Below are 116,553 nucleotides of genomic sequence, written 5' to 3'. Positions count from 1 at the left end.
TGTGAAGCCATACGAATACTTAGCATTTGATGTTGAGAAGAGTTTTTCAAATGTTCTGATTATGGCACATGCTTGGGAGAGGCCAGCCTAAGAGTTTGGCAGGGGTCATATCCTGACACACAGATAGGCATTCTTGGCTCTCTGTAGCAGGATGGGCAGGCAGGAAGGACCAGCTTTGAGAACTAGAACTGCCCTCGAGTGTCACCGGTTACAGAAGGAAAGGGCGGGGCTGACTGCCAGAACCCAGCATTTGAAGTTTGTGTTGATAGCTGCTTAGAGTCCAATATGAGTTATATATATTTCCATGTAAAACACACCCACGCACACACACTCCACCCAAATTATGTATACTACTCTAATTCCAAGGCACTCCCTGAATAAACAATCATTTGAAAAGTGTTAGCTAATGAGCTTGAAGTGGGATTCAATAACTGGTGATTCACTAAGCTGAAAAACTGTTACGCGTAGTATTAAAAATTACATAAAAATAGTGAAACAGGATAAATTATACAGTATTACCAAAGAGCAACACAAAATATTTAAATAGTAGCTTAGCTTAATGGTACTTGCCATTTCAGTTCATGTTCGTGAACTTCCTTCCCATAATATCTATCTATCCCAGATTCATTTCCTGCATTATTTAATTGCTATGCTAGGGACTTCCCTGGTGGCTCAATGGTAAAGAATGTGCCTGCAATGCAGGAGACACAGGAGACATGGGATTGATCCCTGGGTCAGGAAGATCCCCCTGGAGAAGGGCATGGCTACCCACTCCAATATTCTTGCCTGGAAAATCTCATGGATAGAGGAGCCTGGCGGGCCACAGTCCATATGGTCACAAACAGCTGGATATGACTGCAACCACTGAGCATAGGAACTTCTCTAGTGGTCATTAGGACTCCATGCTTCCACTGCTTGGGGCTGGAGTTCAACACCTGGTTAGGGAACTAAGATCCCTCAAGCTGTGCAGCGCGGTCAAAAAACAAGTTTTAAACAAAAATTATTATGCTAATTTTATGACACACCTTAGATCTGAGTAAATGATAGATCTGGGAAAGATCTAAATGAGTAATACACCTCTTTGAAGGTATAGTTCCTGAACCTTTCAGTTCAGGAAAAGTTAGAGATATTATGTTAACCTAACGTTTGCTGCAGACCTGTTCCTGTTAGTGCACAATAGGACAGATAGAAAAGCCACCTCTCCCCAGTCGCAGGAGGGTGGGACACAAATGTCACAGCACAGCTGTTTTACAGGTACTGTGGCTACTTGCTGACACATTCAGTGAAAAGTTTGCTGCTTGTTTTACTTTACTTTACATCGGACTTGCTCTGTCTGCATATACTTCATAGGAAACCAAATATAATCTAGATTATAAATTGCTTTTCAGGCACTAGCATCACCTGTATATGTGACTTCATTTGCCAATAAATATGTTGCCTTGTTGTCTATTATATACTAGTTTTCATTGATACCAATATATTTATTTTAGCTATACAATTTTCTATTTTATTTTCATGGTCAGTGGACATTATTTTTTTCCATTATGGTTTATCATAAGATATTGAATCTAGTTTCTTGGACAAATTACGACTTTGTTAGGAATTCCCTGACAGTCCAGTGGTTAGGACTGGGCTCTCTCAATGCTGGGGCCCTGGATTTGATCCCTGGTCAGGGAACTAAGATCCTGTAAGCCATGTGTTATGGTCAAAAATAAATAATTAAATAAAGTAGGATTTTGTTGTTTATTTTATGTATCAGTCGACTTTGTTGAATACCCAGGATTGATGATTTTGTATTTCCATTTCATAGAATCAGTGTACTTAATTTGATGTGCAAAATAATCCTTTTTCCTAAAATCACCTCTAAATCAACTTTCAATGTTTCTTTGCAAAAGAGTACAGAAAAGTAAAACTTTTCCCACAAAATCGGGAGGTGCCATATATATCTCCAGTGTAGTAATTACGATAACAACAACATTAACTGCCATATTAAGCACTGAACAATTTATATCTGTTATCTCACTTAGTTTTATTTTTTTAATGTATTTTATTGAACTGCAGTTGATTTATAATGTTGTGTTAATTTCTGCTGTAAATTGATTCGGTTATACATATACATATATATATATATATGTTCTTTTTCGTACTCTTTCCCATTATGGTTTATCACAGGATATTGAATATAGTGCTGTACAGTAGGATCTTGTAGTTTATCCATCCTATATATTATAGTTTGCACCCACTAATCCCAAACTCCCAATGCATCCCTCCACCACCCCCTCCTCCCCCTTGCAGATCACGTCTGCTCTCCATGTCTCCCAATTTTCTGAATGACGTCAGGATGACCCAATGCAGGATAATTATGTGTCACAGTAAACCATGACACCATGGAACATGGAACAAGGACAGTCAATATTTGGAAATCCAACTAAGCCAAGTCTCCAGAGGCACAGCTGCACTGGAGTTTGCTCTTTGTGAAATAAGCCTGAAGAATAAACTCGCTTATCTAGGGGTTTTAGCTAACTGCTTCAGTTTACTTGTGAGCCCCCTAGCAAAAGTGTTAAATCAGTATGGGCATCTTTCAAAGGCAATGTACAAGCTAAAGGCACAGAAGGAAGAGGAGAGTGAGACAGGACTGCTCAACCGAGGCAAAGCTCGTCCTGAGGTTTCTTTCTCGGTCTGGGTGGGGCATGGCTGTGTGCATGGCAGAGATGTAATATTTGTCTTCTTCTTTCAGAGGCAGAGGAAGAGCAGTTTGGTCTCCACACCTTCCACAGTGGGAAATTTTTATCTTTCTCCCTGTATGTACATATATTTCCCACTAATCTGCTGTGCTGTGTGGTTAGTCGCTCAGTCGAGTCCAACTCCTTGCGACCCCACGGACTGGAGCCCACTGGTCCCCTCTGTCCAGGGGGATTCTCCCAGCAAGAATACTGGAGTGGGTTGCCATGCCCTCCTCCAGGGGATCTTCCCAACCCAGGGATCGAACCCATGTCTCCCGCATTGCGGGTGGATTCTTTACCAACTGAGCCACCAGGGAAGCCCAATCAAATTTACAGACCAGGGCAAACTAGAGTATCAAACACAGCCTAAAACAGATATATATGTGAATTTATATAAAATAAATACAGATGTATGGGATCAATATAAACATGGAACATTTATTATGTAAAAACAAGGTTTTAGTCCCCTTGGAATACAAAAATGCGTAAGAATTCATTCCTGCTTCAAGAGGCTAACGATCTGGGCGGGCCCCCAAGTAGGTTAGAAGGTAATAGGACAAGACACACAGGGCAATGGAGCAAAGTGACGCACGCACAAGCTCCTGTGGGCACCCAGGTGGAGGAGCCCCCCAGAGGACGTGAGTCTGTTCACAAGGTCTTCAGCACCCAAAACCAAGGACGGGGGCGGGGGGAGGGGACTGTGAGACCTGCAGGCGCCATGTACACAAGATGAGATGGAAGAGGAAGTGGTTTTGTGCCCTTCAAATTAGAGCGTCTAGATGCTTGCCTTTTCCCTCTCTGTGTAAAACGACTCATTCTCAGCACGTGTGCGTGTGTTAGTTGCTCAGTGGTGTCTGACTCTTTGCGACCCCTTGGACTATATAGCCCAGCAGGCTCTTCTGTCCATGGGATTTTCCAGGCAAGAAAACTGGAGTGGGTTGCCATTCCCTTTTCCTATTCTCAGCATATTTATCTGTAAAATTTCTTCGGACTTTCAGTTTATCAAAGAACAGCATCGTGTCATTCTAACGTGTGTTTGCCCAGCAGAAGACGGAGAATTATGTTGACGGCGCTTAGCAAGTGATTTCTGGAGGTGACAGAGATGTTTCCAGGCAGAACTGTTCCTGGGCCATGTTCTGCAGGGTCTGAAAGTTCCCTGGCTCCCTACCCCACACATTCTCACACTCATTCTCTCCAGGCGCCAGTCTTTCTGCTGCCCTCAGGCTTCCTGGAGCCCCGCCTTGGGCCTCCCTGGGCCTCCCCGGCCTCCCCGGGCCTGGGCCTGGCCCACTGGTCAGGCTCCTCTGCAGGGAAGCCGTCCCCTCCCTCCTCCACTGGTCAGACTCCCTCTCTCCCGTTTGTCCAGCAGGAGGACGGCTGTATCATTTCACTAACCTACAGTTATGTCTCAAAGCCCAAATTGCTAGCTTATTATATGAGCTTTTGCAAGAAAGTTTAATTTTTAATAGAAGAGGATTTAAGTTCCGGTAAGCAAGGGCGGCAGCTTCAGTTAAGATTGTGTTCTCTGCTTTCCTGGCCCCTCAAATTACAGACTAGGGGAAATGGCTTCTCTGTCTGAGTTAATTTGCTCTGACCCTTGGAGGCATTTGTAACCTTCAAGTGCCCTCTGGAGGCAAGAATAATCTCACATTATATAAAATATGGATACAGTACCTGCGCGCATGCGTGTGTGTGTGTGTGTGTGTGGCAGTGTGTAGTGTGATGTGTGTGTGTGGTCTCTGGTGTGTGGGGTGTGTGTGTATATGTATGAGGGGGGTGTGATGTGTGGGGGGTGTAGTGGGTGTGTGCAGTCTCTGATGTGGGGGATATGTGTGTGGTGTGTGTTTGTGTGTCTGTGAAGAGGGTGTGGGATGTGTGTGTGTCTGTGTGTGTGGTGTGTGTGTGTGTGTATATGAGGAGGGTGTGAGATGTAGTGGGTGTGTGTGGTCTCTGATGTGGGGATGAGTGTGGGGTGTGTGTGTGTGTGTGTGTGTGTGTGAGGAGGGTGTGAGATGTAGTGGGTGTGTGTGGTCTCTGATGTGTGGATGTGTGTGGGGTGTGTGTGTGTGTGTGTGTGTGAGGAGGATGTGAGGTGTGGGCGTAGTGGGTGTGTGCAGTCTCTGGTATGGGGGGTGTGTGTCTGCATAAGGAGGGTATGACATGTAGTGGGAGTATGTGCAGTCTCTGGTGTCGGGGGTGGGTTGTGTGTGTGGTGTGTGGTGTGTGTGTATGGTATGTGTGTATATGAAGAGGGTGTGTGGTGTTTGTGGATGTGGTATGTGTGATATTATGTGTGGGATGTGAGGGTGTGTGTGTGTGTGTGTGGTATGGTGTGGTGTGTGTGTGTGTGTATGTGTGGTGTGTATAGGGGGTGTGTGTGTGGTGTGGTGTGTGTGTGTGTGGTGTGGTTGGTGTGTATGGTGTGGGGTGTGTGTGTGTGTGGTGTGGTTGGTGTGTGTGGTGTGGTGTGTGTGTGTGTGGTGTGGTTGGTGTGTATGGTGTGGGGTGTGTATGGTGTGGTGTGGTTGGTGTGTATGGTGTGGTGTGTGTGTGTGTGGTGTGGTTGGTGTGTGTGGTTTGGTGTGTGTGTGTGTGTGTGGTGTGGTTGGTGTGTGTGGTGTGGTGTGTGTGGTGTATGTGTGTGGTGTGTGTTTGTGGTGTGTGTATGTGTGGTGTGTGTTTGTGGTGTGTGTATGGTGTGGTTGGTGTGTGTAGTGTGGTGTGGTTTGTGTGGACTGGTGTGTGTGTGTGTGGTGTGTGTGGTGTGGTTGGTGTGTGTGCTGTGTGTGTGTGGTGTGTGTGTGTGGTGTGGTGTGTGTGGTGTGGTGTGGTTTGTGTGGACTGGTGTGTGTGTGTGTGTGTGTGTGTGGTGTGTGTGTGGTGTGGTTGGTGTGTGTGTGTGTGGTGTGGTGTGTGTGTGTGTGGTGTGGTTGGTGTGGTTGGTGTGTGTGTGTGTGGTGTGGTGTGTGTGTGTGTGGTGTGGTGTGTGTGTGTGTGGTGTGGTTGGTGTGTGTGGTGTGGTTGGTATGTATGGTGTGGTGTGTGTGTGTGGTGTGGTTGGTGTGTGTGGTTTGGTGTGTGTGGTGTGTGGTTTGTGTGGACTGGTGTGTGTGTGTGTGTGTGTGGTGTGTGTGTGTGGTGTGGTGTGTGTGTGTGGTGTGGTGTGTGTGGTGTGTGTGGTGTGGTGTGTGTGGTGTGTGTGGTGTGGTGTGTGTGGTGTGTGTGGTGTGGTGTGTGTGTGGTGTGGTGTGTGTGTGGTATGTGTGTGTGGTGGTGTGTGTGTGGTGTGTGTGTGGTGGTGTGTGTGTGTGTGTGGTGTGGTTGGTGTGTGTGCTGTGTGTGTGGTGTGTGCTGTGTTTGTGTGGTGTGGTTTGTGTGTGTGGTGTGGTTGGTGTGTGTGGTGTGGTGTGTGTGTGTGGTGTGTGTGTGGTGTGGTATGTGTGGTGTGGTGTGGTTTGTGTGGACTGGTGTGTGTGTGGTGTGTGTGTGTGTGTGTGGTGTGGTGTGTGTGTGGTGTGTGTGGTGTGGTGTGTGTGGTGTGTGTGTGTGGTGTGTCTGGTGTGTGTGGTGTGGTGTGTGTGTGGTATGTGTGTGGGGTGGTGTGTGTGTGTGTGTGGTGTGGTTGGTGTGTGTGGTGTGGTGTGTGTGTGCTGTGTGTATGTGGTATGTGTGTGGTGTGGTGTGTGTGTGGTGTGTGTGTGTGTGGTGTGTGTGGTATGTGTGTGTGGTGTGGTGTGTGTGTGTGGTGTGTGTGTGTGATGTGTATGGTATGGTGTGGTGTGTGTGGTGTGTGCTGTGTGTGTGTGGTAAGGTGTGTGTGGTGTGGTGTGTGTGGTGTGTGGGTGTGGTATGGTGTGTGTGTGTGGTGTGTGTGTGTGTGTGGTGTGTGTGTGTGATGTGTATGATATGGTATGGTGTGTGTGGTGTGTGCTGTGTGTGTGTGTGATGTGTGTGTGTGTGTGTGGTGTGTGTGTGTCGTGTGGTGTGTGTGTGTGGTGTGGTGTGGTGTGTGTGTGTGGTGTGGTGTGGTGTGTGGTGTGGTTGGTGTGGTGTGGTTGGTGTGGTGTGGTTGGTGTGGTGTGTGTGTGGTGTGTGTGTGTGGTGTGTATGTGTGTGGTGTGTGTGTGTGGTGTGTGTGTGATGTGTATGGTATGGTGTGCTGTGTGTGTGTGGTGTGGTTGGTGTGTGTGTGTGCTGTGTGTGTGCTGTGCGTGTGTGTGTGTGTGTGCTGTGTGTAGTATGGTGTGTGTGTGGTGTGTATGGAGTGTGTGTGAGAGAGAGTGCTCATGCACATGCACGTACTTCTACCAAAGACTGCCGGGGGTTCTGCCATCTCTTGTCTGGCTGTCCAGACGCCGTGTCCAGGCTCTCACTGTCTTGGGCCTTGACTGCTTCAGCAGTTACCTACCCCATCTCTGTCCCCTCATTCTCACTCTCCCACAATGTTTTTTCTACTCAACCACCAACGTGATCCTTAGTAACTTAATTTAGGTCATTTTTTTCACCAATTTAAAATCTTGAAGTGTCCCCTTTGCACTTAGAAATTTTGCCCCCAGAGGGCAATATTTCACTTTATCACTGTATCAAACCTCACAAAATTAACCCAACACAGCCCAGAAACACTACCCAGATAAAGTACCAACAGAAAGATATTTCTATCACACAAAAGCCAATATAAGGAGTCTATTCCACAGACACTGATATAAGGAAGAGAGAATCTTACCGGGTGGGGTCTGTGCAGGTCTGGGAAACAGGCATCAGTGTGGGAAATGACCAGCCCTTGCCTACTGCTCTGACGGCCTTCCCTACCTCTCCGCACCCCTTGCTCACTGCACCCCAGTAACCTAGACTTTCTTCCTGTTCTCTGTACAGCCTTGTTGGATTGTTATCTTTGACAATCCCCTGGAGGAGGGCATGGCCACCCACTCCAGTATTCTTGCCTGGAGAGTCCCCATGGACAGAGGAGTCTGGCAGGTTACAAAGTCCATGGGGTTGCAAAGAGCCAGACACTACTGAGCAACTAAGCACAGCACATTCTTGTCCCTGGAATATCCTTCACAAAGATTGTTGTATGATTGGCTCTTTCATATCGTCCTAACTTAGCTCAACAGTCACTTCTTCAGTCACTTTCACATCTCGTGAAGCCCACCTGCCCACCCCATCACTGCCTGAAATGATTTATCATTTACTCATCACATTCACTTAGAGAAATGGCAACCCACTCCAGTATTCTTGCCTAGAGAATCCTGTGGACAGAGGAGCCTGGTGGGCTGCCGTCTATGGGATTGTACAGAGACACAGTTGAAGCGACTTAGCAGCAGCAGCAACACATTCACTGAGCACCTTCAGGAGGCGCTATCTTATGCATGAGAGCTACCTCAGGGTAGGAACAGACCTGCTCCTGGCCCCTTGGAGCTTACAGATCTCTCGCCAAATCTGTCTAATATTTATGTCAGCCTCCCTGGCTAGGCTATGACAGCAGAGACCTTGGTCAGCCTTCTTCACTGCTTTACCTAGTACACCATTGATGGCCAATCAGTATTTGTTGAATGAATAAGAAAATGTTCCTATTTTTTATTAGGGTATGCAGAATTAACATTTTAAATTCCTATCATTGAGATCAGTTCAGTTCAGTCGCTCAGTAGTGTCCGACTCTTTGAGACCCCGTGAATCAAAGCATGCCAGGCCTCCTTGTCCATCACCAACTCCCAGAGTTCACTCAAACTCATGTGCATCGAGTCGGTGATGCCATCCAGCCATCTCATCCTCTGTCGTCCCCTTCTCCTGCCCCCAATCCCTCCCAGCATCAGAGTCTTTTCCAATGAGTCAACTCTTCACATGAGGTGGCCAAAGTACTGGAGTTTCAGCTTTAGCATCATTCCTTCCAAAGAACACCCAGGACTGATCTCCTTCAGAATGGACTGGTTGGATCTCCTTGCAGTCCAAGGGACTCTCAAGAGTCTTCTCCAACACTACCGTTCAAAAGCATCATTGAGATCAAGTTAATTCATTTACTATAAAAATGAGGCAAACAAGAAACCTAACATGGTAGCCACAGTTAACGCTTGAGCACCTCCATGTGGCTAGTACAACTGAAGCACTGAGTCTTAGTTTTTTTTGTAATTAAGTTAAAGTTAAGTAGTCACAAGTAAGGAGGGGCTACAAAGTGGATAGTGTAATTCTAGATGCTAGGGAAACAGCACTAGAAACAAAGATCCTTGCTCTTGTGGAGTTTACATTTGGAGATGAAGGTAGAGGTGAGAGAGGAAGACAGTAAATAAAACATAATAAATAAGTAAAATATATAGTACCTGGCATGTGACAGGGAACGAAGGTGATGTGCTGCTGCTGCTGCTAAGTCGCTTCAGTCGTGTCCGACTCTGTGCGACCCCATAGACAGCAGCCCACCGGGCTCCCCCATCCCTGGGATTCTCCAGGCAAGAACACTGGAGTGGGGTGCCATTTCCTTCTCCAGTGCATGAAAGTGAACAGTGAAAGTGAAGTCGCTCAGTTGTGTCTGACTCTTAGTGACCCCCATGGACTGAAGCCTACTAGGCTCCTCCATCCATGGGATTTTCCAGGCAAGAGTACTGGAGTGGGGTGCCATTGCCTTCTCCGAATATATGAAGCGAATTACCTAATACTTTATTCCTTTAGTGTTATAACACCTTAACACAGTTAATGTTATAACCTCTGTGTTTACCACACAGTAAATCCCTACCTACAAATGAGTTCCATCCTGAGAATGCACTCATAAGTCCAATTTGTTAATAAGTCTAACAATGTTAGCCTATTTACCCAACTAACAAAATGAGCTATATATGAAGTGTAATAGGGTTATAATACGTTTCACACAAACAATATTCTAAAAAACAAGCAGAAAATAAAGGAAGTATTTTCCATCTTATAGTACAACACCTTGAAAAGTACAGTAGTACTGTACATCAGCTGGCATACAGGGACACATTTGCGTCTTTGAAAGCTCACAATATGAAGGTTCACATATAAGTAAGTAGGGGACTTACTATGTTTTATGTACAAATGTAATACATTATTGGAGTAGGAAATGGCAACCCACTCCAGTGTTTTTGCTTGGGAAAGCCTATGGACAGAGGAGCCCCGAGGGCTGCAGTCCATGGGGTCGCAGAGAGTCAGACACGACTGAGCATACACATGCACACATATAATACATTATATACTCAAGAACATCAAAATGACTTTATGAAAGTCACAGTGCAAACTTCTGGCTTCCAACCTTCCTGACTACTCAGCTTGCTTCTCTCTCTCTATGCACCAACCCCCAACATTTAGTTTCAAAGTGTTAGGTTTGCCTTTTGAACTGGTCTTGCTCTAAGTTCGTCTGATGCTGGTGGTCTTCGCTGGAGTGAGAGCTCCTCGGGGGTGGTGGTGTGGGGGTTCCTCGGGGATGGTGTGCAGGTCACCCCAGCCCCCTCCTTGGTGGAGTACCTCCTCAGAGAAGGGCAGCTGTGCTTCTTTCCTCTGCATCTTTCTTTCCTCTGCCCCCAAGCACCCTCTTCTGGTGGGGTGTCACCTCCTTTGGCTCCCCAGGCAATCTCAGGGCTCCTCTCCTTTCTGTAACACATTCTCCTTCATGTGGAGTCATGAGAACCACTGCGAAACCTGTTCCCCTTCACCAGGCCACTGTCCCTTCAAACCAGCAGGCCAAGCCTCCCCACGTTCAGAATCTCTGAGAAATAGGCACCAGTCCTCATGTTTATGAGACCCTTGAACTCCAACTGTCCCAAGACACACCCCAAGCTCTTCTAGAGATCATCGCTGAGCAGGTTGTGCTTAGCTCGGCTGGGACAGTAAGTGCACCGCAGAGGGTGCAAGCTTGGCAGCTCAACCAGTAGCCAACTGAGGGGAGAGCCAAGTGGATTCCCTTCAATGTCTTGGTGACCAAAATGATTTTGTGAAGAGGAGGAATAGGCTTCTTGATACAAGCCCTGCCCTCTCCCTGCCTCCTCTCCCCCAGTTGGCCTCTGAAATACTTCATGGCCATGAAATACTTCTCCCTTCACCTGCTTAGGGGCTTCCCTGATGGCTCAGCGGGTAAAGAATCCACCTGCAATGCAGGAGACACAGGCAACGCGGGTTCAATCCCTGGGGTTGGGAAGATCCCCAGGATTAGGAAATGGCAACCCACTCCAGTATTCTTGCTTGGAAAATCCCACGGACAGAGAAACCTGGCAGGCTACAGTCCGTGGGGTTGCAAAGAATCGGACCTGACCTAGCGACGAAGCACGCAGCACTCAATCAATTCCTCTCTCGGTGGAAAAGGAGGCTGGGATGGCAAAGCCTAGTGATGGATGAGGAAGCAGCAGGTTCTGCAGCCTCTTGGTTAACCCTACAGGGAGGTGTTATTAACCACTTTGGTAACTCTAAAATGCCCTTCCCCTAAGTACTGACTCTTAGCATCACATTGGACAAGATAAATCCTACTCAGCGCCCTGTTATACTTTTTGGTGTTAAATCACACATGTAATTTTAACCCCATATTAAATGATTTATATACACAAGCTTTCAGGTATACCATATAAAGTATATAAAGTATATAAAGTCTTCTTTCTTTGGTTGTCTTGTTTGGTTCCTAGAAGGGGATTCTCAACAGGAGAATAGAGACAAACTTCAAATCTCCCATTGACCACAGTGACCAAAATATATGATAGAAAAATAAAGATTTAAGAACTGTGGGCTGGAGACAAGCTAGCGTGACAGTTGCTATGGCAACCATCTGTCATATTGCTGTCACTTAGCCTGTTCTGGTTCATGGTGACCAAACTAGGAACTGCTCTTCCAGATCTGATAATGAAAATATATATTAAGTCCCTGAGCTGATGCAGCACTTCTTTGGCAGTTCAAGTTGTATTTAATGTTTGTTGACTGAAAAACTGAAGGTATATAACCTGATGGCTGTAGATGTGAAGATGAGAAATGACAGGAGCAAGCTGCAGGAGAGAATATGTTCATCTGATACTGCTGACAGTCTGTATTTCAAAGGTAATAGAACCAATGATACGTATATTTTACAGCTTTTAATGATTGAAATAGAAAATCTAAACGTAAAAAGAAATCACCTTTACAGTTATTTTATTTAAAAAACATATAAAACGTCTGCAATGCTTACTTTGGATCATTAATTTGGTAAGTGTAAAAGATTTGCAAGTTTGGTAATGTTTTCCACTTACTATGAGACATATTATTGTTCATTCTATCTCTCAAGCCATATTTTATGATCATTTAAAAAAATGGTTTTAATCTTAATCTAACTGAAAGCATCATCAAAGAGTATGCATGTGACCCTATGAGTTAATAATTGAATACTTCTCATATTTAAAGCAAATTAGCCAGGACTACCCTGGTGGTCCGGTGGTTAAGACTTCACCTTCCAAAGCAGGGGGTTCAGGTTTGATCCCTAGTCAGGGGAATGCCTCATGGCCAAAAAACCAAAACATAAAACAGAAGCAATATTGTAACAAATTCAATGAGGACTTTAAAAAATGGCCCGCATCAAAATATCTTAAAAAAAAAAAAAAAAGGCAAGATAGTCTTTATAAAAGTATCCATTGGAGATAGGCCCAGTTGTGGGAAAAGACACATGTGTACACAAGTGCACAGATGCACACACACACACACACAAACACACACACGAGAGAAAGAGAGAGAGAGAACTGTGTACACCAGCAAATCTCTTACTGGCAAATTCTACAACAATGATGCAATCCAACAGATTGATTACAAAGATTCAACAGGTAGTGACTAAAACCCACCCTGGGCCTGGCCCTGGGCCAGGCAAGGCGCAAGTCACAACTTCCGGGCTTCAGTTGCAGATCACTGAGTAGATTAGAATCCCAGGGACGGGGGAGCCTCGTGGGCTGCCATCTATGGGGTCGCACAGAGTCGGATACGACTGAAGCGACTTAGCAGCAGTAGCAGCAGCAGAGTAGATCAGAGACCGGAGAATTTAGCAGGTGGCTCCTCCCACCTCCCGGCCCCGCCTCCCAGCATTCCCCGCTTTATACACTGGCAGAGCCAAACTGCTCCGGTTCCCCAGATCTGTTGTTCTGCTTTGTAGCTCTGCACCTTCAGAAGTGGCCTTCTTCCATACCGCTCCCCCTCACCCCTGGAATGCTCAGCCCGTCTAGAGCCGGCATGTGTCATGTTTTCTGGCTGCTTGAAACCGTTTGAAAACCCTGCCTACATTCAAAGCATTTTCTAATAAGTGGGTCTTTCCTCTCTAAGACAGAAGCCAGAAAACCCCCACGTTCCCAGCCCCCTTTTACAGATCAGGGTTCAGGCACGTGACCCAGGCTCCAACCATCAGCTGCACCCAAAGGAGAAACTCACTTGGAAATGAGAAACAGGAGGCCACAGGGACAGGGCCTGGCAGGACGGGGAGTGGCAGTGGCTTATCAGGCAAAGCTGGGAAAGAAGATGCTCGCTTTGGAAAAGCAGTAGCAAGAAGGCTGAAGCCCTGACATAGATGGATCACAGGGACAACTATACCATCAGATGGGAAAATGAGACCAACTATAACGTCTAGAGCTCTTAAGGGACTGCAGCATGGTTTCCACGGCTGACCCGCTCTGCAGTGGGTTTGAGGACTTGTTTCAAGTCTTCAGGGAGTATCATCTCCCCATTCTGCTGTCAGGAGAGTCACCCAGAATCTTTTTAACTGGCTGCTATTTTGCTCTGTCAGCTAGAATTAGCTTCTGCTGATTGGAAGAGCCCTGAGTGCTACATCAGCACACGTTTGTTCATCTTAAAAAAGACGACTTTGCCTTTCAAAACATACCCCGATAGGGGGGGTCTCCTAGAGGCCTGCCCTGAGATTCTCTTTTCCATCTTTTATTCATGCCCTTCTCTGAGATGCCACACCACTCACACCCCTTTGCTGCATACCTTCCCTGAATTATAATTATTTGTTTTTTCCTCTTCTGCTTGGACTGAGGGCTCTTTGAGGCTTGCCATTGTCTCTTTCTTTTTTAAATATTTGGAAAACCCAAACGAACTCTTTTGACTGACCCAATATTTATCAGCTGGTCCTTTTCAGAAGTTTACTGAAACCTGTTTTAGACCAGTCATAGTAACTTCATTCTCTTCCCAATGTTTATGTTTGGGGTAGCATGACACCCAGTTTCAGGCCAATGAAATATAAGGAGAAGTTTGACAGAGGGCTTCTAGGAAAAAAAATTTTTTTTTCTCTGATAAAAAGTTGGTATGAGAGAATGCTTTCTGACTTTGGATGTTGTGTGTGAAAATGTGATAGACAGAGCTGTGGCAGCCATTTTGTGATCATGAGGAAAAGAAAAGACAAATATAGAAGTGGACCCAGATGCCTTTGAGCTGTTAAATTAACCAATCCTAGAACTTCCTATCTCTAGAAATATTTTTATATTCCAAGTAAATATACTGGCAGCTGGACATTCTATTACTTGTAGCCAAATATGTACTAAAACATATATGAGAATATGATTTTTTATATTATGGCATAGTATTGCCTCTTATTGATAACCCATTAAAGTTTAACCATTTAGAGGCATTTCTCCTAATTCTTTGCTATAATAAGTTATCTTTCATTTTTAACATATATTTTACCAATTCAAACCTAAGGATCCTAAAACATGTACCTTAGCTGATTTTCTTATTTTTGCTTGTACCATTAAAAAACTGCCAAGGAAAAGATAAATAAAAAAACTGTCCCCCTTTAAAACATTGCCCTAACAATGCTTTCACAGGACACAAATTACCCTCCTTTATCACACTGATAGAAATCCAAACATATTTATTTCAAATACAGATTCTATCTGATTCAAAACAAATTTGAGGGTTTTCAATAAAAGTTACATCAGCAGCCAAACATATTCAATGGGAGTTAAAATTGTGTGATCAAAGCAGTTTCTTCTTTCTCATTAACAAAAGGTATCCTTGAATGAGAGATAATTTATGTTTCTGAATTATTTGCAGCTCCAGTTAACACTTTGTTAAAACACACTCACATGGTATCAGGGCCCAAAGGCTTCAAGTGGTGAAATTATTTCTTCTTTTAGTATCATTAACTAGCACATTGTGAAATTCTGTTGAAACAGCAGAAGCTCCCTTTTCATGCAGCCACTCTGTCTGTCCCCTCACTCTGACCTGCGTCATACCTTCCCTCTCACCCCAGAGCCAGCTGCACTGATGTTCCTGGATTATGCAATCCCAAGTGCTGCACACAGATGCCTGGAGCAAAGAGGTCAGTGCATTGACTTCTTTGCTGTTTTGAACCTGGATTTGAAATATCATTGGGTTGACTAACCTCTACGGAGAGCAGTGATGCATGACTCTAAAATTTTCTTCTCAAGAGGCCAACAGATCCCTGGGGAATAACCCTTAGAACGAAAACTTTCATGATTTAATGGCAGTCAGGTGATTTTTCAATCCTCCTCTGAGCTCCTGTGAGATGTTAAACCTTTTCACATCTACATATGTCTCTATTCCTAAAGCAAAGATAGCATACCGGGCCACCATTGTAAGAGGTGATTTTTAACAAAATATTATAAAGGGAGATATTATGGAGCTCTTTCCAGGAGAAAGGGTTCCTGCAACCCTCTTGCTTTTCAGAGGAGGCCTTCTGGGAGGTATCTAGCAGTTAACAATATGAACTCTGAGTCCCACCTCTCCTCTTAGTAACTGTACAACATCAGTTAAGTCCCTTGATCCCTCTAGGCCTCAGTTTCTTCACCTGCATCATTTTCCCGGCCATGGGGGTAGGAAGCCAGACAGCAAATGGAGAAGAAAACAGGTGAGAGTTTGTGCAAAAAGACAACTTCGTAGATGAGGGGTTAAAAACTTGCAGGGAAGTTTCCTGATTGCTTCTTAGTTTACAGAATTGAGGCTGAGGGTTGTGAAGGAGAGGTGAGGGAGAGAAGAAATGTAAAAGCCTTGGGGAGAGTGATAAGAGTTAAGGCGCTAAAGCAAGACAGGACAAAATGTCAGGAGACCCTGATCTGGAGTAGCAGCACGCCACCCACCCCTCACCACCCCCCATGCCGTATTGCTACTCCAGGCTCCCACAGCAGCGGGATTCAGAGGCCACGACGCTGTCACGTGATAGCTGAGGTTTAGAAAGGCTAAATGACTCACTAAAGGTCATGGAGATTTTAACACAGGTGGCCTTGCTCCAATTCCAGGGCTTTTTCTAATCTGTAACAGGAGGTCTAAGCTTGCCTCTAGTTAGCTCCTTTGGGCCTCATGTTTCTGGTTTGCAAAAGCCACCAGGCCAGGTGCCACGGAAAGTGCCAATCCTCTAGGACATTATACTGAAGGTTCTTCTTCTCACTGGTTATGCTACATGTCACTGGGCAAGTCGCTCAAATGCCCTGGCTTGTTTCTGTAATTAAATTATGCTCCAGAAGCTTGAGTTCTAAAGTGCTGATTCTGTGAGAAGACAATGGTTTTCTGCCACATTGAGAAGGGCTCCCATGCATGTATCAGGAGGTCTGACACCCTCACAGCACTTCCTCACCATCCCCCGCTCAGGTCTATTCAGCTGGGCATTCATGTTTAAGCATTAACACGTACTCAGTCTCTCAGTTGTATCCAACTCGTTGTGAACCCATGGACTGTAGCTCACCAGTCTCCTCTGTCCATGGGATTCTCCAGGCAAGAACACTGGAGTGGGTTGCCATTTCCTCCTGCAGGGGATCTTCCGGATGCAGGGATCAAACCTGTCTCCTGAGCTGCAAGCAGATTCTTTACCCACTGAGTCACCTGGGAAGCCCTAACACAAGCCACCTCAAATATTTGTCACTGGCCTTCACACACACACACAAAAAAAACCCCAGGCTTCCCAGGGGGGCGCTAGTGGTAAAGAACCTGCCTGCCAATGCAGGCATAAGAGACATAAGAGAACCCGTAAGAGACATGGGTTCAATCCCTGGGTTGGGAAGATCCCCTGGAGAAGGAAATGACAACCCACTCCAGTATTCTTGCCTGGAGAATCCCATGGACAGAGAAGCCTGGCTGGCTACAGTCCATAGGGTCACAAAGAGTCAGACACGACTGAAGCAACTTAACACTTAGGACGCAGTCAGCAAAAATCACTTAAGTTACACTGGCAGCAGGCCAACACCACATTCAAACAGGGCAGAAAGTTGTAAAAGAAAAATGATAACACAGTTTAAAGAAGAAAACATGGTGTAGGAAAGGAAAATGAATTCATGATGTCTGAACCAAAGCACCAAGACCATGACTGTTAATGGAACAGCTGTGAGTCACACATCAACACCCTCCCAAATGAGTGAGTCTTTGCCTGGGACACTAGAGAAAATTCCTCTACTCCCAGTGCACAACAGAAACCTTGAACTGTGCTTTTTAATAAAATGCCAGAGAGGTGCAGAACTAGTCTATAATTCATTGTGCTTGGTCATGTGCTTAGTCGCTCAGTCGTGTCCGACTCTTTGTGACCCCATGGACTGTACCTGGCCAGGCTCCTCTGTCCATGGAATTCTCCAGGCAAGAACATTGGAGTGGGTTGCCATGCCCTCCTTCAGGGGATCTTCCCAACCTAGGGATGGAACCCAGGTCCCTGCATTGCAGGCTGATTCTTTATTGTCTGAGACACCCGTTGGAAACTATTCTTTAAAAAGACAGAGTTACAGTTTCCATTGGTGGGTGTGCTTTTCCCAAATGTCATCTGTGTAGATTTCCTCGCGGAAGGTGGAATGGGAAATGTTTGGGGTTTTGTTTTTACCGGCAATAAGCGAATGTATTTTTCATTTCAGTACTTTGGTGCTCAATTATAACATAAAATGAAGGCCTTGAGCCCCGAGTCCCAGCCAAGTCAACACCCTGCAGACTTGTCACTCGTCTAACTCCGGGCACCCCCAGCGCCCGCCCTGAAGTCGAGCTAGAGACGAGCTCACCGCGGGCCTCCGGGAACCGAGCGGGCAGCAAAGCGACGTGGAGGCCCCGACTCCCGGCCGGCCCTCCGGCCCCGCCAGCCCGGCCAGCCCCGCCCGCTGGCGGCCCCCGGCGGTCCCCGAGCCCGAGCGCGCCGCCGCACCGCGCCGACTTCCGCTTCCCCAGCCGGCGGGCGGGAGGCGCTGCAGCCTCGGGTCCGCGCCGCCCGCCCCGGCCGCAGGGGCGCTCCGGAGGCCCGGGGGCCGCCGCCGGCGGCAGTCGGGCACGGGAGGCGGGGCTGGAGGGCAGGGCCGCGGCAGACGTGGGTGTTAAGCGGCCACCCCCGCCGCCGAGCCAGAGCCGAGAGCAGGCGGCGGAGCGCGAGGAGGACGCGGTGGTGAGCGCAGCCCGGTCAGGCGCTCGCGGACTGCGGGGAACCTGCCGGGAGGGAGCGGGGAGCGGGCGGGCCTCGTCGCCCGGGCTGTGTGACCTTCCCGGGCGGCGGGGATCCGGAGTCCCCGGGCCCACACGAGCCGCCCACGTGCCCGGGGATCCCGCGGGCGCCCCTTTCCTGCGCTCGGCCCTGGACTTCCCCGTAGACCCTCGGGCCCCGCGGCCTCCTGCGCGCTGCGGTCACCGCCCGGGAAAGGTTGTCCTCCTTTGCTCCGCTAGTCGTGTCACCCAGCCTCCTGGCTCCGCGCGGCGCCGGGCAGGGCGGAGGCGCGTATGAATGGGAGACTCGGGCAGGTTGCTGGGTAGAGTCAGCGGACGTTTAGAGCCGGGAAGAAGTTGGAAGTCGTCTCCGTAAGCTAACCCTTTGGGCGGACCGGGATCCCGAGCCCCCGAAGCGGGAGCTCCGGTCTCGGCTGCTAAGCGGCGAGACTGGTTTGCATCCTTGCGCCATGGGGCGCCCCTCTCTGGGCGCTCTGATGGCGGGCGGCCTCCCCTCACCCCAGCTTCGGCCTGAAGCTGGAATCTTCCCTAAGCTGTGATCTGGTGGGGGAAGGCGGGGGTCCTCGGATTCTCCCGCACAAGAAATGAATTTCCCCGAGGAATGGGAAATGTACATGGTCTTCTGGAGTGGGACTCCGGTGTAGTTTCAAAGAAGGATAAAGGGACTCCGCAAGGTTCAGTTTTTCTGTTTCAGTTGGTACCGAAGGCTCATAAATCAGTCTAACTCAGGTTGGTCAGTCTTGCCGCCCTCAAACCATATGTCTTCCTCAAGCCAAAGCCATGCATAGTTTGAAACAGTTGCTCACATCTTCTGAGTTAATCTGTCAGTTCCCATCACTGTTAACAGTCCTAATGATTCTACAAGTAGTTATGTGCAGGAGTTGATGTGTTTAAGTCTGACTTGCCTAAAAGGGTTAACTTCGCGTTGATGACATAGTAACATCTGCTATGCCTCTTTCTTTCTGAGAGAGAAATGTACCCCCGCCCCCCCACCGCCCGCCACGCAAAAGAACCCCTTTGGATTGCCACCATCTGTGGCTCCTTTTCCCTCTAAAATGCAGGGTTGAGTGCTTTTTCTCCTTTTGATCAGGTGGGGATACTATGGAATTAAGTATTGGTTGATAAGCACAGACCCAAAAGGTAAGACTTGCATTGAATGCTGTCTGACGCAGACTTGACCTTGGATGAGCCATTGGCTTCCTTTGGCCTCAGTTTTTCCATTTGGAAAAGGAGGAGATTGGATTAGGACCCTGATATCCTTCTCTCACTACTGGATGGTCCCCGTCTTATCAACATTAGTCATTGGCACTGCCTCTCCAGGCCTATCGGTAACATAAAGTCGGTGGTTTTTATGTCTGAGTTAGTTGCTTTATAAAATGCTGTACTTTTGTTGTTGCTAGTTTTAACACTTTTTTAAAAGGGAGATTCTTGGTGTCTGGTCATTGACAACATATTTTAAGCAGTTGAAAAACTTCTTGGTGGCTAAAATTATTTTCTGCTGGTGATTAGGGTGAGGTTGGTATTCATGGATCATTCAGCCCACCCACCCCCTCTGAGAGGTGGCCTGACTGGGTGTGGTATCTTCGGTGTGAAGGTTAAAAAGCGTTCCTTGTTACTCACACATAAGAATATTCTGTTAAAGAACTACCTCTTCTTTTCTAGTCAATATTTATTTAAGTCAATTCCATGGCAACGGTTGATTTTTTGTTTTATTTGTCTAAAGGTAGAAAAGTAGACTCTGATTTTCCCAAACTTCTAGACTCCAGCTCAAACCTACTGAATCAAGATCTCCAGGAGAGTGGCCTGGTTATTTGAATATTTAACAAGTGTCCCAGCCGATTCTTATCAAGCAAATCTGGGGGGCAATGGACCAGGTGTTGCTACTCAAAATATAGTTAATACCAGGCATTATCAACTTCACCTAGGAGCACGTCAGGCAGGCAGCGTTTCTGGTCCCACTTGAAGCTAATCACATCAGAATCCGCCTTTTAATAAGGTCCCCAGGTGATCTGTGTGCACGTTTATGTTGAGACGCTCTGGAGGGAAGTCTGATGTCGGGAATGTTTGCTGCTAATGTTTTGTAGTTCTAAGAACTCCTGGTGCATATTCACAGTTTATCATTGTATTTGTCCAATGTGGCTATTTCTGATTGCTCTCAGATTATGATAGTACAGACAGAGACCTTGTATAGACAGGGACCTCCAGCTTTACGGGCCCAGGGGGGCCCCCCTACTGGTGGCAGAGTAGGCATTCAGACCCAAGCAGGTGTCACTTGGCAGAGCTCCTAACTCATTCCTTTTCAGACCTCCTGTTTTGTGGCATTCTCTTAGGGTCTCAGGCTGCTGTCTGAATTTGGAACAGAGCCTAGTGGATTGAGAGTTCAACCTAGGCCTCTGAAAAACTGGTTTGATGGGGCTTGTGGTGTCTGCTTGGCTTGGTTGTTTGGCCTTTGTTTCTGAGAGTTTCAGAAAAGTTGGTTGAAGTCCCCCCACCTGTTGATGGAGCAGTGATACTCAGAAAAGGTTTTCAATCTCTGTGTTTTTTATGGGGAGGTGATGGGTGGGGAGAAGGGGAGGCTGATGACTGAGCTGCTCTGACCCCCTTAGCCCCCTCCTCTGGAGCCACTCAGAGCCAGTTTCCCAGTTCCGTGAGGTTCAAGTCCAGTAGCTGGGCAGCAGGCCTAGAGAAAGGGGGGCTGCAGAGGCCCGACTGATGGTGAGCTCTGGCTTCCTCCCAGGGATATGAGGTGCCCATCATAAGCTCCAGAGAGTCACCCTCCACAGAGCCCAGCAGAGGAGCAGGAGAATATGAAATCCAACCCTGCCATCCAAGCTGCCATTGACCTCACGGCTGGGGCCGCAGGTAAGGCCAGAGAAAACCCCGTTCTCTGATCCTCAAGTACCTTCTGCGAGTGAGATCCAGTGAGCACATTGCCTCTGTCACTCCAGGACCTTGTAATGAATCCGCTTAACGGGAATGTAATACTGTGTTGCAAGTACAGCAGAAGTTAGGCATTACGTATATACAGTGGAATGTTTAGTTCAGTCACTCAGTCGTGTCCGACTCTTTGCAATCCCATGAATCACAGCATGCCAGGCCTCCCTGTCCATCCCCAACTCCCGGAGTTTACTCAAACTCATGTCCATCGAGTCGGTGATGCAACCCAGCCATCTCATCCTCTGTCGTCCCCTTCTCCTCCTGCCCCCAATCCCTCCCAGCATCAGGGTCTTTTCCAATGAGTCAACTCTTCGCATGAGATGGCCAAAGTATTGGAGGTTTCAGCCTCAGCATCAGTCCTTCCAATGAACACCCAGGACTGATCTCCTTCAGAATAGACTGGTTGGATCTCCTTGCAGTCCAGGGGGACTCTCAAGAGTCTTCTCCAACACCACAGTTCAAAAGAATCAATTCTTTGGTGCTCAGCTTTCTTCACAGTCCAACTCTCACATCCATACATGACCACGGGAAAAACCATAGCCTTGACTAGACGGACCTTTGTTGGCAAAGTAATGTCTCTGCTTTTGAATACGCTATCTAGGTTGGTCATAACTTTCCTTCCAAGGAGTAAGCGTCTTTTAATTTCATGGCTGCAGTCACCATCTGCAGTGATTTTGGAGCCCAAAAAGATAAAGTCTGACACTGTTTCCACTGTTTCCCCATCTATTTCCCATGAAGTGATGGGACCAGATGCCATGATCTTCGTTTTCTGAATGTTAAGCTTTAAGCCAACTTTTTCACTCTCCTCTTTCATTCTCATCAAGAGGCTCTTTAGTTCTTCTTCACTTTCTGCCATAAGGGTGGTGTCATCTGTATATCTGAGGTTATTGATATTTCTCCTGGCAATCTTGATTCCAGCTTGTGCTTCTTCCAGCCCAGTGTTTCTCATGATGTACTCTGCATAGAAGTTAAATAAGCAGGGTGACAATATACAGCCTTGACTCCTTTTCCTATTTGGAACCAGTGTCTTGTTCCATGTCCAGTTCTAACTGTTGCTTCCTGACCTGCATATAGGTTTCTCAAGAGGCAGGTCAGGTGGTCTGGTATTCCCATCTCTTTCGAAATTTTCCACAGTTTATTGTGATCCACACAAAGGCTTTGGCGTAGTCAATAGAGCAGAAATATATGTTTTTCTGGAACTCTCTTGCTTTTTTGATGATCCAGTGGATGTTGGCAATTTGATCTCTGGTTCCTCTGCCTTTCCTAAAACCAGCTTGCTGTTGCTGCTGCTGCTAAGTCACTTCAGTCGTGTCCAACTCTGTGCGACCCCATAGATGGCAGCCCACCAGGCTCCCCCGTCCCTGGGATTCTCCAGGCAAGAACACTGGAGCAGGTTGCCATTTCCTTCTCCAGTGCATGAAAGTGGAAAGTGAAAGGGAAGTCGCTTACTCAGCCGTAAAAAAGAACACACTTGAGTGAGTCCTAAGTAGGTAGATAAACTAGAGCCTATTATACAGAGTGAAGTAAGTCAGAAAGAGAAAAGTATTATATATTAATGCATATATATATATATATATATATGGAATCTAGAAGGATGGAACTGATGAACGTCCTATTTGCAGGGCAGCAGTGGAGAAGTAGACAGAGACTAGACTTCTGGACACAGTGGGGGAAGGAGAAGGGGGGACACATTGAGAGAACAGCCTGGAAACGTATGCATCATCGTATGTAAAATAGCCAGCGGGAATTGGCTGTATGATGCAGGGAGCTCAGCCCCGTGCTCTGTGACAACCTAGAGGGGTGGAAGAGAGTTTCAAGAGGACATATGTATGCCTATGGCTGTTTCATATTGATGTATAGCAGAAACCAACACAATATTGTAAAGCATTTATCCTCCAATTAAAAAAGTTTTTTAATTGACAAAAATAAAAAGACAAAAAATAAGCCCACTAGGAGTCAGGGTAAAGGGTGGGAATGTCCCTGGTTCACAGCTAGAAGACTGTGAGATCACAGCTCAGAGCTGAAGCTACATGTCCATTGCCACGTGGCTGGGATACACAGGATTCTACTCCTAGCCTGGCATTCTCGAGAGCCCTTTGTGCAGAAGTAACGTTGTACCATTTCTCCAGGGAAATCCCAGAGACTGTCCTTACTACCACTGAGGAGAGAACGGAAACCCTTAGAAATGTCTTCGGTAAATAAGACTGACTTTTGACTGTGTCTTAAAGCCCTGAAAGGAAAGGAGAGGCCCCAGGCCTGGCCAGGGAGTGGTGGATGGGGTGAGTGCCAAGGCAGACTCTGTTCTCCGCCCCCGGCGCCCCAACAACTCCCCTCCCAGGCACTGGCAAGTTCTCGGCCACGCCTGCCACGCAGGCCACTCTTCAGAAAGGCCGCCTTTACTCAGTGAGAGGCAGATGACAGAATTCCAAGTGCCTGAGTGATGACTTGGTTCTTCGGATTCCTGGATGATTTTACGGCCGGAGTAGCACTGGAATGCCCACCACTTTCCCAGTGGAAACCCTGACTGCTCCTTGCCTCCCTCACCGATTCTTGTCACCGCTCCCTGGAGCGGAGAGGCCAGGGGAGTGGGTCGCCCCCCGTCCTCTTATCTGGGGGGGCCCTCCCGGGTCAGCAGTTGAAGGGCAATCAGAGGGCTGCCTGCTCTCATCCTGTCATCTTAATTGTGAAAAAGAAATCAGGGATTCAGGGAAGCTCAAAGTATTTTTCCATGAACCAGACCTTGGCCACGGTAGGCTCGTGAGGAAGTCTGGAGACGGTACGCTGCAAGACACTGATAAGAAGTGCAGGCAGGGGCACTCCCAGGTCAGAGGCCACGGGAGCAAGCGGGGTGGGGTAGTGGAGGGGGAGGGGCGCACTAAGGGCTGCCTGGGTTCCCTCCTGCGGCCTTTCGCATGCTGAGTGCCCTGGGATTGAGCCCCAGGCCCTCGCACTGTCCCCTCTCCGTCCTTTTAACCCCTGCCCCTTGTCATTTGCTGGCAGAGGACGCAACCATGGGCCCAGCTGCCTGCCTCATACCCTCCCATGAACGCCTGTGCTCAGTTCGTGTCTCTGCAGTAGGAGTGGGTTTCACCCCATGCGGGAAGCTCAGCTTTTGGAATTCTGTGTCTTTTCAGTCTGTCAAAGGTGTAGGATCTGTTGTGATAGAATTAAAGCATTTTTGCTTTTCCTGGAAAGGACAGGCGTTTGAGTACTGCATTCATAACTATCTCCATTCATAAGAGTAATCTGTAAAGATGTAAATTGCAACAGTATTGTCCGGAGTCTGGCTGTGTAAGGCATTCGCTAGTACATGTGCCCTTTTTTTTTTTTTTTTTTTTAAACGTGTATAAGGCCTGTATAGGAATATTTAAAGATGTAAATTGCAACAATATTGTCAGGAACCTGGCTGTGTAAGGCATTTGCCAGTACACCTGCTCTTTTACAGTGGTATTAACATGTATCAGGCCCTTATACACATTAGCATTTATTTTTTCTGCTAACTGTGGGTAGGTGTTCCTTCTTGCACTGCAAACCCAGGGTCGCCCCTCACTGATGTCATACCACCCTGGTTGTCTTGACATCTGAGGTCAGCAGGCTTGCTGGGTGCTAAGCCTGTGAGACACCAGGCAGAGGAGGTCCCTCGTGGTGACCTGAGAATGGGAAGCAGCCGTCCCATTTTGGAGAGGTTTCAGCCTGTGAGTGATGGAGCTAGAAGGGCCTTTAGAGACCCTTGACTCTAATGCTCTTGTATGTGTAGAAAAGGGGCCCAGAGAGGGATAGTGGATTTGTTCAAGGCTGCACAGCTGTTAATAGATGGTGTAAATAAAGACAGGGCGAGGACCTTGGCTGCCTGGTTCCTTGCCCCGTTCTGTGATCTTTTTTCTGATGCTACATGATGGCCAACAGTGTCTCCCAGAGGTGGGGATTCCTTTGGGGGCTTCACTGCCCCAGCCTTCTGGATGGGGAAACTGGGGGGCTTTGGGATTTTTCTGTGGCCGTTGCCAGGAGCAGAGGACCCTTAGTGCTTTGTAGACATGGACCACCCGTGGAAGCGATGTGTGTGAGAGCAGAGGCAGCCGTGGTTGGAGGTGATGTGAGTGTAGCATCCGTGTGTTCTTCGGTGTGTGTGTCTTCTAGACAAACCTCCTCCATCAAGCAGTGTTTCAGTCCAGCTCGTCTACCCTAAGGCACAGCTTCTGTGTCTGAAGCTGCTGTAGGAGCGATGCCAGGAAAAGATCGAGAGGCCCAGGCAGCTGGTTGGGGAAGATTTGAAGGCAGTTGGTTAGGTAATTGGATAATTATTGAAACGATGCAGCTTGGATCGCAAAAGTTAAATCCCCTTAAAGGGAAACCTTAGTGGCATGTGAAGGTTTAGTAGTTTAACAACTATCAATACAAAAGGATGCATTCTTTCCCCCGACTGCTCTGTTGCAATGTGCCTTGCTTAAGTAGTCGGGAAAGTGGCATTTTATTTTATTTTTTGGCATGTGGGATCCTAGTTCCCCAACCAGGGATGGAAGCCACACCACCTGTTGTAAATGGTATTAGTCATTCAGTCTTGAGTGCCTGATTCTTTGTGACCCCATGGGCTGTAGCCCCAGGCTCCTCTGTCCATGGGATTCTCCAGGCAAGAATACTGGAGTGGGTTGCCATGCCCTCCTCCAGGGGATCTTCCTGACGTAGGGATCAAACCCCAGTCTCCTGCATTGCAGGCAGATTCTCTACTGTCTGAGTTAGGAAGTCCTAACAACTGGACCGCCAGGGAAGTCCCCAAAATGTGGCATTTTTAGATCATTGAGGTTTATCCTTTCAAATGCCAAAATTAACAACAAACCATAAGCACTTTTTGGTTGGAATATTTTGAAAATGGCACGCCTTTCTGCAGCACTAAGTGGAGCATTGACTGACTGCCTCTGGTGGGTCGGAGGCTCTCCTTTCTGCGTGGGTGGCCAGGTGGCCAGGTCCTTCCGGGTGAAGGTCTGCCTCTCCATTTCCACCAGGGCCCTCCCGAGCGCCGTGCATCACCACCATCACTGTCTCAGCCCTGGTGGGTTTCCTCACCAGTTTTTCACCTGCTGGCTGTACTGTGTGGAGGACCGAAATCCACAACCGCAACCTTGAGAAGATGTAGGTTGGAGGACCGAAATCCACAACCGCAACCTTGAGAAGGTGTAGGCTGCAGCACCTCTCCTGCAGAGGAAAGTGCCACAGTGACACGTACACAAAAGTGCAGAGAATGGGTCTCTTTGTTTTCTTTTTTGGGGGCTATGCTGGGTCTTCGTTGAAGCACACAGGCTTCTCGAGTTGTAACCTATGGGCTTACTTGCCCAACTAGGGATCAAATTGTGCCTTGGAATCTCAACCACTCGACCGCCAGGGAAGTCCCCCTTTTGTTTCCTTTTTTTAATGAACTTTTAAAAATTATTATTTTTTTTGATTGGAGGAACCCCCTCTTGTTTCTTATGGAGAGCAAGATGATCAGAGGTCTGAGCTCTAGGCAAATAGGGAAAGAGATAATTCCTGTAAATTATTCATAGCTTTGTAGACTCAACAGGTATGAGGACCGTCTTGGTCTTGGGTTAGTGCTGGTGTTCAGAATAGTTATCACCTCCTTGAGCAGGGCGTGATGAGTGCCATGATGGTGTCATTTGCCTGAGCTTCCCTGGTGGCTCAGTGGTACAGAATCTGCCTTCAATGCAGAAGAGGCAGAGATGAGAGTTTGATCCCTGCGTCAGGAAGATCCCCTGGAGAAGGAAATGGCAACCCACTCCAGTATTCTTGCCAGGAAAATCCCATGGATAGAGGAGCCTGGCATACTACAATCCATGGGGCCGCAAAAGAGGTGGACGTGACTGAGTGACTGAGCCACAAGTTACGTAGGAAGTTAGCTTGCATCCATGGATGAAGGGAGAGAATTGTAGGTAGCATTGGAAGTACGTTAGCCTTCTACTTTCTCCCTGTTGGAGATGGAAACTGTTACAGATAAGCAGCAAATGGGTACTGTAGCTACCCAGATGTCTGCGCAGTTCAGGATGGTTGGGTGAAAATATGGAAAACTCCTGGTTAGGATAGGATTTTAATGCTCTGAATTAAATGCTTTTTTCCATGTAGCCCCATCTAGGCTGTCAAGATTATGAACCCACTTTAAAAATTCTGACAGTCACCTCTTCTTTTGAAATGATTATTTTTGACATGAGTAGGATCTTATTTCATTCTAGCTCATCAGTACCTGGGAGAGAATGACTCTAATTATGGTAACATCTTATTAAATTATATTCCACTGATTCAGGACTGGCGATGGTGTGGCAGGACAAACGCAGAAACGTGTCATTGCTCTCCTAGAAGGGAGGAACAACAGCGATAGGATCATGGAGACCATACCTGTGCGTGCTTAACAGTTCAGTTTTCAGACTCTTGGGTAAATGTTCATCTACCAATAATCGGGAGTTATTCCTAACAGCCCTCCCTCCATCTCTACTTTCCACAGCGTAGTTGGAGTAACTTATTATGTCAAAGTGGTGAAATTACATTTCTGAAGTACTTTGTCAGCCTTCTCCGGCTTTTTTTGTTTTGTTTTGTTTTTAAATGGGAGGATAATTGCTTTATAGTGTTGTTAGTTTCTGCTGTACAACATCATGAATCAGCCGTATATCCCTTCCCTCTTGAGTCTCCGTCCCACCCCTCTAGGTCATCACAGAGCTCCGAGCTGAGCTCCCAGCTATCAGCAGCTTCCCACTAGCTATCTCTTTTACATATGCTAATGTGTATACGTCAGTGCTGCACTCTCAATTTGTCTCACCCTCCTGTGTCCACAAGTCTACATCTGTGTCTCTATTTCTGCCCTGCAAATAGGTTCATCGGTCCCATTTTTCTAGAGTCCGTATATATACATTAATACACATTATTTGTTTTTCTGGCTTCATTCTCTAGGTTCATCCATGTCGCTGCAAACAACTCCGTTTCATTCCTTTTTATGGCTGAGTAATATTCCATTGTATATATGTACCACATCTTCTTTATCCATTCATCTGTCTATGGACATCTAGGTTGCTTGCCTTCTCTTCAACTTGGCTGAGGCTTTAATAACCTCATCCAACGGCTGTGTGTCCTGGCACAAGTAGGGGACATCCTGGCCCAAGGGGAGGTGGAAGTGTTCACCAGGGACAGTTCCCCAAATGCTGACCCAGCCCAGGGTCTGGGGATGTCACAGGGTTTATGTTGTTCGGTCGCTAAGTTGTGTGCGGTCGTTTATGACCCCATGAACTGCAGCACAGCAGGCTTCCCTCTCCTTCACTATCTCCTGGCGTTTCCTCCAACTCATGACTATTGAGTCAGTGCTGCCGTCCAAGCATTTCAACCATTTCATCCTGTGTTGCACCCTTCTCCTCTTGCCCTCACACTTTTCCCAGCATAAGTTAAGGGTCTTTTCCAATGAGCTGCAGGGTTTATAAATCATTCACTTCCTCACATCAGAGTTGTAATTGAATGCAATTTAGATTTTGCTGTATTTAATACTCTTAACAGTATAAAAGCATATAAATATGTGTGCTAAGCTATAAAGAAAGATAAGTGCCGAAGAATTGATGCTTTTGAACTGTGGTGTTGGAGAAGACTCTTGAGAGTCCCTTGGACTGCAAGGAGATCCAACCAGTCCATCCTAAAGGAGATCAGTCCTGGGTGTTCATTGGAAGGATTGATGTTGAAGCTGAAACTCCCGTACTCTGGCCACCTGATACGAAGAGCTGACTCATCTGAAAAGACCCTGATGCTGGGAAAGATTGAGGGCAGGAGAAGGGGGGGACGACAGAGGATGAGATGGTTGGATGGCATCACCAACTCAATGGACATGAGTTTGGGTCAACACCAGGAGCTGGTGGTGGACAGGGAGGCCTGGCGTGCTGCGGTTCATGGGGTTGCAAAGAGTCAGACACGACTGAGCGACTGAACTGAATTGAAGCAAGGCAAGTTTTAATCCAGTTCCTGTCTGAATACAAGTCATTAGAGTCCAGATAAGAGGTTTTCGCATAGGGTCAAACATTTAGCTCTTTGGGGACTAATTAGGCTCTTTGTTTTCTTTCTCTGTGGCCTAGTCTCCTGTTATTTTTCTGATAGTCATCAGGACCACTGGGCAACAGACAGAGGAGTGATGAACTCTTTCCAGACCATTCCTCTCCCCTTCCTTTTATGTGGACGCACACACAGTTAACCCCTATAAATTAACCCCTTGTGTAGCAACCGTAATGTTAGACCCTTATCCTTATCCTCATGCTATCCCAGTAGGGAACTGAGGCTCAGAAGTCACATCGCTTGTCCTGGATCTCATAGCAGAGTCAGGCTTCAACCCCAGGTGCCTCTGACCAATGCTCCTGAACACACATCCCACCTTCACATCAGTGGCTCTGATTGTTGAACACGTCCTTCTCCCCTACTGAGTGTGAGCTCCTTCAGGGCTGGGCAGGGGACCCAGCACACAGGGAACCCCCTAGAAGTTTTACTGAACTGGGCTAGAGGTCTTAGGGGGAGGAGAAGTCAAAACGAGATGATGCAGAGGTTAGCCCAGGGGTGGGCTGCCTGTCCCTCATCTCCAAGGGTCCCTGGGGCTGTAGCCTGCCACGCAGCCATGGACTCGGGCTGGACAAGGACTCTGTCCTGGTTACAGGGGGCACAGCATGCGTCCTGACCGGGCAGCCCTTCGACACCATGAAAGTGAAGATGCAGACATTCCCTGACCTGTACCGGGACCTCACCGATTGCTGCCTCAAGACCTACTCCCAGGTGGGCTTCCGGGGCTTCTACAAGGGCACCAGCCCCGCGCTCATTGCCAACATCGCCGAGAACTCCGTCCTCTTCATGTGCTACGGCTTCTGCCAGCAGGTGGTGCGGAAAGCGGTTGGATTGGACCGGCAGGCGAAGCTGAGGTGAGCTGAGGGCGCTGACCCTCTTTGTTTGAAAGCCAGCACTTATTTGGTCAAGAGCTTTAAGAGACCTTATTGGGAAGAACACTTCCTTTTTTTTGTTTTAACAGTAACCACTTTCTTGATTCTGAAGTGATCCATCACTCATAGGAAACTGGGCAAGCACATATATATGTGTTATGTAAAAGAGTTGCCCACAATCCACCACGGAGAACCAGCCACCCTCACCTTCCTCCCATTGTTCAGGAAGATGCTTTTCTTTCTTTTTTAAGGATTATTTTTCTTTTCTTTTATTATTATTATTTTGGTTCAGCTGGGTCTTCCTTGCTATGCATGGGCTTTCTCTTGTTGCAGAGAGTGAGGGGGCTACTCTTCATTGCGGTACGCAGGCTTCTCATTGCAGTGGCTTCTCTTATTATGGAACACAGGCTCTAGGCACATGGGTGTCAGTGATTGCGTGGACTCAGTGGTTGCAGCACATGGGCTCAGTTGCTCCATGGCATGTGAAATCTTCCCGGACCAGGGATTGAACCCGTGTCCCCTGCCTTGGCAGGCATATTCCTATCTACTGTATCATTAGGGAAGTTCAGTTTTTTCCTTTTGATTGGAATATAGTTCATTTACAATGTTGTTAGTTTCAGCTGTACAGCAAAGTGAATCCGTTATACATATATCCATTCTTTTTCAGACTATTTTCCCACATAGGTTATGACAAAATATTGAGTAGAGTTCCCTGTGCTATATAGTAGGACCTTGTTGGTTATCTATTTCATATATAGCAGTGTGTATGTTCATCCCAGTCTCCTAATTTATCCCTCCCGCCACCATTTCCCGTTAGTAATTAAAAGTTTGATTCTACGATCTGTGAGTCTGTTTCTGTTTTGTAAATAAGTTCATTGGTGCCATTTTTAAAAATTAGATTCCACCTGTAAGTGATATCATGTGATATTTGGGGAACACACTTTTCAAATGCTGCTTATGGGTGCCACTTCTTGAGACAGAAGAACTTAAACCAGAGATCCGACTTGTGATCCGAGTTTTGGGTTCCACGTCATCAGCAAAATGCAGTCAAAGAGGTTTGAGGAGGAAGTTGGAATCTTAAGAAGGGTCAAAGCATCTGAGAAGATGCAGGTGACGGTCTGTTTCCTTGGCCACGTGTGCCCCAAACATCAGACTTTGGCGTGCGCTTGGTCGTCTTTTGGGTATTTATTATACAGAGATTAAAGGAATTTGGAAAACACTGGGACGTTAACCCTTTGCTCTTTTGAACATTGATTTATTTTATTTTATTATTGTTTTTTAAATATTTCTCTTTGGCTGTGTTGGGTCCTTGTTGCTGCTCACGGGCTTTCTCTAGTGTGGGGACTACTCTTTGTTGAAATGCACGGGCTTCTCATTGAGGAGGCTGCTCTTCTTGCAGAACACAGGCTCTCTGGCAGGGGGACTTCAGTAATCGCAGCTCCCAGGCTAAAGAGCGCAGGCTTGGTCATTGTGGAGCACGGACTTGCCCTGTGGCACGTGGGATCTTCCCAGACCAGGGATCTAACCATTGTCCCTTGCATTGCAAGGCAGACTCAACCACTGGACCACCAGGGAAGCCCTGATTTACTTTGTATCGTTTAAAAGTATTCTTAGCTTCACAGTTGCAGAGGGCAGTCTTGGCTGGGTTTTTTGGTGGGAATTTGAGATCCTGTTGCAACCATCGGTCCCATGTGGCTACAGTAGATTCCCTTGTACAAAAGTCTTCTCTGCAGTTCCCTGGAGAGGTGCCTGTTTATAGGCAGCCGTTTTATCTTGATGGAAGGAACTTGTTTTTTTTTTTTTTTTAAAGGCTCGGAACTGGATGAAATCACCCAGGGAGACATGTTTGTAGGACTGAGCATGGATTGTAGGATCATCCAGCAAGGAGGGATCAGGAAAAAAAGAGGAAGTAAAAAAATAAGCAGAAGCCAAAACAGGAGAATGTGGTATCCCATGTAGAGACAGACAGGAAGGACACAGCTGTGACTGGAGCTCTTTCCACTCAAGGGAGAGACTTTTTAGCTGAATAAAACCCGTAACTATAGCCAGTCCTTTAGCATCCTTGGTACCACTAGTGGTAAAGAACCTGCCTGCCAATTCAGGAGACATAATGAGACGTGGGTTCAATCCCTGGGTCGGGAAGATCCCCTGGAGGAGGGCATAGCAACCCACTCCAGTATTCTTGCCTGGAGAATCCCATAGACATAGGAGCTGGTGGGCTACAGTTCACAGGGTTGCAAAGAGTCAGACATGACTGAAGCGACATAGCATAGCATTCTTGGAGAAGGACTGAGTAACCACAGGAGATTCAGAGCAGATCCTGCAGTGAAGAATCTTCCTGTTTCACTTGGCTTAACCAGCACCTTGGCCTTTTTGTAAAACAAGAAAAAGAAATTATGCATTTATTTATCTGTGTCTATGCCGAGTTGTCTCTGCTGTGCGGGCTTTTCTCTAGTTGTGGTGGGCAGGGGCCGCTGTGTGTGCGGCTTCTCATTGCGGTGGCTTCTCTCGTTGCGGAGCACAGGCTCCAGGGTACGTGAACTTCAGTAGTTGCAACATTTGGGCTCATTAGCTGCAGCTCCAGGGCTCTAGAGTACAGGCTCAGTAGTTGTGCTTGGTTGCTCCGGCAAGTGGGATCCTCCCAGACCAGGGATCACATCTCCTACCTTGGCAGACAAATCCTCCTTCCCTTTTTTTTTTGGAACTTGGGGGACAGGGACCTGCTGCCTTTTTCATCCTGCAGAGCAGTGTTGCTCATTACCATTGAGCATATACTGCCTGAGAGCTTGTGAAGCTCTGACATTCATGCCATGCTTCCCTAGCCCTCACCCCCGTGGTCCTGTGAGAGTGTGCAGGCAGGCAGTGGTCTCTGTTTCATAGGCAGGGAAACTCGGGCACAGACATCGACACGGGCTAATACGTGATGCAGCCGGGACCCCAGCCATGTCATCTGCACCCTGCAACCAGCACTCTTCCCATCAGACCACTGGCAGGCTCTGGAGTACTTTGTAGGAGGTCAGGTCCAGAGATAAGATTAATAATTACGCAGATGCAGCAAAAGCAAAGAGCTGCTTGTGGGCACCTGGTGAATTTCTGCAGGACTGCTGTAAATATTTGTCTGTTCTCAGCTTGAACACGCCCCTGAGTAGTGTTCTCTTTCCATCCTTGGCTGGAAGGAGTCTGACACAGCAGGAATATATAGGTACATGTTTGTCGAGTGGGTGACAAAAACAGTTGATTCTTACCAGTCCCATCCACACTGACTGCCGCTTGAGCTCCAGGTCTAAACGTTTATACTACGGGCACAGCCTGAGGCCCGTGTCCCTTACCTGTGCAAAAAGTATTTATTAGAAAGCCAAAGTCCACCGCAGATCAGGCTTGGCCTTGCGCTGCCCTGTATCAGCATGGTTGGGGTTCGTTCAGGCGTTACTGCCTCTGAGATTGAATAGCCGTCTGCATTAATCAGTGCCACCTTTGTTCCAGCAAGCTTGGCCAACCCTGGTCAATGACCCTAATTGACTACGGCCTGTCAGCAGGTTGACAGAGAGCCCCAGAGGGAGACCAAGTACAGATCTTCAGGCTAGCCAAGAGACAAACCAGTTAAGCTTTGGTTTTGACAAACAAGCCAAGCAGGAGTGAAGTGGGAAGGCTGGAAGGGACAGTGTCTGGCAGTCCCCACCCCTAGAAAGCTGTGTGCCGGTGCAATTGTGGAGCTGGCTCTTCTGGTAATGCTCTGACATGTCATTCTCTAAAACGAAGGCCAGTGTCTTCCTTCTGAAAGAAAGCCTGCTCCAACCCAGCTCTTCTGAGGCCTGGGCGTGCAACAGGCTGGCTTGGCCCTGGGCACTCACTTCACATTCACCTAAGGCACCAATGCCAGGCCACCAGAGGTAGAAAATCAAATTGGAGAGGGCAGACGGCCCTTGGCTTTATTCAGGCACATGTCAAATATTCTGGGTTTGGTTCCAGATTGGTTTCCCAGTGCATATAAAGTTAAGTTTACACCATACTGTGGGCTTCCCTTGTGGCTCAGCTGGTAAAGAATCCACCTGCAATGTGGGAGAGCTGGGTTTGATTTCTGGATTGGGAAGATCCCCTGGAGGAGGGAAAGGCAATCTGTTAAGTGTGCAATAGTATTATACATCAAAATCCAATGTACCTACCTCAATTTTAAAATGCTGGCTTAGTCATAAGTCGTGCCTGAGTCTTGTGACCCCATAGACTGTAGCCCGCCAGGCTCCTCTGTCCATGGGATTTCCCAAAAAAGAATACTGGAGTGGATTGCCATTTCCTTCTCCAGGGATTCTTCCCAACTCAGGGCTTGAACCTAGGTCTCCTGAATGTAGGTAAAACCTAGGAAGCCCAATTTAAAAATACTTCATTGCTAAAAAATACTAGCCGTCATGTGACAACTTAGGGTTGCCACAAACCTTCAATTTTAAAAAATGCAGTATCTTCAAAGTGCAGTAAAGTGAAGCACAGTAAAGTAAGCTTTGCCTGTAATAATGTTTGACTCCAGTTTCTGTAACCATTAGTTTATTGTAACTTTTTTATATGGTTTCCAAAACACTATTTTTTAAATTTAATTTTTATTTTATATTGGTGTATATTTGATTTACAATGTTATTAGTTTCAGGTGTACAGCTAAGTGATAATTAGAGATATATATATATAACTATCTCCATTCTTTTTAAGATTGTTTTCCCTTGTAGATTAATATAGAATATTGAGTAGCATTCCCTGTGCTATATAGTAGGCCCTTGTTGATTGACTGCAAGGAGATCAAACCAGTCAATCCTAAAGGAAATCAGTCCTGAGTATTCATTGGAAGGACTGATGCTGAAGTTGAAACTCCAGTACTTTGGCCACTTGATGCGAAGAACTGACTCACTGGAAAAGACCCTGATGCTGGGAAAGATTAAAGACAGGAAGAGACGGGGATGACAGAGGATGAGATGGCTGGATGGCATCACCGACTTGATGGACATGAGTTTGAGCAAGCTCCAGAAGTTGGTGATGGACAGGGAAGCCTGGCGTGCTGCAGTCCATGGGGTCGCAAAGAGTCGGACACGACTGAGCGACTGAACTGACTTGATTATATATAGTAGTGTGTATATGTTAATCCCAAACTCCTAATTTATTCCCATGTTTCCCCTTTGGTAACCTTAAGTTTGTTTTTTAATTCTGTGAGTTTGTTTTTGTAAATAAGTTCATTTGTTAAATTTTTTAAGATTCCACATATAAATGATATTGTATGATATTTGTCTTTGATTTACTTCACTTAGTATGATAGTCTCTTGGTCCATTGATGATGCTGCAAAAGGCATTATTTCATTGCTTTTTTATGGCTGAATAATATTCCATGTATATGTACCACATCTTCATTATCCATTCCTCTGTCAACAGACAATGAGGTTGCTTCCATGTCTTGACTATTGTAAACAGGGCCTCAGTGAACACTGGGGTACATGTATCTTTTCAAAGTATGGTTTTCTCTGGATATATGCCCAGAAGTGGGATTGCTGGATCATTTTCTATTTTTATTTCTAATTTTAGTTTTTAGGAACCTTCACACTGTTCTCCACAGTGGTTGTACAAATTTACATTCCCACCAACAGTGTAAGCGGCTTTCCTTTTCTCCATACCCTCTCCAGCATTTGTCTGTAGGCTTTTTGATGATGGCTGTTCTGACCAGTGTGAGGTGATAACCTCATTGTAGTTTTGATTTGTATTTCTCTGATAATTAGTGATGTGAAACATCTTTCATGTGCTTTTTGGCCATTTGTGTATCTTCCTTGGAGAAATGTCTAGATCTTCTGCCCATTTTTTGATTGGGTGGTTTTTTTTATTAGAGTCGCATAAGCTGTTTGTATATTTTTGGAGATAAATCCCTTGTTGGTTCCTTTGTTTGCAAATATTTTCTCCCATTTCTGTGAGTTGTCTTTTTGTTTTCTTATGGTCTCCTGTGCTGTGCAAATGCTTTTAAGTTTAATTAGGTCCCATTTGTTTATTTTATTTTCATCACTCTGGAAGGCAGATTCAAAAAGATATTGCTGCCATTTGTTAGTGTTCTACCTGTTTTCCTCTGAGTTTTATAGTATCTGGTCTTGCATTTAGATTTTTAATCCATTTTGAGTTTATTTTTGTGTATGGTGTTAGAGAATGTTCTAATTTCATTCTTTTACCTGTAGCTGTCCATTTTCCCCAGCACCACTTATTGAAGAGACTCTCTTTTCTGTATTGTATGTTTTTGTCTCCTTTGTCATAGACTAATGACCACGGGTGTATAGGTTTATCTCTGGACTTTCTGTCCTGTTATGTTAATTCATATTGTTTTTGTTTTTTTTTTTTTGTCAGTTTTTTTGTTTGATTAGTGTAGCTTTGTAGCCGGAGAAGGCAATGGCAACCCCTCCAGTATTCTTAACTGGAGAATCCCATGAACGGAGGAGCCTGGTAGGCTGCAGTCCATGGGGTCCCTAAGAGTCAGACACAGCTGATCGACTTCACTTTCACTTTTCACTTTCACTTAGTTGCAGCATGCGGGATCTTCATTGCCACTCACAGACTCTAGTTGTGACATGCAGGCTCCAGAGCACAGGACTCTGTGGTTGCAGCTCCAGGGCTCAGTTGCCCTGCAGCATATGGGATCTTAGTTCCTTGACCAGGGATCAAACTCATGTCCCCTGCACTGCAAGGAGGGTTCTTAACCACTGGACCACCAGGGAAGTCCCATGTTAAAAGCCGTTTAATCAATTTCAGTACTTGTGACTGGTCTGTTCATATTTTCTACTTCTTCCTGGTTCAGTCTTGGAAGGTTGTACCTTTCTAAGAATTTGTCCATTTCTTCCAGGTTGTCCATTTTGTTGGCATATGGTTGCTTGTAGTAGTCTCTGTCTCTCTCTCTCATGGGCTTCCCTGGTGGCTCAGATGGTAAAAAGAATCCACCTGCAATGTGGGAGACCTGGGTTCGATCCCTGGGTGGGGAAGATCCCCTGGAGGAGGACATGGCAACCCACTCCAGTATTCTTGCCTGGAGAATCCCCATGGACAGAGGAGCCTGGCAGGTACAGTCCCTGGGGTCACAAAGAGTCGGACATGACTGAGTGACTAAGCACAGTAGTCTCTTATGATCCTTTGTATTTCTGTGGTGTTGATTGTAACCTCTCCTTTTTTTATTTCTAACGTTATTGATTTGAGCCCTCTCCCATTTTTTTCTTGATGAGTCTGGCTAAGCTTTTAGTTTCATTGATCTTTTCTATTATTTTCTTCATCTCTTACTGATTTCTGCTCTGGTCTTTGGTTTTTTCCCTTTTACTAATGTTGAGTTTTATCTGTTCTTTTTCTAGTTCCTTTAGATGTAGGATTAAGGTTTTTTTTTAGATTTTTCTTATTTCCTGATGTAAGATTGTATTGCTGTAAAATTCCCTCATAGAGCTGCTTTTGCTGAATCCCATAGGTTTTGGATTGTTTTGTTTTCATTGTCATTTGTCTCTAGGAAATTTTTTTTTAACTTTTAAGATTGAAGTATAGTTGCTTTTCATGTAGGTAATTTTTTATTGCCTCCTTGATTTCTTCAGTGGTCCATTGGTTGTTTAGTAACATTGTTTAGTCTCCACATATTTGGTGTTTTTTTGTTTTGTTTTTTTTTTTTATGGTTTTCTTGCGATTGATTTCTAATCACATAGCATTGTGCTTGGAAAAGATGTTTGATATGACTTCAATTTTATTAAATTTACCAAGGTTTGATTTGTGGCCCAGCATGTGACCTATTCTGGAGCATGTTCCATGTGCTCTTGAGAAGAATGTACACTGCTCTCTGAGGGAATGGTCTATAAATACGAGTTAAGTTTGTTTGGTCTTATGTGTCATTTAAGACCTGTGTTTCCTTACTGACTTCCTGTCCTGATGACTGTCTACTGATGTAAGTGGGTTGGTTTATTGTAACTTTAGGACAACTGAATGTGGTAGGTCTGTTAGGCATTTACTTCCAAATGGGACATAAATCATGAGGGGACCTTTCTTCCTGGCAGGCTGCCCTGGAAGTTACCTTTGGGGTCTTCTGGAGGTCTGTGAGTTGTTCCAGTTGTCAGTGACAGCCTTTTGCTGGGATTTAACAGGTCAGTGTCAGGGCCAGGTGCTGTGAGCAGCTCAGTTCTTCAGCCCAACTAAAGACTGTCCCCACACGCACCAGTGGAACACGGCCTCGCGGCTTGGAGACTGTCTCCTTTGCTGACGCCCATGAACTCCCAGGAGTCTTCCTGGCAATTTCTTGAACTCTTAGTGGGTTCCAACTTCACAGCCCTGCTGGTGCCTCAGGCTGGTGGTACTAAACCCATGTGAGATGAAGGATGAAGTGAATTCTTCTCTTCCTGTATTTGCATGCATTCATTCCTCCTTCTAGATTTCCAGCTTTGCCATCTGCCCTACAAGAATCGAGCTTGCTGATTCACACTGGCTGCCCTCCTCCTATGGCAACACTATACCACACCCATGCCCCTCTGTGGCTGAGCTCCAGGAGGTCATCAGCTGAGCTGGAAAATCTTTTTGTGATGAGCAACTTTTTGGTTCAAAATTTATCCTGGGTTTTCATCTGTTCAGTTCAGTTTAGTTGCTCAGTCGTGTCTGACTCGGTGACCCCATGGACTGCAGCACGCCAGCACACTGTCCATCACCAACTCCCGGAGTTCACTCAAACCCACGTCCATTGAGTCAGTGATGCCATCCAGCCATCTCATCCTCTGCCATCCCCTTCTCCTGCTGCCTTCAATCTTTCCCAGCGTCAGGGTCTTTTCAAATGAGTCAGCTCTTCGCAACAGGTGGCCAGAGTATTGGAGTTTCATCTTCAACACCAGTCCTTCCAATGAACACCCAGGACTTATCTCCTTCAGAATGGACTGGTTGGATCTCCTTGCAGTCCAAGGGACTCGCAAGAGTCTTCTCCAACACCACAGTTCAAAAGCATCAATTCTTCAGCACTCAGCTTTCTTTATAGTCCAACTCTCACATCCATACATGACTACTGGAAAAACCACAGCCTTGACTAGATGGACCTTTGTTGGCAAAGTAATGTCTCTGCTTTTTAATATGCTATCTAGGTTGGTCATAACTTTCCTTCCAAGGAGTAAGTGTCTTTTAATTTCATGGCTGCAGTCACCATCTGCAGTGATTTTGGAGCCCAGAAAAATAAAGTCTGACATTGTTTCCCCATCTATTTCCCATGAAGTGATGGGACCAGATGCCATGATCTTAGTTTTCTGAGTGTTGAGCTTTAAGTCAACTTTTTCACTCTCCTCTTTGACTTTCATCAAGAGGCTCTTTAGTTCCTCTTCACTTTCTGCCATAAGGGTGGTGTCATCTGCATATCTGAGGTTATTGATATTTCTCCCAGCAATCTTGATTCCAGCTTGTGCTTCTTCCAGCCCAGCGTTTCTCATGATGTACTCTGCATAGAAGCTAAATAAGCAGGGTGACAATATACAGCCTTGACATGCTCCTTTTCCTATTTGGAACCAATCTGTTGTTCCATGTCCAGTTCGAACTGTTGCTTCCTGACCTGCATACAGGTTTCTCAAGAGGCAGGTCAGGTGGTCTGGTATTCCCATCTCTTTCGGAATTTTCCACAGTTTATTGTGATCCACACAGTCAGAGGCTTTGGCATAGTCAATAAAGCAGAAATAGATGTTTCTCTGGAACTCTCTTGCTTTTTTGATGATTCAGCAGATGTTGGCAATTTGATCTCTGGTTCCTCTGCCTTTTCTAAAACCAGCTTGAACATCTGGAAGTTCATGGTTCACATATTGCTGAAGCCTGGCTTGGAGAATTTTGAGCATTACTTTACTAGCGTGTGAGATGAGTGCAATTGTGCAGTAGTTTGAGCATTCTTTGGCATTGCCTTTCTTTGGGATTGGAATGAAAACTGACCTTTTCCAGTCCTGTGGCCACTGCTGAGTTCTCCAAATTTGCTGACATATTGAGTGCAGCACTTTCACAGCATCATCTTTTAGGATTTGAAATAGCTCAACTGGAATTCCATCACCTCTACTAGCTTTGTTCGTAGTGATGCTTCCTAAGGCCCACTTGACTTCACATTCCAGGATATCTGGCTCTAGGTGAGTGATCACACCATCATGATTCTCTTGGTCGTGAAGATCTTTTTTGTACAGTTCTTCTGTGTATTCTTGCCACCTCTTCTTAAAATCTTCTGCTTCTGTTAGGTCCATACCATTTCTGTCCTTTATTGAGCCCATCTTTGCATGAAATGTTCCCTTGGTATCTCTAATTATCTTGAAGAGATCTCTAGTCTTTCTCATTCTGTTGTTTTCCTCTATTTCTTTGCATTGATTGCTGAGGAAGGCTTTCTTATTGCACCTTGCTATTCTTTGGAACTCTGCATTCAAATGGGTGTATCTTTCCTTTTCTCCTTTACTTTTCACTTCTCTTCTTTTCACAGCTATTTGTAAGGCCTCCTCAGACAGCCATTTTGCTTTTTTGCATTTCTTTTCTATGGGGATGGTCTTGATCCCTGTGTCCTGTACAATGTCATGAACCTCCATCCATAGTTCATCAGACACTCTATCAGATCTAGTCCCTTCAAGGGACTCTCAAGAGTCTTCTCCAACACCACAGTTCAAAAGCATCAATTCTTAGGTGCTCAGCTTTCATTATAGTCCAACTCTCACATCCATACATGACTACTGGAAAAACCATAGCTTGGACTAGATGGACCTTTGTTGGCAAAGTAATGTCTCTGCTTTTTAATATGCTGTCTAGGTTGGTCATAACTTTCCTTCCAAGGAGTAAGCGTCTTTTAATTTCATTGCTGCAGTCACCATCTGCAGTGATTTTGGAGCCCCAAAAAATAAAGTCAGCCACTGTTTGCACTGTTTCCCCCTCTATTTGCCATGAAGTGATAAGACCGGATGCCGTGATCTTAGTATCATCTGTAGCAGTTACATCACACTTGTGGTTGCTCTGGGCTGGATGCAGGGCATATAGGGATGGCCTTGAAAACTAGTTTTATTAAGCTCAGCAGCAAACACACTGAAGTATTAATGGAGTATGTGTTTGGTGTGGTAGGACCTTGGGGAATTTTTTCTTCCATAGTTGGTTTCTCTGTGTCACTTTTTGTCTTAGTTCTGACTGCTAGAACAAAATACCCTGGACTGGGTGGTTTAAAAACAAACATTTGTTTCTCATGGTTCTGGAGGCTAGGAAGTCTAGGAATGAGGTGGTGCTGGCTGATTTGGTGTCCAGCGAGGGCCGTCTCCTGGTTTGCAGAGGGATGCCTGCCTGTCTTCTCACATGGTAGAACACCAGCCAGCTCTCCAGTCTCTTCCACTAATTACATCAAGACCCTATCTCAAACTAATAACCGCCCCCCCCAAAGACTCCTCCAGATACTATCACATGGAGTGTGAATGCTTCAACATTGGAATCTGGGGGTGGGGTCCAGGCCATAGCTCTATGACTAATAAAAGAAGCATGGGTTTGCCATCACGGAAACGTGGGTTTGAAACCTAGCATTGCCACTTAGCAGCTGTATGACTGAGCACATTGGCATCATCTCTTAAGCATCATTGTCCCCGGGAGTCAGGGTGCTGCTGTCACCCCCACGGGGCGGTGGGCTCCTCAGAGGAAGCCTGGTGGGCGCCTGGTGGGCGCTGGAGGAGCGTTCCTCTCCACCTGTGCTCGCTCTGCTTTACTATCCGTGTTGGAGCACGCCCAGTGCCGAGTGAATGAGTAACTGGTCGCCTGTGCTTGCATCCTTCCAGTGATCTGCAGAACGCAGCTGCCGGCTCCTTCGCCTCTGCCTTTGCTGCTCTGGTCCTCTGCCCCACAGAGCTGGTTGAGTGCCGACTGCAGACCATGTACGAGATGGAGACATCGGGAAAGATAGCCAAAAGCCAGAAGTAAGTGTTGCTGCTGCTGCTGCTAAGTCGCTTCAGTCGTGTCCGACTCTGTGTGACCCCATAGACGGCAGCCCACCCAGGCTTCCCCATCCCTGGGATTCTCCAGGCAAGAACACTGGTGCTGCCCATGTACAAATGTAGGGTCTCTGTTGCCTTGGTGTAATGAATATTTTTAAATTTTACATTATGCTATAATTAAGAGGCAAAACAGTTTACTCCAAACACTCCCCTCACCCCCCATGCCCACCAATCCAAGAATAATGTTCTGAATGGACAGTCTGGGATGGTTGGACCCACCACCCACCCCAGAATGTAGGCAAAAGATTTTTTTTAACAATGATTATTATTTTTCCTAATTAAATTTTTTTTTTGTGGGGGTAAGGCTTTGCCATGAGGTGTGTGGGATCTTAGTGCCGTGATCAGGGATTGACCCAGCGGCACTCCCTGCATTGGAAGTGTGGAGTCTTAACCACTGAACCACCAGGGAAGTCCCTGTAGGCAAATATTTCATATCCTAAAAGTGGAGAAGCAGGGCTTCTACCTCATTTGGCCTGTGGAGAGTCTAAGGCATGACCTCCATATATACCTGGAAACACATAGCAGCAGCTTTAGAACTGAGGCTGAGCTTTCCTAGGTGCCGATTTGGATTCTGGGATGAATATTTGCTCACTCCGCAGTTTCACATCGGTGCTCATACTGATCACACCAGATCCTGGTGGTAACTTCCTTTACCCCTTCCCTAATCCTTCAAGTGCCCCTGGAGAAGGGAATGGCTTCCCACTCCAGTATTCTTCCCTTGAGAATCCCACAGACAGAGGAGCCTGGCAGGCTACAGTCCATGGGGTCCCACAGAGTCAGACATGACCTAGTAACTAAACAACAAGAAGTCCTTTAAGTATACCTACAAAGGGCCCAAATTCTGAAAACGTTCATCAAACCCTCGTAAGCTTAGCAAGTCTTCAGTGATTGAGTTATCCCATGAATGTATGAATCATATACATTATTATTTATTATTAGAATTAAAAAGCAATTTATTATCCTTATTCATTCCAAAATTTGCTTATTGAACTAACTAAAGGTTTGGTCATGGATATTGCTCAGGTTAACTCAAAAGCCAATAAATAAACTGCTGGGAAAAACTGGTAGATAAACTGACCATTTTCTGAGTCGTCAGTTTCCTTCCAGTGAAAACGGGGTTTGTAATAGCACCCTATTTCTTGCAGCCAAGAGATTCATTACAACCTATTTGAATCTATTATTCACAGCCTAGAAGTTCAAAAGTCTTTAATGCTTTTTTCATTGAAATACAGTGTACACACAGTAACAGAAACACACCCAGAAATCATAGGAAATCTTAAGTGTGCAGTTCCACGAATAGTCACAAATGAACCTTTTTGTCAGCTGGTGCCCAGATGAATAGTGCATTAACAGCACCCAGAAAGTTGTCTCTTGAAAGTAGTTTAAAGTATTTTTTAAAAAGTAATTGTTAGATCCAAAGGACTCTGGTAGATGGACACCCTGTACAAAAGAAAACATGTTTTAGGTACAGCAGTGCCCAAGCCGGGAATATGGTAGCTGAGGGTTGAGACCTGGATTGGAACTAGGCTAACTGTTGAGTTGAATTACTTTCTGCGTGCATGCATCAGTCACTCAATCATGTCCAACCACTTGCAACCCTGTGGACTGTAGCCTGCCAGGCTCCTCTGTCCAAGGGATTCTCCAGACAAGAACACTGGAATGGGCTGCCATGCCTTTCTCCAGGGGATCTTCCCCACCCAGGGATCGAACCTGCATCTCCTGTGTTTCCTACATTGGCAGCCGGGTTCTTTACCTGCTGAGCCATCAGGGAAACCCTGGATTACATTACTTCTTCAATATAGAAGGAGAGGGCACTGCAGGCAGGGACTGGCTAGTGGATAATGCCTGGGAAGGCAGATCATCAATAAAAGCAGGTGGTCTTTGTTACCTGGGGCCTGATCCCTCTCTGGTCCAAGCCAGGTCACCTATTGAGAACACAGTGAGGAGTGAGGGGCTTGCCAAGCTGACAGGCTTGGTTTCTGGTGCTATCGGGAACAGGCCTGCCCACCCCAACCCCTGACACCATCAGGAAGAAGAGCCTGCACAGAGTGTGCCGTGTTCTGGCTGCCTCAGGCTCTGATCTGCTTCAAGTAAAAAATTCTTACACACCTGCCTAAGAACTGAATCCTGGGTGCGTCTAGCCTGACATAGTTCGGCTCTTGGAATTTCTTTTGTTCTTGCCTTTAAGTAACATGTAAGGCTCCTTACTCACTTCCCTGGATGGAAGCAAAACAAAACCCTAAACAGCTGAACAACCAGTTCACTCAAAATAGATCATCTCAAAAGAAAGGCTGAGGAGATAGAAATCGAGGGCGGTAAGGAGACTGGGCAAGAACAATGCCATTTTATTCTCACTGAGTTTGGACAATCTCATTGTAGTTTCACTTACTCACTATTGAAAAAATGGGTGTAATTGACTCTTTTAGATCTTTGATAATGATTTCTAGAAATGTATGCATTCATCTTAATAAAATATCTTTACATGGACTAGCTCAAGTGATGAAACAAACTTGTTATAAAATAATTGTATCTGAGAGATTTCCTTCCCACAGAAGCCTTTTAGGGCTGGAATTCTGGTAGCTCTGTTTATAAAACGAGCTGCTTGGTGGTCAGAGCTCCGTCAGGTCTACGGGATGGGTGTGAACGTTGTCCTAACTGTCTGTCACCCTGTGTCTCCACCCAGCACAGTCTGGTCTGTCGTGAAGACTGTCTTTAGGAAGGACGGCCCCTTGGGCTTCTACCATGGACTCTCAAGTACTTTACTTCGAGAAGTACCAGGCTACTTCTTCTTTTTTGGTGGCTATGAACTAAGCCGGTCATTTTTTGCCTCGGGGAGATCGAAAGACGAATTAGGTAAGCCTGTTGGTGAGGACCACAGGTGGGTTTGAAGCGTTGGCTTCCTGGTGGTGGTTCAGTTCAGTTCAGTCGCTTAGTTGTGTCCAACTCTTTGCGACCCCATGAACCACAGCACGCCAGGCCTCCCTGTCCATCACCAACTCCCGGAGTCCACCCAAACCCATGTCCATCAAGTCGGTGATGCCATCCAACCATCTCATCCTCTGTCATCCCCGTCTCCTCCTGCCCTCAATCTTTCCCAGCATCAGGGTCTTTTCAAATGAGTCAGCTCTTCACATCAGGTGGCCAAAGTATCCGGGTGGTGGTGGTTGCTATGGAATCTGTGCACGGCGCCCCCTTGTGGCGGGTCCACCTGGCCCCTCTGGATGCCAGGGAGTAACCGTGGTGGCAGGTGGTAGCTAGCACCTTCCTCCCACCTAGGTAATTTCCTCAAGGCAGGGACTGGAGCAAGACTTCCCAAACTTATTTTACTGGAATACCATTTGTGCATTATCTCCAGGTCCATTTTAAGGAAGATTGCAGACATCATTTTTCCTGGGGGAAATCACCTGTAAAGAATCTCTGAATAAGCTTAAACTTAGTAATAAATCTTGATAGTGTTTTTTTTTCCCCCCAAAGATTTTTTTGGATTTGGACCATTTTTTTTTTTTAAGTCTTTATTGAATTTGTTACAACATTGCTTGTTTTGTGTTTTGGGTTTTTTTGGCTGTGCAGCGTGTGAGATCTTATCTTTCTGAACCAGGGATCAAAGCCATGCCCCTCTGCAATGGGAGGTGAAATCTTAACCACCAGACCACCAGGGAAGTCCCCTTGCTAGATAATATTTTGAGAGCAATGAGAAGGGTCCTTCCTTCTCATTTATCCTCATTAGTGGCTTGACCCAATGCTTGGCTTGTGGGTGATTACATTTTTTTCTTAAACACCTCCATTCAGTGTTTTGGACTTGTTCTGAGGATCGTCGTGCTCCCAGGCTTAACTGTCATGTTTAATAAGATAACTTTAGATTTTCACGGTAAAGGGAGAATCAGGGCTGTAGAGTATTAATATGTTAAAATACTTGAGAAAGTTGAAAAAAGATGCAGCCTGTGTTTCTGTGGCCTCTGTTCTTACTCCTCGTGGCAGGGTGTTGCCATGCTGCTGATGCCTGCTGGTTCTGGCGGGGGTTGGGGGGCAGGCCTCTGGAGGACAGGGCAGGAGGGCCACAGTGACCAGCGTAAATCTGACCCTCACTGGAGCTGCCCCTGGTCCTGGCATGAGGGATGCCCCCAGGCTGTCACAAGGACCCTGTGCTCTTAGATCGTTGCCCCAGAGAACTGTGCTCCGCAGCTTCCGTGTTGGTAACTGCACCCACCTGCAGTCACGGCTGCACTGACCTCTGGAAATGTCACATCACCTGTGCTCGAGACAAAATACCATTTGTGCCTTTTCTCCTCTAGGCCCTGTCCCTTTGATGTTAAGTGGTGGATTTGGTGGAATCTGCCTGTGGCTTGCTGTTTACCCAGTGGATTGTATCAAATCCAGGATTCAAGTTCTTTCCATGTCTGGAAAACAGGCGGGATTTATTGGAACCTTTATAAGCATCGTGAAAAATGAAGGTGAGTCTGCCATTGGCCGAACCAGAGGTGGTGTGTACAGAGAGCGGTCATTTCGCTGCTAGTCTTGTTGAGGTTGATCACATGGATAATGGCTCTATTTCCCCACCTCATAACCTTTTCTAACTGTGTATATAACCCACACTTGTGGATTTGTTTTCAAACCCCTTTCTTTAGGTTCTTTCATTATTCTCAAGAATGTTTAAAGTTCCTGACTCCTAACCTCTAGGCCAGGATTTTTTTTCTAAATAGCCTGGAGGGGATTTTTAAAGTATATACTTTTGTCTAAGAGGACGGATGTTTCTAAGTTAGCACCACTTGGTTTAAGCAATATTATCAGAAGCTGAGCTCTAATGGAATCGCTAAGACATTTCAAACAGTGTGCATCCTTAATGCTAAGACTTCTGGAATGAGAAAGGCACTAAGCCGTTTTGGAAGGTTATTTGTTATCAGGTTTTGGTTATACAGGAGGATAAAGACTTTTTAAAGTAGCGGTTGTGTAAAGTCGATTTTATGCTACTAGTGAGTAAAGACCTGTCCTTCTAGCATTCACTGTGCATCTTAAAACTTGGCACACGCACATCTCTTGAGAGTGAGTACGGTAAAGATGCAAAAACTGATTTAACCCCAGATAGAGCACAAGACATCTGTTACTAATAGTAACCCCTTTTGTTTATTTATTTGGCTGCACTGGGTCTCAGTTGCAGCATGTGAGATCCTCAGTCTTCATTGCGACATGCAGTATCTTTAGTTTCGGCATGTGGGATTTAGTTCTCTGACCAGGGATCAAACCTGGGCCCCCTGCTAATGGGAGCGAGGAGTCTTAGCCACTAGACCACCAGGGAAGTTCCCAGTAACCCCTTTTCAATTTGCATCACACTTCATAGTTTTACAAAGTACTCACACCTTCTTTATCTGATTGGATCTTCAAAACTGCCTTGGGCAGTACTGATACTAGAAACCTCCCTGGTCAGATTTCTGACCTCATCCACATTCTTGCTCCTGGCCCACTGCCTCATGGTCCTCGCCCCCACGTGAAGCTGCAGAGCCGCTGCCGTCTGTGACTCTGGTTGCCTTCTGTCGGCCCATGTGGCCCCGCTCTGCCACATCCGTCTACTAGGAGTTAACAGGCACGGGATTGGTGAATGTTTGCCAGCTTTACTGGGAGACCTGCCCTTGCCCTTGTTTCCACTAGACTGGTTCCATTAGCCCAGGGAAACCTGCTCCATAACTGTTGGGTTTTAGCTCTATTGTCTGGATTTGTAAGTGTAAAAATATCCATGCTGTGCGGGTTGGTGGGATATCTGCAAGAAGAGGGGGGAAGGATCTCAGTCTTTGATCACCCTTTTGTCTTCTAGGAGTACCGGCCTTATATTCTGGACTGAAACCTACCTTGATTCGCGCGTTCCCTGCCAATGGGGCCCTCTTCTTGGCCTATGAATACAGCAGGAAGTTGATGATGAACCAGTTCGAAGCATACTGAAGTGTTGCAGTGAACCTCGATCCAAGTGCAGGCATTTGAGGACTGCAGTTCATCTCAGGGTTTCAAAGAGTACAAGACCAATGTGGAGTTATTTTGATTTCATGCAAATTACTTTTTTTTTTTTTTGTCTTCCATTCTTCTACCTTAAACTTTATAGAAGAGCCTCTATTTTATAGCATATAATTTCTGCCCATAATTGTATTGAAATAAAAAAGTTGCTGCTCTTGTCCATGGTGGGACATGCAGGGTAGGTGGGCTGCTGGTCTGAGATATACCTAATATGGAGGGCTGAGTAGAACTATATCAAGGGCTTTTGCATAAACCTGTATGTGTCCATGCAGTTTAGATGGTTATGTGTTGTGAGTGAAGCACAGTGTAGTTCCATGTTTTATCTCAGATTGCAACAGAAAAAAACAAACCCTGAGGTAACCATGTTTCATGAGGATGGTTATAAATGCGTAATCCATTCTAGATGTAAGGTCTCTTTTTTAAAAAAAAAATCTGCGTAGCACGTACACTATACTAAGTGGGTACAGTTTTTAAAACGTTTTCCTGTGGTGCTTGAAAACTTAAGATGTCCTTTTAGATTTTTAAAAAGGAGAATGTACCCGCATACAGGTGTGGCTTTCACGTTCTCGACTGACGTTTCAGAGGAAGCATGCTGGATTCTCCTAGGATGCTCCTCTGTGGAAACAGTGCCAATCATCTTCCAAGTAGGACCACATTCTGCGCCCCGACATAGGGCTGGGTGTGGCCTGGAGCCTTTGAGAAGCAGCCCGGGGCTGGCTCCGCCTCCCTCCTCTCCCAAGGGACTCCCCTCTGCTGGGCTTGAGCTAGAGGAAGGGGATGAGAGGACGGCGCCGCCGCCGCCACTGCAGCGGTGCTCGGTGAAGCTGGTGGCTGACAGCTTCCCTGAGCTGCTTTCTGCCTCTGGGTCCTGGCCTGGGTGGGGTTCCAGGGATTCTATTGGACTTTCTATCCGTTTGGGGCCACGCCCTCCTTTGCCTCCGCCAATCAGAAGCCCTTCCAGGGAGCCGACTGCGGAAGCCCAGAGAGGCCCTGGCTCTGCTTCAGGGGGTAGGATGGTCCTGGGCCAAGCGCTCTCCTCTCAAACATTCTTAGGACTTGCCCTCTCCGTGAGGGGTGTTAGGTGAGCTGGGCTGAATTTTTGTCTCAGGATCCCTCACTCCTGGTCAGGCTTTTCCAGCATGAGAGCCTTTTGACGTGGGCCTCTGGCCGTCGTGAATTTCAGCGACGTGGTCTCTGGGGTGTGACTTGATCAATGAAACAAGTCATTTTATTAAACTATGCCGTTTGTCTGCACTACTCACAAACCCTAGTTTTTTGGGTTTCTACAGACGTGGGAGGGTCAGCTATTCTCTGTCCTCTGGTGTAAGGGAGCTGCGCCGTCCCGGTCCCAGGACCACCCAGGGCTCTGATAAAAAGGTCTTAATCGGCCTCAGCTGCTGATGTGTTGTTAGTAACAGTCCTCAGCCGTATGTCTATCCCTGGCGAAACCTCTAGTTTCTGCAAGCTTTTTGTTCTCCCTGAAGCCTCGGTGGTGACTCTAGCCACCTGCCGGAAGCCAGGAGGTCAGGAAGGCAGGATGCTCAGCGTTGTGCCCAATGGGTTCGTGTTATGCCTGGTCTTGAAAAGCATTTGCCTTTTCTTGAAAAGCATTTTTCTACCTACCTTTTCTCCATATTTAAATGGTCAGTAGCTACTGAGTAGTGCTTCATCTAGACAGGCCTGGACTGAAGCCAAAATAACAAACGGGACTGGTTCCCCCAGGAAGAGGCTTCCTCCAGAGCCCACTGGCAGTACTACTTCTCCTGTGTTGTCCTGCAAAGATGTAACTGAATTTCTTCAACAGAAACCGTCTGAGGCAAGTTAAGAGTGAATGGGAGTAAGGATTGGGAACTTAAGTCAGAATTGTTTTTGTTTGTTTCATTCTATTCGCTTAACTCATGGTTCAGTATTTAGGTACAATTTGCACCATTTTAGGTGTGTACTCCAGACAAAAATATAGTAGCTTGAAATACTGTGTTTAAAGAAATTCTTGAGTTCTGTCGTTAAATTATTTGCCTAATAGGTGACTATATGATTTAAGTACATACATGCAAAGAACCAACTGTCAGGAATGCTTGAGTCATGTATGGTGATATTTCAAGGTGGTGGTTTTATTGCAATTAGCATTGTTCTTTGTCAACAAAATTCCTGATGTAAAACAACTACTGATAACATGGATTTTTATCTGTACACTGCAGTGATGAAACTTGGTCCAAAAAAGTTACTTTCCCTCCACCAGGCTGTGGATGTGATGTGATTGATTTGCCCGGATGCCATGCTATTTTTTAAAATAAACTTCTCCATACAAGTTTGGATAGTTCTATTCCAGGTCAGTAAATTCTTTTTGGCCACACCGCGCAGCTCGTTGGCTTTTAGTTTCCTGACCAGGGATTGAACATGCATCCCTTGCATTGGAAGCGTGGAGTCCAAACACTGGACTGCCAGGGAAGTCCCTCCAGGTCAGTAAATCCTATTCAAGAAAACCAGTATCGTTCTGATATTCTATAAATTTCTCAAGTTGTTTAACAAACTACTCTCACTGGATTCTAGAAAAGCAGGCCTGCAGGTGGCTGTGAGCAAGTTCTCTTTATGAGCAAAAGCAGTGTTAGGTGACCGCTCATAGTTGCCAGAAATTTTGATGCACTTTGGAAGGTTAGGGAAGAAAAACCCCCAACTGTAATCTCTATTTCAAGACTCAAGATTCTGAAAAATAGGGGTTTCCCAACCTTTGCCAGTATTAAAGCTAGATCTTACTCTCCTCACTTTTTACCTCATCCACCTAAGCCTGCCAGCTGATCTTGCTGATCTTCCTCCACAGATGACGGCTGCAGGAATTTCAAAGGAAATAACCTGTCCTGACACATTTCTGTAACCCAAACTACAGGGAATAGTGGAGACATAATGTAGGAGGAATTTGAAAGCTTTTTCCTCCAAGATCGTTTCCTCCAAGGGGGCAGGGCATTGGGGGGAGGGAGAGGGAAGGATGATCATTTTTCTTGCTGGGCAGCTGCAGTGGCAGCTGGGACCCTTTGTGGGCTGTTTTTTGGGGAAAAGAAGCACCTGCAGGGCCTTCCATGCCACCACATGGCAGCTCGGACAGTCTCCTCCCATCTCTGCTCGGTTGGCACCCACCAGCCCTCCTCTGTAAACTGATGGTCTGCTGCTGCTAAGTCGCTTCAGTCGTGTCCAACTCTGTGCGACCCCATAGACGGCAGCCCACTAGGCTCCTCCGTCCCTGGGATTCTCCAGGCAAGAACACTGGAGTGGGTTGCCATTTCCTTCTCCAATGCGTGAAAGTGAAAAGTGAAAGTGAAGTCGCTCAGTCGTGCCCGACTCTTAGTGACCCCATGGACTGCAGCCCACCAGGCTCCTCCGTCCATGGGATTTTCCAGGCAAGAGTACTGGAGTGGGGTGCCATCACCTTCTCCAAAACTGATGGTCTCGTCTCCCTCAAATACTGACTGGGGCTGCCAGCCTGATGGTCAGTGTGCTCTTCCAACACTGCTTCATCGGAGTGGTCTGCCCCAGCCCCCCAGACCTGATTTGTGGCTCAGATGGTAAAGAATCTGCCTTCAATCCCCTGGAGGAAGGCATGGCAACCCACTCCAGTATTCCTGCCTAAGAATCCCCATGGACAGAGGAACCTGGCAGGGGTTGCAAAAAGGGGTTGACTTTTTGCATCCATGAGGCCGCAAAAAGTCGGACGTGACTGACAAACACTTTCACGCTTTTAGCAGTGTCAGATTTTTCAGGAATGGGTATTCTGTGTTTTAGCAGAGGCACAGGTGCTCACGAGTGCTCCCTTTCATCTCCTGATAAATTCAACCAGGGCTAGATTGTTGAGAGCCTTGCCAATAAAAGGAAAATTGCTCAGATAATAAAGCCAACGTAGAACTGCTTTCAAGAACAATTATGACAGTGAAGGCACTTAGAATAAAATAGCACCTGGTACATTGGCAGGACTGAGGCTGAAGCGGAAGCTCCAATTCTTTGGCCACCTGATGGGAAGAGCTGACTCACTGGAAAAGGCCCTGATGCTGGGAGGGATTGGGGGCAGGAGGAGAAGGGGACGACAGAGGATGAGATGGTTGGATGTCATCACCGGCTCAAGGGACATGAGTTTGAGTGAACTCCGGGAGTTGGTGATGAACAGGGAGGCCTGGCGTGCTGTGGTTCATGGGGTTGCAAAGAGTCGGACACGACTGAGCAACTGAACTGAACCAAAGAGAAAATAGTGATTTCCTGTGGACACAGGGTTAACCTGTGTCTCTAATGAAAACTTGACCTTACTTCGAAGTTCTCCAAGCTTGGGTGAAGCTGGTTGGGGGCGGGGGTGGTGGATTTTAAAATCTGGATTGCTCTAGGCAAACATTCCCTTTGACTTCTGTAATGATGGACAAAAGCAGAGGTTACTGAAGATTCTTTTACCCTCCCCCGATACCCTGTGTATAATTAAAGGAAGCTTGCTGAGTTCTGTGCGGTGCTTGGAGTAAAAAAAAAAAGCCCATGTTGGGGGTGGGAGGCTGCTGGTGTGAACATGTTTCTGGATTTTAAAATTGTTTTTACTGCCATTCTGATCGTTGTTAATAGTTTGTAAGTCAAATAGAGGGAAGAAATTACCTTCATTTCTTCCCTCTATTTGACTTACAATTCTTACCTTCTAACATCTGAAGTTACAGATGTAAAACAAAGCAGGGAATAAATACTTACCCAGAAATATATAAGTAAATGAAACAAACCCACAGTATTAGGGAAAACTGCAGTCTTTAAATCTTATTTTGGTAGGAAAGTTTTATTTGTAAGTTCTTAAAAGTGATAACTAATGTTCTGTGTACTGTTTCAAACTTAATATAGACAAAAACTCTGTGTGATGTATAGTCCTTCCAAAAAAAAATACTGCCATTGACATTCTCCCTTGTATATATTTAATAGATTTCTCAAGAACATATGTACATGTATATAAATATAAGCATATCAGCAAGGACATAGGTTTAAAAGATATATGTAGCAAGGATTGGGAAGAACATGATTCTAGCCTAGAAGGGGAACTATACTTAATCAGATACCAGGAACAACTTAAATGTCATCAAAATATACCTCGACTGCAAACTGTGGACTGTAAGCTTTCCATGCTTTTATTTTATGGGGATTATCCAATTCACTTCTTGAAAGATAAAGCCTAGAATAGAAAAAAAATTTTTTTTTACATTTTATTTTAGGGCTAACAGAAAAGCCATGCTGTGGGGCACCCTTGTTTTAAAGCCTCGCTGGCTACCATCAGTCTCAGTTCCTCTGCATCTAGTTAGCTTTCTAAGCTCAACTCTCTATTAAGAGAGAAAAATATCATAACCTTGAATAACAGCGTGCCACTGATTCTTTTAATATTGCCTTTGGAATTAACATCTGTATTTAATAAATTGCTGTGTGACAAATCAGACTGGATGTGTATTAAAACCCAGTATAAACAAGTGTCTTTTTCAATTATGAAGTGGGCATTTTGGATGAATTAAGTCTTGTAGTACAAACAGCTTCACCCAGTAGTATGGAAATCTAAATGTTAAATCTTGAGGAACTATATAAAAGTGAGAAAAAGTGATGGAACTTGTTGCCTCTCATACAGCTATGGTGTTTTAAAGGAAAAAACTGTCCCTCAGCAAGAACCGCTTTGCAGAAGTAGCACCAAGTGAAATTCCACCTAGATGTCAATTCTGAGGGATTTTGCTCATGTTATGAGTCAAAGTTTTCCATCTGTAAACATCCAGGGGGGCTTCCCTGGTGGCTCAGTAGTAAAGAATCTGCCGGCCAGTGCAGGAGACTTGGCCAGCCAGGAAATTTAACATTTAGATTTCCTTACTACTGGGTGAAGCTGTTTGTATTACGAGACTTAATTCATCCAAAATGCCCACTTCATAATTTAAAAGACACTTCGATCCCTGGGTTGGGAAGATTCCCTGGAGAAGGGAATGGCAACCCACTCCAGTATTCGTGCCTAGAGAATTCCATGGACAGTCCATGGGGTTGCAAAAAGTTAGACACAACTGATCACAAGCACATCCAAGGGGAAAAAAATCTGGTAAAGTTCCGTCACATCTAAAGTTCATTCTGTCTCAATCCACTAAGTGTGTGTGTGCGTTGTAGGTATATTGTTGCCTTCCTGGAACTTGAGGTGGGACGAGAGGGCATCCACGTTTGAAGAAAAGGCTAGAATTGTATGTCAGGAGAACTATCAACTCAGGCCATATATAATCACAACCACTTCTTCAAAACTCCTGTACGATTTTTTGTATATTGTTTTTCCCTGGATGGGATGGGATGGTGATACCAATCTCAAACTTTCAGCACCACAGGACAAGAGAAGTGGGGAACTTCTAGATGTAGGAATGAGGTTCAGATATGATAGAGGTTCTTTGGCATAATCTTCAAATCAATAGATTATCCAATTTATAGTTATTAGAACACTTTTTATGGGAGACTATTCATAATTTTTTTTAAGCTGTCTTCATCAGTACTTACTGTGGATTATAACTTCTGCCGTAAATATAGAAGTGTAAAATAGAAGTGTCAGCCAGCTTTTAAACCAGCCGAAGCCTCCCTGGGTGATGCCTTACTGTGGCGTAGAATGTGGTATTGATTGGTCATCAGTAAGTCAGCGTGTACTGGGGACCTGCCATATCTGAGGTGCTAAACACACTCATATTGAACTTCAGGGGAAGGACTTGTTACCAGTCAAGATCTGGTTACAGGATGTTTTATAACACAGTCCTACGGCATGGGTCTTGAGGATAATGCAACAGTGGATCTCAAGAATAGCCATATTTTTAAAACAACCAGATCACAATAAATAAGGCAGTGAAAACAGGGACTCAAAAGAACTTTTTGTTGGTATCTATAAATTGGGTTTGGGTAATTAGCAAAAGACTTGTCAGGGACTTCCCTGGTGGCCCAGTGGTTAAGAACCTGCCTTAAAATGCAGATTCGATCTCTGGTCGGGGAACTAAGATCCCACATGCCACGGAGCAGTCCCACAGGTTGGCAGCTAAGCCTGTGTGCCACAATTAAGACCCAACACAGCCAAGTAAAATAACTTTAAAATAAAGGCTTGTCATTATCCCTTACGTAGTCATTGGAGACTAAGCTGTTTCTACTGGATTATGCCATGGTCATACCTGTTATTTCGTATAAAAGACATATGGAACCAGAAGAAGAATGCACAGTTTTCGTAGTATTTAGGAAGAGCCTAAAAAGACATGGTTTTAAACAACGATTAGTTCTTGGTATCCACGTAACTGTGAAAAATAGTCATTCCAGAGGGATTAAAATTCCTTCCTTTATTCATTTGTGTTCATCAAATAGTTGTAGTTATTCAAATGCAGCACTTTTAGTCAACATTATATTCAAGACACCTAGGAGGAGACTTTAAGAGATTACCGTTCCTTTCTCTTGCCATTTCCAGCAAAATTTTCAAGGAAATGTATTTTCTCTATGATAGATATTTATAAATTTAGACACTGGTATTTTAATCAGGTTTGGATAGCGCTAAACAGAATCTACTAAGGACTATGCCAATTTCTGCCCCAGTGTATCATCCATTTTTACAAAGAACAGCTACATTAGATAATTAACCACTATCGATAATGATGATAGAAATAGCTAAAATTTCCAAAAGGACTTTCATCTCATGGGCCTGAAAATCACAAAGGCCAGATAAAACCAACATCCCCACATTAGCGCTTCTGCTTAGAGACCACTGATTAAGAGAACTCAGACTGGCTCCATTACTCGAGGGGAACTTTCCAGGTCACCTGCTTCAACACATTTACCACTTCAAACTTAGTAAGTTCTCCCCAACAGGGAGCAAGCAGGGGATGAAGGAGATAAGCTTTAAACTGAGCAACACAGTTATCCGTTGGCAGTTCTGGTTGATGATGATATAGGAAAATGAACTAGCAATTGAGGCTTAGAAGTTTACTATGTACAGAATACTGCCACATAATCAAGACATTTGCTAATTGGTCAACATAATTATACCCTCATGATAATGTACTGACAACGGCAGACATTATATTTCATAAATATTGGATTAAATATACTATTTTAAATGAATTATACCTCAATTACGAGGAAAGCAAAACCTCCCTCCCTCTAAAGTATTTTATAAGTTATGGGGAGAAATGTGTTTCAAAGATACAAAGCAAAAATATGATCACTGCTATGTAGTAAGACATACATTGTTTTGTTTTTAACATCCTGGTTTTTGTATTTTTTTCTTACTCGAAAATGAACACATGCAAATTGTATAGAATTTAGAAAGCAAGGGAAAAGGGTTTCCTTACATATTTTCTTATTTTAAAAAATTCTTTATAGTAATCTGACTTGTTTTCTTCCCCTCCCCGACTTGGGGTTGACATTGCCTGTCATCTTGCTTATTGGGAATTATAGCCAAGGAGATCCCAAATCAGAAGCATTCACAAGACTAGATGAGATGAACAGCATAGGTTGTTCTTAATTACTCACCGAAGAAGAGAAAAATTTCACTTTGACCTCATCATACAGAGGTGGGCACTTAGAGAGCAAGAGTATTACTCTGTCTGTTTCAGCATCATGAAATATCTGGATGAACACATAGAATTCAGAATTATCAACCTGATAATGAGCCAACAGTGAAGTTCATGTTCGCTTATTGCAGCTTCTAATATTTAATCAAGTACTCTTGGTCTCATAGCTCAGTGACTACATGTATAAATATTAATCTTTAAAGTTTCAATACTGTTGTTTACATTTTTAATAGGCCAATGTGATTGAAGGTTATGGGGCAGCACTGTTGAAAAGTACGGTATCCGGTTTTCCATTAGACTTCAACTAAGTTAACATTACTGCTGAATGTCTATCATCTGCTTTTCAAATACTGAGAATACATTAGAAGTTCAGTTTTAAAGCTAGTATGCACATTCAAAAAGCAATGCCTAATGGGTCACATTTTACAAAAGATGTATTTGCTGATGGGATTATTGGTCTTGTCTGTAGCAGACAGCTGGATGGAAGGACCAAGGATAGGCCAAGTTTCTGGAATGAACGACTTGGATGCTATACTATTTCTTTGTTCCTGATACACCCTTGGGTGAGGGTGGCACCCACAGGGGGAAAGGTCTGTGCTTGGTCCTGTGAAAAAAAAATACAAAAGGAGGTGCAGACTCTGATGATGCTTCCGGGAGTTAAGCACGCAAGGAACAATAGCAGAATGGCAGGTAATCATGTGTCAAGCTGGATTATAAAGACTGAGGGTGCCATTATGGGCTCAGGGAGGTTAACAGGAGGTGAAGAATGAGAGCGCCTCCCTGAGGAGGCGGACGCTGAGCTGGGCACAGAAGGATGTGTGTTGGTGAAGAGGAGCACCGAGGCAGGATCAAGATGGTGGAGGAGGAGGGTGCCCAGCTCACTGGCCCCCACAGACACACCAAAACTACAACTACCTATGGGACGACTCTATGAATGACCTGAAGACTAGCAGGACAACTCTGCTACAACTGAGGATATGAAGACAAAACCACGCTGAGACAGGATGGTAGAGATGGGTGGTCTTAGCAGACCCGTACGCCCAGCTTGACTACTACCCACAAGTGGGAGGGGGCTCACCAACGTGGAAGTTCTCCCAGTGGAAAGGAGGGGTTCGAGCCCCTCTCATCAGGCACCCCAGCTCTGGGGAAGATGAGCCCCCAGAACATCTGGTTCCAAAGACCAGCAGGGCTTATATCCAGGAGAGCAGGAGGGCAGTGGGAAATGAAACTCCTGCTCTTCTGACCAGAGACATATTAATACGTCCTCTGCTACCCAGATGTTATTGATCAGAGACGTTTCAATATTCACTTACACGATAAATCACCGGCCACAGGCATTAGTTATCTGCAGAAATCCCCCTGTTCACAACGTGTTAAAGGCCATGTGCACAAACTCCCTCACAAGGAGCCCCAGTGCAGAGGCTGTACTTCAAAAGGTGCCCTGGCCAAATGTGAAGTACGTGTATAAACTTCAGGGTGAGTGCCCCAGGGGCAGAAGCTTCCTCTGGAGAACAAAGTGCTGGCAGGCATCGTGTGAAAAATTCCCCCTCCGCCTAGCTGACCCAGCGTGGCGGGTGCCACTTCAAACGTCTGCCATCTACCTGGCTAGCACCATGCGCCCCGCCCCGGTGTTCTCTTGCAGACCCGCCCTGCCCCACGTGCTCACCCCAGCGGCCAGTCCTCCAAAGCACCTCCCACCCTAAGGGACCACGCTCATCCCATCACGACCGTATCTGCAACTGATGTGGCTGGGCGCCAAGCCAGCCGCACTGAGGCCCGCCCTGCCCACCAGTGAACCTGCAGCAGCCGTGGCCAGGCCTCACAGGCAGCCGGCCTGGGGGCCAGCGCCATCCACTCGTGTGTCTGCAGCAACAGTGGCACCACACAACACACGGGCACATGCAGCCCACTAAAAACAGCCCTGGCTCTGGTGACGAGCCGGGATTGCTCTTCTGGGTCCCATAGGAAACCTTCTACCTAAGGCCACTTCTTCAAACCCAGATGTCGGTGATCCACCTAACACATAGAAACAAACTCAGAGTCAGGGAAAATGAGGAGATGGGAATGTCCCAAATGAGAGAAAAAGACAAGACCTCAGAAAAAGAACCAAGAAAATGGACATAAGGAATCAACCTGATAAAGTATTCAAAGTCATGCCCATAAGGAAACTCAGACTTGGAATAAGAATGAACGCAGTAAGAACTTCAACAAAGGGATATTAAAAAGAGCCAATCAGAGCTAAATACAATCACTGGAAGTAGCAATACTTATATCAGACAAAATAGACTTCAAAACAAAGGCAGTAGAACAGCTATGTGTAAAAGAACATTTTCCCTGTACAAAAAGAAACTCGAAATGGATTAAAATCTAAATGTAAGACCTGATACTATAAAACTCCTAGAGGAAAACACAGGCTGAACACTCTTTGATGTAAATCGTGGCAATAATTCTTTGGATTCCTTGGATCTGTCTCTTAAATGAAAGGAAACAAGCAAAAAGAAATGAATGGGACCTAATTAAACCTACATGCTGCTGCTGCTGCTGCTAAGTCGTTTCAGTTGTGTCCGACTCTGTGTGACCCCATAGACGGCAGCCCACCAGGCTCCCCTGTCCCTGGGATTCTCCAGGCAAGAACACTGGAATGGGTTGCCATTTCCTTCTCCAATGCATGAAAGTGAAAAGTGAAAGTGAAGTCGCTCAGTCGTGTCCGACTCTTCGAGGCCCCATGGACTGCAGCCTACCAGGCTCCTCCATCCGTGGGATTTTCCAGGCAAGAGTGCTGGAGTGGGGTGCCATTGCCTTCTCCGAACATACATGCTCTTGCCCAGCAAAGCACACTATCGAGAATATGGAGACAACCAAAACGGAGAAAATATTTGCAAATGATTTGACTGATAAAGGGTTAATATCCAAAATATATAAGCAGCTCCTGCAACATTAAGCAAAAACAAAAAACCAAAACAAGCAACCTAATTAAAAAGTGGGCAGAAGACCCGAATAGACATTTTTCCAGCGGACATCCAGATGACCAACAGGCACATGAAAAGATGCTCAACATTGTTAACCACCAGATAAATACAAACTAAAACCACAATGAGCTATCATCTCAAGCCCATCAGAATGGCTGTCATCAAGATGACAAATAACAAATGTTGGTGAGGACGTGGAGAAAAGTGCAACTTCAAACACTGTTGGTGGAAAAGTAAGTTGATGCAGCCACTGTGCGAACAGCATGGAGGTTTCTCAAAAAACCAAAAATATAAAACTATGACCCAGCAATCTACTTCTTGGTATATATCTGGGGGAAAAAAACCATTAATTAAAAAAGATACATGCACCCCAATGTTCACAGCAGCATTATTTACAATTGCCAAGATATGGAAACAGGTGATTTTCATGGGCATTGAAATTTCAGAATCAGTGCCATGTAATACAATGACCAAGAAGAACAGGACATGGCTAAAAGTGACCAGAGGCATGAATTTAAAACTCTGATAGGTTTCTGGGAACATGCTTAGCATCTATGGAAAAGTGAAGGGCAAAGCACCACTCTGAACCAAAAGTGTATTCTGGAAAACACCCTGAAAACAATTTTGAACAATCAGTTTAACTCCTGACTCACATCCAAACCCAGGGACACCAAGTTGGATGGTAACCAGAAAGCAACATGGCCTTTCCCTGTGGTGATAAATGGTTTGGGGAGGTCAATGTGCTGATTTGAGATTTAAAACAAACACCAGACTTTTCAGTTCACGTGCTTTCTCTTACCCTACAGTTTTTGGAAGCAGAACAGAAAAAGACAGTCTTTCGTTGCATTATTATTTGTACTTTTAGATCATGTCCATTGCCTTTTCCAACACCTGAATGAAATTAAAAATTTAGACTGGTTAGAGCAAAGATCAGAATGTCTAAAAATCAACAATATGGATTAGAAAGAGAAAAAATGAACCCAGCTAACAATGTGTTAATATTGAATCATTTGGATCTTGCCTGGATTTTGTCTTTGAAAGACAAAGCTTCAATCCAATTCCATCCCCTAAGGCAGAGTTTATAAGGCTGGAGGGAAAAAAACCCGAAAAACAAAAAGGACACAGTTCAGCTTCTAAGACTTAGAATCTTACTGCTCACCTATCTAGCAAAAAAAAAAAAAAAAAAAAATTAGGGAACGGGACTTGAAACCTTTCTTACTGATGTGTAGCTTTCTTCAGATTTCCAATCATGATGTTTCTTAATAATAAACTAAAATTCCTCTTGCCTTAATTTAAGTCCAGTTTATACAAAACACAGGATAGCTGTATCCAAACATTCCTGCTGTGTTCACTATATATTTAGAAACAAATGGTTTTTTGCCCCACTCTTGTTTTTTTTTTTTCCCAATTGACCCACTTATTTTAGTATTTCCTCAGAGTTGGTTTCTCAAGCCTCCAATTAACTTTTCTTGCTTTTGTTTCAATCCTTCATATTTCAAAAATGCACAGAACCAAAGGTATAGAACTAAAACAAATATTCTAACAAAGTCATTTATCGATCATTCTTGATTATTTTCTCATATTGTTTCATGTTCATTTAATGTTGTTCTCACTAACACTGAAATATTCATTTGTCATTAGGAGTCATGGCTTTGCCTCAGTTCTCTCTGTCATATCCAGTTGCAGAATTTGTTTCAACTAATATTAACTAGAATTCAGGAAATGCAGAGCTAAACGTTAAGACATTTATCAAGTGACAAGGGCATTGTTTTATGAGCTTGAATTCCCACACATTAAAAAGTTTTAAAATACTGTAAGTATATCACATGATTTAAAAATAAAATATAAAGAAGATGAAGAGTCTCCATTTCACCTATCCCCCACCTGTTTGGTTTGCCAGCTCCAATAGATAACTATTAGTTTCTATTTTTATGTATAATCAAATATATTTTCTCTGAGTTTTGTATGTTTTATACGTGTATATACGTACAAACAGGGCTTCCCCAATGGCTCAGCACGTTAAAGAATCCAGTGCAGGAGACGCAGGAGATGTGGATTTGATCCCTGTGTTGGGAAGATCCCTGAGAGGAGGAAAAGGGCAACCCACTCAAGCATTCTTGCCTGAAAAATCCCTTAGAGGAGCCTGGTGGGCTACAGTCCAAAGTATCACAATGAGCTGGACATGACCGAGCAACTAAGCATCATGCATACAAACATAAATATATATATATATTGTGTTACAGAAATTGTTGCATACCATAGCACTGTCCTGTACTTGTACTTTTTTTAACACATCAAAAATCTTATTTAACTTATTAAAAAAAGAAAACAGTCAAATGTTGTAGTTGGTTCAAAGTACTGCATTCACGGGCAGATAAGGAATGATGAAATTAATTTACAAATAGATACAAAACAGGTCAATAAGCAATTTCATTCTACTAGACACAACTAATTTGCATTTCTATCCCCAAAATAATTTGCATTATCATCAGTTTTCTATGACTTAGAGTTGTAAAATAGCTTAAAGACCACGAGCGGTGAAGACAACCCTGGAGAAGATACAACCCTGGAGAAGATCTCTGTCACTTTTTCCTGACAGTCTTCCCACTCTCTCTCTGTTATGATCATAATCTCAAAGGAAGATTATTCTTTAGAGTTTTTACAGGATTTTCTCCCTTGTTCTTTCATTTGATACTCCTCTACCTCCTCACTGTGTTTAACTTGCTCTGTCTCTATGAAATGAGGTGAATCAGTTACCTATCCTGGTCTTGAAGGCGTGGCCTTGTGTGGAAGCATCCCTACCCAGTCTAGGTGTGCCCAGTGGCTTTGGTGGGACAGCTGGACCTGAAGTGAGCGTGGGTCCCATCTCCCCCTGAGATGCTCTGGGAGTCTCCACCTTGGTGGGAGGTGGGGCTGGAGATGGAGAGGCTACAGCCAAAGCCAGGCGCGACCCTGTGTGTGTGTGAATGAGGGAGATGGCAGTAATCTTTGCCTTGGTTTGGGACACATCAGGGGCTCAAGGGCTTGTGTGCATGCATGCTAAGTCTCTTCAGTCGTGTCCAACTCCTTGCGACTCCATGGACTGTAGTCCATCAGGCTCCTCTGTCCATGGGATTCTCCAGGCCAGAACACTGGAGTGGGTTGTTTCCCTTCTGCAGGGCATCTTCCCAACCCAGGGATCAAACCCATGTCTCTTATGTCTCCTGCACTGGAGGAATTCTTTACCACTAGTGCCCCACGGGCTGGGGGCCACAATTCTATGCTGGTTTCACGTTTTTTCCCTGGTGCGAGGCTGGGTCAGGCTAGAGAGGTTGGTGCCTCACTTCTGGGCTGGTTTCTGTCTCACCAGCAATGTCAGTCACTGCGCTGGAGTAGCTTTGCTCCTCCTAAATGTGGATAGCAACAGAGTACTGGCCAAGGTTGCCTTCTCCCTGGTCAGAGTTTTCAGGCTGCTGCCTCGGTTGGGATGGTGTATTAGCCACCACTTTGCTGTTTAAGAGCAGGGGTCTCAGTGTTTCACAGCCTCCCCTCAGCCCCACTGGCTTTCAGGCCTGCTAAGGGGATACAAAAGTGTGACTGACACTTAGCTAATATAGAATCAGACGCATCTAAGCGTTCCAGCATCATTTGTGTTCTGGTATGTGAGTTACCTCTCTACTAACATTTTCAATTCCACAGACCACAGTGATCTGTTATTTTCAAGCTATACCATTCCACAAACAGATGCAGGATGACTGTGTAATGATGTGGTGAGTCGGTCAATTTGAAGCTGATAGAATGTCATTAGCGTTGCTTTAATAGGATTTAGTAGTTTTTTAAAAAACTGATTCCCAGGTAATGACTAAAGATAATTAAGTTAGTATTGAATTTTGCATAGAATGGTAAATTGCAAATCAATAAAACCACTAATAAAAATAAAATATTAAAAAAAAAAAAACCCAACCAGCCAAGGGGACCCATCTTCCTGGTGTCAGACCGCGAGCTGGGGTGCAAATCAAATCCCTCACTCCTCCAGGAGAATCCCCAAGCCCATGACACCAGCCCCCTCCTCTTCTGGGTCTCCCACCAAGGGTGTAGGTCTCAATCAGATTGCTTCTCCTCCCTTCCTGCCAGACTCCAGAATTGTTTTCTTTACAGACTTGGCTGTAGAAGAGCTTATCTACCCCGGGTTGCTCCGCAAGGAGTTGTATTTTTGACGTGTTCTTGGTGGGGGGTAGGGACAGGTAAACTCAGCACCCTCCTACTCTGCCATCTTGATCTCCCTCAAAGGAAAGAATTCTTATTCCAAATGAGGGCTGGTGTCCCTGGGTTTGGCCTGCTTATTTACGTGGGCACAGCAAGAATTTTAGCATGCCAGGCATGCCTTAAGTCAGCACTGCCAACCAAGTCCCACATTATAAGAAGAGCTGTAAAGGGCACAAGCTTCTGTCTGGAAGCCTCTGTGAGGGGTCTCAAAGTAGACTTTTAAAATCCACTACTTTATGTTAGCCTGAGAAGTGAAGTGAAAGTCGCTTAGTCTTGCCCAACTCTTTGCGACCCCATGGACCATACAGTGCATGGAATTCTCCGGGCCAGAACACTGGAGTGGGTAGCCTTTCCCTTCTTCAGGGAATCTTCCCAACCCAGGGGTCAAACCCAAGTCTCCGTATGGCATGCAGATTCTTTACCACTGAGCCACCTGGGAAGCCCTGAGACGAGGAAACTAAACCCATAAATCTCTCCACCGGTTTTTGCCCTGCAGTGCTTATAAATTTGCATTAGTTCCAGATCTACACTTGACAGTTTTAACAGTATCTCCACAGGGGTTAAGTGAAACTCAAAATATTAAGAGCCGTCCACAGTCTTAGGATATATCAGACTGAGACAATCTATGAAATGCTAGAACTTATTAAAACCATTTTCAAGCTTAGCATTTTGAGAAATGATTCCTCTTCTCATGGTTCATGTTCGAGCAATGCATCAAAACTCCATCAGACTAAATGTCTATTTGCTTGTTTGGAACAGCTTCATACTCACAGAGGTGTGTATAGATACTGTTACAGGCATACCTCAGGGATACTGTGGGTTTGTTTCCAGACCACTACAACAAAGTGAATATTGCAATAAAGCAAGTCACGTGAATTTTTCTGTTTCCCACTGTATATAAAAATGTATATTTACACTGTACTGTAGTCGATTTGTCTAAAAAAACACTACATAATTCATTAAAAAAAAGATTTGATTGCCAAATAGCTAAAAAATGGTAACCATCATCTGACAATGCAGAATTGTCACAAACCTTTAATTTGTAAAAAAAAAAAAAAAAAAGCAACTTCTGTAAAGTGTGATAAAGGAAAGCACAATAAAATGAGGTCTTCCCGGATTCTCATCATGAACCAAGAGGGCCCTGAGGGAGACGAGACACGCAGGTACAAACCAGGCTCTCACGCACCAACTTGGTTTTATGGCTGAGTTTAAAATTCCGTGAGAAAGCAATTGCTCCACCAGCCCCTGGGTTGCCTCTCACACTGCAGAGGAGAGCAGTGTGGCTCTTTCTGCAGGGAACCATGGGGAGTGAGCCACCCCTGTCCCCTCCCGCCCACGAGCCTGGCTTCACCCCAGGGAAGTCTGAGGGCAGCTGGCATTCCGAGCGAGGCTCCACTCCAGCCCTGTCCCTCATTCATCACACACACATGAGACAGTCAGAATGACCTGTAAAGAACTCTAGCCCACAGAGCCTCCTCACAAACAGCTACTCCTTTATACACAGAGGCAGGCTTGTGCTGGAACAGGCTGGGTTTCCAGGGTCTGCCTGTGCAACGCTTGTTTGGACATCTAGACCAAAATTGCCCACAGAACCCCTGCTGCTGGGTTGAAGTTTGTTTCCAGAAGCCAGAAACCCACGTGATCTGCTTGTGGTTGGCCCTCAGCTCCTCACCACCACTAGGAGGTGTGGTGGGGACGCGGGGGTGTGTGGGTAGGGAGGGAGGAATATATAAATAATCTGAGAAAAAGCTTTTTCTATTTAAATAATTGTAATTTTTTTAACTATGCAATTTTTACATATATTTTGAAGGAGTCTCTTATTTCTGAAGAATTGGATGAAGCATTAAAAAAATGTCTAGAGAGTATTTTAGTGAAGTGTTAGTCGCTCGGTTGTGTCCAACTCTTTGTGAGCCCATGGACTGTAGCCCACCAGGCTCCTCTTTCCGTGGGATTTTCCAGGCAAGAATACTGGAGTGGGTTGCCATTTCCTCTTCCAGAGGATCTTCCCAACCCAGGGATCAAACCTGGGTCTCCTGCACTGCAGGCAGATACTTTACCATCTGAGCGTCCAAGGAAGCCCTGATACGGGGGGAAATTGCAGGCAAAAGGAGAAGAGTGTGGCAGAGGATGAGATGGTTGGATCATCAACTCAATGGGCATGAATTGGAGTGAACTCTGGGAGATAGTGAAGGACAGGGGATCCCAACGTGCTGCAGTCTATGGGGTCGCAAAGAATTGGACATGACATAGAGACTGAACAGCAACAACAGAGAGGATTTTGTGTGACTCCTCAGAGGACTAAAAACACTGGGCTGTCTGAGTGGAGACTAGCACCTCTGGCCCCACACCACCCAGAAGAGTCTAGCACCACTGGGTGCTCAAGCTGGTGATGCTTTCAGGGATCAGAGCCAGAAACGTCCGCTCCTGGCAGCCCCATCCCTTCCACTGAGGGGTCCCTGTCTCCTGCCTCCCTGAGACTGAGCTGTGCAGGAAAGCCAGGCAGGTGAGAGAGAGAAATAAAACACAGGGCTTGACCTCTATTCCTCTCCCCCTCCTTCAAGTCCCAGAGATGAATGATCCGACCAGTCTCCCAGGGCGATGGCAGGTCCCTGTCTTTCTCCTTACATTTTTAAAAGGATTTTTACTCCCAGTGAGAACTGGTAAGAGCTAGGGTACTGAGAGACAGGCCCCCAGAGACCAGGTGTGTCCCAACCCTTTTCTGTGTTCCTATAGGTTCAGGGAAGGAAGACCCAAGCACTGTCCCCGCAGGAAACTTTCCAACACTGCCGTCAGCTCTCCATTCATGTACATCCCTCTCCTTTGTTTACCACTCACGGGCTCCCGAGAAACACAAGCCGGGGGCCTGACCCAAAGTAGTTCTTGGGAGTTATTTGTAAAAAAAAGAATCGTGGCAACAAAATGCATCTGCTGTTCAGGTATTTAAGACATCCTGATGGAGTTTCTGGGGAGAGAGGGCTATAGGAGAGGAGGGTGGGTAAAGGGAGAAACTTTTGATGGTGAGCAGAAAATCAAAGAAAACCAGGTGATGAGGAAAAAAAAAAAAAAAAAAAAAGGAGGATCTCTGAACAGAGAAGGAGAGAACGATCCAGGGATGTCTCTGCCAAGACAAACCCTGAGCCAGAGATGAGGTGTGAGAAAGAAGTGGCCTCCAGCCTTACGGGCCCGTACTCCCTTTAATCTCAGAGGTCCTACTCTGAAAAGGACACCCCAGGCTGAGCCCAGAGCTGCAATGAGAATAGGAGAAAGGGAAGGGGGTGGATGGAGCCCCTCAAGCTGGGAAAGGAAAGGAGAGGACATCTGAGTGGTGGTAATGTGGCCACAGGGCTTCCCAGGTGGCTCAAGGGTAAAGAACCTTCCTGCCAATGCAGAAGACATGAGTTTGATCCCTGGGTTGGGAAGATCCCCCGGAGAAGGAAATGGCAACCCACTTCAGTATTCTTGCCTGGGAAATCCCATGGACAGAGGAGCCTGGCAGGCTACAGTCCATGGGGCCACAAAAGAGTCAGATATGACTCAGCAACTGAACGATAGAGACAAGGTGGCCATAGCAGTACAGGGCTAACGGGCAATTCCAGGGGGAGGAACTTGTACATGAGGCTCTACTAACAGCTATCAGTTGGGACTGTCTGTGTATATAATGGTGAGAAAACCCTCCCAAATAGTAAGAACACTGGCCCTCCTGCCCATTTCTCCAATTATACATAGAGCACTTACCATGAATTGAATAAATCACGATTTTTTTGATCGTGAGTTTTTTTATTGGAGGAAGGGTCAAATTGTAGATATTTTTCACCATTGCAAAATATCCAACGAATCTATTCTGCAAAACAACAGAGTCTCAATTTCAATGGAGGTGAAAATTCTAAAGTCCGTATCCCCGATTTTTTTAAGGAAAGTAATGGATGAAGGGAAACATGGACGGTGGGCCATTAGATCAGGCACTGTCGTCTCATGGCTGTATATCGACCTTAGGGGGAAAATACTGAACTAAAAGCAATGGGGAAGGAACAAGAAAGGGGCCTGGTGTTCTGAGAGGCAGCTGGGACCAAGAGCAACTAACCAGAACCAACAAAATAGCTACGACAGCATCACAGCAAGATGCAGTTAACCGCAAATGTAAGAGGCAGGTAGAGGGTAGGAGCTTTGTGGTGGCTGAGTTAAAGGAAGGTTTGTGCTTTGGATAAGAGAAGGGAAGATGTACAAACTCAGGGGGAGACCACCCCAGGCCAGCAGCACATACGCATTCTTCTCCAGTCCCAGTCAGCAAGCAGTTCCCCACTGTCCATTTCCCCAATCCCATTTTTGCAGCAAAGCCCTGCGGATTCTCTTAGCCTAGTCCTTCTATGGCAAGTCGCTCACAAGGGCTCCGCTTGAACTTTTCTTCTAGAAGTCGAAGAGTTCTGTATGGAATCAGCTGGATGGAAAAGTTCACAGGCTTCCCCACTCATTGGGAAATATTAGTAAAATTAACCACCATGCTCTTCTTTGGAAAGGGCCAGTCAAGCTCTTCAGTCAGGGATGGATGAAATGTGTGTAGTGCATGGAATGACCCACAAAGCAGGGCCAGGAGGGGATGGTGTCTGAGAATTACCGCCACACACACGCCTGAGAGCCACAACTACTGAAGCCCAAGGGCCTAGAGCCTGTGCTTTGCAATAAAAGAAACCATCACAATAAAAAGCCCATGCAACGCAGCTAGAGAAAGTCTACACGTAGCAACGACCTGGCACAGCCAAAAATTATTAAAAAAAACAAAACAAAACAGGAAATAGGTGCCAGTCTTAATCTAATTACCCAGAGTGACCCCTTTTAAAGAAAGAACACTTACCTGAGAAGGAGTCTCTATTCCCTGAAATTTACTGCTAGTGGATTTATCTGTTCGCCGTTCTCCAAAATAATACAGGCTGTCCTATAAAAGAGGGGACAGTCCAGTCATGGGTCATCTGCACTTTCCTTTTCTGTAGAAGGCATTAGAAAGTTTCTAAGGACATGTGATTTCCTAAGGTCAGCAGTCTCCGGGCAGAGGCTACCCAAAATAACAGAACTAAGAAAGACACATCAAGGCCTACTCTCATTCAAAGATTCATAAAGACAGGGAATTTTAGAGCTGGAAAACTTCAGAGATAATCTGGTCCTTCTTCCTTTCTTACTATTTTACAACGAAAAGACTAGGACCAAAAGAAAATCAAGTGACCTGCCGTGGAGATGTATGTAACTGGTCAAAGACAGCACAGGCCTGAACACTGGCCTCTGGCTCTATCCAGGGCTTCAGACCAATGGCTTTCAAACTTTTCTTTTTCTTTTTTTGGCCGTGCACCATGTGGGATCTTAGTTCCCTGACCAGGGATTGAACCTGTGCTGTCTATGTAGGAAGTGCAGCATCTTAACCACTAGACCATTAGGAAAGTCCTCAGACTTTTCACTTTCAAAGCTACAATCCACATCCATAAACCTGGGAGATGCACACACACTCTCTCTCATGAACACACAACTGAAACAAAAGTTTCACAAAACAATACTCACCTTTTCTAATCTATCCCATCTTATAGGTAGATTTGGTTGCAAGTCACAACCCAGTGAGTTGATTTCACAGCTCCCTGATAAACTCTGATCCACAGTGTGGAAAACACTGTCCTAGAGCATCCACTGTCCTAACCTGTGCGTCTCAAATTAGAAGCAAAGAGCAGGGTGGACTCAGAGCCCTGGACCCAGCGCATAACCCTCAGCTTCTCTTATCTGGGCAGCAGACCACAAGAGGCCCAGAGATGCTGGGAGCATGCCCTTCTCTGTAAGATCACGGCAGAAAAAAGAGACTGAGAACCCTGCTTTAAGACACAGCAGCAGCCCATCCTGTCTTCTCAGAAATTCCCAGAGGGCACAGACCCCACAGCTATTGATTGTGCAAAGATAGTAATAATGTCCAGGGGAGCTTTTGTTCTGGGTTGGAAAAGTATGACTTTTACCTACTGAGCACTTCCAAGGATGTTCAAGGTCCTTTAGAAAATTTCCCTAACCCATCTTCTTATTCTCGTGAGGAAAGCAGAAAGCCAGGAGTTGGTGGGATTCTATCAGAGCAGGGCTGGGTCTGGGGGTGGCAAGTCAAGTTTCTGGATTGCTGAGGTTTTTTGTACTTGCATAACTCAACCTTACTCACTTCACATTAACCCTTCTTCCACTGGGTCCTGTCTTTAATCAAAATATTGACATTGTGCTCATGATGAATGTGGGTGCATTAATTTTGATTTTTTGAAAAATATTGCATTAGAAGATTATTGATCCTAATTACTGAGATTTTTGGCATTCCCTTAAATTTTGTGCCCAGGGTGAGTGTCTCAGCAACTTTACCCTCATCCCAGCCCAGAGGAAGAGGCACTGAGGTCAGTTACCAACCAGTGCCAATTAAACAAGAAAGTATCCACGCCAGGTGTTCTAAAACCACCTCTCCAATAACAATTCCATGAAATACAATGAACAATGACTCAATGGACATGAGTTTGAGCAAACTCCGGGAGATAGTGAGGGACAGTGAAAACTGGCGTGATGCAGTTCATGGGGTTGCAAAGAGTCAGATACAACTTAGCAACTGAACAACACACACACACCATGACTTAAGGAATCATCTTAACATCCTACCCATGAGCTTTCAAAGCTAGCAAACTCAATTAGCCTAAGACAGTGTTTATAGGAGTATCTTTCATACCTCCGCAGTGGCAAATATCTCACTGGCAAGAAGGTAGGCACAGACCATAGTTCCAGTTCTTCCTAGAAAAGAAGTTAGTCCATGAACCATTGTTCCTGAGGGCACTTGATATAAAACTACCCTCCAAAGTATTTAAAGAGCTCATTGTGGATTGATTTTCTTTCATGCCAAAAGTACAGGTTCAAAATATTTCAATTCAGAGATAACCAAAGCTGGTACACTGCTTGTTCTGAGGGTCTGCCTAGAGTTCTGTGTTAATTGTGTGCACGCATGTGCACGTGTATGTTGTTCTTGAATCACGACCCCTGGGGACTGCAGTAACAGGCTCTGCTCTAGGACTCTAAAGCTAAAGTGATGCTCACCGATTAAGAGCTAATTATACACCCTGTTTCTCTACTAATGTAAATAAAAGAAGCTATAAAAGATAAAAGATGGACAGAACCCAAACCGCCACCTAGCATTTGCAATACCCATTCCTTCTATTTCAGTTAGAGTTATTGTGTTGTAAAGCATACCTTAAAATAGGAAGAACAGTGTAATAAGTCCGCATACACCCATACCCCAGATTCCATAACTATTAATTATTTTACTTGTTTCTTTTCTTCCCTCATCCTTCTCTCCCTCCTTCTTTCTATGCCCTTCCTGTAGCATCTTACTTTGTTATTAATTTTTATTGGCATATAGTTGCTTTACAATGTAGTGTTAGCTTCTACTGCCCAGCAAAGTGAATCAGCGAAATGTACACATATATGCACCCCTTTGGATTTCCCTCCATTTAGGTCATCATAGAGCATTAGAGAGAGTTGCTTGTGCTATGCAGTAGGTTCCCATCAGTTGTCTATTTTACACATAGTATCAATAGCATGTATATGTCAATCCCAATCTCCCAATTCCTCCCAATTCTACCCACCCTTACCCACCTTGTATCCACACATTTATTCTCTAGGTCCGTGCCTCTATTTTTGCTTTGCAAATAACTTCATCTATACCATTTCTAGATTCCACATATATGCTTTCACCCCCGTAGCATTTTAAAGAAAACTTGATTTCATGTCATTTCAAGCTCAAAGTCTCATGCTTTTTTCCTAATTTATATTTTTGTCCAGGCACACAAAGTGTGAGTTAAAAAGTACATTGCTTCTATTATTTCTACAATGACCTATGACTTTGTCTTAGCTAGCGTACGCTGAACTTATTTTATGTAATTCCAAACTTAACCTTTTACCTTGAGATAGACTTTATTTTCTATTCTGTCCTTCAAAAAAATGAATGTTTAAATTTAGTTTTCAATCCATAGTTTGAAAAACACTACTCTAAGCCAATAACTTCCAAAGAAGGCTACTGACCATTAACGACCTGGCTGTCTCTAAGTTAACATTTCACATTTGTTGGATATCTATGAGTCTCCACAGCCCTTATATATTCCCATTTGGAAAAAAAAAAAAAAAAAAAACTTGTGTAGATCCATGTCCCGGTGGCTGTGGATAAGCACACACACACTGCCATAGACAGAGTAGCCGCCCGCTTATCCAGTCAACTCAGGTATGCGAGGAATCATTCAAATGGTTTACATTTGTTTTCAGTACTTTAACTTAAAACACAGGTGTATATCCACTCACTAAACTTTTGCTATTGGACCAAAGTTTTAAGTATGATGAAAAGAATCTACCAAAATATGTACCAGGTTTATCATATTAATGATGAAATGATGATAACATTCCTTCTAAAGCCAGGAACTAAACAAAATGTCCACTATTGGCTGTTTCTCTTTAACACTGAACTACATGGCTTAGCCAGTGTTGTAAGAAAAAGAAACAAAATGTATATGGATAAAAAAAAAAAAAAAAGGGAACAAACTATTTGAAGACTAGAAAAATCCAAGTAACTCTATAGGCTAACTCCTAAAACTGATGACAAGAGTTCAGGAAGATACAAGGCCAATACTAAAAGAACAAACAAACAAAACCCCCAACAAACTCATGGCTAAATAAAGCAGCTAGGTTGAAATCTTTAGAGTAATTACTAAGGAATATAAAAAGAGTATATGACTTCCAAGCAAATGGTGGGGGTGGAAAGAAGCAAAAAATTCAATCAAAATATCAGTAAAGATATAGAATATGTGAATAAAACAATGAACAGACAACCTAATGGGTACATATAGAGCCCTGAACAATGCATAATACACTTATTTTTCAAGTGCAGAGAAAACATTTGATAAAATTGACCAAATTCTGGGCCATAAAGCAGGTTTTAGAAAAGGCAGAGGAACCCGAGATCGAATTGCCAACATCCGCTGGATCACTGAAAAAGCAAGAGAGTTCCAGAAAAACATCTATTTCTGTTTTATTGACTATGCCAAAGCCTTTGACCGTGTGGATCACAATAAACTGTAGAAAATTCTGAAAGAGATGGGAATACCAGACCACCTGACCTGCCTCTTGAGAAACCTGTATGCAAGTCAGGAAGCAACAGTTAGAACTGGATATGGAATAAGACACTGGTTCCGAATAGGAAAAGGAGTACGTCAAGGCTGTATATTGTCACCCTGCTTATTTTAGTTATATGCATAGTACATCATGAGAAATGCTGGGCTGGAGGAAGCACAAGCTGGAATCAAGACTGCCGGGAGAAATATCAAAAACCTCATATATGCAGATAACATCACCCTTATGGCAGAACGTGAAGAAGAACTAAAGAGCCTCTTGATGAAAGTGAAAGAGGAGAGTGAAAAAGTTGGCTTAAAGCTCAACGTTCAGAAAACGAAGATCATGGCATCCGGTCCCATCACTTCATGGGAAATAGATAGGGAAACAGTGGAAACAGTGTCAGACTTTATTTTTCTGGGCTCCAAAATAACTGCAGATGGTGATTGCAGCCATGAAATTAAAGATGCTTACTCCTTGGAAGGAAAGTTATGACCAACCTAGACAGCATATTAAAAAGCAGAGACATCACTTTGTCAACTAAGGTCCGTCTAGTCAAGGCTATGGTTTTTCCAGTGGTCATGTATGGATGTGAGAGTTGGACTATAAAGAAAGCTGAGCACCAAAGAATTGATGCTTTTGAACTGAGGTTGGACTTTTGAACTCCTTGGACTGCAAGGAGATCCAACCAGTCCATCCTAAAGGAGATCAGTCCTGAGTGTTCATTGGAAGGACTGATGTTGAAGCTGAAACTCCAATACTTTGGCCACCTGATGTGAAGAGTTGACTCATTGGAAAAGACCCTGATGCTGGGAAAGATTGAGGGCAGAGGAGAAGGGGACGACACAGGATGACCGACACAGCCATCACCGACTCGATGGACATGGGTTTGGGTGAAGTCCGGGAGCTAGTGATGGACAGGGAGGCCTGGCGTGCTGCGGTTCATGGGGTTGCAAAGAGTCAGACACAACTGAGCGACTGAACTGAACTGAAACAAATTTCAAAGAAAAAGAATACATATGTTCTCTGACCACAATGACAACCAGAAATCAGTAACTAGAAGACAATTACAAAATCCTCATGTTTGAAAATATAGTATATTTCTATATGACCCATGAGGCTAAGAAACAAACACAATGGAAATTAGAAAATATTCTGAACTAAATAATAATGAATACATACAAAAACTTGTGTGATGAAGCTTCACTAAAATCTTTCATTAATTCTGTTAACTTATCTGTAAATTCTTTCACATTTTATTGCACAAGATTATATTGTATGAAAATAAGGAACTATATTTTTTCCTTTTCAATCTTTTCTTTCCTTAGCACTGGCTATAACCTTTGATGTGGTGTTGAATTAGTAGTGATGATCACAGGCACCCTTGTTCTCCTACTCTCAAAGGAAAAGCTTTCAATAGCTCACCAATTACTTTAGCGGGTATGTGGTTTTTATCACATTAAGACATTCCTTTAATTTGCTAAGAGTTTTTATAACGAATGAATGTTGAATTTTATCAGAAACTTTTTCTGTATCTTTAAAATAATATGATTTTTTAGCTTTATTAATCTGGTTGATTACATGGATTGATAGTAAACTAACCTTGAATTCCTGGAATAGACATAATTTTGTTGTGCTGTAGTATTTTTTAATAAATTGCTGGTTTCTTAATGTTTTCTTAAGAATTTTTCTATCCATGTCATGGGTAAGAGCAGCTTTAGTTTTCAAACTTTGGCTTCATAAACTAAAATTAACTTGCACTTACTCTTTTTTTAAGTCTTTGGATGAATTTGTGTAAGTTGCCTTCTTTCCTCTCTCTTCCCTTCTTTCCTCTCCTTCCTCTTTCCTTCTCTTCCTGCAGTCTTTTTATTTTTTAATCTACTTTATTTTTTAATTGGAGGAAAATTGCTTTACAGTGTTGTGTTGGTTTCTGTAGTGCAACAACTCAAATCAACCATAATTATACATTCTTCCTTCAGTCTTGAAGCTAATTTTTAAAAAATGTCAACAGTGATTATTACTGGTTCATAGCAGTACATATCTTGTTGATGTCCCTTATTAAATTTTTCAAATTTCTTTAGAAAAAGAGAAATAAAAAGAAGAATGTTTTTACCTTTGCCTCCCTTACAGTGAACCACTATGATATTGTCCTTGTCTTGAGCCATCCACTCTTTTACTTCCATGGAGAACGCCAGCATCTCACTGATTTCAAATGAAATATTTTTGGTTGAATTAAAATACTTCCAAAGAAAACCAAGCCCTATGTATTTGACCCTCTTCTGTTAGTCAATTTGGCGTCAAACATACCTCAGAGAGGGGACGTTGTGATCATCAATCAAGTATCGATGGACCCTGTGATGGAAGTACTTAGGATCATAAGCTCTTTCACCTGAAATAAATGATGCACAGTCATATCACTAACTCTAACTAACATAGCAATGAGCAAGGTGTGAATAAGTTATACTTTTTAGAGACTCCTTATCTACTTTTAAAAAGAGCTTTCTGACTGGCTCCTGCTGCTCCAAAAGGGTCTCAGAAACATAAATATAGTAGTGCTTTCTCCATCTTGAGTACATAAGCCCAAATTATTTGGTTTGTTTTACTTTTGGTTTGCTTTACTTTTAATTTTCTTTTTAAAAGCACCTTTTTATTTTGTATTGTGGTATAGTCAATTAACAATGCTCTGATAGTTTCATGTGAACAGTGAAGGGACTCAGCCATACATACACATGTATCCATTCTCCCCCAAACTCCCCTCTATCCAGGCTGCTGTATAATGTTGAGCAGAGCTCCATGTTCTATACAGGTCCTTCTTACTTGTAATTTTCTAGCAGGCTACTCATTACTTTATCATAGGCTTACACAGAGCAGAAGCAAATGTGGCCACCAGAATAAACATTTGCCTCCTGAAAAATATCCATTTACTACATAGGAGGAGGCGAAACTGGGATATAATCTGTTTTCTACAAGGATTTGGATTTATTTTTTCCATGCAGGGCCCTGGTCTCCTCATACCTCATCCCTAGTGGGTTAGAGCATGCATTTGTTGAATTGTCTTCCAAACACAAGCTGGCAGGAAAAACAGAAAACCTTTCCTAAACCTACCACCACAAGAGCTGACTCTTTCTAAAATGTCTCTGCTTCCAGTCTCCTGCCTCCCTCACAGGGTACGTTGTGCTGTTGAGCTTTCTTTTCCTACCAAATAGGGCCAGCCTAAGATGGAGATTTTTTAAAATTCACTTCCTACCACCAAATACTTATGATTAAGTGAAATGTAAAGACTAAATCATCTTCTTGCACGCAGTGACCTATTTTCTATCATAGGAGCAAAGCATGGAGTCATGTACGTACTGCAGAGATTGTAGACTTGATAGTGGTTTGGGTGCTTGGTATCCAGGAACCGCACAACTTCCTAAAAAAGACGGACACACATCTTATATATGTCCATGGTGCACCAACATACACCTTTCCCTACCACTAACCTAGAATGATTATTACCTTTTATTCACTTGTCCCTCACTTAGCACCTTTCAGGGGAGATTCAATGAATAAAATGCATTCCAAGTTATATCTAAACCCTTTGTGAGTTTTCAAATAGCCCACAAAGTTGTACTTTTATACTCACATTAGCCTTTACTATAAATACACATTGTTTAAAGCTACCAGATAAGGAAATTAGATGGTTAATGAGCTTTAAGAAATTGTAATTTGTTCTAAACTTTGTAAGTAAGTGAAGTCACTCAGTAGTGTCTGACTCTTTGCAACCCCATGGACTGTAGCCCACCAGGCTCCTCCATCCATGGGATTCTCCAGGCACGAGTACTGGAGTGGGTTGCCATTTCCTTCTCCAGGGGATCTTACCAACCCAGGGATCAAACCTGCATTGCAGGCAGACGCTTTAACCTCCGAGCCACCAGGGAAGCCTGAACTTTGTACAGAACCACAAAAGATCCTAAAAAGCCAATCTTCAGGAAGAAGAACAAAGCTAGAGCTTTATTGCTTGCTGATTTTATCATGCTCCCCGATTTTAGACTATAATACAAAGTTCTAGTCATCAGAACAGTGTGGTACTGGCACAAAAACAGACAATACATCAATGGAACAGAATTGAGGGCCCAGAAATAAATCCACACATATATGGATAACTATGCAACTTAAAAACAAAGAAAAACAATTTAAAATGGGTAGAGGATCTTCTCAAGGGGATCTTCCTGAACCAGGGATCAAACCTGCATCATCTCTTAAGTCTCGTGCATTGGCAGATGGGTTCTTTACCACTAGCACCACCTGGAAAGCCCCATATGGATAATTAACTTACGATAAAGGAGCAAAGAATATACAGAAAGGATGGTCTCTTTAACATACAGTGCTGAGAAAACTAGACAGCCACAGGCAGCCATTATCTCACATTACACACAAAAATTAACTCATAAAGGATTAAAGACTCGAATGTAAGATGCGAAAACATAAAATTCCTAGAGAAAACACGGCTGGTAACTTCACTGACATTGGTCTTAGCAATGTTTTTGTGGATCTGACTCCAAAGGCAAGGCCAATGAGCCAATATAAACAAATGGGGCTACATCAAACTAAAAAACTCTGTACAGTGATAGAGACTATTATCAAAACAAAAAGGCAATCTAACTGAATGGGTGAAGACATCTGCAATTCATATATCCAGTAAAGGGTTAATATACAATATTTAAGAACTATACAATTTAAAAATAAACAAAGTCTACAAGCAATAAATGCTGGAGAGGGTGCGGAGAAAAGGGAACCCTCTTACACTGTTGGTGGGAATGCAAACTAGTACAGCCACTATGGAGAACAGTGTGGAGATTCCTTAAAAAACTGGAAATAGAACTGCCATATGACCCAGCAATCCCACTGCTGGGCATACACACCGAGGAAACCAGAATTGAAAGAGACATGTGTACCCCAATGTTCATCACAGCACTGTTTATAATAGCCAGGACATGGAAGCAACCTAGATGTCCATCAGCAGACGAATGGATAAGTTGTGGTATATACACAATGGAGTATTACTCAGCCATTAAAAAGAATACATTTGAATCAGTTCTAATGAGGTGGATGAAACTGGAGCCTATTATACAGAGTGAAGTAAGCCAGAAAGAAAAACACCAATACAGTATACTAATGCATATATATGGAATTTAGAAAGATGGTAACAATAACCCTGTATGCGAGACGGCAAAAGAGACACAGATGTATAGAACAGTCTTTTGGACTCTGTGGGAGAGGGCAAGGGTGGAAGATTTGAAGAATGGAATTAAAACATGTATATTATCATATGTGAAACGAATTGCCAGTCCAGGTTCAATGCATGATACAGGGTGCTCGGGGCTGGTGCACTGGGATGACCCAGAAGGATGGGATGGGGAGGGAGGTGGGAGCGGGGTTCAGGATGGGGAACACATGTACATCCATGGCAGATTCATGTCAATGTATGGCAAAACCAATACAATACTTTAAAAAATAAATAAATAAAGTCAGTTAAGTGGAAAAAAAAAAAAAACAACAAAGAAAACAATAAAAAATGGGTAGAGGATCTGAACAGTTTTCCAAAGAAGATATACAGATGACCATCAAGCACATGAAAAAATGTTCAACATCACTAATCCATAGGAAAATGCACATCAAGATATAACCTAACACCTGTTGGAATAGCTATTATCAAAAATAAGAAATAAAAAATGTTAAGAGAGGGTGTAGAGAAAAGGGAATCCTTCAACATTATTGGTAGGACTGCAAATTGAAGTAACTTCTATGGAAAAAAGCATAGAGCTTCCCCCCAAAATTAAGACTAGAACTACCATATGATCCCAGCTATTCCATTAATGGGTATATACCCAAAGAACAAAAAAAACACACTAATTCCAAAAAATACATGCACCATTCACTGCAGCATTATTATCAATAGCCAAGATATGGAAACAACAAAAATGTCCATCGATGGATGAATAAAGATGAGATACACATAAGCACATGTGTACACACACACACACACACACACTCCTATTCCATCATAAATGAAGTCCATCATTTGCATCAACATGGATGGACCCTGCAAGCATTATGCTAAGTGAAATTGTCAGGCAGAGAAAGACAAACAGCATATGATTTCATTCATATGTGAAATCTAAAAAAATAAAGTGAACAAACAAAAGAGAACAAAACCAAGCATAGATACAGAGAACAGATTATCTGGTTACCAGAGGGGAAGGGGTTTGGGGTGTGCCTGAAATAAGTAACGAGGGTCAGCTGTTATGGCAACAGATAGCAACTAGACTTGTGGCAGTGATCACTTTGTAGTGTATACAGATGTTGAATTATAATGTTGTACTCCTGAAACTTATTAGAGAGAGAAGAGAAAGAATAGGAGTGGAACAGAGGGAGGGAGGAAGTAGTAAGGGTTTGAGAGCACAGTCAGCAAAAGTTTTGACCAACCTATAGCATGATGAAGACAAAAATCACAGTGACTGACATCTGGATCAAAGGATTCCTCAGTAAGCCGTATAGAAAATAAACTTCCAAATGAAGATGGTCTGGAAGCTGAGGGGCATGAAGTTAAAAAAATACTCAAGTATGACAAAGAAAACGATGTCAGAGATGGCCAAGCAACTTCTAGGGACATGTTATGGCAGAAGAAACAGAAGAACCAGCTTCATCTAAGAATAAAGACAAAGAGGATGAAGAGGAAGAGAGTCTTTAACAACATCAACAGAAAAAAAAATATCAAGAAAAAGAATCTGATGATCCCTTAACTATAAATGAGTGTCAGACCCCACAGAAGCTCACCGGCTGTGATGGACCGTGCAGAAGCGTGGCCGAGAGGAGCTACCCCACGTCCGAGGTCAGGGGCGGCGGCCAAAAGGAGCTACCCCACACCTGAGGTCAGGGGCGGCACCCGAGAGGAGCAACCCCAGGTCCAAGGAGCGGCAGCTGCACGGGCGCAGGAGGGCCAAGAGGAGCTACTCCACATTCAAGGTCAGGAGGGATGGCCGTGAGGAGGTACCCCTCATCCAAGGTAAGGAGCAGCGGCTGTGCTTTGTTGGAGCAGCTGTGAAGAGATAACCCACGTCCAAGGTAAGAGAAACCCAAGAGGACTGGAAAAGGTCCATTTTCAGTCCAATCCCAAAGAAAGGCAATGCCAAAGAATGCTCAAACTACCGCACAATTGCACGCATCTCACACGCTAGTAATGCTCAAAATTCTCCAAGCCAGGCTTCAGCAATACGTGAACAGTGAACTTCCAGAGTTCAAGCTAGTTTTAGAAAAGGCAGAGGAACCAGAGATCAAATTGCCAACATCTGCTGGATCATCGAAAAAGCAAGAGAGTTCCAGAAAAACATCTACTTTATTGACTATGCCAAAGCCTTTGACTGTGTGGATCACAATAAACTGTGGGAAATTCTGAAAGAGATGGGAATACCAGACCACCTGACCTGCCTCTTGAGAAACCTGTATGCAGGTCAGGAAGCAACAGTTCGAACTGGACATGGAACAACAGATTGGTTCCAAATAGGAAAAGGAGCATGACAAGGCTGTATACTGTCACCCTGCTTATTTAACTTATATGCAGAGTACATCATGAGAAACACTGGGCTGGAAGAAGCACAAGCTGGAATCAAGACTGCCGGGAGAAATATCAATAACCTCAGATATGCAGATGACACCACCCTTATGGCAGAAAGTGAAGAGGAACTAAAAAGCCTCTTGATGAAAGTGAAAGAGGAGAGTGAAAAGTTGGCTTAAAGCTTAACATTCAGAAAACGAAGATCATGGCATCTGGTCCCATCGCTTCATGGGAAATAGATGGGGAAACAGTGGAAACTGTCAGACTTTCTTTTTTGGGGCTGCAAAATCACTGCAGATGGTGACTGCAGTCATGAAATTAAAAGACGCTTACTCCTTGGAAGGAAAGTTATGACCAACCTAGATAGCATATTCAAAAGCAGAGACATTACTTTGCCAACAAAGGTCTGTCTAGTCAAGGCTATGGTTTTTCCAGTGGTCATGTATGGATGTGAGAGTTGGACTGTGAAGAAAGCTGAGCGCTGAAGAATTGATGCTTTTGAACTGTGGTGTTGGAGAAGACTCTTGAGAGTCCCTTGGACTGCAAGGAGATCCAACCAGTCCATTCTGAAGATCAGCCCTGGGATTTCTTTGGAAGGAATGATGCTAAAGCTGAAACTCCAGTACTTTGGCCACCTCATGGGAAGGGTTGACTCATTGGAAAAGACTCTGATGCTGGGAGGGATTGGGGGCAGGAGGAGAAGCGGACAACAGAGGATGAGATGGCTGGATGGCATCACCGACTCAATAGGCGTGAGTCTGAGTGAGCTCCGGGAGTTGGTGATGGACAGGGAGGCCTGGCATGCTGCAATTCATGGGGTCACAAAGAGTCGGACACTACTGAGCAATTGAACTGACTGACACACAATAATACTGGACAAATCTCACAGAATTTATTTTAAGCATAAAAAGCTACAGTATATGATTCCATTTATGTGAAATTTAAGAAAAAGTGGAACTAATCTGTTGTGACAGAAGTGAGAACAGTAATTACCTCCAGTAGGTCAGGGTATCGACTGAAAAAGAGCAAGAAGTGTTCCACATTTTGATAGGGGTGTTGGTTATATGCATATATACCTATATATAATATTAATCAAGATACACATTTAAGGTTAGTGCAATTTACAATATTTGTTTGCCTCAAAGTATAATAACATACCCATGTGTATATAGGTATACTGATATATACACATACACACATATACATACATAATTACATTTTACTGAGATAAAACAAATGGATATACAGTAATGTATACACATCCACAGGGATTCCCAGGTGGCTCAGAGGGTAAAGAATCTGCCTGCAATACAGGAGACACATGTTCAGTCCCTGGGTCAAGAAGATCCCCTGGAGGAAGGCATGGCAACCCACTCTAGTATTCTTGTCTGGAGAATCCCAAGGACAGAGGAGCCCAATGGGCTATACTCCATGGGGCTGCAAAGAGTTGGACATGACTGAAGCAACTGAGCATGCATGCATACACATCCACACACATATGAAAACTTCTTAAACAATTACTTTTAACTAGAATTTCATAGTAAACATCATTTGATGTTTGAACTTAATTTATTTAACCTATAGAACCTGAAGCAGTATGTATCCACTGTAATTTAGGATCTCAACCTAAAAACAGACATTTTTAGTTAAGAATTCTCCATCTTTCCCCCTATGACAGACCATGAAAAATGGCCACAATTCCCTACAGATACAACAGAGATGGTATCTGTTGTCTGTCTGAATCTGAACTGGGTTTGTAGTTGGCTTGTCTGATAGAATGAGGTAGAGCCACATTACACCAGTTTGGCACCTCGGCCTTTGGAGGTTCGGCATTCTTTGGCTGCATAACAACGAGGTCCTTGCCACTGCTTTATGCGAACAAGCCTGAGCTAGCCTGTTGGAGAATGAGAATCACATGGAGCTTCCAGGCAGGCCATCTTAGACTAGCCAATCCTCAGATACCCAGGTGCTGCCCACAGATGTGTAAATTAGCTCCGCCAAGATTAGTGAAGCCAATTCCTGATTGGCAGAGCCAGCCAGTTAAGCCCAACTCAAATTTACAAACCACGTTATCACGAGCTATGTTTGCTGTTGGAAGTCACTGAAGTTTTGGGGCAATTCATAACACAGTAAAAGCTAACAGATAACAACCTATGATAATTTTTTTTTTTTTATCTGAAAGAGTACATTTTCAGGAGAGTACTGCTGTCTCTGGGCCAAGGTTATGACTCCGGAGAGTCTATGTTTGCTGAGAAATGTGAGCTTCTGTTAGATAAAAACCTTTACCTTAATGGGATTCCTGTAGAAAGACTGCTTTCCAGAAGATGGGAATGACATGGCAATAATACGCTCTGGAAGTCAAAACAGTCACTATTACAAATGTTATAGATGTGAAACAACACATGAGAACTCAATTTACATGTAATCAGACTCCTTTTCCATAGAAAAGAATTTTCAGGATTGAGAATGACCAAAGAAAAGCTAACTAACCCTCAGGATAATCAGCATAACATGAAAGCATTCACTATTTTGATCATTACACTTAATGTTCCCAAGACTCAAATGGTTCGACTTAAGCAACAGATTTGTCTGTTCAAATGGTTGAAGAATTAAGCAATAACTTTAGTCTGGAGCACCCCATGTGGTCGGAATTGGTTTCTTAAACACCAAAGGAAAATGAGAGATCTGGGCTCCAACAATGTTAGGAACTCCTGGGATGTTTTCCAGTGTTCCCTTGACTCAGAAACCTGAGACCCAAAAGCAATGACCTCATCCTAGGGTTCCAGCAAGAGAAGAGGTTTCTCTGAAAACCTCGAGACCAAGGATAACTAGTAAAACTTAATACATTCTAAACCAAACAAATGACTTCAGCTGAAAACCCATGCAACTTATATACTATAACCAAGTAGCCCTGATTTGAGATGAAAATTAAGATTTTTCCATTGTCAGGGTTACACTCCAAGTATGTCACTACCATAGTGGCCTAGGTCTTCATGGACAAAGAATGTTTTGCAAGAACATGGCTTAGGGCAAAAACTAAACATATAATTACTCACACACACGAAAAATGTGGTGTTAATATAGGCAATCAACAGATAAACTTCACAAACCAGTAACATAAGTGAGGTCTAAGTCAAATCCATCCTTCTTGTACCGCCGTTTGTTTCCTGAAACCTAAGAGTTTATAACAGTCATTCACTTGTAATACATAAACCAACATTAAAAAAAAAAAAGAACAATATATAGGTATCTACAACCCTAGACAGTAGTTCCCAAAATACAAACATTTTTTTCTGAAAAGTAAGCATATTTCGCCCACTTACCATCCTTCTGGTCAGCATTTCAAGATGTCTTTTTTGATGAGCCAGATGAAAAACTCTTATCAGAATGACAAGTCTTACAGGTCGTAAAACAATTCTCAACCTAACAATAAATTTAAAAGATCAGTTTTGCTTTAGAAACAGAGGATTTTGTTAATATAGACTAGGTCTAGAGTGGCAGCTCTTAACCAAGGGCAATTTTGCATACACCCTCCACCTCACCCCAGCTTCCCTCCTGCCCACCCAAGGCATACTGGGCAATGTTCAGAGACATTTCTAGTTGTCACACCAGCCTGTGGGCGGGAGTGCGGAGGGTGTTGCTACTTGCATCTAGTGGGTAGAGGCTAAGGATGCTGGTCAGCACCAATGCCCATGACAGCTCCCAATACTGGGACTTCCCTGGCAGTTCAGTGGTTAAGACTATACTTTCACTGCAGGGGAGCTTGCGTTCAACTCCTGGTTAGAGAACTAACCTACACGGTCAAAAAAAATTTTTTTTAATTTTTAATTCAAAAATCAAAATATCAATAGTGCTGGGTTAAGGAAACTCTGGTTTAAAGAAAAAGTCACAAGACAGACTCTCAGAATGTGTAGATTTAACTTCAGTGGATTTAAGACAGGCGTTTTTCCATCTTTTTCCCATCGAAAGAGAATTCCTGTTCATCTCTGTCACTCCCATGAGTAACAGGGGCTCACTAGAGCTGTGAACATATATCACACAGGCAGCAGATTACTTTCCAAGTGTGTCTCCTACCATCAGGAGGAAACATGATGGCGGAGAAGTGATGGTTTGGGCTAGTGCTTCTCTAACTTGAGCATGCACACTGATTCAGTAGGTTGAGAGTGGGCCCTGAGGTGGTATTGTTCTTGTATTTCTGATAAGCTCTTCACTGATCCTGACGTTGCCTAAGGACTACACTGGCTTTGGCTATTTTTTAAAAATCTCCAAAAGCTTATATTAAATTTTGTTGGGACCTGAATGAAAGTCCTTAGATGCCAGAGTGCAAAAAAAAGCAGTACACTATTTGACTCAGGACTAAGCCCAGTGAGTCACCCAACAGCCACATCCCAGAACACTTTTATTCTTTTTCTCGCTGCCACAGTAGAAAGAGGAGGAAAAAGAAAAAAGCCATTGTTCTCTCACACATTTTTGTTTGATCCCTAAACAGTTCTAACTTCGCCTCAGCTTACATCATGTCAGTTCAGTTCAGTCATGTCCGACTCTTTGACCCCATGAATCACAGCTCGCCAGGCCTCCCTGTCTATCACCAACTCCCAGAGTTCACTCAAACTCATGTGCATCGAGTCGGTGATGCCATCCAGCCATCTCATCCTCTGTCGTGCCCTTCTCCTCCTGCCCCCAATCCCTTCCAGCATCAGGGTCTTTTCCAATGAGTCAACTCTTCGCATGAGGTGGCCAAAGTACTGGAGTTTCAGCTTCAGCGTCAGTCCTTCCAATGAACACCAGGACTGATCTCCTTTAGAATGGACTGGTTGGATCTCCTTGCAGTCCAAGGGACTCTCAAGAGTCTTCTCCAACACCACGGTTCAAAAGCATCAATTCTTCGGCGCTCAGCTTCCTTCACAGTCCAACTCTCACATCCATACATGACCACTGGAAAAACCATAGCCTTGACTAGACGGACCTTTGTTGGTAATGTCTCTGCTTTTGAATATGCTATCTAGGTTGGTCTAACTTTCCTTCCAAAGAGCAAGCGTCTTTTAATTTCATGGCTGCAGTCACTATCTGCAGTGATTTTGGAGCCCCGAAAAATAAAGTCTGACACTGTTTCCACTGTTTCCCCATCTATTTCCCATGAAGTGGTGAGACCGGATGCCATGATCTTCATTTTCTGAATGTTGAGCTTTAAGCCAACTTTTTCACTCTCCTCTTTCACTTTCATCAAGAGGCTTTTTAGTTCCTCTTCACTTTCTGCCATAAGGGTGGTGTCTTCTGCATATCTGAGGTTATTGATATTTCTCCCGGCAATCTTGATTCCAGCTTGTGTTTCATCCAGCCCAGCGATTCTCATGATGCACTCTGCATAGAAGTTAAATAAGCAGGGTGACAATATACAGCCTTGACGTATTCCTTTTCCCATTTGGAACCAGTCTGTTGTTCCATGTCCAGTTCTAACTGTTGCTTCCTGACCTGCATATAGGTTTCTCAAGAGGCAGGTCAGGTGGTCTGGTATTCCCATCTCTTTCAGAATTTCCCACAGTTTATTGTGATCCACACAGTCAAAGGTTTGGCATAGTCAATAGAGCAGAAATAGATGTTTTTCTGGAACTCTCTTGCTTTTTCGATGATCCAGCGGATGTTGGCAATTTGATCTCTGGTTCCTCTACCTTTCCTAAAACCAGTTTGAACATCTGGAATTTCACAGTTCACATCATGTCAACTATACTGCAAAAATTCTACTTCTGTGCTGCTGCTACCCAAGTCACCTGGTTTTCTGTTTCATTTGTTCCTTTTTAGAGAATCATCATAGAAGTCACTCAAATTTTGCATCAACTCAAACCAGTCCTCTCTAGGTTATAAGAAAAAACCAGGAATTTCACATGTGAGAAATCTGTGGAAAGTTCAAGTTAAGACAAGAGGCAAGTCCCCAGTTTTTTTTTTTTGGAGCACCATCTTCTTCATTCAGTGGAAGGTACCACCTTTTGCTGGTCCCTAAACACCACCATCCTTTTGTTTACAAGTATGTGGAAATTTATCTAAACATTTCATTTTCCAGCATATTTAGAACAGAATCAGCACATTTAGAGTTTAAAAAAGATTACATCAAATGAAAATCACAGATACTAGTTTTTTAAAAAGAAAAACTGTGAGAGACAAAGCATATGTTTCTTACCTGGGGAAAATTTTAGCAAGTATAGAGTCATAAAAAAGATAAGCGATATCAACCAGTAAAGTCACAATAATAATGGCAGCATCTAAGGAGTTAAATATATCAGAAAAATATGGTCGTATCCTATAATAAAAACAAACAAACAAAAAATGCAAGCTGATGCTTCCCCAAAGAAATCAGGATATTTTAAGAGGATAAATTTATTTGACTCATTCCCCCCGCCTTAATTCTGCTTTAATGAATGATTGAAAGTACATTTACCAGACTAAGATAAAAAATATTCATACTCATTATTTTAGATTTACATATGAAAAAAGCATCCATATTGCAACATAAGTACAGTAAGAGGTATAACCAAACCACTGAACAAGAGGCAAGCCCTATCTTCACAACAGGTGGGAGGGTAAGATGAGATGGTGGGTTGAGCTATCAGGCAATGAAAGCTGACCATGTCACAGCCCTAGAAAAACGGACTGTGAAGAGGGCACAAGAGGAGCCTGTGAGAGGGAGACATGTCCACTTCTTTGGCCAGCAGACTCATCCCTGGCTTCGTACCCACAGTGGGGTCCCAGTGGGCTGGTGTGGCCTCCTCTGTGCAGAGGGGATCTTCTGGTGTCTGCACCTCCTCCCCAACACTGGCTCCTTCAGCCACGGGCAATGAGGCTCCAGAGAAAGCCTCTTGCAATGCTGGGGTAGCCTCTTTTAGGCTGGGGGTAACCTGGGAGTGGGCAACTGTCCTAAGCCCAGAGATTTGAGGACAGAGGGTTCAGCTGGAGAGGAGACTAGTGTGTTCCAAATGTTCTGGTGAAGTGAGGCTGGGGAACTGAGTCCCTGGCTTCTCGGCAGTGCAGCTCCAAGGCTGCAGTCCCACCTTCTCAGGAAGCCAGCGGCCAAGAAAGCCAGTTTCCGCCTCTCTCCCGAGCGCCACCCCACACTGAGATGTGTGTCCCTCAGCTCTTCGGGGACCTTCCCACAAGTTTCTATTTCAGCTGAGGTAGGGACCTGTTCGTGATCTATTATCTGGTATTTAATACACTGTCAGCTGATGCTGGGAAAGATTGAAGGCTAAAAGAAGGGGGTGGCAGGGGATGAGAGTTAGATAGCATCACTGACTCAATGGCCATGAATCTGAGCAAATTCCGGGATATAGTGAAGGACAGGGAAGCGTGGCGTACTGAAGCCCATGGAGTCCCAAAGAGTCAGACACGACTGAACAACGACAGCTTTTATTTACACTCGACTCTTTATGAAACTACCAATATTTACGCTTCACATATATATATTCCTCTTAATAATATGCATGTAGACATACTAGCTGCTTGGCCCAGTTCTTCAAACCCTTTAGCTTTATCTGTTAAAGTAACCATCTAGAATACATGGTTTGGAGACTAGAGTGCCAGTTGCAACCATAATATTAAAGCAAAATCTAGTAGAAATTGGGATGTGGACTATCGTTTCTCTTGTTTCTCCATGCTTCAGAGAGATTTATTTTGACAAAGAGGGGCATATTTGGTTGCATTGAACTGCTAATTACTTGGGGATGCCTCTTATAGTACAAAATAGTTCTATGTGTTTTTTAAAAAACTAATAAAACTTACCCTTCTATAAACACTCGAAGAGAAACATCCATGAAAAAAAATAAAGCAATAGCAAAAGAAATTGAACGAGATTCCAAAGAAATATGTGTCGTGCCACTAAGGAAAATTACGTCTTTGATGATGAAGGCCATGTCCAGAAAGATCAGCAGGATTGCAAATATTCTATAACAAACAAATAGACTGAATAAGGATAAAGTGGTTTTTACACCGACAGACTAATTTCAGCCCAATGCTCTGATATCAAAATGTCATTATTTCAAATTAAACTGTTCGGTAGTAGGGAGAAATGCTCTGCTTTAGAGTGTCAAATTACTCTGAATGAAGTTATGGTTGCCTAGGGGGAAGGATGCTTTTGATGCTTTTGAACTGTGGTGTTGGAGAAGACTCTTGACAGTCCCTTGGACTGCAAGGAGATCCAACTAGTCCATCCTAAATGAAATGAGTCCCGAATATTCATTGGAAGGACTGATGAGAAATGCTCTGCTTTAGAGTGTCAAATTACTCTGAATGAAGTTATGGTTGCCTAGGGGGAAGGATGCTTTTGATGCTTTTGAACTGTGGTGTTGGAGAAGACTCTTGACAGTCCCTTGGACTGCAAGAAGATCCAACTAGTCCATCCTAAATGAAATCAGTCCCGAATATTCATTGGAAGGACTGATGCTGAAGCGGAAATTCCAATACTTCGGCCACCCGATGCAAAGAACCAATTCATTGGAAAAGGCCCTGATGCTGGGAAAGATCGAAGCCAGGAGGAGAAGGGGACGACAGAGGATGAGATGGTTGGGTGGCATCACTGACTGGATGAACATGAGTTTGAGCAAGTTCCGGGAGTTGGTGATGGACAGGGAAGTCTGCCGTGCTACAGTCCATGGGGTCACAAAGAGTCGGACATGACTGAGCAACTGAACTGAACTGAACTAAGGGGGTAGGATGGAGGAAAGGGAGAGTTAGGGAGTTTGGGATGGATACAGACACACTGCTATGTTTAAAATGCATAACCAACAAGGACCTACTGTATAGCACAGGGAACTCTGCTCAATGTTATGTGGCAGCTTGGATGGGAGGGAAGTTTGGGGGAGAATGGATACATGTATGTGTATGACTGAGTTCCTTCACTGTTCACCTGAAACTATCACAAAATTGTTAATTGGTTATACCCCAATACAAAACGCATCATTGTTAATTGGCTATGTGTGTATGCTAAGTCACTTCAGTCATGTCCAACTCTGTGCTATGCTGCAGACTGTAGCCTGCCAGGCCCCTCGGTCCATAGGATTCTCCAGGCAAGAATACTAGAGTGGGTTACCATGCCCTCCTCTAGGGATCTTCCCGACCCAGGGATGGAACCTTAGTCTCTTACATCTCCTGGGTGGTAGGCGTGTTCTTTACCACCTGTGCCGCCTTGGAAGCCCTAACCAGCTATACTCCAGCACAAAATAAAAAGTTAAAAAAAAAAAAACAAAACCATTATTCCTATTTTCAAAAAATAAATAAATGACTCTGTTTTCACTCAATAGAAGCAGTCATCAGGAAAATAAATTTCCACTAAACCACTTCATGGTATTGTGCCCTTTTATAATAGACACATCAGACTGACACTCCAAGACAAAACAGGAAAACTACACTGGCTCAGTGGTCAAGAAATCTGCCTGCAATACAGGAGACTCAAGTTCAGTCCCTGACTTGGGAAGACCCCATGGAGAAGGGGATGGCTACCCACTCCAGTATTCTTGCTTGGAGAATTACATAGAGGAGCCTGTCGATTACATGTTAATGGATGGTTCTGGGCATGTAAGAAGGAATTCAATTTCATAAATATATACATGATTGAATTATAAAGTACCTCCTAAGCCTTTCTCTTATATATGCTAAACCCACTGTCCATAAGTTGATTATACTATTTGTATAACCTGTGAAGATAATCTTCAAAGCACTTTTTCACAATTGTAATGCAAATTAAAATATTATTGCTTTAACAGGAAGTAAGTATGTTGTGTGAATCTATAACACAGTATGAAATCTTACTATCATGTAGAAATGAGCCATCTAAGTAAAATGAATCCAGAATTAAGGAGTAATTCTAGATGAATATTTACTAAAACACTTTCCTTATAACTACAGAACTTTGAAATGCATGTTTCATTATTTTGACTTTTACAGGTAGAAAAAGACATGTTAACGCATTACTATTAGACTTGGGTAAATACCATTTCTTCACAATTCTTAATATTCCACTTCAATTAAAATTCCAAGATAAATTAGATTGCATTAAATGGGGCACAAAGGTTATTTAGCAACATATTGACAGTGGAAGTGCCTTTCCCCCTCCCAGATCTTTTGCCATAAAAAATAATGATATTAAATGTAATACATCTTTAATTACTTCCATCTCTAGAGTCTCACATACCTGAAAGTGAAGGATGATATAATTAAGTACACAATTCTCTTTATCTTGCTGCTGCAAATGGAAGTAAAAATAAGATTTCAGAGCTTATCTGAAATTATTTTTCAGGAAATTATTTTTTAAGTGTATCAGATTTCTCCTAACATGTAGTATGAATTTAACCAACAAAGGCCTTTATATTAACAAATATAATTTTTAAAGTACCTAGAAATTGCCCAACAAAATGCTTACTAGTAACTATGGCCTTCCCTGGTGGCTCAGTGGCAGAGAACCTGCCTGCCAGTGCAGGAGACTCGGGTTCAATCCCTGGGTCTGGAAGATCCTCTGGAGAAGGAAATGGCAACTCACTCCAGTATTCTTGCCTGGGAAATCCCATGGATAGACGAGTCTGGTGGGGCTACCATCCATGGGGTTGCAAAGAATCAGACACGACTAAAAATGTTTCCTGATTTTTTCTTTTACTTTGCTATATAGAATATATGTGAATAAAACACTAAACTTTGAACGTTTAGCAACACTTCTCTTGACTATAAAGCCCTAACCCCAACTTTACGGTAAGATTAAGCTTGGGGTCATCAACTAAAGCAACATAGCATGGAAACAGAAGGGAATGGTATAAGCTCAGTCTCCCATGAGCGAGCTGTGGGATCCTGCGCAAGTCATCAAACCATGGCCAGACCTGTTCTATAGCAATAGAATAAGGGACTTCAGGGAAGCTCTCCTCTTGTAATCTTTATTTCTTGAAACAAGCCACCCCATGAATATGACAGTTAAACACTAATGAGACTCACATTGGGGGTGGCAAGTGCACTATGGGGGTAAGGAATTTTAATAAGATGCACTTCAAAGGAGAAACACCCTCGAGGCCGGGCTCCTGCCGTTAGTAGGAGAAGGAGACAGTTCTATAGCACCAGCAATTAGGCTTCATTTTACCATATGGCAGCAGAAAAGGTAGCCATCAGGGAACAATTTCTTGCCCTGCTAAAGCCTCCCACATGAGAGCCCAATTCCACCCCCAGTGGGATTTGATCCCAAAGCAGTGCTCACAGTCTGTGCCCAAGACCAGAGAAGGGAGAGGATGGAGGCTGCACAGAACTGGGGCACCGGCAAAATGGGCCACAGATGGATGCTCTGAGGCTAAGCTGAGTGGTAAGATCTCCCCATTCCCTCTAATTTCTCCCTTCTCCACCAACACTCATCTCCACTACCCAGGCTTGGGGAGCAAAGGTTGATGTCATCTGAGACAACAAAATCAGAAAAGCGGAGGAGGAAAAGATGGAACTTAGGTTTTTAAAAAATGTTTTGGTTCTCTGTGAATTACATCATAATGTGTGAAGTGTGCTGAACTCAAAAGGCTGGAAAAAGCAAATAAAACAGATTCTGGAAAGACTCAAAGAATATAATAGAGATGGATATGAAAGTCATTGAACAAGATATACATTTTTTTCAATAATGGGTTCATTCATTCAACCAAACTCAGTGAGTGCCTACTACGTGCCATGGCACCGTTGGAAGCACTGGAGATACAGCAGTTAAGATTTTCCTCCATCAGGATGTTTGCATTCTGTCTCGTGCAGACCATAATATAATAAATATATTCATGATATGTCACTAAGTAATAAGATTATTTCTAAAACAATGTAAGCATGATACTATACCCATAAACAAAAAATTTATAAGTCTGAAGAACCTTGAAGGGCATCTATTAAAAATTAAGAATGCCTATTTATTGCTTGTCTATATTTTCTGATTTTCCTAATAATTAAACTTTGCTGTTTGATTTTTGGTTTTTAGTGTAAAATGTATTTATGGTGCTTTAGCGTTTTAAAAGTACTTACATATTATTCTATTTTTATTTTTATAAGGTGATAATTGCAATAAGGATCACTAAATTAGGGCAAGGACAATGGAGGGAGGTACAGTTTTGATGCTGAGATAATGAAGTACTCACTTGGGAGAAAAACAGATTCTTACATTTTATACTTTAATAGAAAAGAAATTCTGGGCAGATGTTTTACTTTAATGTAGAAAATAAATTCAAAACAAATGAAATTTTGGAGAATATATTAGAATCATAGGTAGAGAAAGACTTTCTGACACTTAAAGCATAAATAATAAAGAAAGGTATAGATATATTTGACTGTGTGAGGATTATGAACTTCTATGGAGTGAAAATCTAGACAAAATGGGAAAAGCTACTTGCCCTTTTTGTGATATAAAAGTGATATATTTAACTTTTCTATCCAATGGCAGTGATAAACGCCCCAATTTTAAATGGGCAAAGGCAGATTGAAGACAATGAAATAAAAGTTCTATGAAAATAAGTATACACAAAAACAATGTCAAATGAGCATTAGAACAAACTTTCCCTGACATTGAAGAGATCACTGAGCTCGTGTGGGAAGGGAGTAAAAGAGCACACTGCATCTTCGTGTGGAAAGGCACGCTGAAATCAATAGCCTCACAAACATTTCCCTTGACAGAATTTCCATTGAGGAGAATTTTTATTTTAAAGAAATGTACAGAGATTTGGTCTCAAAATTAGTCATTTTTTGTAATAGTAAATGTCCTAAACAGCTTAAATGTCCAGAAATATCTGACAATTTAAATAACAATTTAAATGTTTACCATGAATTATTACACAGCTGTCAAAAGGAAGGTTGCAAGTTTAGAAATCAATAAATATATAATGGTGTAAATGCAAATGCATGGAAATATACTCATGATATATCACTAAGTAACAAGGTTATTTTTAAACAATGTATATCCATAAATAAAAATTCGTAAGCCTAAAGAATCTTGAAGAGCATCTATTAAAAAATAAGAATGCCTATTTATGGAGGATTTATTGCTTGTCTGTATTTTCTGATTTTCCTAAAAATTGACCTTTGTTGCTTTTTTAGTTTTTAGTATAAAATTTATTTATGGTGCTTCAGAGTTTTAAGAGCATTTACATTTTATTCTACTTTTATTTTTAGTTTTATTGTATAACACCCAGTAGATATTCTAGATAACATTACTAGTTTACAGATAAATGATCTAAAATTTAAAGTGGCTTAATATTTCACCAAGTGTCCAGTGTATATGAAATGCCAAAGTGTGTGTGTGCTAGTTGCTCAGTTATATCTGACTCTTTGCAACCCCATTGACTGTAGCCCACCAGGTTCCTCTGTCCATGGGATTCTCCAAGCAAGAATACTGGAGTGGGTTGCCTGTCCCTTCTCCAGGAGATCTTCCCAATCCAGATATCGAACCTGGGTTCGATATACAGACAGATTCTTTACCAACTGAGCCACCAGGGAAGCCCACTTAGATATCATAGCCAAGCACCAATTGCAAGTCTTACTCCAAAATCTAGTACCATCCCCCTAGTCTGAAACACCAGTGTCTCTCACACAGGGACTATTGCAAATGCCACACAAATCTATAAAGAAACATTTGTCACTTAAAAACCAAACTAACACTTTCTGTTTGTAAGAAGAAGGAAATGCTTGTCTTACTCAATCCTCAAATTTTGCCCCAGTCCTAGGCAGCCTCATTGCAGAAAATATAGTTAATATGCAGACATATCATTTAATTAAGTAGCAGAGTGAACTCTTCATTGATGGCCCATGATGAAAAGATACAGAAAAAGGAAATTCATGAGTAAGTTGAAGAACTATTTGTATTCATGAGTCACCCCTTTATTTTTCATTTTATCTTTGTCTAGACACCAACAGATTGCACCAGTAACCAGTTAATTTCTTCCTTAGCGCTACTCACTTCCCACCATAAATTCGAGTTGGTGAGTGGTTAAATAACTGGCCAAGAGAGAAGAAAAATCTCAATGAATAATTCTGAAGTCCAGACATATAGGATGTTTTAACTGAAGTATAATTGATTTACAACATTATATTACTTTCAGGTGTATAGCACAGTGATTAATAATTTTATAGATTGTATTCTATTTAAAGTCCCTGCAAAATACTGGCTATATTTCCTCGTGCTATACAATATATCCTTGTTGCTTATTTTATACATAGTAGCTTGGGGGAAAGGTCGAGTCAGACACATGAGATTTTAAAAACATGTCCTTGCAGTTGAGTACCAATGAAAAAGTGCCTTCAGATGAGTGCAACAAGAAGTACTCTCATGAGATTACTCAGACACAAGACAAAATTAATAAAATCCCAGTGGACATTAAGAGGGCCTTAATCAGCAAAACACATTTGCTTTTGCTGTTAGTCCTATTTGCTCTTAGACAAAAGTCAATAAAACTAGGAATTAGAACATAGCCAACAAAAAAGAGAAAGGAACACAACTGAAGAGTAAGTAGCATTCTGCAATCGATTAAGAAATTTTGTAGGACAATTCATATCTACTAAGAATATGTTCACATTTTAAAATTAGAAGAATATTCCACTTATGAATATGTAGAAATATTTTTTCAAGCATGGTACTTACGTGCAAATTCAAATACTCTATATCCTCCCTCCCAAACATCTTGCTATCTTTCCAAAGTTTTCCTTTTCACCTCAGCATGAGCCCCATCTTCCAAAAGGTAAGAAATGCATCAACAGCTCCCTCCCTCCGAACTTCAAACGGACTTACTATTGTGGGTTGAGAAAGTCAATGTCTTCATCAACATCACTAATCTTGGACAGCTGTTCTATTATACTTCAACCACCAACAAATGCAAAAATACATCATTAGAGACTTGCTGCATGGAACAGTGATGTGAAAAATTTACTTGAACAAAAAGAATTCCTTAAATCTAAAGGGTAGTCAACATGACTTAGCTCACTGGAAGACCCAATCTTACAGAAAGAAATGTCGAAGTATTGTCTAGAAAATTCTGTATTCCTATGAATCCTTCCAAGACTGAATTTTGCAAATCTGTATTTCTCCCTCTGTCACTATAAGTCTGTATAAATCTCTGCCTTTCTCACTTTTTCTATATAGACTGAGAGATTAATACTCTCCAGATGGCACTGACCCAGGTAAATGATCTGAACAGTCTTGGATGACGCTGTCATTGAAAGAGAAGCTATATCAAAGTAGCTATATCAAAGAAGATATATCAAAGTCAAAGACCTTTGATGTCAATTTATTCAGGTCAATATAAAAGGTTAAAAATGAACCTAGCATCAAATAATTAACTTTTTTGGCTGAAAGTGGATACATTTGCTCTAGAACTTAAAAACTGGTTAAGCTCTAATATATAAATATGTTAATCGGTTATTTGGAAACTGGGCCCCTGCGCCACCTACTTTTCACATATTATGGATATCTTGTTTTCTCCTGGAATCAGGAGGCTGCCTGAGATGGGGACTCTGACTAACTGGATTTCATGAATTTCAACGTCCTCCTTCCCCTTTCCCTCATTTGTATCTCACCTTTCATCGATGCTTCTCATGTTACACAAGTCAGAGCTAAAGGATTAAAATGTACAAAGTAAGACTCCATACGTTTTATAGATTTTTAAATACAAGTTAGCTATAATTACTCTGCAATTGATAGTCTAGTTATCTGAAAAATAGCATTTTAATCAGTTATTTAAAACCTGGTATTTCATTTTTCTGTAGAAATGAACATTATTTATCAGTAATGAAAAATCCTAGTCATGTGGAAAAACTTAATACATCAAATGTTATGTACTTTACTCCTGAGCCCAATCCCCAAGTGTAACACCATTTTGTGATGAAATTTGCTTCAAAATTCACCTTCGGTTTGTAGGTACTCATCTCACTATAATTTTCTGCCTTCTCAAGTCCCTACACCGTCCAGCAACCTCTTATGAATCATAGATGTCTTTCCTGCCCTTGAGAGATACGGTCAAGACAAGGCAGGGGCTCCCTCCAATGTAATGGTGGGTTTGGGTTACCAGCCTCACATAGAGGCAGAGCTGTGGAAGGTGAGCGACATATTCAGGACCTATGATATACATATTTTTCCTGCTAAGGGCTCCCCTCTGCTCTCTGTCCACCAAGACCTTCTCCTGTCCTCTCCTGGCCCATGCATGGGCAATATGATGCTTTCCTCAGGGCTGTGGCTGCTCCCAACTAAGGGTAACAAAACAGACTAGCGGTAAGCAGACTCCTTTTATGACCTGTTTACTTTCCCCTAAATAGATCCAAAAAAGAAAGTAGCATGTTGAGGCTGGAAAAACAAAAATCTTAGCTAAAGTGTCCTGTTAACTCTGTATTGCCAGTAGCCCCTTCTCAGAATAAATTTCACAAATCTCAATACCCGCCCCCCAGCACCCCCCCCCAACCCCGCTTACTCTTATCTATATATATCTCACCTTTCATTGCAGGATTCAGCATAAGTTACTTTTTTCACCTTGCTCTGGTCACAGCTAAAAGATCAGAAATGCACACAGTAAGACTTTACATGTCTCCCTAGACTTATTTTTAAATGCAAATTAACTACAGAAAGAATAGTAGACTTAGTCACTCAGTTTTGTCTGACTCTTTGCACCAATCCCATGGACTATAGACCACCAGGCTCCTCTGTCCATGGCATTCTCCAGATAAGAATACTGGAGTGGGTTGCCATTTCTTTCTCCAGGGGATCTTCCCAACCCAGGGATCTGCAGATTACCTACAATTACTCTAAAATTTGGGCTTCCCAGGTGGCCCAGTGGTAAAGAATCCGCCTGCCAACGCAGAAGACATGGGTTCAATCCCTGGGTCAGAAAGATCCCCTGGAGAAGGAAATGGCAACCCACTCTAGTATTATTGTCTGGAGAACCCCAGGGACAGTGTAGCCTGACGGGCTACAGTCCATGGGGTTGCAAAGAGTCATACACAACTGAGCTCACACACACACACACGTACTCTACAATTTAAAACCTAGTTGTCCCCAAAATAACATTCTAATCAGTCATTTGAAACCTGTAAACCAGGCTTTATATGATTATAATGAAAATCTTGGTCCTATGGGGCGAATAGATCAAGTTTATGGACATTTCTTGACACCTGAGCCCCTTCAGGAGTACAACCTTCTCCCTGCTTCAAAATAAGTTTCTCTCCTTTCTTGGCCCACTTTAGTAAAGCTTTGCACACAGGCATTTGGGTAGCTTCCTAGGGGGTTTGACTGCTCCTAAGAGAGAGAAGGGGCTTCCCTGGTGGCTCAGTGGTAAAGAATCCACCCTCCAATGCAGGAGATACAGCTTCAATCTCCAATCCTTGGAGAAGGGAGAGGCTACCCACTCCAGTATTCTTGCCTGGAAAATCCCATGGACAGAGGAGCCTGGCAGGCTATAGTCCATGGGGTTGCAAAAGAGGCACAACTTAGCGACAAAACAATGAGAGAGAAACAGATGATTAAGAAGCATCTCTGTTATGACCTGTTTCTCTTTTATCCAACAAGATTTAAAAAAAAAAAAAAGATAAGGTACTTACACAGGCTACAGCAAAAAGATTTAGAAATAATGTCAAAGATGCTGTTATATCATGAATACTCCTACAAATGAACCTCTCAAATAGCAACCTCTCTCCCCTTTCCTCTGTTTCTCTCTCTCCTGGGTGCTCTCTCTCTGCATTTATGTGTTTTTTTTTAATACTTTTGTTTAAATCTATCTTTGTTTCTATCTCACATTTCAGTGGTAGGTCCATCAGCGGTAGGTTTTCCTGCTGCCAATTCAGTCAAGGTAGTGCTGAAGGATTAAAAAGGCACATAGTCAGATACCAAATAATTTTCCAGATTAAACTTTTTGGTTCAAATGTTTAAATTATGCTTTAACTTATAAGCTAGATAACCCTTTAAAAACCAGTGTGTAAATCTATTATTTGAGACCTGGTATGTCATTTTCCCCAGAAATGAGGCTTTATGAAAAGTCATATATATTTAATAGGGCTTCCCTGATGGCTCAGCCGTAAAGAATCTGTCTGCAATGAAGGAGACAAGGGTTCAATCCGAGTCGGGAAGATCCCCTAGGGAAGGAATTGACAACCCACTCCAGTATTCTTGCCTGGGAAATTCCATGGGCAGAGGAGTCAGGCAGATTAAGTCCACGGGGTTGCAAAAGAGCTGGACTCAGCAACTATACAACGAATATCTTAAACCTCTTAAAAAGGTAACGACTCAAGATTTAACTTCAGTTCTTTACTACTGAACCTAACCCAATGTATAACAGCCTTTGGGGGTGGAATTTATTTCAAATTCCTTTTGTAAGTACCCATCTTTCTTGACCAACCTAACTTCCTGACTATGTCTGGGTTCTGTAGGAAACCTACTGGTTTTTCCTGCCCTGAGATACGGTCAAGTAACCACAGGTCTGAGTCAGAGTCTCCATCCAAAGTGATCATATCATGGGCTTGGATTTGCATTATCAGCCTCACATGGTGGCTGAATCTGGAGGCTAAGGGACAGATCTGGGTCTATTAGCTCCATTCTTTTCTGTTGAGGCCACCTCTGCTTCCTGTCCACGCTATTACGCTCTTACTATTTATAATTTACTATTATTCTCCTTGCTCCAGACAAGTTTTTCTCTTCCCCTGACCCACTCCAGCAGAGTTTCAGACATGGGCAATCTGATAGTTTCCCAAGACTTTGGCTGCTAGTAACTGAGATGTTAAGATCGGGAGTACGAAGACTCCATGTCTTGTATCTCTTTTTTTACTTAATTTCAAAAGACAAAGAATAGGGATTTCCCCAGTGGTGCAGTGGATAAGAGTCTGCCTGCCAACGCAGGGGTCATGGGTTCTACCCCTGGCCCAGGAAGATCGCACATGTCTTGGAGCAGCTAAGCCCGCGAGTCACAACTACTGAGCCCAAGTGCTGCAACTCCTGAAGCCCGCACGCCCTGGAGTCTGTGCTCTGCAAAAAAAGAAGCCACTGCGGTGAGAAGCCGGCAACCACTAGGGGTAGCAGCTCCTGCTGGCAGCAATGAGAGAAAGCCCGCAAGCAGCAAAGACGACCCAGCACAGTCAAAAAATACATACTTTTTTTTATAAAAGACAAAGAATATTCCACATAGAATCTCATCATGAGAGCACATTAGAAACAGTATCAAGGGAACTCTGTACCGCCATGGGTGCTTCTAAGGGTGAGCATCGCAAATGTTAATCTCTCTGTGTTGAGAGAGATATATTATAATTAAGATACATTATGCATGTATGTACATACATGTGTACATATTATATATGTATTTATTGTATCTCACTTTGCCATTTGGAATCTTGCAGATGACGCTGCTGTCAATTCAGTCAGGGCAGTGCTAAAGGATGAAAAACAGAGATAGCAAGATATCATATGACTTCCAGACTTTTACTTTTTTAGCTCAAATGTGCCACAGTTACTCTTGAACTTAGAAACTGGCTGGATCATAGGAAATACGCATATAAATCAGTTCTTTGGAATCTGATATCTCATTTTCCCTAGAAATGATTCTGCATAGTTGGTAATAAATATTTTTGATCTATCAAAACAGTTAATGACTCAAGAATAAGTGCATGTCTTTACTCCTGAATCTAACCCAACGTACAGCAACCTTTTGGGGTGGCACTTATTTCAAGTTCAACTTCAATTTGCAAGTATACATCCCTCGTTCTCCACATAATTTCCTGTTTCTCAAGTCCCTTCATCACCCTCTAACTCCCCTCTATCACGGTTGTCTTTCCTGGCCCTCAGACACTGTAGATTAACTGCAGGCCTAAATCAGGGGCCCCTTCCATGTGATGTGGGTTTGGCTTTGGGGTACCAGCTTCACATGGTGAAAAGCTCTGGAGGGTCATGGACAACCTGGGTTCTATTAGCTCCATTCTTTTGCTGGAGATTCCTTTGCTCCCTGTCCACAACTAATTCCTCCTTACTTGAAAAAGTTTCTCTCCTCCCTTAACCCAGTCTCGTAGAGTGTCACTCATGGTAATCAAAGGTGACAAACATTAGAATTAAAAAGACCCCCTCTGGGACTTGCCTGGTGGTCCAATGGTTAAGAATATGCCTGCCCATGCAGGGGACACGGGTTCAATCCCTGATCTGGGACAATTCCACACACTGCCGGGCAACTAAAGCCATGCACCACAAGTACTGAACCCATGCATGCTAGAACCTGTGCTCACAATGAGAGAAGCCACTGCTGTGAGAAGCCTGCTCACTGAAATGAAGAGTAGCCCCTGCTCACCGCAACTAGAGAGAAACGCTTGCACAGAAACAAAGACCCAGTGCAGCCAAAAATAAAAATAAAAATTTTTAAAAGACCCCCTTTATGACCTGTCCATCTTTTTTCTACTTCAATTCAAAAGACAGGTGGGAGGGAGGTTTAAGAGCAAGGGGACATATGTATACCTATGGCTGATTCATGTTGATGTATGGCAGAAACCAACACACTATTGTAAAGTAATTCTCCAATTAAAATTAAAAACAAATTTTCTTTCAAGACAAAGAATGTTAGATATAGGATCTTACCATGAGAGAACTTCAGAAACCGTATCAAGGGAACTCTGTGTTCCCATGGATGTTCCTAAAGGTGAACATCAAATCTCAACCTCTCTGTATATGTGTATTATGAATGTATGTGTGTGTGCATATTACATACATATTTATTCATCATGGCTCACTTTGCATTGGAGAGGACTTCAGAGGATGCTGTTGTCAATTTACTCGGGGAAATGCTAAAGGATTAAAAACAGACAAAATAAGATGCCACAGGACTTGTAGACTGCAACCTCTTGAGTTCAGGTTGGCTATAATTGCCCTTGAACTTATAAACTGGATAACTCTTAGAAATTTAGAAAATTCACATGTAAATCAGTTATTTGGAATCTGATATCTCATTTTTCCTAGACATGCTTCCATCTACATTTGTAATAAATATATTTGACCTGTCAAAAAAGTTAATGACTCAAGAATTGGCTGGTAGTTACTAGGAGGAAGGATTCCTCTTATGACCTGCTTCTCTTTTATTCAACTAGATTCAAGAAAGATAGAAAGTTACCAATAGGTGTTACAGTGAGAAGATTTAATAACAATGTCAAAAACACCTTGTCATAGATACCCCTAAGAATGAATTTGAAGATTTCACCTCTTTTTCTTCCATATTTGTGTTTATATATTTGTGTTTGTATTGGTATGAGTATATAAATATGTGTATACATGTACATACAAAATGTATTGATCTTTAAAATTCATTTATATTTCATATTTCATTGGTGGCATCCTCCTAGGTTTCTGATGTCCATTCATTCAGGGCAGTGCTAAAGGATTAAAAAGATACACGGTTCATAGTATTTGCAGGGCAGCAATGGAGATGCAGACATACAGAACAGACTTGTGGACACAAGGGGGAAGGAGAGGGTGGGACGAATGGAGAGAATGGCATGGAAACATATGCATGACCATATGTAAAACAGACAGCCAGCGGGAACTTGCTGTATGACTCAGGAGCTCAAACCCGGTGCTGTGTGACAGCCTAGAGCGTTGGAATGGGGTGGTTCAAGAGGGAGGGGAAATATATATACATATGACTGATTCGTGTTGATGTATGACAGAAACCAACACACTGTTGTAAAGCAATTAACCTTCAGTTAGAAAATAAATTTTAAAAAACTAAAAAAAAATACATGGTTCACACACCACATGTAATTCTAGACTTCCTTTAACCATCATCATGCTGTCTTGATTATCATAGCTTAATACTAAATTAAGTTGGTATTGTCAGTCCTCTGACTTTACTCTTCAATGTCTGGGGGCTATTCTGGGTCTTTTGCCTTCCCTTATAAACTTTAGAATCAGTTTACGAATACCCCAAAAGTAACTTTCTGGGATTTTGATTCAGATTGCATTGAATCTACAATTTGGAAGAATCAACATCTTTACTTCTGAGACTTCCTTTATTGAAGATAAAGTCTCTGCCATTTATTTAGTTCTTTAATTCCATTCATAAGAACTTAGTTTCCTCATATACATCTTGTACATTTTACTGGGTAAATATATATTTAGGTATAAATATATTGGGGGGGTCCTATTTTAAATGGTTCTCTGCTTTTAATTTCAAATTCCACTTGTTTGTTACTGGTATATGGGAAAGTAATCAGTTTTTTATCAATGTATTAAACCAATTAGACAAGATTACAGGACACAAGCTTATTAGGCCCAGAAGATTTTTTTTTTAATCTATTCTTTTGGATTTTTCTTCATAGACAATCATGTCATCTGTGAACAAAGACATTTGTTTCCATTCCATCGTGCATACTTTGATTTCCTTCTCATTGCTCATTACTATAATCCTCCTTGGAATTTTGAGTATGATGTTAAAAAGGAGTGATGGGGCAAGGAGCATCCTTGCCTTGTACCTGTCTCTGCAGAAAAGTTTCAAGTTTCTCACCATCACATATGATGCTACCTGTAGGGGGTTTGGAGAAGGCAATGGCACCCCACTCAAGTACTCTTGCCTGGAAAATCCCATGGATGGAGGAGCCTGGTAGGCTGCAGTCCATAGGGTCGCTGAGGGTCGGACACGACTGAACGACTTCACTTTCACTTTTCACTTTCATGCATTGGAGAAGGAAATGGCACCCCACTCCAGTACTCTTGCCTGGAGAATCCCATGGACGGAAGAGCCTGGTAGGCTGCAGTCCACGGGGTCGCTGAGGGTAGGACACGACTGAGCGACTTCCCTTTCACTTTTCACTTTCATGCATTGGAGAAGGAAATGGCAACCCACTCCAGTGTTCTTGCCTGGAGAATCCCAGGGATGCGGGAGCCTGGTGGGCTGCCGTCTATGGGGTCGCACAGAGTCAGACACAACTGAAGTGACTTAGCAGCAGCAGCAACGGGGGTTTTATGGCTTTTTTTTTTTTTAATCAAGTTGAGAACATTCCTCTCTATTCCTAGTTTGCTGAGGTTTTTTTTTTTTTTTTTAATCATGAGTGTTAGATTTTGTCAAATGATTTTTCTGCATCAATCACTTTTTTCTTTTTAGCCTGTTGATGTGATGGATTACATTGACTGACTTTCAAATGTTGAACCAGCCTTGTCCATCCAAGTCCCACTTGGTCTAGGTATAAAATTTTTTATTAACATTGTAGGATTCAACTTGGCAACATTTTGTTTAGGATTTTTGCCTCTTATGTCCTATGCTTTTATTTTTTTGTAATGTTCTTATCTGGTTTTGGTAATGCTGACTTTAGACAATGAGTTAAATTTTTTCTCTGTGCTTCTACTTCCTGGAACAGTTTAGAAAACTGACATCATTTCTTCCTTGAATGTTTGGTGGAATTGACCAGTGAAGCCATCTAGGCCTAAGGTCTGTTATGGAAGGTTTAGTCACTGATTCAATTTCTTTAACAGATTCCGGCCTATTCAGGATGATCTTTGTATGAGCTTTGGTAGTATCTTTTAAAGCATTACTCCATTTCATGTAAGTTATCAACTTCGTGGGCTTGGAGTTGTTCATAATATTCCTTTATTATCCTTTCAATGTCCTGTGATCAGACATGATGATCTTCATTTCTGACAACAGCAATTTGTGTCTTCTGTCTCTTGTTTCTGTTAGTCTGGCCAAAGAGATACAAACTTTATTGCTTTTCAAAGACCCGGCTTTTGGCTTTGTCAATATTCTCTATTGATTTTTTGATTCCAGTTTCATTGATTTCTGCTCTTTTATTATCTCCTTCCGCTTTTTTTAGGTTTATACTGGTCTTGTTTCCTATGCTGGAAGCTTATTGATTTTAGATCTTTCTTCTTTTTTAATATATGAATCCAGGCTATAAATTTCCCCCTAATTACTGGTTTTGCTGCATTTCACAAATTTTGATAGCTCATGTTTTCATTTAGTTCAAAATATTTTAAAATTTCTCATGAGACTTCTGCTTTGACCCATGTGTTACTGAGAAGTATGCTGTTTAACCTCCAAGAATTTGGGGGCTTGCAAGCTATCTTTCTGTTACAGACTTCTAACTTCACTGTGGTCTGACAGCAAATTTTGTGTGATTCCTCTTCTTTTAAATTTACTAAGGTGGGTTTCATGTCCCAGAATGTGATCTATATTGGTGAATGTTTCATGTGAGCTTAAGAAGAATATATTGAGTTGGCAAAAAAATTTGTTCAGGCTTTTCCACAGGCTGTCATGGAAAAATCTGAATGAACTTCTGGGCCAACCCAACATTCTCTGCTCTTGTTAAATGAGCTATTCTATAAATGTCAATTAGATGCAGTTGACTGAAGGTGCTGTTCAGTGCCACTATCTTTATTCTCCATAGTTATCCCTTTTCTTCTTGCCTCAGCATAAACCCTATCTCCCCAATGATGATATCCACCAACAGTTCCCACCCTTCAAAACTTCACACTGACTTATTCCTATGGATTACCAAAGTTAGGGGCTTCCCTGATGGCTCAGATGTTAAAGACTCTGCCCACAATGTGGGAGACCAAGGTTTGATGGTTGAGTTGAGAAGATCCCTTGGAGAAGGGAATGGCGACCCACACCAGTATTCTTGCCCAGAGAATTCCATGGACAGGGGAGACTGGCAAGTCCACGGGGTCACAAAGGGTTGGACACAAGTGACTAACACTTTTACGGAAATTAACATCTTCATTACCACCATCAAGAAGAATTGTTCTATTTTACTTTAAATACCAATAGAGAAACATCTCATTAATGATAGTCTATATGGAATAGTGATATAATGAATTTATCTGAATAAAGATTCCTCGAATCTAAAATACATAGTAAACATAACTTACTGAATTTCCTATCTTTATAGAAACAATTCTAGATCATTGTCCAGAAAATTCTTCATTGCCATGGATAATCTCAAGACTAAATGTCTCCACCCCATCCTCCTGGACCCCTCACCCCTCAATAAATACCTCACCTTTCATAGATGGCATCATCATAGGCTCCTGATGTCAGTTCAACTGAGTTATCTCTAAGGAATTAAAAGCATACCATCAAACTCGAAATGACTTCATAGAGTTAACTAGTTACAAATAGTCTTCAATTTGTAAACTGATTTTTAACTCGAAAGATCTGATTGAAATTTAGTTATCTGGCAATCAGTATTTCAATTTTCACTACAAACAGGGCTTTATTAAAGTTGTAATGAGACCTTAGGGCTGTCTAAGCAGCCTGGCAAAGTACAATTCTTTACCTCTAAACCTAACTCTATGTCTAACTGCATCAAGGTTGCGTTTACTTAAAATTCAGCTTCAGTGTGCAGGTCTACTATCTTCCAGCCCCTTCTAAGTTCCTGATTATCAAGTCCCTCCCCTGCATCCTTACTTTTCTCGTATCCTGTAGTCCTTTCCTCAGTTTGGTTTAAAGAGCTACAAGCCTGGGGCAGGGACTCTCCAACATGAGGGTGGGTTTACAGTTGGGACACCAGCTTTAGATGGGAGCAGAGCCCTGGAGGGTGAGGGCTAGAGCCAAAATCTATTAGGGTTTGCTCCTTTCTGCCTCCTTCTTCCTCCTCTCCTGGCGCTCTGTAGCAGTCTCTCACACACTTCTTATAGTTTCCCAAGAGTTTTGGCTACTAGTTAATCAGGGTCACAAACAGACTATTAGTAAGGATTCTCCCACTTATGATCTCTTTTTTCCCATCTAGACCCCTAAATAAAGTTACTTATAAGAACATCCAGTCTTTTATGAAAAGAAACCTTCCTTGGCCATCAACACTCCCAATACCTTTTCACCACCCACATCACGCACCTCTTGTCAGCGTTGCCAGAGGAGCCTAAAGAGGCATCCATAACTCTGCCAAAGAGTGGAAAAAACATACAAAAATATAAAGTCAGACAGTATGGAAGGCAATTAGTTTTTTCTTTCCAATAGAATTTCAGGACATGAAATGTAAACTCATGAATATGGAAAAAATTGAAGAAAGAGTTTCAGGGTACAGCACTGGACTTCTTGAGACCACACCTGGGCTATGTGTGTTTGTGAATATACTAGAGAGAGAAGGAAAGAAGGGAGGTATAGCATTAATTACTAAACCTTTCTTTCCCATTTCACAAACCATTCACACACTTGGGAATCAATCTGGGAAACTAGAAAGAGCTGAGAGTGTACAAATGGGGAGATGGATCCAGTTGATAACTAGTAAAGGGATACAGGAAAAAAGAAAAGAAAATGCCAGAATTACAAATATTCCAATGCCAAGGACTTGTCCCTGGTCACCATTTGGTAGAGAAGAAACAGGTAAGTAGGTCAAGGATGGCCTATATAAAACTTTAATTTTTTTTTCTGACCTGGAAGTAGAGCATATTTATAATGATTCCTTTTTATTCTTCTCTGAATTATTCCAAAAAGATACCTGGTTATATTATCCAAAATCAAGACTTCCCACCACCGAATCACTGGCTTTATTAATTTAACCTCTCTACAACTCAATTTCCTCATGTGTAAAATAAGACACATGAAAATGCACTTTGCATCCGTCAACTTCAGCAAATCATACTGAATAGTCACCATTTCACAAACATTGGTTTTTAGGCAGCCTACCTTCTTCAAATGTCATGTCCCCAAAACTCAGTATATATTTTAAATTTCAAAAACACCTCACGATTCTAAAGTAATAACACTTCCATAATTCCCTGGGAAATGGTGGGTTTCTATCCAAGATGAGAAACAGCCCGAAACTACTGATACCAAAGTCAAATGAAAGTATGGATTCCAAGAACTAACAAACCCTGGAAGGCCAAGCAGTACCTTAGCTGGTGGACAGACAGGGGCAGTCTGGAGTAGCCCAGTGGGAGGGGAAATTTTAAGTTCAGTTCATGCCTTTCCCTTGAGTTGCTTGGAGACAATCAATGCGTTCTCAGAAACCAGTAGCAATTACCCAGATGTTGTTACTATAAAACGAGGGTAGCAGGGGTTTCCTGGTGGTCCCGTGAGTAAGAATCCCTCTGCCAATGCAGGGGACGCAGGAAGATCCTACATGCCTCGGGGCAACTAAGCCTGTGCACCACAACGGCTGATCCTGCACTCGGCAGCGTAAAAGCCACTGCAGTGAGATACCTGCACACACTAGAAAAACCACCCCCCCGCTCACTTCAACTAGAGAAAGCCGGAGTGCAGCAACGAGACCCAGCGCAGCCATAGATAAATAGGCAAAAGTGTTGGAAAGAAAAATCAAAAGAGGGTAACATTAGGTTAGCTGATGAAAACAGGGAGGGGCCGAAGAGCAATACTTCATCCTCCCCCTCCACCGCCCTCCCATCTCCAAAGCTCCAAATAACAACCTAGGGTGACTGCCTTCTCCAAAGTTTCCTTGCCCAGAGCTTAAAGGTGACGGTATGAATTGATGCTTTCGAATTGTGGTGCTGGAGAAGACTCTTGAGAATTCCTTGGACAGCAAGAAGATCCAACCAGTCAATCCTAAAGGAAATCAACCCTGAATATTCATTGGAAGGACTAAGGCTGAAGCTGAAGCCCCAATACTTGGGCCACATGGTGCAAAGAGCTGACTCATTGGAAAAGACCCTGAGGCTGGGAAAGAGTGAAGGCAAAAGGAGAAGGGGACAGCAGAGGATGAGATGGTTAGATAGCATCCTTGACTCAATGGACAAGAATCTGAGCAAACTCCAGGAAGATTCCACATGCCACGGAGCAAGTAAGCCCATGTGCCACAACTGTTGAGCCTGCGCCTTAGAGCCTGCGCTCTGCAACAAGAGAAGCCACCGCAAGGAGAAGCCCATGCACGGCAACTAGAGGGTAGCCCCTGCTCACAGTAACTAGAGAAAGCCCGAGTAGCAACAAAGACCCAGTGCAGTCAAACAGAAATAAAATTATTAAATAAGAGAAAGAAAAAACCCCAGAGGAAACATTACATGTCAAAGTAGAATTGTTGGATATCAAGGATCCATTCATGGGATATTAAGTAGTTTGGGTACGTGTGAAAAGCAAAATAGACTTGGAAAGTGAGATTGAGAAACTCCCAGAAAATAGTAGAAAAGAATCAAGTCAATGGATATGTTCTTATCCTCCATATCTAACATCTGGAATACAGACTTCTGAGCATGAGAAAACATGGAACAGAAAAGGCTGAGAAAAAATAAAGATAAATTTCCCCAAATTATGCCAAGAAATTGTCTTTCACCTTACATTTTTTTTCAAATGTACAATCCAGGGATTTAATCAATTATAGAACATTTTCATCCCCACAATGAGATCCCTTCTGTTCATTTATAATTAATCCTGTTCCCACCCCTAGCCAACTGTGAATCTACTTTGTCTCCATAGATTTGTCTTTCCTAGACATTTCATATAAGTGGAATCACACAATTTACGATCTCTTGTATCTGACTCATTTCACGTCACAAAATGTTTGAGGCTCACCCATGACATAACATGGATGCAGTCTACTCCTTGTAATTGTTGAATTGTAATCCCAATGTTCACTTTACAAATATTTAAATGGTATTTACTAAAAAGTGCCAGGCATTATGCTGATACTTTCCAAATGCTATTGCAATTGGTTCTCAACACATCTTTTGAGATAGTTACTATTTTTCATGGATAGTTACAATTCATGGATCTCAAAAATTTGTATATTTCCAACATCCATTAAGCTGATTTGAAAATCTCACTAATAAAAATGCATTAGCAGGAATTAGCAATGTTTCAGGTTTTAATGGAGATGGAACAACTGAAGCCCTTGTGGCCGTCCCTGGAAATGTTCACCACCCTAGACAGAACTTCCTCCAGTAAAGCAACCAGTCACCCCTAGAGGAGAAGTTTACAGGGACTATGACTGTCACGTGTATATTATTACTGGTACACTGCTTCAGCTGTGGTATTTTTTAAGGAAAACACAGGTATACAACAAGGTCTTTAAATTTTGAATTTGCCAATTCATTTGCATACAGTTTACATTTATTATAAAAGAAGGTACAGGTATATTCCCTATTCTATAAAGGGCTGAGAATTGTGCTTAAAATTCAGCAAATTTGAATCTTATCACTTACTTATTTTTTGGATGCATGAGCCAGGCACTTAAAGAATTCTTCTTTAATCCCTGCATGGTTTGTTTCGTGGTTGAATTTAATCTACAGTTAATCTAAGAAAAGCAAAAGCACACATCCATTATATATTTGATATGTTTAAAACACATATGATATCCCCCCAACTCGGAAGAAAGTCACACATAGGACTCACTAGGTAAGGATCAGCATTTCTGAAGTCTTGAATCCACAAATACAAAATCTGCAATACTGTGCAATTTTATACATTCTGTGAAACACGCATTGTGCATTTGCCCTTAGAATTTTAGCTCAAAAAATAGAGGAAAACATTTTGTGTGTGTGTTCAATAAAATTTAAGTTTAGCTCAAGCACAGTTCAGTTCAGTTGCTCAATCATGTTCGAATCTTTGCAACACCATGGACTGCAGCATGTCAGGCTTCCCTGTCTATCACAAACTCCCAGAGCTTTCTCGAATTCATGTCCATCCAGTCAGTTATGCCATCCAACCATCTCATCCTCTGTCGTCCCCTTCTCCTCCTGCCTTCAATCATTCCCAGCATCAGGATTTTTTCCAATGAGTCAGTTCTTTGCATCAGGTGGCCAAAGGACTGGAGCTCAAGCACAGGACTCTTAAAAAAAAATTACCCACTTGCTACCCGGGACCCAGAAAGTGAAACAAAACCATTTCAAACCAATTTTACATCAGAGTGACTTATATTTCCATCCTAGAATATTCTCTGTAGAATAAATCACAGGAATGAGCAAGCAAAAAAATGTGAACCTCAGCATTTCACAGGGCAGATTTCATGCACAAAAACTGTAAGTCACAGAATAAAAGCCACTGCCAAGTATTAATACATCGCCAAGTTAACAAGTAGTAATATTATGTCCACCTGAGGCAAGCAGAAATGTGCCACAAGCCCCTCAATTCTGGGCAAGGAGAGAAAAATAAACAAATAGAACAAAATCTTTCCCCTACAACAGACCAGTTTGTGCATCAGTGTTGATTTTGAGGCTTGGGGTCCAGCCATCTGTGAACTCCAAACCTTTGAGGGACGCTAGCTCATGCGCAGTGGGAGTATGAAGCCCCAAGTTTGGACGCTGTGGCCCCGAGAGCCCGGATGGCCATGGGAGAGCCAGCCTGGCTCTGGGGGCCGCCCCCTTCCTGCTGGCACGGCATCCGCTTACCTGCAGGCAAGGCTGCTGTAGCGGAGGTGCTGCATCCTGGACGGAGCTGGGGCTGTGGGGGGGTGGGGCGCATTCTGTGACTTGGGTACTTTTCCTAAGCAGGAGCGAACTTTACTCAAGATCCTGGTAGCAATTTCTCTCCTACTGCCTTTCAGGATAATGCCTCCCCCTGCCACATCCTGCTTTCCTATTTTTTAATGTCCCCAGATCAAGTGCGGTAAATCCAATCTCAGCCCAATTCCTGCCAGCCACAAAGTTACTGTTAGTTGCTCCTACAGAAGCCTAGTGCCCCCAGTCCCTCCACCCTCATGACCCCTGAGGGTGAGATAGGGGGCTCCGCAAATGCCCTGGGAGGGGAGAGGAATGTTAATTAGGGTTCCCCACAGCTAAGCACAAGGCAAGCCTTCCTGTCAGCGGGCCCAAAGACCCCCATCCTGACCCTTCTCCTGATCCTTCCTCCTCCCTGCACCCTCCATCTGTCCCTGTAAAATGTTCTACTCCTCTTACTCTGTGAAGGTGGAAGGGCAACATTAGCTACATAAAGAGCAGAGGGTGTGATGGGACGTCCTCAGCCAGAGGCCCCCACCCTAGGTCTTTACCTGCTGCTGCTAACAAGACAGTACTAGAATAAGAACCCTGTGTCCATGGCAACCCTAGACAACAGATTCCAGGTGGTCCTGAGATGTAGTAGAGTGAGGAATACAATGAACTTGGTTCCAGGCGGCAGGGACTTAAAAAGAGACTTTTCCTTAAAGACTAGGGGTACCAAGATCAAAGATCCCAGGATAAGCATCTCAGAGCAGATCTTCTCTGCTGTTACTTTCCCTTTTGCATCTAACGAAGGGGCTCCTTCTTCCATATTCTGATTCTGAAGATTAGATTGAGGTTTTGGCTTCCCCATAGGTTGGCAAGAATGACCAGCGAGCTGAATATTTTCTGGCTAATATTAACTTTAAGTAAAATAGATTGATATAGGAATAAGTTGATATAGGAATGAGGAGCACAAAAATTCATTTTACTCAAGCTATCAATTCGTAAGATTGAAAAGAAGCAGTCAAATATTAGTTGTAAATTAAAACTATACCCATTTTCCTGGTAGAGTAAATCTGAAAGGTATAAACAAATACCAAACGAATGAAAACAAATACGGAAAAAAAGCTTTTACGCTTCAGGTTTTTTTTTTTTTTTTTGGTGGGATCTTAGTTCCCTGACCAGGGATTGAACCCAGGCCATGGAAGAAAAAGTACTAAGTCCTAACTGGTGGATTCCCAGCGAATTTCTGGGGAAAAAAAAAGTTTTTAAAACCTTAGTGAAACATTAGCAATTTTGTATGGAAACTACAATATAAAAATTACCCCCAAAAGAAGAATAAAGATCAGTTTGACAGTCTGTATTGGTACATGTTATGAAGCTGTAAGTGGTCAGTTGAAGAGATAGAAAAGAGATTAAAGTCATATTAATTTAGTAGTATATCTATAAAGCACTTTGCCAATTACAAAAATTAATAAAACATGGTCACTGACTTCAGTGTCAGATTGACGACCTTAAGGCCAGACCATTTTGAAATATGCCAAGCATCCTACTTTCTGTGAGAAAGACCTGCCCTTCACCAGAGCCTCATCTGACCTTGAAGAAGGACAGTAACACAACCCCAGCCCCTCCAGCTTTTCTGTCTCACACAAGAGAATTAAAAAAGACCAAGAAACTCTTCTGAAGATCACAGCCCTTGTTTATGTTTTAATTTTTTGTTGTTGAAAACTAGACTTTTAAAGTAAATGTAATAACTAAAAATCAGATTTTCCCTTTTCTCTAGGGTTTATTGCTGTTGTTTGTTGTTAAAGTGATTTTTCTGAACTCTGTTCTTTGTACAGTATGACCACTAAAGTCAGCTTGGTCAGGTAGTAATTAGAGATTCCCTCAGGTGCCCAGAACCGGTAAGTCTCTCAGTGGTTACCATTCCAGAAAGAGAAAATGGCTCCAGGCACCATCTTGTGTCTGTCTGTCTGTCTGTCTGTCTCTCTCTCTCTCTGTCTTCTCCCTTCTGTGCTGCCTGCTCCTCCTCTCTACCCTCACTTCCCCACACTAATTCTTGCTTAACTTTGCTTTTTCTCTTCAACTCTACCCCCCCTCTCCCTTTTCCTCTGAACTTTTCAGAACCCATCCCTTTAAAATTAGGCCTACTGAGGATCCAGAGACCAAACCCTTTAATTTCTTCTACTCTCTGAACGAAAGCTGAACTTTGAGCTATAGTCATAGATTTTTTCCCCCCACAGTAACCCAAAGAACCTCAGAGACTTGCAGAGGAATTTATGTTACTCAAATTTAGCAACCTGGTATCTCTGACTTTTACCAGCCAGTTCATAGGCTTCTTGGCTAAGGATAGGCCCAGCATTGAATTAAAACTGCTAACTGGGAAAATGCTGAAAGGTACCTAGAAATACAACTGGTAAAGCATTACTGAACCAAGGTTGTTTGCCCAGCATGCAGCAAGCCATATGCTGAGACACCGAAGTTTGCAGCAAAGAAAGGGTTTACTTACAAGGTAGCCGAGCGAGAAGATGGAAGTCTCAAATTCACTTCCTCAAAGGCGAGGGGCTGGGGGTATTCTTTGGGATAAAACTGAAGCTAATTGGAGACAATAAAATGTGAGCTGACCTTCATTCTGGCCTAGACAGAACTAAGCTACGGGCTTCTTCACAATAGGTATACTCAGAACATGCTCTGCGGATGGAGTGTTCAGCCCTCTGAAGGCGAAAGGTCACGGAGCATGCCCAGTTGAAGGGTCAGGGGTCTTAACTAGTTAGAGCTCAAATTGGGCTCAGCTGATTTCAAGTTCTGGAAAACAACTCAGGCAAACCTCTTATTGTTTAGGCCACTTGACTCTTGGAGGATCTGCACGTTTTTATAAAAACAATTAAAAGGAACTTAATCAGTGGAAGCAGGTTTCAGGTGTAACAGATCTGATGACTACCTTCTGTTTCAAAACGATCCTGCTAAGTCATTCGCTCAGGCTCAACAATCACTAGATGGCTTCCTGGAGCAATTCCTAGGGTTTTGCCAAAGTCTGTTGAACAAATTTCAGGCTTGCAGACAAAAATCTGATAAGCCTGTTCATGACTATTACAGTCGATTTCATATAGTTTTAAATGATAATTCTGACCTTCCTTCAGATGCTAATTCTAATCAGGTAGATTTTCACTCTATTTGTTTACAGGCTAAACCAGGACATTTCCCTGCTAGTAAAAAGGACCAAGAGAAATAGGAAACTATGTCCACTCCAAATTTAATTAATCTGGCAAACCATCTCTCTTGAGTACTACGGGAGTCACCGAAGTGGAAGGCCACCAAAAATCTTAATCTTCAACTCCAGCAAATGAAAAGCAAGACCCTCCTAATTTCCTAGGATGGCAGAGAGCCAGGACTTTGGGAAAGAGACACTTAAACTCTTTGGGCACTTGTAACCCTCTCAGGGGCCTTTCCAGCTAGCTCTCAGTTCTCAATGATGGAGCCCTGAGTAACACAGGCTCTTCCCAATCCTCCCTCCAAGTGGTTTACAGACACATTTCTCTAAATTGGGGCTGAATCTCCTCCAGTCCTAACTGACATCCGAGTTAAGCTCGTGGTGTACAAGCCCACTACTATAAAGCAGCCCCTGCCCTAGAGTAGTAGAACAGTTCAAACAGTGGAGACCTCCAGTGAACCTCAAGATGTTTTTGTCTCTGAGCCTACTTGCTTCTGTTTAGGACCTTTGAGAGACACAGACCCTTTTCTCCTTAGTTCTTCCACTGCTATCCATGTATAAGCCTGAGACTTCTTAAAGAAGTATCATGCCAGAATTTCCTTCTCTCAAAAGGAGGGGGCGGGGAGATAATTCTAGAATTTGACAGTACTCATCAAAGCAGCCAATCAGATGAGTTAAATGATGTTGTGACGTCTTTTATTTGCTCTGTCTAGAGCTGATCCTGGGAACACTGATTATTTGTCCCTATTGAATCAGCCATCACCCTCCTTACAGACAAAATCTCCACTGGTATTGGCAAAATTCACAGTGTACCTCCCATTAAGATTCAGAGAGATCCCTGAAAAACTCCCCAGAATTAATCAATAGCCTATGAGTAAAGAAGCCCTGGGAGAAGGCAATGACACCCCACTCCAGTACTCTTGCCTGGAAGATCCCATGGACGGAGGGGCCTGGTGCACTGCAGTCCATGGGGTCGCGAAGAGTCGGACAGGACTGAGCGACTTCACTTTCACTTTTCACTTTCATGCATTGGAGAAGGAAATGGCAACCCACTCCAGTGTTCTTGCCTGGAGAATCCCAGGGACGGGGGAGCCTAGTGGGCTGCTGTCTATGGGGTTGCACAGAGTCGGACACGACTGAAGTGACTTAGCAGCAGCAGCAGCAAAGCCCTTCAAGGCACAAAACCCATAATAGAAGATTACAGATTCCAGAGTTTCTCTCTCTCTTTTACTAATCCCTGTAATATTCTTATTTCACCTGTGGGGAAACCTAAGGGTGAGGGTGGAAGTTTGTCTAGGACTTCTGAACAAGAAATAACATTGTTCTACCTAGACATCATATTGTTCTTAACTCTCATATATCACTATCATCCATTTCCACTGGAAGCAAATTCTTTACATAACAGTTTTTTTTAAGGTTTTATATATCTTTATTTTTATTGACATTTAGTTGATTTACAACATTTTGAGTTTCGGGTGTACAACATAGTGATTGAATTTTTAAAGGTTATACTCCATTTATAGCTACTCTAAAATATTGGCTATATTTCCTATTTTGCCATTTTCACTGAAACTACTTCCAAAAGTACTTTTAAATACATTACTAAATTCACAAGAAAGTAAGCAAAGTACTAAATAATCACATGGACATATTCACACTTACTTTTACTTGAAAGTCGCTCAGTCGTGTCAGAATTCTCTAGGCCAGAATACTGGAGTGGGTAGCCTTCCCCTTCTCCAAGGGATCTTCCCAACCCAGGTCTCCCACATTGCGGGCAGATTCTTTACCAGCTGAGCCACAAGGAAAGCCCAAGAATACTGGAGTGGGTAGCCTATCCCTTCTCCAGCAGCTCTTCCTGACCCAGGAATCGAACCAGGGTCTCCTGCATTGAAGGTGAATTCTTTACCAATTGAGCTATCAGGGAAGCTCTGCTTATACTTACTCAAGTGGTAAATTAACACAGAAACCAGGAATGTCCTGCAAGTGTTCTAAAACCCCAAATCTAGAGCTCTGTGGTTTAATATTGTGGTTGCCTGAATGCCTGTAAACATAATGCTTACAAAAAAACAAAAAGATGTGAAATGAGATGTAAAGAGAGGACTTTGACATATTCCTGGGAATATAGAGTTCTGTTGGTTAACCAAGTAACAGGATTTGAACCTGACAAAGTGGGCAGCTGAATCCAACACCTTCACATAGATCCAGGCACCCAAATTGGCTATATATATTAATTTCTTCAGTATATTTTCTTGGAGCCTGGAAGCCCAAGGTCAAAGTGTCAGCAAGGGTGGTTTCTCCAACACCTCTCTCCTTGGCTTGCAGACACCTTCTTTCTGGTTCTCAAAGTGCATGGCTTTTCCTCTGTGCATACTTTTCTAATGGTGTGTTTTGTTGTTGTTTGATTGGGCTAAGTGGCTTTATTAGAGAAAGCCAGGATTACAAAGTATTTGGGAGTTGACATCTGGGCCTTTCTTCTTCCCAAAGGTGGGCACAATATTGACAAAGCTCCGGTTGTACTGCATATGCCTCTTGGCCCGGCCCATCTTTTTCTCCTGTTTGGCCACCTTGGGAGTCTGACGTCTTACTTACCCAGCACCAGCCAGGTGCCACCA

At 43.4% G+C, this 116,553-nt stretch overlaps 3 protein-coding genes across 39 annotated transcripts; 2 read left to right on the top strand and 1 right to left on the bottom strand.

The window, feature by feature from the left end:
- The first annotated feature begins 15,487 nt into the window (after positions 1-15,487).
- On the top strand, positions 15,488-18,619 carry LOC129624827 (collagen alpha-1(I) chain-like). The gene is made up of 3 exons (XM_055543116.1): positions 15,488-15,528; positions 17,616-18,351; positions 18,437-18,619. Exons 1-3 carry the CDS (start codon positions 15,488-15,490, stop codon positions 18,617-18,619), a joined length of 960 nt encoding a protein of 319 aa, XP_055399091.1.
- Positions 17,893-50,248, top strand: SLC25A15 (solute carrier family 25 member 15). Of its 3 annotated transcripts, none has more exons than XM_055542299.1 (7): positions 17,893-18,024; positions 20,818-20,942; positions 29,677-29,935; positions 41,725-41,862; positions 44,624-44,793; positions 46,233-46,391; positions 47,747-50,248. In XM_055542299.1, exons 2-7 carry the CDS (start codon positions 20,888-20,890, stop codon positions 47,869-47,871), a joined length of 906 nt encoding a protein of 301 aa, XP_055398274.1. In that variant the 5' UTR covers positions 17,893-18,024; positions 20,818-20,887; the 3' UTR covers positions 47,872-50,248. The 3 variants fall into 3 exon arrangements, with proteins under 3 accessions (XP_055398274.1, XP_055398275.1, XP_055398276.1); XM_055542300.1 differs by having other exon boundaries at positions 17,976-18,038; XM_055542301.1 differs by lacking the exon at positions 17,893-18,024 and adding an exon at positions 19,265-19,408.
- Positions 50,249-52,842: 2,594 nt separating this feature from the next.
- Positions 52,843-113,538, bottom strand: LOC129624399 (phosphatidylinositol 3,4,5-trisphosphate 3-phosphatase TPTE2-like). Of its 35 annotated transcripts, XM_055542249.1 has the most exons (27): positions 113,240-113,526; positions 110,701-110,752; positions 109,516-109,607; positions 106,259-106,303; positions 105,426-105,479; positions 101,169-101,222; positions 99,773-99,826; positions 98,204-98,263; positions 96,908-96,961; positions 96,000-96,035; positions 95,215-95,280; positions 90,628-90,678; positions 88,221-88,382; positions 86,626-86,745; positions 83,774-83,873; positions 83,561-83,624; positions 82,737-82,801; positions 76,205-76,265; positions 75,161-75,242; positions 74,967-75,055; positions 70,431-70,492; positions 68,559-68,639; positions 67,445-67,550; positions 60,264-60,355; positions 56,455-56,550; positions 55,107-55,177; positions 52,843-53,119 (listed from the first exon to the last, which is right to left on the bottom strand). In XM_055542249.1, exons 3-27 carry the CDS (start codon positions 109,569-109,571, stop codon positions 53,017-53,019), a joined length of 1,884 nt encoding a protein of 627 aa, XP_055398224.1. In that variant the 5' UTR covers positions 109,572-109,607; positions 110,701-110,752; positions 113,240-113,526; the 3' UTR covers positions 52,843-53,016. The 35 variants fall into 35 exon arrangements, with proteins under 35 accessions (XP_055398224.1, XP_055398223.1, XP_055398226.1 ...); XM_055542248.1 differs by lacking the exon at positions 110,701-110,752; XM_055542251.1 differs by lacking the exons at positions 95,215-95,280; positions 110,701-110,752.
- Positions 113,539-116,553: the final 3,015 nt, after the last annotated feature.

This window comes from Bubalus kerabau, chromosome 12, assembly GCF_029407905.1.
Source record: "Bubalus kerabau isolate K-KA32 ecotype Philippines breed swamp buffalo chromosome 12, PCC_UOA_SB_1v2, whole genome shotgun sequence".
NCBI classification, from domain to species: Eukaryota; Metazoa; Chordata; class Mammalia; order Artiodactyla; family Bovidae; genus Bubalus; species Bubalus kerabau.
The sequence above is the reverse complement of the archived record's forward strand: the minus strand, read 5'-3'. Positions and strand labels throughout refer to the sequence as shown.

Bases quoted from the DNA above. Each gene is read 5' to 3' on its own strand.
- LOC129624827 (XM_055543116.1), top strand. From the start codon at position 15,488: ATGGGGGTAGGAAGCCAGACAGCAAATGGAGAAGAAAACAG. The intron at 15,529-17,615 runs GTGAGAGTTTGT...GGGCACCCCCAG, and splicing joins GCAAATGGAGAAGAAAACAG to CGCCCGCCCTGAAGTCGAGC. The intron at 18,352-18,436 runs GTATGAATGGGA...CGTCTCCGTAAG, and splicing joins GCCGGGCAGGGCGGAGGCGC to CTAACCCTTTGGGCGGACCG.
- LOC129624399 (XM_055542249.1), bottom strand. From the start codon at position 109,571: ATGCAGGGATTAAAGAAGAATTCTTTAAGTGCCTGGCTCATGCATCCA. The intron at 90,679-95,214 runs GTAAGTCCGTTT...TTCCATTTGCAG, and splicing joins GACTTTCTCAACCCACAATA to CAGCAAGATAAAGAGAATTG. The intron at 75,243-76,204 runs GTACGTACATGA...CATTTATTTCAG, and splicing joins TCAAGTCTACAATCTCTGCA to GTGAAAGAGCTTATGATCCT.
- SLC25A15 (XM_055542299.1), top strand. From the start codon at position 20,888: ATGAAATCCAACCCTGCCATCCAAGCTGCCATTGACCTCACGGCTGGG. The intron at 29,936-41,724 runs GTGAGCTGAGGG...GCATCCTTCCAG, and splicing joins GACCGGCAGGCGAAGCTGAG to TGATCTGCAGAACGCAGCTG. The intron at 46,392-47,746 runs GTGAGTCTGCCA...TTTGTCTTCTAG, and splicing joins AAGCATCGTGAAAAATGAAG to GAGTACCGGCCTTATATTCT.